Source organism: Salvelinus fontinalis, chromosome 6 (assembly GCF_029448725.1).
Source record: "Salvelinus fontinalis isolate EN_2023a chromosome 6, ASM2944872v1, whole genome shotgun sequence".
Taxonomy (NCBI): domain Eukaryota; kingdom Metazoa; phylum Chordata; class Actinopteri; order Salmoniformes; family Salmonidae; genus Salvelinus; species Salvelinus fontinalis.
The window spans coordinates 15588163-15731230 of NC_074670.1; the positions used below are offsets into that span (position 1 = coordinate 15588163).

The following is a 143068-nucleotide window of genomic DNA, read 5'->3' on the forward strand; positions in this document are numbered from 1 at the left end:
CAAATTATGTTCTAATTACTGTTGTGTTCTTGCAGTTGCAGTTATTGAAAGGAATCAGTGGAGACTCCTTTCCAAAAAAAGACAACCACAAGGTTACTGTATGCCTTGGTTGACACCTCACTCACTCTGGAGACAATGAATGGGCAACACAAAGGCAAGTCACTACACATCCCTCTAGAAACAAGTCAGTCTCAGTAATCAATAACAACCTAATTAGATTTACATTTAAGTCATTTATCTGACAACTTATAGAAGAGCGCATTCATTTTGTACTGTTCCCCTGTGGGAATCAAACCCACAACCCTGGCGTTGAAAGCACCATGCTCTACCAACCGAGCCACACAGGATCAAATCGAGTTTCCATTGGCCATGCAAACTCTCCCTTTGGTGGACTGGCCAGTTTTACTGAAGACAGGCAAACCAATGACCTGTCAGTTGAATATGGTCCACATCCCTAGATACTAAACCATGGTCAGTTTAGTTAACGTATTTATAAAAAATAAATAAAAGTAAAGTCAGTTAACACATTCTTATTTACAATGATGGCTGCGTTTGGTGTGAGCTGAGCCAGGGAGTCACTTCTAGCTAAGCTACAGGGAGACACACTAACCTGGACATTTGACATCCATAAAATACGAGTTAGGGCTCTGTACAAGACGTTTCTTCTTGTGACTCCTCTTCTCCTCCTCGGAGGTTGGGTGCAACAGGTCCTTTGCGAGCTGAAAGAGAAACCAGAGGGTGGCCATTTTAGAAAATGTAGATGAGAAAGTCCATTTGATAATCTAGCTAACTAACAAGTTAAAACAATGTCCATACAGGAGACGTGTACATAAGTTAGTATAATCAAAAACATTTGACAAATGTTCGTTGGGTAAACGCCTGGCTAGTAACTTCAGTAGTGGCTAGCCTACGCTTTTTAACGTTATCTTGTTTAGCTAAAGCCTGCGTACGTCCACTATCAAACATAAGTCAAGGAATGCGCATATCTAGTCAAACTTAGCATCGTGTACAAGCGCTTTCAAATGCTAAGAAACAATCACTAAACAACAAACTAGTTAGCTAGCTAGCTAGCTAGCTAGCTAGCTAGCTAGTTAGCTAGCTAGTTACATGTCAGTCCATGCTTTCTATTGCATGTACGCCGCCATATTGCGTCAATTCAGCAGACCATAGCACGCGCTTGGCACGCAGTTTAAGATTGTTCTAGTTATCCATTTGTTGAATAATCCTGAATATAAATAAATCGGAATATTTGCACATTTCTAATACATCGATGGATGTGGTCATGTCCCCCTCAAACAAAATTCCCAAACTGAAGCAAGGGTTATTGCCTGTGTGCGCACTTACTGGCATGTTGGCGAGTTTGTAGCCGTTGCCGAAAAGAAGGATCAACCGGAAGTTGACAGTTGATAAATGAACGGGGCCGTGAGGCAGGGGCCGGAAGTGTTTTGTCGCCATTACGTGTCAAGGAGGCGAGGCAAAGGAGGCCATGTTTGTGAGGTCAACTCTTCCAAATCACACAGGTCTACACACAGAGAGGTTTTGTTCAGCGCCATCTATAACTAGCCTTACTGGCACATTTGATTTTGTTAGATTTCTCTCGCAGTGTGAGGGAGAGACCACTTAATTTTTAATAAAGACATTCAGTTTCATATTTCTCATCCACCTCATCTTTTAATTTAATTGTCAGTCAAATTCTGTTTGTTACTCGTTGTTTTATCCACGAAAAGAAATATGGTACTAAGGATACACGTACACAGAGAGATATATATGTATTATGTATTGTTATTATGTATTTGTGTATTGTCTACCTCACTCGTTTTGGCAATGTTAACACATGTTTCCCATGCCAATAAAGCCCCTTGAATTTAATTGAATTGATATTATGACATATTTCAGTACATGGGGCTCTATAATACAGCTGAGAAACCATTGACTTTATTCATATGGTCGAGCGCCCTCTGCTGTCTACAAGCAGTATCGGCCATTCCTGCTGTCCCATTTCAGTCTGTTCCCTCCACTGTAATAACTGAACCTCTCCCTCTACGTAATCCTACGTGAACTTCGGCAGGAGAAAGTTTTTGGGCGAAACGTTGCCCTGTCTGTGTGGAATGGATGAATGTTAATCGGCCTTTGGAAGAAAATAACTTGACATTTTGGTTTGATAAATGGATTTTAACAAAGCTTTGTGGCGCTGTACAATTGTATAGCCCATTGAAGTGCAGAAGCGTTTGTTCCAAATCGTTTTTAATTTGTGGCGTTCTGTTCTATTTTTTTTCGGATCAAAAGAGACATAAGGGAGAACCGTATTTACCGGTGACAGTTTTCAAGGGAAAGGGAAAACAAGCGGATTTTATGCTAAAGAAAACCAGAAACTCCCCAGGAGAAATGAGAGTGTAATTTTGACCTTTGTGTATGTTGAGCAATACTTTTTAAGGCATTTGTTAACCTCTTAAGCGTTACAAATAAGAAGAACATTGGAAAGTGTACTAGTTTTGTAAAGGATCATAGTTTCTGATCATTCACCAAAAACTTTGAAAGACATTATGGCGAAGAAGTACGACTTCCTTTTCAAATTATTACTCATTGGAGATAGTGGAGTGGGGAAAACATGTCTGATTATTCGATTTGCTGAGGACAACTTCAACTCAACCTACATATCAACTATCGGTATGTATCCTAGCTCTACGAAATCCCATTTAATCGGTTATAGCCTAATCGGCCCCTAATTCAGCAATCCTTTAAATTCTTCATTGCTGAGATAGATACCATTCTGTCAACTAACATATAATGCCAAGTTCTTATCACTTTCACCACGCAGTTATCTCACGTTTCCAGTTCTGCTGTGTTCATGTCTCTACACGTCTCTATCACTGTCTTCCTATATCTCAATCTGATATCCCTATTGTAGTTCACCTACATTGTTGCTGTGCTGCTGTTGTTTCTATATCTTCTCCATATCCTCCTCTCCCCTCCCTCACTTTACCCAGAGGGTCCACCCACCCCCATTCCTCCTATCTCTCCTATCTCTTTTCAGTCTCTCATTATCAGAAAAATGGTTGTCCTCCTTTGGAATTCACAGTTTAAGACGCCCATCTTCTCTGTCCTCTCCCTCTCCCTCTCTCTCTGCCATCCCTCTCTTTCTCTGACGTCCCTGTCCTGCAGGAAACCCAGAAAATAACAAACCCAGAGACTGTGTATATATATATATATATATATATATATATATATATATATATATATATATATATATATATATATATTCTGCCATTCTGCCGTGTTGTACCATATAGCTAGACAGACTTTACTATCCCAGTGAAAGTTTGATGAATTGGGAATGCCTGTCTCACCCTCCATGCATGTCAAAATGATTTAATTGGCATGACCTATATTTGCTGCAATGTGTGTGGGAATTTAACTTATTGTCTTCCCTCCCTTCCTTTCGACCTCCTCCCTCCCCTCTCTCTGTCATCCGCCCATCCTTTCTTCAGGCATCGACTTTAAAGTAAAGACGATAGACGTGGAGGGAAAGAAAGTCAAACTGCAAGTCTGGTAAGAGAGGAGGATCCAGGCAAAGAAAGAATGAAAGGTCCATTTAGGACTACTGTTTGCTGCTCTCTAAGAGTGATGACAGTTATGGGACCGACACACAGATTTTATTCAACTTCTCGTGTGTTCTGGACGTGTGTCTACTTCTCTTTCTCAGAGGAAAGAGGAACCTCCCTTTTTACCAAAACAACCAACTGTTTATGTTGGTTTTCTGTCCAAATGTCACTCAAAGGGTCACCACTCACTGATTGTAGTGCAAGACCTTAGGAATGCAAGATTTTGATTTTATTCGTCTTGTTAGACTAAAGGCATGCAACACAGTATGCAATAGCTGCAAAATACACTACAAATCTAAATCTAATCAAATTGTATTTGTCACATCCGCCAAATAAAACAGGTGTAGCCCTTACCGTGAAATGCTTACTTACAAGCCCTTAACCAACAATGCAGTTCAAGAAATGTAGGGGGACAATGTAGATAGTCCAGGTGGCCATTTGATTAGTTGTTCAGCAGTCTTATGGCTTGGGGGTAGAAGCTGTTAAGGAGCCTTTTGTTCCTAGACTTGGTGCTCCGGTACCGCTTGCCTTGCGGTAGCAGAGAGAACAGTCTAAGACTTGGGTGACTGGAGTTGTTGACAATTTTTGGGGCCTTCTTCTGACACATCTAGTATAGAGGTCCTGGATGTCAGGAAGCTTGGCCCCAGTGATGTACTGGGCTGTACACACTATCCTTTGTAGTGCCTTACGGTCAGATCCATACCAGGCACTGATGCAACTGGTCAGGATGCTCTTGATTTTTTTATTTTACCTTTATTTAACTAGGCAAGCCAGTTAAGAACAAATTCTTATTTTCAATGACGGCCTAGGAACAGTGGGTTAACTGCCTTGTTCAGGAGCAGAACAACAAATTTTTACCATGTTAGCTCGGGGATTCGATCTTGCAAATTTTCAGTTATAAGTCCAACGCTCTAACCACTAGGCTACCTGCCGGCCGATAGTGCAGCTATAGAACTTATTGAGGATCTGGGGACCCATGCCGAAAAGGTGTTGTCGTGCCCCTTTCACAACTGTCTTGGTGTGTTTGGACCATGATAGTTTGTTGGTGATGTGGACACCAAGGAACTTGAAACTCTCGACCCGCTCCACTACAGCCCATCGATGTTAACGGGGGCCTGTTCGGCCCTCCTTTTCCTATAGTCCACGATCAGCTCCTTTGTCTTGCTCACATTGAGAGAGAGGTTGTTGTCCTGGCACCACACTGCCAGGTCTCTGAACTCCTCCCTATAGGCTGTCTCATCATTGTCGGTGATCAGGCCTATCACTGTTGTGTCGTCAGCAAACTTAATGATGGTGTTGGAGTCGTGTTTGGCCACGCGGTCGTGGGTGAACAGGGAGTACAGGAGGGGACTCAACATGCACACCTGAGGGGCCCCAGTGTTGCGAATCAACATGGCAGATGTGTTGTTGCCTACCCTTACCACCTGGGGGTGGCCCGTCAGGAAGTCCAGGATCCAGTTGCAGATGGAGGTGTTTATTCCCAGGGTCCTTAGCTAGTGATTAGCTTTTTTGGGCACTGGTGTTGAACGCTGAGCTGTAGTCAATGAACAGCATTCTCACATATGTGTTCCATTTGTCCAGGTGGGAAAGGGCAGTGTGGAGTGCAATAGAAATAGCATCATCTGTGGATCTGTTGGGGCGGTATGCAAATTGGAGTGGGTCTAGGGTTTCTGGCATGATGGTGTTGATGTGAGCCATGACCAGCCTTTCAAAGCACTTCATGGCTACCGAAGTGAGTGCTACGGGGCAGTAATCATGTAGGCAGGTTACCTTCGCTTTCTTGGTCACAGGGACTATGGTGGTCTCTTTGAAACGTGTAAGTATTACAGACACGGCCAGGGAGAGCTTGAAAATGTCAGTGAAGACACTTGCCAGTTGGTAATGCTTTGAGTACATGTCCTGGTAATCCATCTGTCCCTGAGGCCTTGTGAATGTTGACCTGTTTAAAGGTCTTGCTCACATCGGCTACGGAGAGCGTGATCATACAGTCATCCGGAACAGCTGGTGCATGCTTCAGCTCTCATGCATGCTTCAGTGTTGCTTGCCTCGAAGCGAGCATAAAAGGCATTTAGCTCATCTGGTAGGCTTGCGGTGACCAAAAGCATGTGGGCACCTGTTCGTTGAACATATCATTCCAGATTCATGGGCATTAATATGGGGTTGAGGTCAGGGCTCTGTGCAGGCCAGTCAAGTTCTAACACACCAATCTCGACAAACCATTTTTGTATGGACCTGGCTTTGTGCACGGGGGCTTTGTCATGCGGAAACAGGAAAGGGCCTTCCCCTAACTGTTGCCACAAAGTTGGAAGCACAGAATCGTCCAGAATGTCATTGTACGCTGTAGTGTTAAGATTTCCTTTCACTGGAACTAAGGGGCCTAACCCGAACCATGTAAAACAGCCCCAGAACATTATTCCTCCTCCACCAAACTGTACAGTTGGCACTATGCATTGGGGCAGGTAGCTTTGTCGTGGCATCAGCCAAACCCAGATTTGTCGGTTGGACTGCCAGATGGTGAAGCGTGATTCACCATTCCAGAGAACATGTTTCTACTGCTCCAGAGTCCAATGGCAGCTAGCTTTACACCACTCTAGCTGATGCTTGACATTACGCATGGAGATCTTAGGCTTGTGTGAGGCTGTTCGGCCATGGAAACCCATTTCATAAAGCTCCCGATGAACAGTTCTTATGCAGAGGCAGTTTGGAACTTGGTAGTGAGTGTTACAACAGACAATTTTTACACGGTACGTGCTTCAGCACTCAGCAGTCCCGTTCTGTGAGCTTTTGTGGCCTACCACTTCACGGCTGAGCCGTTGCTGCTCCTAGACGTTTCCACTTCACAATAACAGCACTTACAGTTGACTTGGGCAGCTCTAGCACGAACTGACTTGTTGGAAAGGTTGCATCCTATGACAGTGCCACATTCAAAGTCACTAAGCTCTTCAGTAAGGCCATTCTACTGCCAATGTTTATCGATGGAGATTGCATGGCGGTGTGCTCGATTTTTATACACCTGTCAGCAATGGGTGTTGCTGAAATAGCCGAACCCACTAATTTTAGAAGAGGTGTCCACATACTTTTTTATACATAGTGTATATCTGGCATATGTTACTGAGTACACTGAGATATTGACTGGCAAGGCCTTTGGTGTAGGCTATGACTTCACCTATGTTTTATCTGTCAGTGAATGCCAGTGAGTTATCATAAAGCCAGACATGAAGTCTGAAGTTTATTGAACTGGCATAAAACATACGTCTTATCTCTGTGGATTCCACACCCCTGGAAGAAGTTGTCCTTTGATACAGGATCAGGTTAACCTCCGCAAATCCTGACTTGAGCCATTAGGGGGGGATATGCCATACTGACCATCACAGGAGGCTGCTGAGGGGAGAATGGCATGAACAGAGTAAAGTGAAGGGCACCAAACACCTGGAAACCATGTGTTTGATGTATTTGTTACCATTCCACCTATTCCGCTCCAGTCATTAGAACGAGCCTGTTCTCCCCAATTTAAGGTGCCACCAACCTCCATTGCTGACCATAGCTCAGTGTGTAGGTGGGGAACTTCTACGTTCTGTGCTGTGAGAACATTAGTGTGACCATAGCATATTGTTTTTGCAGAAGCGTGGATAAATGATGTGCTGGACACACGTGTGTAAAGGCTGTATTACTCTGGATATGTATGTGTAAACAGTGTACTCTTTGAATTGGGTGCTGCATTAGAAAAACAGGAAATGTGTAGAGAAAGAACAGCTGCCAACACAGACAAATCTGCAGTAGTTTCAGTGCTTACTACAGATGTAGGATCTTAATTTGATCACGCTTTTGTTGCTGAGAATCTTCCTGCAAAGCGTGAAATGCAAACTTGTAGTGTATTTGATTTTTAAAAAGGGTTCTAAAATGTGTAATTTCCACTTTGAAATTTCAGACTTGATTTACCCTCATGGAAAATGTATCAACCCCTACAAAAATGTCCATTAATTATAATCCACATAATAATTCACATTTCCTGTTGCTGCAGGATCATTTTCCTGTTGTAGCAAACTGGTTCAAATTAAGATCCTACATCTGTACTCCAGGGTGTTCAAAGAGCTACTTTTTGAAGAAGGTGAAACATTTCCCCTAATGTATTCTGTTTTCAGGGACACAGCAGGGCAGGAGAGGTTTAAGACCATCACTACAGCCTACTACAGAGGAGCTATGGTGAGTCTCTCAACTCTCTCTCAATCAGATCACAAGTGTCTAAAACACCTGTCTAAAACTGTGACCACAATCAGAATGTGGACAAGATCAGGACAACAGGGGCATCTTAGCACCAGGCATAAACGGGCCTTCTCTCTCTTAACCTTTGTAGATATGAGAGAACATTGTGGGTGTAAGATCATGACTGAAACTATTAGTATCATATTTCTTACATCCATCAGGTTGATTTAGAATTGTTTTATTTTTGTCTGACTCGTGTCTCCCGTGATCTCTCAGGGCATCATCCTGGTGTATGACATCACAGATGAGAAGTCCTACGAGAACATTCAGAACTGGATGAAGAGCATCAAGGAGGTGACAGGGAAACAGACTGACTGTTGACAGGGAAACAGACTGACTGTTGACAGGGAAACAGACTGACTGTTGACAGGGAAAAAGACTGACTGTTGACAGGGAAACAGACTGACTGTTGACAGGGAAACAGACTGACTGTTGACAGGGAAACAGACTGACTGTTGACAGGGAAACAGACTGACTGTTGACAGGGAAACAGACTGACTGTTGACAGGGAAACAGACTGACTGTTGACAGGGAAACAGACTGACTGTTGACAGGGAAACAGACTGACTGTTGACAGGGAAACAGACTGACTGTTGACAGGAAAAAAGACTGACTGTTGACAGGGAAACAGACTGACTGTTCACAGGGAAACAGACTGACTGTTGACAGGAAAAAACACAGACTGACTGTTGACATGGAACAGGGAAACAGACTGACCGTTGACAGAAAAAACACAGGCTGACTGTTGACAGGGGAAACACAGATTGACTGTTGACAGGGGAAACACAGATTGACTGTTGACAGGGGAAACACAGACTGACTGTTGACAGGGGAACAGACTGACTGTTGACAGGGTAAAACACAGACTGACTGTTGACAGTGGAACACAGACTGACTGTTGACAGGGAAAACACCAACTGACTGTTGACAGGGAAAACACCAACTGACTGTTGACAGGAAAAAAAAAACTGACTGTTGACAGGGAAACACCAACTGACTGTTGACAGGGGAAACACCAACTGACTGTTGACAGGGGAAACACCAACTGACTGTTGACAGGGTAAACACCAACTGACTGTTGTCAGGGAAAACACAGACTGACTGTTGACAGGGAAAACACAGACTGACTGTTGACAGGGAAAACACAGACTGACTGTTGACAGGAAAACACAGACTGACTGTTGTGAAAGAGGGAAGGGACAAGACATGACACAGGCCAGAAAGAAACTGAGGGCAGCATTTTCTCAGACCTCTAGGAAGGATTTGAAACAATAAAATGAGACATGAGCAACACTACCAGAGAGTCTCGTACCACTGTTTCCTTATTCTGTGGTCAGTGATGGATGCCGTTTAGAAAAGCACAAGGAGCAGAAATTATGTAGCTGTCTCTCCACTGACATTGGAGGCACAGTCCTGGTCCTCATTATAGAAACATGTTAACATTCTTTAGATGAATCAGCCATTATGCACAGTGACATCAAACAACCCCTAGACAGACAGTCTTATGGAATGACTGCACAGGACATTATTCTGATTGACCAGACTTCTTATTGCCATCTATAAACCACAATAACAAGGGTTACATTGAGACTAGATGTTCGTTTGTTTTCTAAGGGGGCGCCTTTAGTGAATAACGGGGCATACAACTGTACTCCCAAAAACATGTTTACATTTGTTTAATTTTGTTTGCATAGTTAACAAAGATAACAGTTCAATGTGAACATTTTGAAATTAGTTCATGATTTCCCATCTGAACCAAGAGTTAGACGTGGCTCCAATTTAGAGCTGAATTAAAGCCTCTGCTAGAGGGTGCTTGGGGAGGCAGAACTAAGGGCAGAAGTTGAGGGATACATCATTGAAATATAAAATGGATGCGATGGATGCCAACTCCCTATCTTTTATCCCCCAGAATGCATCAGCGGGGGTCAGCCGGATGTTGCTAGCTAACAAATGTGACATTGAGGCCAAGAGGAAGGTATCCAAGGAAACGGGGGAAAAGGTGAGCCTCTACAGTTTTTATGATCATTGTTTTGATAATGAAGTGTTTTCTTTCAATGATATTGACACTGATGTGCAGATGTTAGTGATGGATGAATGGATGTGTGGATCATTGAGGGATAAGAGCTCCGACTTTTCAACCTGAAGATCACTGACGTCATGATTTGACCTCGTATTTTTCTGAGTTCCCAGTTGTTTTGAACGTGGCATAAACTCTGCTGATTAGGAGAGGGAAGTGACATCATATCCTGCTGTAATCACACTTGCGTTCTGTTGTTGACAGCTGGCAAAGGATCATGGGATCAGATTCTTTGAGACCAGTGCAAAGGCCAGCATCAATGTTGATGAGGTGAGATAAATATGTTATTTTAGATGTTATATTTATGTCCTTTATTCAATCACAGAGTCTGTCTTTATCTGGTCCTTTATTATGCATTTCACATGGGGAATATGGGTGATATGTTGTCCTTTTCATACAGGTTACATGTGCCACATACCCTAATAATCCCCATATCCCCACTCGCCCACTGTTACCCTTTCTCTGCCTCTCTCTCCCTCCACCTCTTCCTGCCTCTTTGTAGTCTTTTATGGCTTTGGCTCGAGATATTCTACTGAAGTCCAGCAAGAAGCCGGGCCCCACAGGTCGCGAGGTCAAAATCACCAACGCTGAGAAGAAATCCTCCAAATGTCTCCTACTGTAGAGGCAGAGCTGTCCTGGCTGACTCTTCGTTACCTGAGGGAACTATCACATATAGGAACAATATTATTGCAAAGGAAAGGGTTTCAAAGGCGCAATCCACAAGTTCTCTGTCCCCTGTGGCAACAAGATCAATTTCAAACACTATTGACTTGAGAAAAAATATAAATGTTTTCATTTACTACCCCCTCCCCTTTAAAAAGTGCTGACTACACTTTTATTTTTACCAGAAAGCGAATTTATGGATTGCACTTTTAATGACCATGTAACTATGTTGAGGTGGTCCAAGGGCATTTTACAGAGGAATATCCAGTGGTTTGTTTAAAGAATAGGATGAATACCTTGATTTCACCCAAAAATGTTTTGTATCAACTGTCTTCAATCTCCTGCAATGGTTTTGTTGTCATGGTGACTGACTGATTGACAGCCAGGGTATGTTTACACTCCACCAGAGCCATACAGAGTTAAGGAAAATATCTTCCATGTTGGCTCCACATGTTCCATGAGACAACATTCCAAAATCGATTCCTTCTACAATGATCTGTTGAATTAGATTTTTTGGAACCAACATGGTGGTCGCTCAAATTCTAAATCCCAAACTGAGTTTGCTGAACTCTGTAATCCCATGGCTCTGGACTTCACACTGTAGAGAAGTGGTGCACAGCTCCTTAATGGAACAAGAGTCTGCTGTGTTTCATCCTATCTCTCTATTTCAGAGGGATTCTTTTTCCTTGATTAACCAGGAACAAGTGACCTTTCAGTGAAACTGCCAATTACATTCTTGATTTTTGATTGAACAGTTGATGAAACAGTTGATTGTCTCGAGAGTGTAATCACTAGGCTTCTCAGATCTAAATTAGTTCCTGGTGGAGAGACAAGGTCAAATACCAGCAGATATTACTGTAACATTAAAGGTAACTACTACCATAATGGCGACCCTAGAGGACCTGAGTTATGCACCGCTGCCATAGAATCACTTTTCAGTGTCATAGCCAAAGAATTAGAATTAGAACAACACGCAGACATTCCTTTCCATTTGTTTTATTTCTATGTTTATAGCAGCTCATAGCTGTTTAGGAGGAGCACAGGGGGCATTCTAGAGAGTGACGAGAGTTTAGATCTATATGCTGTAACTATGGTGATGGTACATTATGCTCTTAAAGGGATAGTTCACCCTGAATTGTAATTTTGCCTGTGTTTTCCACACTAGGTAAAGATGAGTGATCTGGGTTGTGCCTGTTGTAAACTATTCTTCTATTACATAAAGTGTGGTACATGGATGGACTGAGGATGTGGAAGAGGGAGACAGAGAAGTGCAATATGAGAGGAGTGGAGTGATGAGCCAATGAGATGGATAGATGAAGCAAGGGATCAAAAACAGATGAGTAAAGCAAGTGTCATAGAGACAGGGATGGAATGATGCTGATGAGAGTTGGACATAGAGGGATGAGATGTTCTCTTTTTTGCTGATAGACCTACTGACCCTTTCTGATCTGATAGACAAACTGACCTTTTATCTGATGCACCTGTTCAACAGCTTTGGGGAAAAGAAGCACCCTTCCTTCCTCTTTCAGACAGACCAGGGCCCTGGTCCAATGCACCCTGGAGGTAATCACTGATGTACTACTGGATAGATTTGCAAATATATCTCTCCATATATCATATACTGTACTGTGATTGGACAAGACTTCCACCTCGATACTCTCACCAATCCAAACGTGTCAGATCAGTGATTACTCTGAAGGAAGGAATGATGTCGCTTCCCATGCCAGACACTACATAATCATTACTGTGCCAGCAAGCTTCTCTGTCTATGGGTTCATTTCAATTCTCTAAAGTGTCTTCTGGGAAGAAGACGAGGGGAAGGAGCTACTCCAGACTATTGAGATGATGCACCCTGTGTGTTTTTACTCTGATATCTCACCTTTCCTCTTTTCATTCACACACATTTTCACCCTGTCGACCATTCCATGTCTGATCAATTATCTTATGACCAATGTATACCATTTGACATACGCTCTGCTTAGCCTATTCAATAAAAGACTGTCAAAAAGAACTCTTCTATTTTGTAGGCTTATACTTTCATTTTCTCAGAGTGAATTGCATTTTGGTGCATCACTCTTGTCTGTCCCACTAAAATAGTGTATCTCAGCTTACAGGAATCAGTGCATTGTCCCCCACTCTCCAAACCTTCACAGTTTCATGAATAAGTCTAACAGCCCCCCCCCCAAAGAGCATTGCTGCATTTTCACCTATGACAATACCAGCTGGGCAAAATGTGTCCTTTAATGGCTTACATAAATGTTCTTGTTGAGCCCCTCGCCATTCTTCCCCCTGGTATGTATAGGCCTATATAAGAGATGAGGATAGAACCAAAGTGAAACATAATGTAACATACAGTCAGTCCTATAGTGTGAGACGTGTATAATAGTGAACTACAACTGCCTATAGTCCTGGGACTACAAACTTCCTGGAGGCCGCACAGTGCAGTGAAATCCTATCTGATTGGCTGGCTGCAGTAAGCCTTGAAGGTGGGTGCCCCTCTCGCGCAGCATCAGCACCAGGACACGCGGGCATTGCCGCATCCTCCACGCGCGTCTTGCGTGCCTTTTCGTCACATGACGACGTGTCGGTTTACAAACTCTAGGCATTCCTTTCTTTTGACTCTACGGTGAAGGAGAGAGAATGGAGGGGTGGGGTGATGGTGAACGGGAAAGAGAAGAATGGTCATCAAGGCTTTTTGACTTGGGAAACGGATGTGTGTGGAAACTGGAACCGATGGCTTGAGGTGTGTGTGTGACGTATAATTCGGTGCAGTGAGGTAGATGTCCGGGATATACACGAGCAGAACGGGAGGCCCGCGTGACTGCTGCAGGGAAGAGAGAAGAGGACAGAGGGGGGTGAGTTTGTGTGGTCCACCGCAAAACTCCCACGGAGGCAAAATATGGAAAGAGGAGGAATAGCAAATGAAAACAGCACAAACGTGCCGAAGGCTCAAGGAGGATGAACTTTCTATAATTTATTTACGTTTACTTTCGACGGATTTAAGTAATTTCTTAACCTGAACGGTTTGCAGACCGGACCGATTCAGATCTGACCAAGAGCTATCTCTCTCATCCTTCGGATAGGTCCGGTAGTCGGACCTTCGTGAGGACAGGACAACTCGGGCCTTGTTTCGATGCTTGTTCCTCGTCACCTTGACAAGATCCAGACCCACTCACCGCCCTACACAATACATGTGGTTTCTCAATACCGTAGAAACAACGGGATATGTGGTGCTTAATAACGGTTGCTGCTACAGGACTGCGGCCTCGGGGCTCCGCCCACCGCAATGCTATGGGCCTTAGGAGGTAGAGATATTGAGAGAGAGGAACAGAGGAACCGAGCTGTGTGTCGTAAATGCATTCAGGTTCTCAAGGATTAGCCCTAGGTATTTTTCTTATTTTTTCCCTCACGTGAACATGTTGAAGTTTGTCTGGGGTGCAGATGTAATAGAACATATACACTCTGCTAAGCAGCTATTGCTGTTTTCATATGCTAAATAGCCCAGTCTTCTGAGTTGAGAGTTTTTGGAAACTGCACTGTGGCGCGTCAGGGTCGAACCTTGGCGATTGCACAACGCGCTTTGTCATCTGCCAATTGACTACGCCGGGCCAAAGTGAAAAGGGGCGATTTTTTTTCAAAACAACAAACTCTCCATCTCTCTTTCACACACACACACACACACACACACACACACACACACACACACACACACACACACACACACACACACACACACACACACACACACACACACACACACACACACACACACACACACACACCGCATATAGGCCTACACACACGCACACATACACAAACTCACCACTCTCCACACACACCAGCCATGCCATCCCCGTCAGACTCCAGCAGTGTAGTGTCAGCCTCTGGGTCTAGGGGCTGGTCAGATAGCTGCCGGGGCATGTCTGGCCGTCAGGGTGGGGCCAAACTGCTGCTGTACCTGGGGCTGTGCCACTTGGGCCTGGGGGCCATGGTCCTGGCCTTCTCCTTCACCAGCATGGCCTTCACATCCTCAGCCCGCGTCCGACAGTCCTGCCCCTTCTGGGCCGGCTTCTTTGTGAGTATCCTGTGGGAGCATCTCTAAATGGGCTGAATCACTACCTTTCCTTCATCTGCACTGATGAGGAGGGACTATCCTGGAAACCTAAATATCATGTTTAGCAGGATAATCATAAGTCCATTATGCAATGGAGGAACATAATCTTAATGCAAAAAAATGATTTATATTTTACAGATGTGGGAACTTCATTTGATCACTATTTCATGCAAAGCATGAAATGCAAACTTGTAGTGTATTTGAGTTTTTCCACTTTGAAATTACTGGCTTGATTTGCCCTAACTGAAAATGTATCAACCCCTACAAAAATATCCGCAAATTATAATTCACATAATAATTCACATTTACTTTTGCGGCAGGATTATTGTCCAAACTGCACCAAACTGGCTCAAATGAAGATCCTACATCTGTATGTGAAACTCACCCCTGAAAAGAAAGAAGGCTGTTTTATAGGTGAAAGCAATATGGAGAATGTCTCTGTCAGATGGAGTGCAGATGGAGGAAAGGATGCATGGAGAAGAAACCTCTTCAGAATATTGAAATCATCCCCATATTTCCTGGCTGTGGTTGATTGTGTTCTAGATATGATAATTGATGAATGTATTTTCCTTACTGTAATGTGTGTGTTGTTCTTAGGTTGTGGCATCAGGGTTAGTTGGACTTATCTCATGGAGAAGACCACTCACTCTGGTGGTGAGTAGTACACAAGTGTCTAATTTTATGTCTATGGTGTGTGTTTGTGCGTGTGTTTGTGCGTGTGTGTGTGTGTGTTTGTGTGTGTGTGTGTATGTTTGTGCGTGTGTATGTAACTGACCAACCTGCTACCTGATTGGAACACAGGTCATCTGCACACCGAGCCCACCGAGCTACAGCCTATAGGCAGCTAGAACAATTATTTAGGTCACAGCCAAGGTTACTCATCCCATGTGTAGTTCTCTGATCCCCTACGTGTCTCCCTCTTCATGTGTCCCTCCCCATGTCTCCCTCTCCAGGTGTCCCTCTTCATGCTGCTGTCTGCTGTGTGTGTCATCCTTAGTCTGGCTGGATCCATGCTCTCCTGTCAGAACGCACAGATGGTCAAGTCACTCCTCACCTGCCAGGTATGTAGGGAAAGGGGAAATGGGTTGCACAACTGAATGCATTCAACCAAAATGTGTCTTCCGCATTTAACCCAACCCATCTGAATCAGAGAGGTGCACACAGCCCTGTGGAGAGTATGTGTGTGAGGGTGGGGTGGGGGGGTGATGTGTGTGTTAATTCTCTGTGTGTGTTTTTTGCAGGTGGAGAATGGGTTGTGTGTGTGTTGCGCCCCAACACACTCCTGCTCTATAAACGAGGAGGAGACCTTGGTACTCTACCTAAACGCAGACTGCCACTCTGTCAGACATCAGCTCAAGGTGTGTGTGTGTGTTTAATGACAGCTCAGTGTGTGTGTTTAATGACAGCTCAGTGTGTGTGTTTAATGACAGCTCAGTGTGTGTGTGTTTAATGACAGCTCAGTGTGTGTGTGTTTAATGACAGCTCAGTGTGTGTGTTTAATGACAGCTCAGTGTGTGTGTTTAATGACAGCTCAGTGTGTGTGTTTAATGACAGCTCAGTGTGTGTTTAATGACAGCTCAGTGTGTGTGTTTAATGACAGCTCAGTGTGTGTTTAATGACAGCTCAGTGGTGTGTGTGTTTAATGACAGCTCAGTGTGTGTGTGTTTAATGACAGCTCAGTATGTGTGTTTAATGACAGCTCAGTGTGTGTGTTTAATGACAGCTCAGTGTGTGTGTTTAATGACAGCTCAATGTGTGTGTGTTTAATGACAGCTCAGTGTGTGTGTTTAATGACAGCTCAGCGTGTGTGTTTAATGACAGCTCAGTGTGTGTGTGTTTAATGACAGCTCAGTGTGTGTGTGTTTAATGACAGCTCAGTGTGTGTGTGTTTAATGACAGCTCAGTGTGTGTGTGTTTAATGACAGCTCAGTGTGTGTGTTTAATGACAGCTCAGTGTGTGTGTTTAATGACAGCTCAGTGTGTGTGTTTAATGACAGCTCAGTGTGTGTTTAATGACAGCTCAGTGTGTGTGTTTAATGACAGCTCAGTGTGTGTTTAATGACAGCTCAGTGGTGTGTGTGTTTAATGACAGCTCAGTGTGTGTGTGTTTAATGACAGCTCAGTATGTGTGTTTAATGACAGCTCAGTGTGTGTGTTTAATGACAGCTCAGTGTGTGTGTTTAATGACAGCTCAATGTGTGTGTGTTTAATGACAGCTCAGTGTGTGTGTTTAATGACAGCTCAGCGTGTGTGTGTTTAATGACAGCTCAGTGGTGTGTGTGTTTAATGACAGCTCAGTGTGTGTGTGTGTTTATGACAGCTCAGTGTGTGTGTTTAATGACAGCTCAGTGTGTGTGTGTGTTTAATGACAGCTCAGTGGTGTGTGTGTTTAATGACAGCTCAGTGTGTGTGTGTGTTTATGACAGCTCAGTGTGTGTGTTTAATGACAGCTCAGTGTGTGTGTGTGTTTGTGTGTGTGTGTGTGTGTGTGTTTTATGACAGCTCAGTGTGTGTGTGTTTAATGACAGCTCAGTGTGTGTGTTTTATGACAGCTCAGTGTGTGTGTGTGTGTGTGTGTGTGTTTAATGACAGCTCAGTGTGTGTGTGTTTAATGACAGCTCAGTGTGTGTGTTTAATGACAGCTCAGTGTGTGTGTTTTATGACAGCTCAGTGTGTGTGTGTGTGTGTGTGTGTGTTTAATGACAGCTCAGTGTGTGTGTGTTTAATGACAGCTCAGTGTGTGTGTTTAATGACAGCTCAGTGTGTGTGTTTTATGACAGCTCAGTGTGTGTGTGTGTGTGTGTGTGTGTGTTTAATGACAGCTCAGTGTGTGTGTGTTTAATGACAGCTCAGTGTGTGTGTTTAATGACAGCTCAGTGTGTGTGTTTTATGACAGCTCAGTGTGTGTGTGTTTAATGACAGCTCAGTGTGTGTGTTTAATGACAGCTCAGTGTGTGTGTTTTATGACAGCTCAGTGTGTGTGGCGTCTATATTCTCTGAGAGTACGTGGGCTACATTTTCTGATGTCGACAATAATTTATGCAGATGATGTAAGCAGAGCATAATATAATAGCCAAGGGACCTGATGCACGCTGCAGTATGTATAAATTATTACAAACAGTAACCAAACTGCTCCTAACTGCCCTGGCCTCCTGACTGTGTGTTACGTGCTGATCTCCTCTCCTCTGTTCCAGGACCTGTTGTTCAGTGCTTGTGGTCTGAGTGTCCTCTCCTCTGTTCCAGGACCTGTTGTTCAGTGCTTGTGGTCTGAGTATTCTCTCCTCTGTTCCAGGACCTGTTGTTCAGTGCTTGTGGTCTGAGTGTCCTCTCCTCTGTTCCAGGACCTGTTGTTCAGTGCTTGTGGTCTGAGTGTCCTCTCCTCTGTTCCAGGACCTGTTGTTCAGTGCTTGTGGTCTGAGTATTCTCTCTACCATCATCTGTACTCTCTCTACTGTCACCTGTAGTATACACATCTTCTCACTGGACCTAGTGCACCTGGTGAGTCTACGCACGCACGCACGCGCACACACACACACACACACACACACACACACACACACACACACACACACACACACACACACACACACACACACACACACACACACACACACACACACAGACAATATTTTCTTTATCCATCCATTTCTCCCCTCCTCTATCTCTGTTTGTTTCTCTCTAGCTCGCCCCGCACCGCTCTCGCTCCGTCAACCCAGAATGCACCACTCCTCAGGACGCCTTCCTGAACAACATCATGGACTTTGAGGAGTTTGTCCCGCCCATTCCTCCGCCCCCCTACTACCCCCCTGAATACACCTGCAGCTCTGAGACAGACGCACAGAGGTAATAACACACACACAGGTAGCCTGAAGGTTAGAGCGTTGGGGTTGCTGGTTCGAATTCCAGACCTGACAAGGTGATAAATATGTTGCTGTGCCCTTGAGCATTGCACTTAACCCTAATTGCTCCAGGTGCGCTGGACAATGGTGACCCTGGCTGTGACCCCACTCCCTGCGTGTGTCTCAGGGGGAGTTGGGATATGCAAGAAACACATTTGTTACAGTTTTTCTTCAATTGCTAACAAGCATTGGTCAATACTGAAGCCACTTTTTCAAAACTCTTCACAGAGTCTGCATTACCAACATGCATCTTGGCCAAACAGTTAATCTCACCTCCAAAACTCACTCAAACCACCAAAACACTTCATACATGTCTCAAAATGAGCTCGTTTGACCATAACACTGGCAACAGTTCTCACACAGAAAGCATACATTGTCACTCATAACACACTGACCTCAAAACACTAACAGGGAGCATTACATACATTATCAACTTTTCTCTTTGAAGTTTGAATGGTTTGTCACATAAATCAGTATTTCATTATAGAATAAGAATAACACCTTTTCACTTTATTGACTGTACTAAAGTATAGGGAACAAGAATGAACCAGAAATGCAGCAATTTGCTTCAATAACCTTAATTTTTTCTATATCTTTGCAAATAGTAATTTACTTGTAAAAAATAAAAAGTTGAAACAAAAAACAAATTCAAGAAATTCCAGGGCTGCACTGTGAGGGTTCTAGTTCTCATCAACATGTATAGTATAATCACTCATACTGTACAGTACTGTGAGGGTTCTAGTTCTCATCAACATGTATAGTATAATCACTCATACTGTACAGTACTGTGAGGGTTCTAGTTCTCATCAACATGTAGTATAATCACTCATACTGTACAGTACTGTGAGGGTTCTAGTTCTCATGAACATGTATAGTATAATCACTCATGCTGTACAGTACTGTGAGGGTTCTAGTTCTCATCAACATGTATAGTATAATCACTCATACTATAGAGTACTGTGAGGGTTATAGTTCTCATCAACATGTATAATATAATCACTCACACTGTACAGTACTGTGAGGGTTCTAGTTCTCATCAACATGTATAGTATAATCACTCATGCTGTCCAGCACTGTGAGGGTTCTACTTCTCATCAACATGTATAGTATAATCACTCATACAGTACAGTACTGTGAGGGTTCTAGTTCTCATCAACATGTATAGTATAATGACTCATACTGTACAGTACTGTGAGGGTTCTAGTTCTCATCAACATGTATAGTATAATCACTCATACTGTACAGTACTGTGAGGGTTATAGTTCTCATCAACATGTATAGTATAATCACTCATACTGTACAGTACTGTGAGGGTTCTAGTTCTCATCAACATGTATAGTATAATCACTCACACTGTACAGTACTGTGAGGGTTCTAGTTCTCATCAACATGTATAGTATAATCACTCATACTATACAGTACTGTGAGGGTTATAGTTCTCATCAACATGTATAATATAATCACTCACACTGTACAGTACTGTGAGGGTTCTAGTTCTCATCAACATGTATAGTATAATCACTCATGCTGTCCAGCACTGTGAGGGTTCTACTTCTCATCAACATGTATAGTATAATCACTCATACAGTACAGTACTGTGAGGGTTCTAGTTCTCATCAACATGTATAGTATAATGACTCATACTGTACAGTACTGTGAGGGTTCTAGTTCTCATCAACATGTATAGTATAATCACTCATACTGTACAGTACTGTGAGGGTTATAGTTCTCATCAACATGTATAGTATAATCACTCATACTGTACAGTACTGTGAGGGTTCTAGTTCTCATCAACATGTATAGTATAATCACTCACACTGTACAGTACTGTGAGGGTTCTAGTTCTCATCAACATGTATAGTATAATCACTCATACTGTACAGTACTGTGAGGGTTCTAGTTCTCATCAACATGTATAGTATAATCACTCATACTGTACAGTACTGTGAGGGTTCTAGTTCTCATCAACATGTATAGTATAATCACTCACACTGTACAGTACTGTGAGGGTTCTAGTTCTCATCAACATGTATCGTATAATCACTCATACTGTACAGTACTGTGAGGGTTCTAGTTCTCATCAACATGTATAGTATAATCACTCACACTGTACAGTACTGTGAGGGTTCTAGTTCTCATCAACATGTATAGTATAATCACTCATACTGTACAGTACTGTGAGGGTTCTAGTTCTCATCAACATGTATAGTATAATGACTCATACTGTACAGTCTTGTGAGGATTCTAGTCTCATCAACATGTATAGTATAATGACTCATACTGTACAGTACTGTGAGTGTTCTAGTTCTCATCAACATGTATAATATAATCACTCACACTGTACAGTACTGTGAGGGTTCTAGTTCCCTTCAACATGTATAGTATAATCACTCATACTGTACAGCACTGTGAGGGTTCTAGTTCTCATCAACATGTATAGTATAATCACTCATACTGTACAGTACTGTGAGGGTTCTAGTTCTCATCAACATGTATAGTATAATCACTCATACTGTACAGTACTGTGGGGGTTCTAGTTCTCATCAACATGTAGTATAATCACTCACACTGTACAGTACTGTGAGGGTTCTAGTTCTCATCAACATGTATAGTATAATCACTCATACTGTACAGTACTGTGAGGGTTCTAGTTCTCATCAACATGTATAGTATAATCACTCACACTGTACAGCACTGTGAGGGTTCTAGTTCTCATCAATATGTATAGTATAATCACTCATACTGTACAGTACTGTGAGGGTTCTAGTTGTCATCAACACGTATAGTATAATCACTCATACTGTACAGTACTGTGAGGGTTCTAGTTCTCATCAACACGTATAGTATAATCACTCATACTGTACAGTACTGTGAGGGTTCTAGTTCTCATCAACACGTATAGTATAATCACTCACACTGTACAGTACTGTTAGGGTTCTAGTTCTCATCAACATGTATAATATAATCACCCACACTGTACAGTACTGTGAGGGTTCTAGTTCTCATCAACATGTATAGTATAATCACTCATACTGTACAGCACTGTGAGGGTTCTAGTTCTCATCAACATGTATAGTATAATCACTCATACTGTACAGTACTGTGAGGGTTCTAGTTCTCATCAACATGTATAGTATAATGACTCATACTGTACAGTACTGTGAGGGTTCTAGTTCTCATCAACATGTATAATCACTCATACTGTACAGTATTGTGAGGGTTCTAGTTCTCATCAACATGTATAGTATAATCACTCATACTGTACAGTACTGTGAGGGTTCTAGTTCTCATCAACATGTATAGTATAATCACTCATACTGTACAGTACTGTGAGGGTTCTAGTTCTCATCAACATGTATAGTATAATCACTCTTACTATACAGTACTGTGAGGGTTATAGTTCTCATCAACATGTATAATATAATCACCCACACTGTACAGTACTGTGAGGGTTCTAGTTCTCATCAACATGTATAGTATAATCACTCATACTGTACAGCACTGTGAGGGTTCTAGTTCTCATCAACATGTATAGTATAATCACTCATACTGTACAGTACTGTGAGGGTTCTAGTTCTCATCAACATGTATAGTATAATGACTCATACTGTACAGTACTGTGAGGGTTCTAGTTCTCATCAACATGTATAGTATAATCACTCACACTGTGCAGTACTGTGAGGGTTCTAGTTCTCATCAACATGTATTGTATAATCACTCATACTGTACAGTACTGTGAGGGTTCTAGTTCTCATCAACATGTATAGTATAATCACTCACACTGTACGGTACTGTGAGGGTTCTAGTTCTCATCAACATGTATAGTATAATCACTCATACTGTACAGTACTGTGAGGGTTCTAGTTCTCATCGACATGTATAGTATAATCACTCACACTGTACAGTACTGTGAGGGTTCTAGTTCTCATCAACATGTATAGTATAATCACTCATACTGTACAGTACTGTGAGGGTTCTAGTTCTCATCAACATGTATAGTATAATGACTCATACTGTACAGTACTGTGAGGGTTCTAGTTCTCATCAACATGTATAGTATAATGACTCATACTGTACAGTACTGTGAGGGTTCTAGTTCTCATCAACATGTATAATATAATCACTCACACTGTACAGTACTGTGAGGGTTCTAGTTCTCATCAACATGTATAGTATAATCACTCATACTGTACAGTACTGTGAGGGTTCTAGTTCTCATCAACATGTATAATATAATCACTCACACTGTACAGTACTGTGAGGGTTCTAGTTCTCATCAACATGTATAGTTTAATCACTCACACTGTACAGCACTGTGAGGGTTCTAGTTCTCATCAACATGTATAGTATAATGACTCACACTGTACAGTACTGTGAGGGTTCTAGTTCTCATCAACATGTATAGTATAATCATTCACACTGTACAGTACTGTGAGGGTTCTAGTTCTCATCGACATGTATAGTATAATCACTCATACTGTACAGTACTGTGAGGGTTCTAGTTCTCATCAACATGTATAGTATAATCACTCATACTGTACAGCACTGTGAGGGTTCTAGTTCTCATCAACATGTATAGTATAATCACTCACACTGTACAGCACTGTGAGGGTTCTAGTTCTCATCAACATGTTTAGTATAATCACTCACACTGTACAGTACTGTGAGGGTTCTAGTTCTTATCAACATGTATAGTATAATCACTCACACTGTACAGTACTGTGAGGGTTCTAGTTCTCATCAACATGTATAGTATAATCACTCATACTGTACAGTACTGTGAGGGTTCTAGTTCTCATCAACATGTATAGTATAATGACTCATACTGTACAGTACTGTGAGGGTTCTAGTTCTCATCAACATGTATAATATAATGACTCATACTGTACAGTACTGTGAGGGTTCTAGTTCTCATCAACATGTATAGTATAATCACTCATACTGTACAGTACTGTGAGGGTTCTAGTTCTCATCAACATGTATAATATAATCACTCACACTGTACAGTACTGTGAGGGTTCTAGTTCTCATCAACATGTATAATCACTCATACTGTACAGTACTGTGAGGGTTCTAGTTCTCATCAACATGTATAGTATAATCACTCATACTGTACAGTACTGTGAGGGTTCTAGTTCTCATCAACATGTATAGTATAATCACTCATACTGTACAGTACTGTGAGGGTTCTAGTTCTCATCAACATGTATAGTATAATCACTCATACTGTACAGTACTGTGAGGGTTCTAGTTCTCATCAACATGTATAATCACTCACACTGTACAGTACTGTGAGGGTTCTAGTTCTCATCAACATGTATAGTATAATCACTCATACTGTACAGTACTGTGAGGGTTCTAGTTCTCATCAACATGTATAGTATAATCACTCATACTGTACAGTACTGTGAGGGTATATTTAATATATAATATATATAATATATATATAATATTTCCAAATGTCAGTATATGAAAAATGTGAACATACTGTATTGTACTGTAATATATAGTTCAAGAGAGACCATAGTTTACAACATGGTGAATAATTGTGGCCCTTAACTCATCAGAGACCACCGCTCTAGGTCTTCCTCTCCGTTGCCCTCCACGCATTCTCCCTCTCCCTGCCACTCTTCTTTCCCCACCAACCTGTCTTCCTCTCCTTTGTCCTCCACACATTCTCCCTCTCCCTGTCACTCTTCTTTCTCCACCAACCTGTCTTCCTCTCCGTTGTCCTCCACGCAGTCTCCCTCTCCCTGTCACACTTCTTTACCCCACCAACCTGTCTTCCTCTCCGTTGTCCTCCACGCAGTCTCCCTCTCCCTGTCACACTTCTTTCCCCACCAACCTGTCTTCCTCTATGTTGCCCTCCCTCTCCCTACCAGTCTTCTTTCCCCACCAACCTGTCTTCCTCTCCGTTGTCCTTCACGCATTCTCCCTCTCCCTGCCACCCTTCTTTCCCCACCAACCTGTCTTCCTCTCCGTTGTCCTCCACGCATTCTCCCTCTCCCTGCCACCCTTCTTTCCCCACCAACCTGTCTTCCTCTCCGTTGTCCTCCACGCATTCTCCCTCTCCCTGCCACCCTTCTTTCCCCACCAACCTGTCTTCCTCTCCGTTGCCCACCCTCTCCCTGCCACTCCTCTTTCCCCACCAACCTGTCTTCCTCTCCGTTGTCCTCCACGCATTCTCCCTCTCCCTGTCACTCTTCTTTCCCCACCAACCTGTCTTCCTCTCCGTTGCCCTCCCTCTCCCTGTCACTCTTCTTTCCCCACCAACCTGTCTTCCTCTCCGTTGTCCTCCCTCTCCCTGCCACTCCTCTTTCCCCACCAACCTGTCTTCCTCTCCGTTGTCCTCCACGCATTCTCCCTCTCCTTGCCACTCTTCTTTCCCCACCAACCTGTCTTCCTCTCCGTTGTCCTCCATGCATTCTCCCTCTCCCTGTCACTCTTCTTTCCCCACAAACCTGTCTTACTCTCCGTTGCCCTCCCTCTCCCTGTCAGTCTTCTTTCCCCACAAACATGTCTTCCTCTCCGTTGCCCTCCCTCTCCCTGCCACTCTTCTTTCCCCACCAACCTGTCTTCCTCTCCGTTGTCCTCCACGCATTCTCCCTCTCCCTGCCACTCTTCTTTCCCCACCAACCTGTCTTCCTCTCCGTTGTCCTCCACACATTCTCCCTCTCCCTGCCACTCTTCTTTCCCCACCAACCTGTCTTCCTCTCCTTTGTCCTCCACACATTCTCCCTCTCCCTGTCACTCTTCTTTCTCCACCAACCTGTCTTCCTCTCCGTTGTCCTCCACGCAGTCTCCCTCTCCCTGTCACACTTCTTTACCCCACCAACCTGTCTTCCTCTCCGTTGTCCTCCACGCAGTCTCCCTCTCCCTGTCACACTTCTTTCCCCACCAACCTGTCTTCCTCTATGTTGCCCTCCCTCTCCCTACCAGTCTTCTTTCCCCACCAACCTGTCTTCCTCTCCGTTGTCCTTCACGCATTCTCCCTCTCCCTGCCACCCTTCTTTCCCCACCAACCTGTCTTCCTCTCCGTTGTCCTCCACGCATTCTCCCTCTCCCTGCCACCCTTCTTTCCCCACCAACCTGTCTTCCTCTCCGTTGTCCTCCACGCATTCTCCCTCTCCCTGCCACCCTTCTTTCCCCACCAACCTGTCTTCCTCTCCGTTGCCCACCCTCTCCCTGCCACTCCTCTTTCCCCACCAACCTGTCTTCCTCTCCGTTGTCCTCCACGCATTCTCCCTCTCCCTGTCACTCTTCTTTCCCCACCAACCTGTCTTCCTCTCCGTTGCCCTCCCTCTCCCTGTCACTCTTCTTTCCCCACCAACCTGTCTTCCTCTCCGTTGTCCTCCCTCTCCCTGCCACTCCTCTTTCCCCACCAACCTGTCTTCCTCTCCGTTGTCCTCCACGCATTCTCCCTCTCCTTGCCACTCTTCTTTCCCCACCAACCTGTCTTCCTCTCCGTTGTCCTCCATGCATTCTCCCTCTCCCTGTCACTCTTCTTTCCCCACAAACCTGTCTTACTCTCCGTTGCCCTCCCTCTCCCTGTCAGTCTTCTTTCCCCACAAACATGTCTTCCTCTCCGTTGCCCTCCCTCTCCCTGCCACTCTTCTTTCCCCACCAACCTGTCTTCCTCTCCGTTGTCCTCCACGCATTCTCCCTCTCCCTGCCACTCTTCTTTCCCCACCAACCTGTCTTCCTCTCCGTTGTCCTCCACACATTCTCCCTCTCCCTGCCACTCTTCTTTCCCCACCAACCTGTCTTCCTCTCCGTTGTCCTCCACGCATTCTCCCTCTCCCTGCCACTCTTCTTTCCCCACCAACCTGTCTTCCTCTCCGTTGTCCTCCACGCATTCTCCCTCTCCCTGCCACTCTTCTTTCCCCACCAACCTGTCTTCCTCTCCTTTGTCCTCCACACATTCTCCCTCTTCCTGCCACTCTTCTTTCCACAACAACCTGTCTTCCTCTCCGTTGCCCACCCTCTCCCTGTCACTCTTCTTTCCCCACAAACCTGTCTTACTCTCCGTTGCCCTCCCTCTCCCTGTCAGTCTTCTTTCCCCACAAACCTGTCTTCCTCTCCGTTGCCCTCCCTCTCCCTGCCACTCTTCTTTCCCCACCAACCTGTCTTCCTCTCCGTTGTCCTCCACGCAGTCTCCCTCTCCCTGCCACTCTTCTTTCCCCACCAACCTGTCTTCCTCTCCGTTGTCCTCCACGCATTCTCCCTCTCCCTGTCACTCTTCTTTCCCCACCAACCTGTCTTCCTCTCCGTTGTCCTCCACGCATTCTCCCTCTCCCTGCCAGTCTTCTTTCCCCACCAACCTGTCTTCCTCTCCGTTGTCCTCCACGCATTCTCCCTCTCCCTGCCAGTCTTCTTTCCCCACCAACCTGTCTTCCTCTCCGTTGTCCTCCACGCATTCTCCCTCTCCCTGCCAGTCTTCTTTCCCCACCAACCTGTCTTCCTCTCCGTTGTCCTCCACGCATTCTCCCTCTCCCTGTCACTCTTCTTTCCCCACCAACCTGTCTTCCTCTCCGTTGTCCTCCACGCATTCTCCCTCTCCCTGCCAGTCTTCTTTCCCCACCAACCTGTCTTCCTCTCCGTTGTCCTCCACGCATTCTCCCTCTCCCTGCCAGTCTTCTTTCCCCACCAACCTGTCTTCCTCTCCGTTGTCCTCCACGCATTCTCCCTCTCCCTGTCACTCTTCTTTCCCCACCAACCTGTCTTCCTCTCCGTTGTCCTCCACGCATTCTCCCTCTCCCTGTCACTCTTCTTTCCCCACCAACCTGTCTTCCTTGATCCATGTTTCCAAACTAAATCATTCTGAAGCCGTCCTCTTTTGTCTGTTTGGTAGCGAGACCAAAGACATGACACTTGGGTAGGCTTTCAGCTAAAATTGCAATCAGCTGTGTTTGGCATTATTAAATATTCTGCTGAGTTTTTCTATGTTTCAATCAGATTACTGCAGAAATGCACGGCATTTGCCATAATTCTGTTTTGAATGTGTTTTTAACAGTTTTGGAAACAGTGTGTTAGTTATTTGAAAACGTGCTGCAAATATATAGTTTTACAGGTGGTGGAGTATGAATGAGTGTTAAGGCTGTCGCTCTCCTCATCCTCGGATGAGGTGAGGAGAGAAGGATCTTCAGACCAAAATGCGGTTTGCGGGAAATAAGCCATCTTTTATTTTATAACAACGACAAAACTGATGATGATGGCAACACGAAAACAAACACTTTAACAAACTTACAAAATAACAAAACGACGTAGAACGAAACCTGAACATAAACTCACATCACTAAACGTAAACTCACGGACAGGAACGTTACATCAAAACACACGAACAGCCAAACAGTCCCGTATGTGAAAATACATCGACAACGACGAAGACATCACAGGAGACAATCACCCACAAACAAACAGTGAGAACGCCCTACCTAAATATGACTCTTAATTAGAGGAAAACGCAAACCACCTGCCTCTAATCAAGAGCCATACCAGGTAACCCAAAACCAACATAGAAACAGATAACATAGACTGCCCACCCAAAACACATGCCCTGACCATAAACACATAAAAAACAACATAAAACAGGTCAGGACTGTTACAGAACCCCCCCCTCAAGGTGCGAACGCCGGGCGCACCAGCACAAAGTCCAGGGGAGGGTCTGGGTGGGCAGTTGACCACGGTGGTGGCTCCGGCTCAGGACGCTCTCCCCACACCACCATAGTCACTCCCCTCTTCTGTCTACCCCTTCCACTGACCACCCTAAAACTACCTTCCCCTAAATAAACAGCCAGCACCGGGACAAGGGGCAGCACCGGGACAAGGGGTAGCACCGGGACAAGGGGCAGCACCGGAACAAGGGGCAGCACCAGGATAAGGACCAGCACCGGAATAAGGGGCAGCACCGGGACAAGGGGCAGCACCGGGACAAGGGGCAGCACCGGGACAAGGGGCAGCACCGGGACAAGGGGCAGCACCGGGACAAGGGGCAGCACCGGGACAAGGGGCAGCAACGGGACAAGGGGCAGCACCGGGACAAGGGGCAGCACCGGGACAAGGGGAAGATCCCGGCTGAAGGACTCTGGCAGGTCCTGGCTGAGGGACTCTGGCAGGTCCTGTTTGGACGGCTCTGGCAGGTCCTGGCTGGACGGCTCTGGCAGGTCCTGGCTGGACGGCTCTGGCAGGTCCTGGCTGGACGGCTCTGGCAGGTCCTGGCTGGACGGCTCTGGCAGGTCCTGGCTGGACGGCTCTGGCAGGTCCTGGCTGGACGGCTCTGGCAGGTCCTGGCTGGACGGCTCTGGCTGGTCATGGCAGGACGACTCTGGCTGGTCATGGCAGGACGACTCTGGCAGATCCTGTCTGGTTGGCGGCTCTGGCAGATCCTGTCTGGTTGGCGGCTCTGGCAAATCCTGTCTGGTTGGCGGCTCTGGCAGATCCTGTCTGGTTGGCGGCTCTGGCAGATCCTGTCTGGTTGGCGGCTCTGGCAGATCCTGTCTGGCGGGCGGCTCTAGCGGCTCCTGTCTGGCGGGCGGCTCTAGCGGCTCCTGTCTGGCGGACGGCTCTGTAGGCTCATGGCAGACGGGCGGCTTTGCAGGCTCATGACAGACGGGCGGCTTTGCAGGCTCATGGCAGACGGATGGCTCAGACGGCGCTGGGGAGACGGATGGCTCAGATGGCGCTGGGGAGACGGATGGCTCAGATGGCGCTGGGGAGACGGATGGCTCAGATGGCGCTGGGGAGACGGATGGCTCTGTAGGAAGGAGAAGGAGAGACAGCCTGGTGCGTGGTCTAGGCACTGGCTGCGCTGGAGAGGAGGAAACAGCAGGAGAGAGAACCCGGAGAGACAGCCTGGTACGGGGGGCTGCCACCGGAGGATTGGTACATGGAGGTGGCACCGGGTCTACCGGACCGTGAAGAAGGACACGTGCTCTTGAGCACCGAGCCTCCCCAACCCTACCAGGTTGAATGATCCCCGTAGCCCTGCCAGTGCAGCGAGGTGGAATAGCCCGCACTGGCCTATGCAGGCGAACCGGGGACACCACCCGTAAGGCTGGTGCCATGTACGCCGGCCCGAGGAGACGTACTGGAGGCCAGATACGTTGGGCCGGCTTCATGACATCCGGCTCGATGCCCAACCTAGCCCTCCCAGTGCGGCAAGGTGGAATAGCCCGCACTGGGCTAAGCACGCGTACTGGGGACACCGTGCGCCTTACCGCATAACACGGTGTCTTACCAGTACGACGCCTTCTACCTCCACGGTAAGCACGGGGAGTTGGCTCGGGTATCCTACCCGGCTTTGCCACACTCCTCGTGTGCCCCCCCCCCCAAGAAATTTTTTGGTCTGACTCACGGGCTCCCAACCGCGTCGTCGCGCTGCCTCCTCATACCAGCGCCTCTCAGCCTTCGCTGCTTCCAACTCCTCCTTAGGACGGCGATATTCCCCTGGTTGAGCCCAAGGTCCTCTACCGTCCAGGATCTCCTCCCAAGTCCAGAAGTCCTTGTTGCTCCGTAGAGCATTCCCATACCGCTTGGTCTTAGCGTGGTGGGTGATTCTGTTAAGGCTGTCGCTCTCCTCATCCTCGGATGAGGTGAGGAGAGAAGGATCTTCAGACCAAAATGCGGTTTGCGGGAAATAAGCCATCTTTTATTTTATAACAATGACAAAACTGATGATGATGGCAACACGAAAACAAACACTTTAACAAACTTACAAAATAACAAAACGACGTAGAACGAAACCTGAACATAAACTCACATCACTAAACGTAAACTCACGGACAGGAACGTTACATCAAAACACACGAACAGCCAAACAGTCCCGTATGTGAAAATACATCGACAACGACGAAGACATCACAGGAGACAATCACCCACAAACAAACAGTGAGAACGCCCTACCTAAATATGACTCTTAATTAGAGGAAAACGCAAACCACCTGCCTCTAATCAAGAGCCATACCAGGTAACCCAAAACCAACATAGAAACAGATAACATAGACTGCCCACCCAAAACACATGCCCTGACCATAAACACATAAAAAACAACATAAAACAGGTCAGGACTGTTACAATGAGAAAAGAGTTCATGGATTTTGGAGAATGTGGTCGTTGATGCATTTTGTGTGAAAGCAATGAAAAATTATTCACAGTTTGGTCCAAATACATTTCTGTGTCGCTGACTGTGTGAAAAGTTTGGACAATGTGACTTCAGTTTTGACCAATGCATGTTAGCAATTGGGAAAAAACTGTAAACACTTGTGTGTAACAGGACAAATATATATATTATTATTACACACACACTCTTTGTTTGTAAATAGACAATAAAATCAGTCTTCATTGTTTGTCTGTGTATCTATATGTCCGCAGTATCACCTATAACGGGTCGATGGAGAGTCCAGTTCCTCTGTACCCCACTGACTGTCCCCCTCCTTACGAATTAGTGATGGGACAGAGAGCAGCTAGCCAGGTCAGTGGGGGAATCTGGACATGTTTGCTGGTGTGTGTGTGTGTGTGTGTGTGTGTGTGTGTGTGTGTGTGTGTGTGTGTGTGTGTGTGTGTGTGTGTGTGTGTGTGTGTGTGTGTGTGTGTGTGTGTGTGTGTGCGTGCGTGCGTGCGTGCGTCTGTGTGTGCGTGAGTGAGTGAGTGCGTGAGTGAGTGAGTGAACGTGCTAAGCAGGAATACAGGACAATTGCCTCTGTGTTTGTTTGTTTGTGTGTGCATGCAGATGTGTGTGTGTCTATTAAACACATGTCCGGTGTGGTTGTCTTTAGGCCACGGTGTTTGACAGCCATGGGAACGAGCTGTCTGGAGAGAGGGCCACATCCACTGCCTTCAGCGGAGAGGGTGAGAGTCACATATGCTACATTCAGCTCTATTATCACGTTTTTACCAGTCTGGTATTGCATGGAGAGTTCCCATGAAGGGCCCATTGACTCTGGTTCTTTACCTACAGTTCAAGTCAGAAGTTTACATACACCTTAGCCAAATACATTTCAACTCAGTTTTTCACAGTTCCTGACATTTAATCCTCGTAAAAAAAAGAATCTGAGGTCTTGGCTGATTTCTTTAGATTTTCCCATGATGTCAAGCAAAGAGGCACTGAATTTGAAGGTTGGCCTTGAAATACATCCACAGGTACACCTCAGAATCCTATCAGAAGCTTCTAAAGCCATGACATAATTTTCTGGAATTTTCCAAGCTGTTTAAAGGCACAGTCAACTTAATGTATATAAACTTCTGACCCACTGGAATTGTGATACAGTGAATTATAAGTGAAATAATCTGTCTGTAAACAATTGTTGGAAAAATTACTTGCGTCATGCACAAAGTAGATGTAATAACCGACTTGCCAAAACTATAGTTTGTTAACCAGAAATTTGTGGAGTGGTTGAAAACAAATTTTAATGACTCCAACCTAAGTGTATGTAAACTTCCCACTTCAACTGTAAACAGGCAACACTGCCAATTCATAAATTTAGCCTAATATAAACAAGTAAATGAACCGTCTCCCTCCCTCCAGTCTCCATGGACAGTGGTTCTCTGTTGATGTCGGAGATCATTGACATCCCAGATGACTCCTCACCTTCAGAGGACTCCTGCCTCGTGGGGGTGAGGGCTAGGGGGGAGAGAGGGAGCACCGGGGGAGTGGAGGGGGGAGAAGGAGGGGAGTATGTGAGCTTCCGTGGCCCCCCTCCCCAAGCCCCGGAGAGTCCCCTGGTAGAGAGTCCCCTGGTGGGCCCCAGGGCCAGGCGATGCTACAGAGGAGAGAGGTCCAACTCCTGCTCCTCGTCTAGCACTGCTACAGCTACATACAGGTAAATACAAGGACAATCACACACACAGTTCACAGCCACTTTCTTACAGCTCCTTCTCAAAAGAGAACAACCCTCCCTCTCCCCCCTCTTTGCAGGTCTCCAGTGTTGAGGCGACAGGCTATGTTGGCCAGTAGTTGTTCCCAGTTGGAGCTGCTAGGGGGCGCCACCTCTCACCAGCGCTCCTCTATCCTAGAGAAACGAGTCGGGCCTTGCACCCCTTTACGACGCGGTTCTGCCTCTGCCTCTGCAGCTCCTCCCACTTCCTCATCCTCAGCTGTCAATCAGCAGGGTGGTCAGGGCAACAGGGTGCCCCTCCCTCTACAGCCGTTGTACCTGCGTCGTCAGGGCGGAGGGAGCGAGAGGGGGGATAGTGACGGGCTTCTGTCCCTAGTGAGGTCACTTAGCGAGCCTGGTCTCAGCTCTTCTGCTGATACTGGTGGGTACACACACACACACAACACACATGTACAGACATCCAGTGTTAGTGATTTACAACTCACATTATGAACACACTATATAACACACTATGAACACGCTATGAACACACTATGAACACACTATGAACACACTATATAACACACTATGAACACACTATATAACACACTATGAACACGCTATGCAAGAAAGACGTGGTGATAGTTTGCATTTCATATCTATTTCATACCTCCCTCTCTACCTCCCTCACGCTCTCCTCTTTTCCCTCCCTCTCTCCTCTCTCCCTCCCTTTCTCCTCTCTCCTCTCTTCTCTCTCTCTTCCTTTCTCCTCCCTCCCTTTCTCCTCTCTCCCTCCTTCTCTCCTCCCTTTCTCAACTCTCCCTCCCTCTCTCATCTCTCCCTCCCTTCTCCCAGCTCCTTCTCTTCTCTCCCCTCCCTCTCTCCTCTTTCCCCTCCCTCTCTCCTCTCTCCTTCCCTCTCTGCTCTCTCCCTCTCTCTCTGATCTAGTTGACTTCAGTGGTGGCTCAGTGGGCAGTAAAGGAGTGAGGGAGAACTCTCAGACCTCTACAGACACAGGTGAGAAGGTAAAGGTTAGCGGTTAGAGAAGGCAGTATTGACCACCTTTGTATTAGACACTACAGATGATAGTTTGTGTCTGTCTTCCCCAGGTCCGTCCTCCGAGGCATGCCTGCTGCCCCGCTCCTCTCTGGTGCCCCCCTCAGCACTCCTCCCCAGGAAGGGCAGTGTGAAGGCAGCCACCATGGGGCGCACCTTGCCCCTCTCCAAAGGCCCCGCCAACTCTCCCTTGCACCTGCCCAAAGAATGCAACCGCTCTCTTGGGGACCTCAAGGTGTGTAATGGCTGAAAAAGACTAATAACAGCAGCCATATACTCTGCAAAGATACTTATATCTAGAAATGGACATGCTGTATGTAGAACGATTACACCAGGTCCTCATTTCTCATCCTGTCTCCTTTTCTTCCTGTCAGGTGACGAGGGGGTTGGTGGCTCGCTTCCTGCAGCGCTCCAAACGGAACTTGGCGTCCGCCGCAGAGCATTCTGGGAACACGGGACAGGGTCAGAAAAGGAGAGGTGGAATAGAGGGCAACGGGACAGACCATCTCCCTTTAGAGCAGGTAACACACACTGACACATATACACACATACAGTAAATACACACACACTCACACACACATACAGACACACACACTCACACTAGTGTCTGTCTGTCTGTCTCCAGGTGTTACGTAACTCCTGGGGGGCCAGCCAGGGATCCCACCCCCCACACCCTCATCACCGTGGTCACCACCACTCCCATAGCGACAGCCGCCACAACCGCCGTCATAGCAACCAACCCCCTGTGACGGAGGGGATCCACTTGCGCAGCTGCGGCGACTTAAGCTCCTCCTCCTCTGCGTCGCTATGGCGATTACTGACGGCCAACCCCCCTCACGGGTCATCAGGGGCACTGTACACAGAGTCAACCCTGTGAGAGGGGGAGGAGGGAGGAAAGATGGGAGGGGAGGGGGAGGAAAGGGAGAGGAGGCAGAAAGTGTACCCACACAGAGGAGAGTGGAGGCATGGTATGGTCTAATGAAGGAGAGATACAAAGGGAGGAGGAGAGGTGGAGGATGGCGGGATGAGTTAGACAGGGGAGAGGAAGGATGAAGGAACAGGCTACTAACATATCCTGATGGGCGGTGGAGGGAGTCAGCACTATGAGGAGGGAACGACTGGACCTTTGCTACAGCCTTTTTCCAATACTTTCAACATGCATCCTTCCTCTTTCCCTTCCTCCTTCCCTCCTCCTTCCCCTTGGAGCCCTCCTCTGCACCTGCGCCTGGCCTTCCTTTCCTGAACTTTGACCTCTCAACTAACCTCCTATCTTCAACCTCCACCTAGCCATACTGAACACTGTCCTCTCCAACTCTCTGGGATCTCTCTCTAACTTCAAGACTAGAGAGGATGGAGAGAAGTAGGATAATAAAGTTTCCCCTAGACTCTGAGCTATGGTCAGTTTAGTGTTTCTCCTAATGGTTAAAATCTAGGATCAGTGGAGCATAAGCTGATCCTAGATTTTTGTAAACACTTTTCTGGAGCTGTGAACATCACTCTCACACGAACCGCATATTCTCATTAAACTGCTCACTCTTTTTCAAAACTCAAATGTACGTTCATTTGTCCAGCTTTTCATCTGGAGTGAAACTCACTTTAAGTGTTCAAGGAACTCACTATTTGTCTTCCACTCGTGAAATGGTTAACCTTCCTTTTCTCCTGATGACACGGTAAAATGTACAGAAAAATGTACACTCGTTTTGCCCACTGACAGTGAAAGTTTAATGGCCTGCTAGTGTCGCCGTATGGTTACAATCTTACATCGTTATTATTTTAGTATTTTTTTTTGTGGTTAATTTTCTTGAGGTAAAATCAACATGTAATCCTCAACACCCCTTACCTAGTCCATCTCCAAACTGCCTTCAGAAGAAAGGTGCCTCAAACTCAAAACTCATACACCATCTACCCAAAACTCACACACCATCTACCCCAAACTCACACACCATCTACCCCAAACTCACACACCATCTAACCCAAACTCACACACCATCAACCCCAAACTCAAAACTCACACACCATCTACCCCAAACTCAAAACTCACACACCATCTACCCCAAACTCACACACCATCTACCCCAAACTCACACACCATCTAACCCAAACTCACACACCATCAACCCCAAACTCAAAACTCACACACCATCTACCCCAAACTCAAAACTCACACACCATCTACCCCAAACTCAAAACTCACACACCATCTACCCCAAACTCAAAACTCACACACCATCTACCCCAAACTCAAAACTCACACACCATCTACCCCAAACTCACACACCATCTACCCCAAACTCAAAACTCACACACCATCAACCCCAAACTCAAAACTCACACACCATCTACCCCAAACTCAAAACTCACACACCATCAACCCCAAACTCACACCATCTACCCCAAACTCAAAACTCACACACCATCTACCCCAAACTCAAAACTCACACACCATCTACCCCAAACTCACACACCATCTACCCCAAACTCAAAACTCACACACCATCAACCCCAAACTCAAAACTCACACACCATCTACCCCAAACTCAAAACTCACACACCATCTACCCCAAACTCACACCATCTACCCCAAACTCAAAACTCACACACCATCTACCCCAAACTCAAAACTCACACACCATCTACCCCAAACTCAAAACTCACACACCATCTACCCCAAACTCAAAACTCACACACCATCTACCCCAAACTCAAAACTCACACACCATCTACCCCAAACTCAAAACTCACACACCATCTACCCCAAACTCAAAACTCACACACCATCTACCCCAAACTCAAAACTCACACACCATCAACCCCAAACTCACACACCATCTACCCCAAACCCCAAACTCACACACCATCAACCCCAAACTCAAAACTCACACACCATCTACCCCAAACTCAAAACTCACACACCATCAACCCCAAACTCAAAACTCACACACCATCTACCCCAAACTCAAAACTCACACACCATCTACCCCAAACTCAAAACTCACACACCATCTACCCCAAACTCAAAACTCACACACCATCTACCCCAAACTCAAAACTCACACACCATCTACCCCAAACTCAAAACTCACACACCATCTACCCCAAACTCAAAACTCACACACCATCTACCCCAAACTCAAAACTCACACACCATCTACCCCAAACTCAAAACTCACACACCATCTACCCCAAACTCACACACCATCTACCCCAAACTCAAAACTCACCCACCATCAACCCCAAACTCAAAACTCACACACCATCTACCCCAAACTCAAAACTCACACACCATCAACCCCAAACTCAAAACTCACACACCATCTACCCCAAACTCAAAACTCACACACCATCTACCCCAAACTCAAAACTCACACACCATCTACCCCAAACTCAAAACTCACACACCATCTACCCCAAACTCAAAACTCACACACCATCTACTCAAAACTCACACACCATCTACCCCAAACTCAAAACTCACACACCATCTACCCCAAACTCAAAACTCACACACCATCTACCCCAAACTCAAAACTCACACACCATCTACCCCAAACTCAAAACTCACACACCATCTACCCCAAACTCAAAACTCACACACCATCTACCCCAAACTCAAAACTCACACACCATCTACCCCAAACCCCAAACTCACACACCATCTACCCCAAACTCAAAACTTACACACCATCTACCCCAAACTCAAAACTCACACACCATCTACCCCAAACTCAAAACTCACACACCATCTACCCCAAACCCCAAACTCACACACCATCTACCCCAAACTCAAAACTCACACACCATCTACCCCAAACTCAAAACTCACACACCATCTACCCCAAACTCAAAACTCACACACCATCTACCCCAAACTCAAAACTCACACACCATCTACCCCAAACTCAAAACTCACACACCATCTACTCAAAACTCACACACCATCTACCCCAAACTCAAAACTCACACACCATCTACCCCAAACTCAAAACTCACACACCATCTACCCCAAACTCAAAACTCACACACCATCTACCCCAAACTCAAAACTCACACACCATCTACTCAAAACTCACACACCATCTACCCCAAACTCAAAACTCACACACCATCTACCCCAAACTCAAAACTCACACACCATCTACCCCAAACTCAAAACTCACACACCATCTACCCCAAACTCAAAACTAACTATTACACCTGTCTAAGAAATCATACTCCCAAACTCGGGATTTCCTGTCTCTGAGATGACCTTGGACATAGCGATTTGATTTGTATGTTATGCTACAACTCCCCATAATGTACTCCAAATGAAACAGGAGCCTTGTTCAAATACTACAACTTCCCTCCTTGTGTATCAAATCGTACAAAATAACTAACCTCCCCCTAAGAATGACTTTAGCTGCATGTTCTGGCAATGCTTCTTACTTTTCTCCCTTTCTCTCTCTCTCTCTTGCACCCAAAACCTAGTTGCTCTGAGCCTTGTGTTGATATATAGTGAAGGGTCAATGTTGTACTCTTGAACCCAGAGCTGTAGATATACTGAGTTTTAACTAACTATCATCCATGAACTCTGTGATGTGTCTGGCTCTGGCTGAACGGTTATGTATGATAAATTACACCTCAGTATGATTCCAAAAGCACTAAAGAGATTCTTGCAATAAATGTACAGATACGTTTGTATAGATGTTGGGGATCAGATATTCAGGATGGTAGTTCCAGCAAGACTTAGTGGGAACTATGAGAATCTGGATATTATAGTCTGATACTGGAGGTTGGACGACATAAAGCGTGCAGTATTCTTAGAGGACATACTGTCTGGATTGGACTAGAAAGCTGGCTAACCTCAACCCAGTCGGACAAGAGTTATACACTCAATGGCGATATCGTGAAGACTTAAGTTTTGAATAAACACACAATTATGTATGTAACTGATTTAAACACAATACACATATGCACACACACACACAGACACACAACCACACACGCACACTCAAACACACAGAAGCACTGAGCTGTGTTAAAAATGTTGCTATAATTTCTACCTCCTATTTTGCACATTGTATAATTGTATGGCTTGAAGTGATAGAGCCTAACTGAATAAACATATTATTCGCTTCAAATATGATACATAAATGTTCTAATACAAGAACTTTTAATGCAAGTCATGTATTTCAACATATTGAATAAATGATCCACAACATGAAAGTGTTCATGTGTGTAATGTGTTCAAAATGTGTAGTTAGGCTAAACATTTTATAGAAATGCGCTATTCCATTTTATTCTATTCTTATGGAACCACAGATTTAATGTTGCATATTATACACTGCTCAAAAAAATAAAGGGAACACTTAAACAACACAATGTAACTCCAAGTCAATCACACTTCTGTGAAATCAAACAGTCCACTTAGGAAGCAACACTGATTGACAATAAATTTCACATGCTGTTGTGCAAATGGAATAGACAAAATAGACCTGAATCCAATTGAGCACATCTGGGACATCATGTCTCGCTCCATCCACCAACGCCACATTGCACCACAGACTGTCCAGGAGTTGGCGGATGCTTTAGTCCAGGTCTGGGAGGAGATCCCTCAGGAGACCATCCGCCTCCTCATCAGGAGCATGCCAAGGCGTTGTAGGGAGGTCATACAGGCACGTGGAGGCCACACACACTACTGAGCCTCATTTTGACTTGTTTTAAGGACATTACATCAAAGTTGGATCAGCCTGTAGTGTGGTTTTCCACTTTAATTTTGAGTGTGACTCCAAATCCAGACCTCCATGGGTTGATAAATTTGATTTCCATTGATACTTTTTGTGTGATTTTGTTGTCAGCACATTCAACTATGTAAAGAAAAAAGTATTTAATAAGAATATTTCATTCATTCAGATCTAGGATGTGTTATTTTAGTGTTCCCTTTATTTTTTTGAGCAGTGTATATTGTTTCATGTATTAGACTATTAACCAAGAAACCTCTAACTCATGCTAAGCAATTGATTGGGTTAATGTACATATTTTGAAGGCAGTTCCTTTCACCACAAACTCTCTAAACATCAGACATGTCCCCCCCATCTAAACTCCTCCTCTTCCGGATTTCTATTGGTTAGTCAGCCCGAAAGCCCATCCTGGTTCGATGGCGTTATCGAATCAAAAGGCTCGATGTCATATGAAGCCTTGTGGTTCCACGGCCCTGCGATCACTCGCGAAGGCTGTCGGGACGTTTAGTTCAGAAGCTATGCGATAAAATAAACGTCAACATGGTCAAAAACTACAATACACCGAATTCCCAAGTTCTGTGTGCGTCATACTCTCCCATTTGACAGGTAAAGAAACACAAGTGAAGAGGGATTTGCCAAACAGACTGCCACTACGAGCAAGGACAAGATAATCATGGTAAGAAGGGCTGCAGATATTGCAACCTAGTGTGTAATTGCTTATCTAGTAATCTATTCACGAAAGGGATCTAACTCTCAGGCTTGATATCGCTCTGTGTCGTAAATGGCTAGCCAGACAAGTTAATAACTATCTGGAGACTAAGCGCTGTCTACTGTAGCTAGGTAACGTTAGCTAGCTAGTTGAATTCTAGCCAAGGTAACTTGCTATTTTTACTAATGTTAGTGGGCCATCTCTATTATTAGACTTTGTTTATCTGGGTCTTTCGAGATAGTGAACACAGACTGTTAGCTATAGTTTCATCTCAAATTCGTCACATTACTGCAGAGAACAGGCTGTTGAAGCTACTGCTGACAGAACCGGTGGGATGTTGCTAGCTGTCATTTACTCTAGTTGTGCAGTTTGCTGTAAAGATGTTCACCCTGTCTGCTTGTGTGTGTAATGAGCTTACAGTTTTAGTTAGTTAGCTACATTGCTATAGCCAACTAACTTAGTACTGTTAGCTAACAAACTGAGTTGTTGACAATGTGAAATATGTTTCTGTATAAGGATTTTTTTTGGTGGGGGGGGGGTAAGCACAAGCCAGACCTTGTACTAAAATGTGATTCTTTGGAAACTAATGCTGTTTTCTATCTCCTTGACTTTCCCTCATAATCTGAAATGTCCTCTGCTCTCAGGGTGACAGTAGTTGCAGCAACGGGACCCACCACTCGGGGGCGGTGCAGTCAGACCCACAGCTGTTTGAGGCCCAGTTTGAGGAGCTGGTGACCGAGCTCACAGAGCAGGACCTCACAGACTCTGTCCTCGCTGACGCTCTCAACAGACTCCGAGAGGTAGGGGTTGTGAGACCATAGGAATTTAAAAAAACACTTTCTCCTTCAGATCTATGAGAAGTGTCTAGGGGTAGTTGCTAGGGTTTGATTTGAGAAATTGAGATGTGCAAAGATGCCATACAACTCATCTCTATTTCTCTGTCTTTCTTTCTCTTAGGTGTTGCATTACAACACTCCTGGAGGAAAAAGAAACAGAGGTCTGTCTGTGATTGGCTCTTTGAGGGAGCTTGTTCCTCCCACTGAGCTGACCCAGGATGCTGTGCGACGGGCCCTGCTGGTTGGCTGGTGCATTGAGCTGGTGAGAGACACACACACTCAGTTATTGCATCAATTAGCACTTTGCTGAGGTACCACAGTGAAGTGACTAACACTGACTTTTTATTTCTCTCTCTCTCCTCTCTCAGCTCCAGGCGTTCTTCCTGGTAGCTGATGACATCATGGATGCTTCAGTGACTCGGAGAGGTCAGCCCTGCTGGTACAAGAGGGTGAGACTGACTAATGTTATCGCTCTCACAAGAATTGTAGTCTAATCTAAAAGCATTGTTATGGTCAGCCAACTGGTTTACCCAAAACTAACTGTAAGCTTACATCAACTTCCATATTGCATCACCTGTCACCAACACCATGTGTGCCTGTTAACGTAGTAGGCTTAAAGGGTTTGCTCAGTCAGTAACATAGCTGTTGTTTCTCAGGAGAGAGTGGGTCTGGATGCCATCAATGATTCCTTCCTCCTGGAGGGATCCATCTACAGACTACTGCGCAGACACTGCAGGGCACAGCCCTACTACGTACATCTATTGGAGCTCTTCACTGAGGTACACACACACACACACACACACACTTACACAGCTGACTCTTGTGCTGTAGCTGACTATTGTTTCTCTGTTCCTGTGTGTTTCAGACGTCCTTCCAGACAGAGCTGGGCCAGGCACTGGACCTGATGACCGCTCCTCCTGGTCAAATAGACCTCAACCGCTTCACCATGGAGAGGTTTGTAAGAGAGGTAGGGGGGGGGGGGTATAGAGATGAAGGGGTATATGGAGATTTAAGGTACAGGTGATTGGGTGTTGTTGATAGAATGAGTGTATGGCTGTTGGTGTTTGGAAGGGTATAATCTTTATTCTTTCTCCTTCCCTCTCCCTCTGTGTCAGATATAAGGCCATAGTAAAGTACAAGACTGCCTTCTACTCCTTCTACCTCCCTGTGGCAGCAGCCATGTACATGGTGAGTGTTTAGTGTTGTAACGTCTGGTCAGTCTCATTATACAAGGTGCAGAAACTGGAACTTATAGAAATAATGAATAATTCCCAGGCGGGCATCGACAGTGAAGAGGAACACAACAACGCCAAACACATCTTACTGGAGATGGGAGAGTTCTTCCAGATACAGGTGAGACCACAGTAATTCTATGAGACTGACACACACACGAACAATGTCATAACAGCATTGTTTTACAATGTTTCTCTGTTGCCAGGATGACTACCTGGATTGCTATGGCGACCCGGCTGTGACAGGGAAGATTGGAACAGACATCCAGGACAACAAATGCGGCTGGCTGGTGGTGACCGCTCTAGGGGTCATGACCCCGGAACAAAGGGTAGAGCTGGAGGTGAGAGGTCACAGTTGACCATTGAACTGTAAACACACCTAAGTCAAGCCATGATGGATGGAGGATTAAGGGAATTAATGCATTTATTTACTTCTTTACAGTAAACTGCTCTGACTAGACTCTCTGGTGAGAAATAATTCACTTTTATTTTCCTCTTCCAGTCATGTTATGGCCGGCATGACAGTGTGGAGAAGGTGAAAGCACTGTACAACACCCTACAGATGCCCACCCTGTACCACCAATACGAAGACGACAGCTATCAGCGCTTACAGAAACTCATCGCGCGTCACGCCCAAAACCTTCCACACGCAGTTTTCCTCAACTTCGCCAAGAAAATCTACAAGAGAAACAAGTGAAGACTATGATGAGGGGACTGTTTTTATTTAGTGTGTGTTGCACTGTAGCTGGACTGAGGGCTAGTTGGTGTGGCTGCTTCCATTTCGGTCCCTTGCCTCTTCCCCTTGCTCCTACCCCTTCAGTGAACACCATGGTGTTAAGGGATAGGGCAGGGCTCTCCAACTCTGGTCCTGGAGAGCTACCATCCTGTAGGTTTTTGCTCCAACCCTAATCTAACGCACCTGATTGTAATAAGAGTGGAAACCTACAGGAGGGTAGCTCTCCAAGAACAGGGTTGGAGAGCCCTGGGTTAGGTTAAGGGTCTAGGGACCTAAATAGAACAAGACTTTAGTTTGGACTGCGAGTGAGCCTGGTTGAGATTAGACCAGTCAGTCTTAAACCTGGTCTTTAAGGACCCCTGTGTGTGCCCATTTTGTTCTCCATAATATGATTTTCAATTATGTACAGAATAACTGATTACTCAAACTGGGAATACCATGTCATCAAAAAAGTATGTCTGTCTCTGTATCAATCTCTTTATTTATTGATGATGATGTGAGTATGACATCATGTCACTGTTAGGTACTGTCTGCTCTAGAATCCTGTGGATTTGATGATGGAAGGGAGAGACATCATTATTGGTTGATGATCACATCAATCAGGATGACAACCTGGGGCCCTGTTTAGCAGAGGGCTCTGGTCTCTACCGGCAGAGGGCTCTGGTCTCTACCGGCAGAGGGCTCTGGTCTCTACCGGCAGAGGGCTCTGGTCTCTACCGGCAGAGGGCTCTGGTCTCTACCGGCAGAGGGCTCTGGTCTCTACCGGCAGAGGGCTCTGGTCTCTACCGGCAGAGGGCTCTGGTCTCTACCGGCAGAGGGCTCTGGTCTCTACCGGCAGAGTGAATGGACTAGAGTAGGAAGCTTCCTGAAAGGAACAATCCTGCTGTCTCTCACACCATGTTCTGTCTTTGTATTTTGTTTTCTCTATATCCCTCTGTGTATAATCATCTCTTTCTGTCTAATTACTACTGTACATCTACCTGCTGCTGACAATATGGCATCTTATTGCTTTTAATAAAGAAATGTGACCAACATGGGTTTGGAATTCAGATCTTTTGTGGAAAACAATATAGTACAGCGAGGTCTGACATTGTGTATGGCTTTCCATCATGATTCATAAAGACAATGAGTCTATTTTTTTCTCGGTTCCTGTGTTTATTTATTTCACCTTTATTTAACCAGGTAGGCAAATTGAGAAAACGTTCTCATTTACAATTGCGACCTGGCCAAGATAAAGCAAAGCAGTTCGATACATACAACAACACATAGTTACACATGGAGTAGAACAAACATAGTCAATAATACAGTGAAAAATAAGTCTATATACAATGTGAGCAAGTGAGGTGAGATAAGGGAGGTGAAGGCAAACAAAATATATATAAAAATAAATAAAAATATAAAAAGGCCATGGTGGCGAAGTAAATACAATATAGCAAGTAATAAAAAAAAACACTGGAATGGTTGGTTTGCAGTGGAAGAAAGTGCAAAGTAGAGAGAAATAATGGGGTGCAAAGGAGCAAAAATAAATAAATGAATACAGTAGGTAAAGAGGTAGTTGTTTGGGCTAAATTATAGATGGGCTATGTACAGGTGCAGTAATCTATGAGCTGCTCTGACAGCTTGTGCTTAAAGCTAGTGGGGGAGATAAGTGTTTCCAGTTTCAGAGATTTTTGTAGTTCGTTCCAGTCATTGGCAGCAGAGAACTGGAAGGAGAGGCGGCCAAAGGAAGAATTGGTTTTGGGGGTGACCAGAGAGATATACCTGCTGGAGCGCGTGCTACAGGTAGGTGCTGCTATGGTGACCAGCGAGCTGAGATAAGGGGGGACTTTACCTAGCAGGGTCTTGTAGATGACCTGGAGCCAGTGGGTTTGGCGACGAGTATGAAGCGAGGGCCAGCCAACGAGAGTGTACAGGTCGCAGTGGTGGGTAGTGTAAGGGGCTTTGGTGACAAAACGGATGGCACTGTGATAGACTGCATCCAATTTATTGAGTAGGGTATTGGAGGCTATTTTGTAAATGACATCACCGAAGTCGAGGATTGGTAGGATGGTCAGTTTTACAAGGGTATGTTTGGCAGCATGAGTGAAGGATGCTTTGTTGCGGAATAGGAAGCCAATTCTAGATTTAACTTTGGATTGAAGATGTTTGATGTGAGTCTGGAAGGAGAGTTTACAGTCTAACCAGACACCTAGGTACTTGTAGTTGTCCACATATTCTAAGTCAAAGCCGTCTAGAGTAGTGATGTTGGACAGGCGGGCAGGTGCAGGCAGCGATCGGTTGAAGAGCATGCATTTAGTTTTACTTGTATTTAAGAGCAATTGGAGGCCACGGAAGGAGAGTTGTATGGCATTGAAGCTCGCCTGGAGGGTTGTTAACACAGTGTCAAAAGAAGGGCCAGAAGTATACAGAATAGTGTCGTCTGCGTAGAGGTGGATCAGAGACTCACCAGCAGCAAGAGCGACATCATTGATGTATACAGAGAAGAGAGTCAGTCCAAGAATTGAACCCTGTGAACCCTGTTTAATAGGGAAACAGTGTGAATAGATGACTATACAGCATGTGCTTTTACCATGTTACCTTCTATTTCCACTGAGAATGAAAGAGAATAATAAAGATTGAGGGAATGTGATGGCGGATAGGAAGAATGATTCCAATACTAGAGATCAAAGAGAATACGGCAGAACATTCCGTAGTGATTGTCTTTTTCTTGGAGGGAGGAGGCGAAGGCTGAGAGGGATGGAAGGAGCTGACAGATGAACAGAGAGGGAGATTGATTGGTGAGGCAGAAGAGGGGTGTGGTCCTGGAGGAGCTAGAGAAAGAGGCGGATGACGAAAGATAAGGAGGTGGTCGCGAGAGGAGAGAGCTCTCGCTTTAACCCGTGGAGAGGTTGTTCGTTGGTCGGACGGGTTGCGCGTGCTCGCATCCGTTTACCGAGAACGGGATCCAGCATCTCCATCTTCTCCTCAACCGAGCCAATGGTGAGTCAAATATCTCACAATCATATGATTATAGGTGTTGTTGATCAAATGCTCTCTATTTACCGAGATCTAGGCTATACGTTTTGCTATGCTTTCAACACCTGCCCACATCCCCAGATACAGTTAATTAATCAATGTCAATAGCCCTTTTCTTGATTTATAGCCTACGGTTGTTTACTAGAATGACAGACATAATCATGTTATAGTTCATTTAATAAACATTGCGATACATTTTGTCACAGTAGCGGGGGGGTGGCTGTGTCAGGACGATGCGGCTTGAGGTACCCCCCCCCCCCCCCCTTTCCACGGTCTCCATCCGCCGGTCGATAAATCCGATGGTAAATACCGAAAATTCAGCAGATGTGCTCTGCGGTTACGGGGCGTTATTCTAACGGTTCTGAACAGGGCGACGTGTCCCAGGCCCGATCTAAGCGCTGTTCAGGTTATGATTTATATGGGCCTACCTTCTTCTCCCCGTTTGATGTGAAGGGCACGGTGCTGCTGTGGAGGAATATGAGCAGTGTGTTTAGCATTGGCAGTGGATGAGTTTTAAAAGACAGGCTGTACGTTAGTCACTGCGCAACTGAGGATTTTCTGCTCTAAATAATTTGATCTTGTTTACTAAAGATGTTTGTACTAGGCTATATGTTGGGGCGGCAGGTAGCCTAGTGGTTAAAGCGTTGGGCCAGTAACTGAAAGGTTGCCAGATCGAATCCCTCGAGCTGACAAGGTAAAAAATCTGTCGTTCTGCCCCTGAGCAAGGCAGTGTTCCTAGGCCGTCATAGTAGGTAAGAATTTGTTCTTAACTGACTTGCCTAGTTAAATAAATGTCAGCATTTATTTGAATGCAAATAAGCTTACAATTGAGAGGTAATTTTGATTGATCACGATTCAATTTACTTGGCCTATACTTAACCTATTTGTCAGAGTGAGAGTTACAGTACATCCCTTTTCAAGGGTTTAACGTCATCACTCCATCAAGCTGAATCTCAGACTGGGATGCTGAAGGATGACAATCCTTCATTAGTTCCCAACTCTTTTCATGGGGATCTCCTCTCTATCACTGACATTGAATTTAGGTGTGTGTGTGTTTGCGTGTGTGTGCGTGTACATGTGTCTGTCTCTCTGTCTGTTTATATATAGAGAGAGGGAGGGAGGATAGGAGTGAGGAGAGATGGATTTAATTTTCATCTAACTAGTCCCAGCACTGAGGAGGTCATTATACAGCAGAAAAGGACCAATAGCTCTATGGAACAAACCAGGGGATGATTTAACTTCTAACATTTCTTATGAACAAGAACGAGCTGGTCCCTTGTGCAGTTAGAGGAACATGGAAGCACAGACTCCTCTCATCTCTATTATCTGCTGTGCCTCTATTGACTGCATGTCTCTTTTGATGTTGCAGGATCTTTGGAGTCAAGCCTAGATGTGACCGTCATGTTTTGGATCTCTCCATCCTTTAGATAGAAAACAGAACCCCTGTTTCTATAGAAACAGAAATAATTGACAATTATAAAACTATTATTCCTAAAATGCACTCCTCTAGCCGAACCTTCGCTCCGCCCTTGAGGCCTCGTCGCATCGACACGAGCAGGCGGACCACCACCGCAGCAGAACCAAAGCCACACGGCCCTGTTTCCCAGAGGGAAGACAAAAACATGAACACCATTTCCTCTTCCTCTCCTCGGCGCGCCACCAAAGCGACCCCTGAGTCTTCCAGGACCAGGGTGGGGGTCCAGCCTCGCGCTCCCTTGGGTCAGTCCAGATTGGGTTTACAGAGAAACACAGCTCCCCTCTCTACGACCAAACCCAAACCCAAAAGTGTCCGTGCAGCAGCAGCTGTGTCGAAACGCGCCCCTCCTCCTCCTCTTCTTCCTCATCTGGACCCCAACTGTAATGAACCCAGCCTGCCTTGTCTGTGCTGCGACGGCCATTCCCCCCAGGACAATAACAGTCTGTTCAACCACAACCACAACAACAACAATACCATCTCCATCAGACAGCAGCTGAAGCTTCAGCCCCCTCCACCACCTCCCCTGCTACCCCAGAGACAGGAGGGGACAGGGGGCAAGACCAAGACACAGGCCAGCCCCTCTCAGCCCAAGCCCCAGCCTCAGGTCCTGGCCCCGGCCTGCCCCCCTAATGCCCTGGAACTGGAGAAAGGAAAAAAAGATGAGGAGAATGCAGATGTTAACAAGAACACAGATGTGGTCATAGACAGCACGAAAGAAACGGAGGAAGAGATGGACAACAAGAAAGAAACAGAGGAGGAAGAGGAAAACAGTGTGGATGTTGAAGTTGATGATGATGAGGAGGAGGGAGATGATGATGATGATGACACGTTGGTCCCATCGTGCTGCGACTGCCCTCCCTCTCTCCTGGATCTCTCCCTGACCTCCTCCACCTCCTCATCCTCCACTTCCATCAGCTCCTGCTCCGATCTGGAGTCAGACTGCGCCGATCTCTCCACCTCTCTCTCGTCCTCTGGCCACAAGTGGAACGCTGATCTGTCAATATCTCAGGACGACACTCTCATTCACGTTCCTGAACGCTACCCAGCCTCCCGTTCACCCCCTGTCCTGCTCCTCAACCCCAAACCCCCCTCTGTCTCTCGTTGCCCTCCCCCCCCCCCACACGCCTGCTCCTCAGACGAGGGCTACCCCTCCGCCCCCGCCTCCCCCTCCTACCTGGGGGTCAAAGGTCAGACAGGCTTAGGGTCAGAGGTCGCCAGACTAGGCCTCCTGGACTTCCTGGAGTCAGTGGGAGACTTTGGAAAGATGGAGCGCTTTAGCCAGGTGATTCAGGTGGCTCGCTGGGACCTGGAGGGGGATCCTCAGGGGGATCTACTGAGGGATCGACTGGATCACCTGGACCGACTGGAGAGTGTCAACAGGCAGGTGAAGCTGGCCCACATCGCCAGGCTCCATGAGAAGGGACTGGATTTAGGCGATCTGGGCAAGGAGGATCTCTCCGATGTTCTGGATGAGATGGGGAACGTGGATATGTCTTGGAAGCTGTATAAGGGCCGGGGGGGGTCGTTGGGAGATTCCCAGGAGTTCTCTGATGCTGGAGTGGACCTGACAGCACCTTCAGACTGTGACGAGCCCCTGGTCTTACAATCAGAGACCTCTTCGCCCATAGAGCCCCCACCGAGACCCCCCAAACCCCCTGCCCGCTATGCCAGCGTGAACTCTGAACTCCACACCTACATCAACATCAGCCGTGACATCACCCCCTCCGTCTCTGTCTGCACTTCTCCATCCTCATCGCCCACTTTCTACACCTTCAGGTGTGAGAAGGCCCTCCCTCCTTCCCCACGCTCCGTCCCCCCTCCTCTTCTCTGTCAGCCCATCCCTTACTTTACTCTCTACAAATCTTCCCCTCTCCCATTCTCCCTCCCCTCCTCCACTCCCCCCATCCCTCCCCCTCGGAGGAAGCACCTAGCCCGTAAGGAGGCTCAGCATCTCGCCACCCTCCAAGCAGGATGCGGGAAGACCCCCCTGTCCCTCCCCCCTCCCACCTCTCGCCCCCCTCCTCTCCCCCCTGCCCCCACCATCTCCAACTCCACCACTCCCCCTGCCATCCCTCCCCCACCCTCTCTCCCCCCTCCTCCCTCTTTCCATGCGTTGGATGATGAGATCCGTAAGCTACTGGTGCTAGCAGGACTGACCCAGGCTGAGCTCCTCAAACTCAGCCCAGAGCTGGGGGTTTGTGTGGGGGGACTGGAGGAGGGAGAGACCCACCACACCTCCAGGCCTGGACAGACACAAGATCTAGGGATGAGGAGAAAAGAGAAGAGGGCTAAGGAGCAGTATGATATAGATGGGTTGGCTGTGGATGGCTGGAGAGATGGAGGAGGGAGGTCAGGGGTGGAGAGGGATAGAGAGACTGATATATGTGGAGGAGTAAAGGAGGATGAGGGAGAGAAAGAGGAGAGCAGAGATGTGTTTAGAACCACGTCTTTCACTGACATGGCGAGAAGAAGGAAGAGAAACAGTGGGTTTGGGGCTAACGTTGGCCTAGCATCTGACTCCTACTACAGCACTGGCAATACCAACACCTCTAACAATGTTAACTTCCAGACTTTCAAATATTCCCCTGTGCTCTCCGAAACCCCTCCCCCTCCTCCCCCGCGTCCCTTACCCCCTGTCCCCCCTACCCTGCCCCTCCTCAAAGTTCTCGCCAACTCTTTACGCCCTGAGCGATTTGATTGGCTCATGGCTTTCTCCCCCGATGGTGAAACCCTGACCCTACCCCCGCCCTTGGAAGTTAGAAAATCCAATGAGGAAACCCTGAAGAAATCTACTTCCGGGTCAACCTCTTCATCTGGGTCAACGTCAGGGTCGGGTTCAAAAGTGATGACCTTCAAGGAACTGCGTAACCGTAGCAAACACAGCTCCCCGGCCTACCAACTAATAACTGAACCGGATCCTGATCCCACAGTCGTAACCCCTGACCCTGACTTCCTCTACAACCTCAAGTGGAGAAGGGAAAAGACGGACAGCGACGGAATCCAATGGGAGTACACCTCCCAGGCCCAGGCCACCTTCCTGCAACCACCTCCCCTCACCTCATTGGCTGCTTTTAGGGAAATGTTCCAGAAAGCAGAGGATGCGATTGGACAACCAGAGTTATGTCCCTCGCAGCAGATTGGGTGCTCAGCCAGTGAAGGGAACCTGTGGAGGATGGATGGACAGAGAAAAGAGGAGGGAGAAAAGAGGAAAGAAGATGTAGAGGAAGAAGTGGTAGAGGAAGAAGAGGTGGAGGTGAGAGGAACAGCTGATGGAGGAAGAACCTGGGAGTCAAGAACTACAGGTGAGTTAGATGATGATGATGATGACTATAGGCCTAGCTGCTGACTGTGAGGTGCTGATTTGGGGTGAAAATGTGGAGGTAGTAACAAACTACAGTATTCACTGAAGCCACCTTCCATCTAATATTATGTACACAACACCACGTCTGAAACTGTCCTCTCTTGGGAATAAAAACTAAACCAGCAGAGAGAAGGGTGACAAAAACACGGGGAGAATTCTCCGCATTCCAGAGTAGAGGGACAGAGAAGGGGAACAAGAGAGAGATGCATACATAGATGGGTGCAGTGGAATGACGTTTCTATCTAGGATGGACAGATAGATGATGGAGATGGAAAGGAGGAGAGAGATAGGATTAGATGGGAAGCGCTCATTCTTTTTCAGGGATGGACAGGTAAGTGTATGGGGCAGAGTGGGAGAGAGGGAGAAAGAGATGGTGGAATTTCTTCAGTGCTTCCTGTGGGCCTGGTGTGATGTCATCACTGCCTTATTAAATTATTCATGTAATCTGCAGACCGGGGGAAAGTAATGGAGTATCCACAGCTCTCTCCCTCTAGCTCACCCTCTCTCTCCCCCCATCTCCCTCTCTCTCTCTCCCCATCTCCCTCTAGCTCTCTCTCTGTATATCTCTCTTCCTCTTTCTGTCTCTTTCCTCCTCCCTCATTCTATCCTTTTCACTGTTTATACACTGTACTCCGTTCTCTCTGTCTCCCCTTCCCTCTATCATGCCCTCTCTCTCTCCACTATCTGGTGAGTCATTGGTTCATGTTTTGTTGCCTACCTCCTCCTGTCTCTCTTCTGTCCTTGACCTCTCACTCACTCCTTTTTCCTCCATCTTCCATCTTTATTTTTTCCAGACTGTTCTCCCCTTCCCAGAGTGGCTGAGATTCAGCTCAAATCTGATTACTCATACTATAGGCTACCTTTAGAGTGGTTCTTAGTAGAGGTCGACGATTATGATTTTTCAACGCCGATACCAATGCCGATTATTGGAGGACCAAAAAAGGCGATACCGATTAATCGGCCGATTTAAAAAATATATATATATTTGTAATAATGACAATTACAACAATACTGAATGAACAATGAACACTTTTATTTTAACTTAATATAATACATCAATAAAATCAATTTAGTCTCAAATAAATAATGAAACATGGTCAATTTGGCTTAAATAATACAAAAACAAAGTGTTGGAGAAGAAAGTAAAAGTGCAATATGTGCCCTGTAAAAAAAGGTAACGTTTAAGTTCCTTGCTCAGAACATGAGAACATATGAAAGCTGGTGGTTCCTTTTAACATGAGTCTTCAATATTGATGCCCTCAATCTCACACAAATCATCAAGGAACCCACCAGGTACAACCCTAAATCCGTAAACATGGGCACCCTAATAGACATTATCCTGACCAACTTGCCCTCCAAATACACCTCTGCTGTCTTCAATCAAGATCTCAGCAATCACTGCCTCATTGCCTGTATCCGCCACGGGTCCACGGTCAAACGACCACCCCTCATCACTGTCAAACGCTCCCTGAAACACTTCTGCGAGCAGGCCTTTCTAATCGACCTGGCCCGGGTACCCTGGAAGGATATTGACCTCATCCCGTCAGTTGAGGATGCCTGGTCATTCTTTAAAAGTTACTTCCTCACCATATTAGACAAGCATGCTCCGTTCAAAAAATGCAGAACCAAGAACAGATATAGCCCTTGGTTCACTCCAGACCTGACTGCCCTCGACCAGCACAAAAACATCCTGTGGCGAACTGCAATAGCATCGAAGAGCCCCCGTGATATGCAACTGTTCAGGGAAGTCAGGAACCAATACACGCAGTCAGTCAGGAAAGCAAAGGCCAGCTTTTTCAAGCAGAAATTTGCATCCTGTAGCTCTAACTCCAAAAAGTTCTGGGATACTGTAAAGTCCATGGAAAACAAGAGCACCTCCTCCCAGCTGCCCACTGCACTGAGGCTAGATAACACGGTCACCACTGATAAGTCCGTGATAATCGAAAACTTCAACAAACATTTCTCAATGGCTGGCCATGCCTTCCACCTGGCGACTCCAACCTTGGCCAGCAGCCCCGCCCGGCCCGCTGCTACTCGCCCAAGCCTCCCCAGCTTCTCCTTTACCCATATCCAGATAGCAGATGTTCTGAAAGAGCTGGAAAACCTGGACCCATACAAATCAGCTGGGCTTGACAATCTGGACCCCCTATTTCTGAAACTGTCCGCCGCCATTGTCGCACCCCCTATTACCAGCCTGTTCAACCTCTCCTTCGTATCATCTGAGATCCCCAAGGATTGGAAAGCTGCCGCTGTCATCCCCCTCTTCAAAGGGGGAGACACCCTGGACCCAAACTGTTACAGACCTATATCCATCCTGCCCTGCCTAGCTAAGGTCTTCGAAAGCCAAGTCAACAAACAGATCACTGACCATCTCGAATCCCACCGTACCTTCTCCGCTGTGCAATCCGGTTTCCGAGCCGGTCACGGGTGCACCTCAGCCACGCTCAAGGTACTAAACGATATCATAACCGCCATCGATAAAAGACATTACTGTGCAGCCGTCTTCATCGACCTGGCCAAGGCTTTCGACTCTGTCAATCACCATATTCTTATCGGCAGAATCAATAGCCTCGGTTTTTCTAATGACTGCCTTGCCTGGTTCACCAACTACTTTGCAGACAGAGTTCAGTGTGTCAAATCGGAGGGCATGTTGTCCGGTCCTCTGGCAGTCTCTATGGGGGTACCACAGGGTTCAATTCTCGGGCCGACTCTTTTGCTGCGGGCGATTCCCTGATCCACCTCTACGCAGACGACACCATTCTGTATACTTCCGGCCCTTCCCTGGACACTGTGCTATCTAACCTCCAAACGAGCTTCAATGCCATACAACACTCCTTCCGTGGCCTCCAACTGCTCTTAAATGCTAGTAAAACCAAATGCATGCTTTTCAACCGTTCGCTGCCTGCACCCGCACGCCCGACTAGCATCACCACCCTGGACGGTTCCGACCTAGAATATGTGGACATCTATAAGTACCTAGGTGTCTGGCTAGACTGCAAACTCTCCTTACAGACTCATATCAAACATCTCCAATCCAAAATCAAATCTAGAGTCGGCTTTCTATTCCGGAACAAAGCCTCCTTCACTCACGCCGCCAAACTTACCCTAGTAAAACTGACTATCCTACCGATCCTCGACTTCGGCGATGTCATCTACAAAATAGCTTCCAATACTCTACTCAGCAAACTGGATGCAGTTTATCACAGTGCCATCCGTTTTGTTACTAAAGCACCTTATACGACCCACCACTACGACCTGTATGCCCTAGTCGGCTGGCCCTCGCTACATGTTCGTCGTCAGACCCACTGGCTCCAGGTCATCTACAAGGCTATGGTAGGTAAAATGCCGCCTTATCTCAGTTCACTGGTCACGATGGCTACACCCACCCGTAGCACGCGCTCCAGCAGGTGTATCTCACTGATCATCCCTAAAGCCAAAACCTCATTTGGACGCCTTTCCTTCCAGTTCTCTGCTGCCTGCGACTGGAACGAATTGCAAAAATCTCTGAAGTTGGAGACTTTTATCTCCCTCAACAACTTTAAAAATCTGCTATCCGAGCAGCTAACCGATCGCTGCAGCTGTACATAGTCCATCTGTAAACTACCCACCCAATTTACCTACCTCACCCCCATACTGCTTTTATTTATTTACTTTTCTGCTCTTTTGCACACCAGTATCTCTTCTTGCACATGATCATCTGATGATTTATCACTCCAGTGTTAATCTGCTAAATTGTAATTATTCGATTTATTGCCTACCTCATGCCTTTTGCACACATTGTATATAGATTCTCTTTTTCCTACCATGTTATTGACTTGTTTATTGTTTACTCCATGTGTAACTCTGTGTTGTTGTCTGTTCACACTGCTATGCTTTATCTTGGCCAGGTCGCAGTTGCAAATGAGAACTTGTTCTCAACTAGCCTACCTGGTTAAATAAAGGTGAAAAAAAATAATAATAATAAAAAAATAAAAAATAAAAATATTCCCAGGTAAGAAGTTTTAGGTTGAGGTTATTATAGGACTATTTCTCTCTATACCATTTGTATTTCACATACCTTTGACTATTGGATGTTCTAATAGGTACTTTAGTATTGCCAATCTAGAATAAAAAGAAACGCGCACCTATTTAGGCGAGGTGCTGGCTAGCGGAGTAGAACACTTAAAAATAAAGGAGAGCCGCACACTCTGGGAGCTCAGATGCAAAAATGTAATTACCAACGTTTCAACAGCCAAGCTGTCTTCATCAGGGTATAATCACAAACACTGCGGGATGACTTGTTTATATAGTGTCAAGACACACAGGTGTCTGTAATCATGGCCAAGAGTGGCCTAATATCATTGGTTAATTCTCAAATATTAAAATGGAATACAAAGAGCAGCATACAAAAAACAAATGGATAGCATACGATCATAGATTCATTTCAGACTACACAAGCTTACAAACAATTACAATGGCAAAGTCCCAATCATCACAAGAATGGCTTCAGATCAAAGTCTACATTGAGACCGAAGGGAGCAAGGGTCTTTAAGTTAAAGATCCAGGCAGCCTCTCGTTTTAACAATAAATTATCAAGGTCACCCCTCTCCTAGGGAGGGTGACATGTTCGATGCCAATATAACGCAGAGACGAAATCGAGTGGCCTGCCTCCAAAAAGTGAGCCGCAACTGGGTAGGTCAGGTTTTTGCACCTAATGGTGATTATACTTTAGTATTGCCAGCCTAATCTCGGGAGTTGATAGGCTTGAAGTCATAAACAGCGCTGTGCTTGAAGCATTGGGAAGAGCTGCTGGTGTAACGGATGTGAAATGGCTAGCTAGTTAGCGGGTACGCGCTAGTAGCATTTCAATCAGTTACGTCACTTGCTCTGAGACTTTAAGTAGGGTTGCCCCTTGCTCTGCAAGGGCCGCGGCCTTTGTGGAGCGATGGGTAACGATGCCTCGTGGGTGTCAGTTGTTGATGTGTGCAGAGGGTCCCTGGTTCGCGCCCGTGTCGGGGCGAGGGGACGACGTAAAGTTTATACTGTTACATTGATGCTGTTGACCCGGATCACTGGTTGCTGCGGAAAAGGAGGAGGTTGAAAGGGGGGTGAGTGTAACGGATGTGAAATGGCTAGCTAGTTAGCGGGTACGCGCTAGTAGCATTTCAATCAGTTACGTCACTTGCTCTGAGACTTTAAGTAGGGTTGCCCCTTGCTCTGCAAGGGCCGCGGCTTTTGTGGAGCGATGGGTAACGACGCTTCGTGGGTGTCAGTTGTTGATGTGTGCAGAGTGTCCCTGGTTCGCGCCCGTGTCGGGGCGAGGGGACGACGTAAAGTTTATACTGTTACATTGATGCTGTTGACCCGGATCACTGGTTGCTGCGGAAAAGGAGGAGGTTGAAAGGGGGGTGAGTGTAACGGATGTGAAATGGCTAGCTAGTTAGCGGGTACGCGCTAGTAGCATTTCAATCAGTTACGTTACTTGCTCTGAGACTTTAAGTAGGGTTGCCCCTTGCTCTGCAAGGGCCGCGGCTTTTGTGGAGCGATGGGTAACGACGCTTCGTGGGTGTCAGTTGCTGATGTGTGCAGAAGGTCCCTGGTTCGCACCCGTGTCGGGGCGAGGGGACGCCGTAAAGTTAATCTGTTACACTGGCAAACCCAGTAAAGTGCTGTTTAAATGAATGCTTACGAGCCTGCTGCTGCCTACCATCGCTCAGTCAGACTGCTCTATCAAATCATAGACTTAATTATAACATAATAACACACAGAAATACGAGCCTTAGGTCATTAATATGGTCAAATCCAGAAACTATCATTTCAAAAACAAAACGTTTATTCTTTCAGTGAAATACGGGACCATTCCGTATTTTATCTAACGGGTGGCATCCATAAGTCTAAATATTGCTGTTACATTGCACAACCTTCAATGTTATGTCATAATTACGTAAAATTCAGGCAAATTAGTTCACAATGAGCCTTACGGCCCAAACTGTTGCATATACCCTGACTCTGCGTGCAATGAGCGCAAGAGAAGTGACACAATTTCCCTAATTTAATATTGCCTGCTAACATGAATTTCTTTTAACTAAATATGCAGGTTTAAAAATATATACTTCTGTGTATTGATTTTAAGAAAGGCATTGATGTTTATGGTTAGGTACATTCGTGCAACGATTGTGCATTTTTTTCGCAAATGCGCTTTTGTTAAATCATCCCCCGTTTGGCAAAGTTGGCTGTCTTTGTTAGGAAGAAATGGTCTTCACACAATTCGCAACGAGCCAGGTGGCCCAAACTGCTGCATATACCCTGACTCTGTTGCACAGAACGCAAGAGAAGTGACACAACTTCCCTAGTTATAAGAAATTCATGTTAGCAGGCAATACTAACTAAAATTTGGTACAAATTGGTGCAACGACAGTGCTTTTTTCACGAATGCGCTTGTTAAATCACCCGTTTGGCCAAGTAGGCTGTGATTCAATGATAAATTAACAGGCACCGCATCGATTATATGCAACGCAGGACAAGCTAGATAACTAAACATGGTTGATGATATTACTAGTTTAACTAGTGATTATGTTAAGATTGATTGTTTTTTTATAAGATACGTTTAATGCTTGCTAGCAACTTACCGTGGCTCCTTGCTGCACTCGCATAACAGGTAGTCAGCCTGCCACGCAGTCTCCTCGTGGAGTGCAATGTAATCGGCCATGATTTGTGTCCAAAAATGCTGATTACCGATTGTTATGAAAACTTGAAATCGGCCCTAATTAATCGTCCATTCCGATTAATCGGTCGACCTCTAGTTCTTAGTTCCATAGGCTGAATACCTCTATTCATCTGTATTTCAATTACACAGCTTTATTGTTTTGATAACAATTTACATTAAGTAATTTCATTATGTGATTATTGTCTGAAATATATATTTTTCTAATCAAAGGCACAATGTACATTTCAGGAGAAATGCTGAATGTGTGTGTAGTGTGCTTCCCTCTGTGTGTATGTAAAAGCCAAGTTGTATGGTATTTGTAAACGTAGGAGTTCTGTGTGGTCAGTCCGTCACAGCAGTAGGATAAACTTATCCTAGGTTATGTAGGGCCAACTTCTACCCACAGACTGTAAACAAATAATACAATCCAGACCAGACTATTTGTCACGTGTGCGTGTACAGCTTTAAGAACCAAAGAGGAGGGGCTCCATCTACCAACCAATGGCAGAGACTTATTTCACAGTAGCACAAAAAAGAACAGGAAGTGTAATGTGTGGCTGCATCTGAGAGACAGTCAGATCAACTCAAGGCTAAACCAAGGTATGGTAGTTAACACGCTCTGTGGAGCCTCTATCTCTCTGTCACGGTGATATTAAATGAGACAATGTATTTCTGTGCAGAATGGACTTCTAGTCAGCATAGGCTATTATCCAATCATCTCCAAGGAGACAGAGAGATAGACAGTGCGCAGCCAGGCAGGAACAGAACTCTCCATAGCCTGACTCAGCGTAACCAACGGTACTCTTCTCTGCTAGAGAGAGGGAAAGAAAAAGAGAGAAAGAGAAGGTGAAGATAGAGAACAGCATACCACTACTGTACAGAGAGAGAGAGAGAGGACAGCATACCATTACTGTACCGAGAGAGAGAGAGAGGACAGCATACAACTACTGTACAGAGAGAGAGAGGACAGCATACCATTACTGTACAGAGAGAGAGAGAGAGGACAGCATACCATTACTGTACAGAGAGAGAGAGAGAGGACAGCATACCACTACTGTACTGAGAGAGAGAGAGAGGACAGCATACCACTACTGTACAGAGAGAGAGAGAGAGAGGACAGCATACCATTACTGTACTGAGAGAGAGAGAGAGAGAGAGAGGACAGCATACAACTACTGTACAGAGAGAGAGAGAGAGAGAGAGAGAGAGAGAGGAAAGCATACCACTACTGTACAGAGAGAGAGAGAGAGGACAGCATACCACTACTGTACCGAGAGAGAGAGAGAGGAGAGCATACAACTACTGTACAGAGAGAGAGAGAGAGGACAGCATACCACTACTGTACAGAGAGAGAGAGAGGGGACAGGATACCACTACTGTACAGAGAGAGAGAGAGAGAGGACAGCATACCACTACTGTACAGCGGGAGAGAGAGAGGACAGCATACCACTACTGTACAGAGAGAGAGAGAGGACAGCATACCATTACTGTACAGAGAGAGAGAGGACAGCATACCACTACTGTACAGAGAGAGAGGACAGCATACCATTACTGTACAGAGAGAGAGGACAGCATACCATTACTAGAGAGAGAGAGAGGACAGCATACCACTACTGTACAGAGAGAGAGAGGACAGCATACCACTACTGTACAGAGAGAGAGAGAGGACAGCATACCATTACTGTACAGAGAGATAGAGGACAGCATACCACTACTGTACAGAGAGAGAGAGAGGACAGCATACCACTACTGTACACAGAGAGAGAGAGGACAGCATACCATTACTGTACAGAGAGAGAGAGAACAGCATACCACTACTGTACAGAGAGAGAGAGAACAGCATACCACTACTGTACAGAGAGAGAGAGAGAACAGCATACCACTACTGTACAGAGAGATAGAGAACAGCATACCACTACTGTACAGAGAGATAGAGAACAGCATACCACTACTGTACAGAGAGAGAGAGAGGACAGCATACCACTACTGTACAGAGAGAGAGAGAGGACAGCATACCACTACTGTACAGAGAGATAGAGAACAGCATACCACTACTGTACAGAGAGAGAGAGGACAGCATACCACTACTGTACAGAGAGAGAGAGAGGACAGCATACCATTACTGTACAGAGAGATAGAGGACAGCATACCACTACTGTACAGAGAGAGAGAGAGGACAGCATACCATTACTGTACAGAGAGAGAGAGAGAGGACAGCATACCATTACTGTACAGAGAGAGAGAGAACAGCATATCACTACTGAACAGAGAGAGAGAGAACAGCATACCACTACTGTACAGAGAGATAGAGAACAGCATACCATTACTGTACAGAGAGAGAGAGAACAGCATATCACTACTGTACAGAGAGAGAGAGAACAGCATATCACTACTGTACAGAGAGATAGAGAACAGCATACCACTACTGTACAGAGAGAGAGAGAGGACAGCATACCACTACTGTACAGAGAGAGAGAGAGGACAGCATACCATTACTGTACAGAGAGATAGAGGACAGCATACCACTACTGTACAGAGAGAGAGAGAGAGGACAGCATACCATTACTGTACAGAGAGAGAGAGAGAGGACAGCATACCATTACTGTACAGAGAGAGAGATAACAGCATACCACTACTGTACAGAGAGAGAGAGAACAGCATATCACTACTGTACAGAGAGAGAGAGAACAGCATACCACTACTGTACAGAGAGAGAGAGAACAGCATACCACTACTGTACAGAGAGATAGAGAACAGCATACCACTACTGTACAGAGAGAGAGAGAGGACAGCATACCACTACTGTACAGAGAGAGAGAGAACAGCATACCATTACTGTACAGAGAGAGAGAGAACAGCATACCACTACTGTACTGAGAGATAGAGAACAGCATACCACTACTGTACAGAGAGAGAGAGAGAGGACAGCATACCACTACTGTACAGAGAGAGAGAGAGAGGACAGCATACCACTACTGTACAGAGAGATAGAGAACAGCATACCACTACTGTACAGAGAGATAGAGAACAGCATACCACTACTGTACAGAGAGAGAGAGAGGACAGCATACCACTACTGTACAGAGAGAGAGAGAACAGCATACCATTACTGTACAGAGAGAGAGAACAGCATACCACTACTGTACAGAGAGAGAGAGAGGACAGCATACCACTACTGTATAGAGAGATAGAGGAGAGGACAGCATACCACTACTGTACAGAGAGATAGAGAACAGCATACCACTACTGTACAGAGAGAGAGAGAACAGCATACCATTACTGTACAGAGAGAGAGAACAGCATATCACTACTGTACAGAGAGAGAGAGAGGACAGCATACCACTACTGTACAGAGAGAGAGAGAACAGCATACCATTACTGTACAGAGAGAGAGAGAACAGCATACCACTACTGTACAGAGAGATAGAGAACAGCATACCACTACTGTACAGAGAGAGAGAGAGGACAGCATACCACTACTGTACAGAGAGAGAGAGGACAGCATACCACTACTGTACAGAGAGAGAGAGAACAGCATACCACTACTGTACAGAGAGATAGAGAACAGCATACCACTACTGTACAGAGAGAGAGAGGACAGCATACCACTACTGTACAGAGAGAGAGAGAGGACAGCATACCACTACTGTACAGAGAGAGAGAGGACAGCATACCACTACTGTACAGAGAGAGAGAGAACAGCATACCACTACTGTACAGAGAGATAGAGAACAGCATACCACTACTGTACAGAGAGAGAGAGAGGACAGCATACCACTACTGTACAGAGAGAGAGAGAGAGAGAGAGAGGACAGCATACCACTACTGTACAGAGAGAGAGAGAGAGAGAGAGGACAGCATACGACTACTGTACAGAGAGAGAGAGAGGACAGCATACCACTACTGTACAGAGAGAGAGGACAGCATACCACTACTGTACAGAGAGAGAGAACAGCATACCACTACTGTATAGAGAGATAGAGGACAGCATACCTCTACTGTACAGAGAGAGAGAACAGCATACCACTACTGTATAGAGAGAGAGAGGACAGCATACCACTACTGTACAGAGAGAGAGAGAGAGAGAGGACAGCATACGACTACTGTACAGAGAGAGAGAGAGGACAGCATACCACTACTGTACAGAGAGAGAGAACAGCATACCACTACTGTATAGAGAGAGAGAGAGGACAGCATACCATTACTGTACAGAGAGAGAGAACAGCATACCACTACTGAACAGAGAGAGAGAGAACAGCATACCATTACTGAACAGAGAGAGAGAGAACAGCATACCACTACTGTACAGAGAGAGAGAGAGGACAGCATACCATTACTGTACAGAGAGAGAGAGAACAGCATACCATTACTGTACAGAGAGAGAGAGAACAGCATACCACTACTGTACAGAGAGAGAGAGAGAGAGAGGACAGCATACGACTACTGTACAGAGAGAGAGAGAGGACAGCATACCACTACTGTACAGAGAGAGAGAACAGCATACCACTACTGTATAGAGAGAGAGAGAGGACAGCATACCATTACTGTACAGAGAGAGAGAACAGCATACCACTACTGAACAGAGAGAGAGAGAACAGCATACCATTACTGAACAGAGAGAGAGAGAACAGCATACCATTACTGTACAGAGAGAGAGAGAACAGCATACCACTACTGTACAGAGAGAGAGAGAGGACAGCATACCATTACTGTACAGAGAGAGAGAACAGCATACCACTACTGAACAGAGAGAGAGAGAACAGCATACCACTACTGAACAGAGAGAGAGAGAACAGCATACCATTACTGTACAGAGAGAGAGAGAACAGCATACCACTACTGAACAGAGAGAGAGAGAGGACAGCATACCACTACTGTACAGAGAGAGAGAGAGGACAGCATACCATTACTGTACAGAGAGAGAGAACAGCATACCATTACTGTACAGAGAGAGACAGAGAACAGCATACCATTACTGTACAGAGAGAGAGAGAACAGCATACCATTACTGTACTGAGAGAGAGAGAACAGCATACCACTACTGTACAGAGAGAGAGAGGACAGCATACCATTACTGTACTGAGAGAGAGAGAGAGAGAGAGGACAGCATACCTCTACTGTACAGAGAGAGAGAACAGCATACCACTACTGTACTGAGAGAGAGAGAACAGCATACCACTACTGAACAGAGAGAGAGAGAACAGCATACCACTACTGTACTGAGAGAGAGAGAGAGAGAGAGGACAGCATACCTCTACTGTACAGAGAGAGAGAACAGCATACCACTACTGTACAGAGAGATAAAGGACAGCATACCACTACTGTACAGAGATAGAGGACAGCATACCTCTACTGTACAGAGAGAGAGGACAGCATACCATTACTGTACAGAGAGAGAGGACAGCATACCTCTACTGTACAGAGAGAGAGAACAGCATACCACTACTGTACAGAGAGATAAAGGACAGCATACCACTACTGTACAGAGATAGAGGACAGCATACCTCTACTGTACAGAGATAGAGGACAGCATACCTCTACTGTACAGAGAGAGAGGACAGCATACCTCTACTGTACAGAGAGAGAGTGGCACCAGCTATGGACAGTGATAACCTCATCTTTGCCAGTCACCTGCACATATCCGTTTTATAATACAGAATACACACTGACGGAAGAGTAGAACGTGAAACCACTAGCTTAAAGGTTTGGGCGTGGTTGAAATAATGGTGAACGACTGTGAGAGTAGGAAACGAAAGAGAAAGGCTTCTCTAAACCTGAACTTCGACTCCTCTGTTCATGAACCACCTCCATTGACTGTGTCATGTATTGTGGTCAGTCTGTGTGCGTCTGTGGGTCAGACTATTGGATATATGTTGTTGTGTGGGTACTGGGTGGTGTACTGCGTTACTGCATGTTGTGGTGGTTTACTGGTTTACATTGCATTCTTCTCTCAACAGACACTAACATTCTCTCCATCTCTCTCTCTCCCAAATTATTTGCAACATACATTTCTGCTCCTCTCCTTGTTCTCATCCCTCTATCCCATCCTTCCTTCCAACGTTTGTCCATGGCTCTGCTTTACCTTCTCCTCTTCTCCGCTTTTGCTTGTCCTCCGGCCCCCAACTACCCCAACCCCCCCTACCTGCCCCCAACTACCCCTACCTGCCCCCAAACTACCCCTACCTGCCCCCAACTACCCCTACCTGCCCCCAAACTACCCCTACCTGCCCCCAAACTACCCCTACCTGCCCCCAACTACCCCTACCTGCCCCCAAACTATCCCCTACCTACCCCTACCCGCCCCCAACTACCCCTACCTGCCCCCAACTACCCCTACCTCCCCCCAACTACCCCTACCTGCCCCCAACTACCCCTACCTGCCCCCAACTACCCCTACCTACCCCTACCTGCTCCCAACTACCCCTACCTGCCCCCAACTACCCCTACCTGCCCCCAACTACCCCCAACTACCCCTACCTGCCCCCAACTACCCTACCTGCCCCCAACTACCCCCAACTACCCCTACCTGCCCCCAACTACCCCTACCTGCCCCCAACTACCCCTACCTGTCCCCAACTACTCCCAACTACCCCTACCTGCCCCCAACTACCCCTACCTGCCCCCAACTACCCCTACCTGCCCCCAAACTACCCCTACCTGCCCTCAACTACCCCCAACTACCCCTACCTGCCCCAACTACCCCCACCTACCCCCAACTACCCCTACCTGCCCCCAACTACCCCTACCTGCCCCCAAACTACCCCTACCTGCCCTCAACTACCCCCAACTACCCCTACCTGCCCCCAACTACCCCCACCTACCCCCAACTACCCCTACCTACCCCCAACTACCCCTACCTGCCCCCACCTACCCCCAACTACCCCTACTGGCCCCCAACCACACACACCACTTACTCACACTCCTACCCCCTGAATGTCCCCCTTGTCCACCTCAAATCCCCATTTCCACCTCAACCTGCCCCTGTTACTCATACTCCTCTCCCTTCTCCCCTCCTGCCCTTTGCCCCTTTTGACTGGGAAGTGTCCTCACCACCTCTCTCCCTGGCCCACTCCCAGCCCTCCTCCTATTTCCTCCACTCTGTAATCCCCCCTTACCGCCCAGGATACTGTGGTGCTCATACGAGACCAGTCCCCAGGACCCAACCTCACAGCCACACTGAAACCCAGTCCACAGCCACGGCCCCTAACCCCTACACTACCCAGTCCACAGCCACGGCCCCTAACCCCTACACTACCCAGTCCACAGCCACGGCCCCTAACCCCTACACTACCCAGTCCACAGCCACGGCCCCTAACCCCTACACTACCCAGTCCACAGCCATGGCCCCTAACCCCTACACTACCCAGTCCACAGCCACGGCCCCTAACCCCTACACTACCCAGTCCACAGCCATGGCCCCTAACCCCTACACTACCCAGTCCACAGCCATGGCCCCTAACCCCTACACTACCCAGGCCACGGCCCCTAACCCCTACACTACCCAGTTATCTAACCCCTTTGCTACACCATACACTCACACAGATTTAAATGAAGACAGCCATGGAACTTATTCTAAGAATGATATTGATTCTGGATATAGTGACTATTTTAAGAAGGATGGAGGCCTAGACTCTGCACATCGTTTTGGAAAGGATTTCAAGAGCAACATTGATAGTTTGTATCGTTATGTGAATGACTCCAAGACTAAAGAAAAGCTGGAGTATGGCTTTGGCTCTGAATCCATCACTGACTTTGACTCCCTCTACTGCACCTCTAACGTCACTGATAAACAGCCTCATACCGGCTCACACACACTCGTCAGCAATGACACACACACTCAAGGCTGCACCACCCCATATAAAAACGTTGATGCGATGATGATGGCATATGCCAAAACACACACTGTCGGTTCCCTTGGTCGCACTGACACACACACACACACCTCTCGCCCTAGCCAGAGCAGAACCTCTAAAGATCTCCCTCCCCTCCCTACCTGGTACCTCTACCACCCCAAAAACTGTCCCATCCACAGGGGTGCCCCTCCCCGTCTCTCCCCCATCGGGGCTCTCGACCCCCCCCATCGCTCTGGAGCCCCCCCTCCGGGCCTGGACATGTCCTGCCTCAGCTCACCCCTGTTCCCCCGCTCTCACACCCTCCCTGCCCTGGCCGCCCCCCTCTACTACCCCTTTCTCTACCCCCCTATCCCCCCCAGGAAAACCTCAGACCCCCCAAAACTCATCCAGGCTCCGCCGCTGCCGCCCACGCTGAGTAAGAGCTCTCTCTCTCACACTCCCTCCCCCTGTCTAACACCCTGCTCGCCTGTCTGTCACTCTGTCTGTCTGTCTAACACCCTGCTCGCCTGTCTGTCACTCTGTCTGTCTGTCTAACACCCTGCTCGCCTGTCTGTCACTCTGTCTAACACCCTGCTCGCCTGTCTGTCTGTCTGTCTAACACCCTGCTCGCCTGTCTGTCACTCTGTCAGTCTGTCTAACACCCTGCTCGCCTGTCTGTCTGTCTGTCTAACACCCTGCTCACCTGTCTGTCACTCTGTCAGTCTGTCTAACACCCTGCTCGCCTGTCTGTCAGTCTCTGTCTAACACCCTGCTCGCCTGTCTGTCACTCTGTCAGTCTGTCTAACACCCTGCTCGCCTGTCTGTCAGTCTTTCTAACACCCTGCTCGCCTGTCTGTCTGTCTTAACACCCTGCTCGGCTGTCTGTCACTCTGTTAGTCTGTCTAACACCCTGCTCGCCTGTCTGTCACTCTGTCAGTCTGTCTAACACCCTGCTCGCCTGTCTGTCTGTCTGTCTAACACCCTGCTCACCTGTCTGTCACTCTGTCAGTCTGTCTAACACCCTGCTCGCCTGTCTGTCAGTCTCTGTCTAACACCCTGCTCGCCTGTCTGTCACTCTGTCAGTCTGTCTAACACCCTGCTCGCCTGTCTGTCAGTCTTTCTAACACCCTGCTCGCCTGTCTGTCACTCTGTCAGTCTGTCTAACACCGTGCTCGCCTGTCTGTCTGTCTAACACCCTGCTCGGCTGTCTGTCACTCTGTTAGTCTGTCTAACACCCTGCTCGCCTGTCTGTCACTCTGTCAGTCTGTCTAACACCCCGCTCGCCTGTCTGTCACTCTGTCAGTCTGTCTAACACCCTGCTCGCCTGTCTGTCACTCTGTTAGTCTGTCTAACACCCTGCTCGCCTGTCTGTCACTCTGTCAGTCTGTCTAACACCCTGCTCGCCTGTCTGTCACTCTGTCAGTCTGTCTAACACCCTGCTCACCTGTCTGTCACTCTGTTAGTCTGTCTAACACCCTGCTCGCCTGTCTGTTAGTCTGTCTAACACCCTGCTCGCCTGTCTGTCACTCTGTCAGTCTGTCTAACATCCTGCTCGCCTGTCTGTCACTCTGTTAGTCTAACACCCTGCTCGCCTGTCTGTCACTCTGTTAGTCTGTCTAACACCCTGCTCGCCTGTCTGTCACTCTGTTAGTCTGTCTAACACCCTGCTCGCCTGTCTGTCACTCTGTTAGTCTGTCTAACACCCTGCTCGCCTGTCTGTCACTCTGTTAGTCTGTCTAACACCCTGCTCACCTGTCTGTCACTCTGTTAGTCTGTCTAACACCCTGCTCACCTGTCTGTCACTCTGTTAGTCTGTCTAACACCCTGCTCGCCTGTCTGTCACTCTGTTAGTCTGTCTAACACCCTGCTCGCCTGTCTGTCACTCTGTCTAACACCCTGCTCGCTTGTCTGTCACTCTGTCAGTCTGTCTAACACCCTGCTCGCCTGTCTGTCACTCTGTTAGTCTGTCTAACACCCTGCTCGCCTGTCTGTCACTCTGTTAGTCTAACACCCTGCTCTCCTGTCTGTCACTCTGTCAGTCTGTCTAACACCCTGCTCTCCTGTCTGTCACTCTGTCAGTCTGTCTAACACCCTGCTCGCCTGTCTGTCACTCTGTTAGTCTGTCTAACACCCTGCTCGCCTGTCTGTCACTCTGTTAGTCTAACACCCTGCTCTCCTGTCTGTCACTCTGTCAGTCTGTCTAACACCCTGCTCGCCTGTCTGTCACTCTGTTAGTCTGTCTAACACCCTGCTCGCCTGTCTGTCACTCTGTCTAACACCCTGCTCGCCTGTCTGTCACTCTGTCAGTCTGTCTAACACCCTACTCGCCTGTCTGTCACTCTGTTAGTCTGTCTAACACCCTGCTCGCCTGTCTGTCACTCTGTTAGTCTAACACCCTGCTCTCCTGTCTGTCACTCTGTCAGTCTGTCTAACACCCTGCTCGCCTGTCTGTCACTCTGTTAGTCTGTCTAACACCCTGCTCGCCTGTCTGTCACTCTGTCAGTCTGTCTAATACCCTGCTCGCCTGTCTGTCACTCTGTCAGTCTGTCTAACACCCTGCTCGCCTGTCTGTCACTCTGTCTGTCTAACACCCTGCTCGCCTGTCTGTCACTCTGTCTGTCTGTCTAACACCCTGCTCACCTGTCTGTCAGTCTGTCTAACACCCTGCTCGCCTGTCTGTCAGTCTGTCTAACACCCTGCTCGCCTGTCTGTCACTCTGTTAGTCTGTCTAACACCCTGCTCGCCTGTCTGTCACTCTGTTAGTCTGTCTAACACCCTGCTCGCCTGTCTGTCACTCTGTTAGTCTAACACCCTGCTCTCCTGTCTGTCACTCTGTCAGTCTGTCTAACACCCTGCTCGCCTGTCTGTCACTCTGTTAGTCTGTCTAACACCCTGCTCGCCTGTCTGTCACTCTGTCTAACACCCTGCTCGCCTGTCTGTCACTCTGTCAGTCTGTCTAACACCCTACTCGCCTGTCTGTCACTCTGTTAGTCTGTCTAACACCCTGCTCGCCTGTCTGTCACTCTGTTAGTCTAACACCCTGCTCTCCTGTCTGTCACTCTGTCAGTCTGTCTAACACCCTGCTCGCCTGTCTGTCACTCTGTTAGTCTGTCTAACACCCTGCTCGCCTGTCTGTCACTCTGTCAGTCTGTCTAATACCCTGCTCGCCTGTCTGTCACTCTGTCAGTCTGTCTAACACCCTGCTCGCCTGTCTGTCACTCTGTCTGTCTAACACCCTGCTCGCCTGTCTGTTAGTCTGTCTAACACCCTGCTCGCCTGTCTGTCACTCTGTCTGTCTGTCTAACACCCTGCTCACCTGTCTGTCAGTCTGTCTAACACCCTGCTCGCCTGTCTGTCAGTCTGTCTAACACCCTGCTCGCCTGTCTGTCACTCTGTTAGTCTGTCTAACACCCCGCTCGCCTGTCTGTCACTCTGTCTGTCTGTCTAACACCCTGCTCGCCTGTCTGTCACTCTGTCTAACACCCTGCTCGCCTGTCTGTTAGTCTGTTAGTCTGTCTAACACCCTGCTCTCCTGTCTGTCACTCTGTCAGTCTGTCTAACACCCTGCTCTCCTGTCTGTCACTCTGTCAGTCTGTCTAACACCCTGCTCGCCTGTCTGTCACTCTGTTAGTCTGTCTAACACCCTGCTCGCCTGTCTGTCACTCTGTTAGTCTAACACCCTGCTCTCCTGTCTGTCACTCTGTCAGTCTGTCTAACACCCTGCTCTCCTGTCTGTCACTCTGTCAGTCTGTCTAACACCCTGCTCGCCTGTCTGTCACTCTGTTAGTCTGTCTAACACCCTGCTCGCCTGTCTGTCACTCTGTTAGTCTAACACCCTGCTCTCCTGTCTGTCACTCTGTCAGTCTGTCTAACACCCTGCTCGCCTGTCTGTCACTCTGTTAGTCTGTCTAACACCCTGCTCGCCTGTCTGTCACTCTGTCTAACACCCTGCTCGCCTGTCTGTCACTCTGTCAGTCTGTCTAACACCCTACTCGCCTGTCTGTCACTCTGTTAGTCTGTCTAACACCCTGCTCGCCTGTCTGTCACTCTGTTAGTCTAACACCCTGCTCTCCTGTCTGTCACTCTGTCAGTCTGTCTAACACCCTGCTCGCCTGTCTGTCACTCTGTTAGTCTGTCTAACACCCTGCTCGCCTGTCTGTCACTCTGTCTAACACCCTGCTCGCCTCTCTGTCACTCTGTCAGTCTGTCTAACACCCTGCTCGCCTGTCTGTCACTCTGTCAGTCTGTCTAACACCCTGCTCGCCTGTCTGTCACTCTGTCAGTCTGTCTAACACCCTGCTCGCCTATCTGTCACTCTGTCAGTCTGTCTAACACCCTGCTCGCCTGTCTGTCACTCTGTTAGTCTGTCTAACACCCTGCTCGCCTGTCTGTCACTCTGTTAGTCTGTCTAACACCCTGCTCGCCTGTCTGTCACTCTGTTAGTCTGTCTAACACCCTGCTCGCCTGTCTGTCAGTCTGTCTATCTACATCTCTATCGTCCTGTCAGTCTCTGTCTGTAGTCTGTCTGAGTGTGTATATCTATCTCCCTGTCAGTCTCTGTCTGTAGTCTGTCTGAGTGTGTATATCTATCGTCCTGTCAGTCTCTGTCTGTAGTCTGTCAGAGTGTGTATATCTATCTCCCTCTCAGTCTCTGTCTGAGTGTGTATATCTATCATCCTGTCAGTCTCTGTCTGTAGTCTGTCTGAGTGTGTATATCTATCTCCCTGTCAGTCTCTGTCTGTAGTCTGTCTGAGTGTGTATATCTATCTCCCTGTCAGTCTCTGTCTGTAGTCTGTCTGAGTGTGTATATCTATCATCCTGTCAGTCTCTGTCTGTAGTCTGTCAGAGTGTGTATATCTATCTCCCTGTCAGTCTCTGTCTGAGTGTGTATATCGATCTCCCTGTCAGTCAGTCAGTCTGTCTGTCTGTTTGTATATCAGTCTGTCTGTTTGTCTGTAGTCTGTCTGTCTATATCTCTGTCTGTCAGTCTGTCTGTCCATGTTGTTGTGTGTCTGTGTTGCATGGAGTGCTGAAATAGACACCTCACCTTAATAAAGCTATGACCTTCAGCCTCTGTTGAACCATGATAATCACTGTGAGGATTATTATCACTCTGTAGTGTATGCATGACTATACACCATGTGTTTAATGTAGCGGTGAATGGCTATAAACTGGGCTGAACACTAACCTTCTATAGTGTCTAAATGTTTCATCATGAGGTCAGACTAAGGAATGTTCTCACACCGTACTGATACCACAGGAGGCTGCTGAGGGGAGGACGGCTCATAATAATGGCGGGAACGGAGCGAATGGCATCAAACACATGGGAACCAGGTGTTTGATGTATTTGATATCATTCCAGTCATTCCTCTCCAGACATAACCACGAGCCCGTCCTCCCCAACTAAGGTGCCACCAACCTGTGACTGATAGCTGACTTCTGCATGGCGGTCTTCTCCAATAGGTTTTATGCTTCTTGTGTCTGTCGAGGTTAATGCATTCGTTTCCCATTCACATAATGTATCACCCTCAGAAGGGACCATGTCCTGTGTAGAATATTGGAAAAGCAATGTGTACAAGGCAACCATTTTAGAATCTGTGAAAAATATTTGACTGGGATGTTTCAACAAACTAAGCTATGCTATCACTATGCTATCACTACTACACTACTACTGATAGTACAGCTACTCTACCACTGCTTTAACAACTAATATCACTAATACTGAAACAGTAATACAGAAATACCAAGTAACATTGCTCTTCCTGTCTGTGAGTCCACCACTGATTAGATTAGAGTAGAGTAGGTTGTAAGTGATCCTTCCTCTATCTCTGTCAATCTCAGCGGTTCGTAGCGTCTCATTCGCCGGCTCTGTACAGAGAGGCGGGACTTCCTGGATGGGCGATGACATGAAGGCCCCTCTGAGAGGCCTAGGGCTGTCCTCTCTGTGCCTGCTGGAAAAAAGAGGTACGATATACCTGTATATATTTACATTTTAATCATTTAGCAGACGCTCTTATCCAGAGTGACTTAAGTGCATACATGTTCATACTGGTTCCCCGTGGGAATCGAACCCACAACCCTGCCATTGCAAGCACCATGCTATATACAGTCTATGTGATATACAGTACATACAGTACATTTATTCATGTACATTTACACTGTTAGAGAAATGCTGTTTGTGTATGTCTAACTGCTCCTGTCCACAGCTCTGGTCAGTGCAGTCAGTGTGGCAGTGGAGGCCATTTTGGCTCAGTTCAGCTCCTCACGGACCCTGGTGCAGAAGGTCAGTTTCCACTGTCTCTGCGTTTAACACCATGTTTAACACTGTCTCTTTAGTAACATGGTATACACACCACATTATGTGAGATGGAAAATGGGCTTGAGTTTATATTCATTATGTCTGTACTTTAATGATGTATTTCTGAGGGCATGCCTGTTTGTTTCTACTGTTCGCTGTTGTCTGATGCTGGCAGCAAACCCAGCTTCTCCTCTGTGGATCAATCAAGTTCATTTCAATAGGGCCAATCATCTTCCTCCGATTTCACATTTTGGTTTTAGATCAGGGGAGGTAATCCAATCAGTACAAACCTCCACCCCCGCGTTTATAATACCTAGCTACCGCTCCTAACGACGTACTGTCAACTGTTGCTATGACAGGGTTTCCACACCGACAGGCAAAGTGAAAAACAGACAGACATAAGATCAACCAGCTCAAACTCCCAAAAGACTTCATTGCCTTATAGGATTTCTGTATCCGTGTCTCTGAAATTAGACGTAGGCCTGTAGCACCGGTGGTTGCATTCAGCTCATTGGAACTTAATAACTTGTGACACTTGATGGCTCAAACAGCCTGTTAGTGGTTCTATATCTATATATGAATCCTCCATATATGAATCATCCATTGAATAACAGGACATATCTGTCTGTCTCTTCCTCTCCCCTAGTCTGCCTCCATTAACACGGTGCTAGGTTGTCTTCAGATACCCCTAGTCTGCCTCCATTAACAAGGTGCTAGGTTGTCTTCCTCTCCCCTAGTCTGCCTCCATTAACAAGGTGCTAGGTTGTCTTCAGATATCCCTAGTCTGCCTCCATTAACAAGGTGCTAGGTTGTCTTCCTCTCCCCTAGTCTGCCTCCATTAACACGGTGCTAGGTTGTCTTCAGATATCCCTAGTCTGCCTCCATTAACAAGGTGCTAGGTTGTCTTCAGATATCCCTAGTCTGCCTCCATTAACAAGGTGCTAGGTTGTCTTCAGATACCCCTAGTCTGCCTCCATTAACACGGTGCTAGGTTGTCTTCAGATATCCCTAGTCTGCCTCCATTAACAAGGTGCTAGGTTGTCTTCCTCTCCCCTAGTCTGCCTCCATTAACAAGGTGCTAGGTTGTCTTCAGATACCCCTAGTCTGCCTCCATTAACAAGGTGCTAGGTTGTCTTCCTCTCCCCTAGTCTGCCTCCATTAACAAGGTGCTAGGTTGTCTTCAGATATCCCTAGTCTGCCTCCATTAACAAGGTGCTAGGTTGTCTTCCTCTCCCCTAGTCTGCCTCCATTAACACGGTGCTAGGTTGTCTTCAGATATCCCTAGTCTGCCTCCATTAACAAGGTGCTAGGTTGTCTTCAGATATCCCTAGTCTGCCTCCATTAACAAGGTGCTAGGTTGTCTTCAGATACCCCTAGTCTGCCTCCATTAACACGGTGCTAGGTTGTCTTCAGATATCCCTAGTCTGCCTCCATTAACAAGGTGCTAGGTTGTCTTCCTCTCCCCTAGTCTGCCTCCATTAACAAGGTGCTAGGTTGTCTTCAGATATCCCTAGTCTGCCTCCATTAACAAGGTGCTAGGTTGTCTTCAGATATCCCTAGTCTGCCTCCATTAACAAGGTGCTAGGTTGTCTTCAGATATCCCTAGTCTGCCTCCATTAACAAGGTGTTAGGTTGTCTTCCTCTCCCCTAGTCTGCCTCCATTAACAAGGTGTTAGGTTGTCTTCCTCTCCCCTAGTCTGCCTCCATTAACAAGGTGCTAGGTTGTCTTCCTCTCCCCTAGTCTGCCTCCATTAACAAGGTGTTAGGTTGTCTTCCTCTCCCCTAGTCTGCCTCCATTAACACGGTGCTAGGTTGTCTTCCTCTCCCCTAGTCTGCCTCCATTAACAAGGTGTTAGGTTGTCTTCCTCTCCCCTAGTCTGCCTCCATTAACAAGGTGCTAGGTTGTCTTCCTCTCCCCTAGTCTGCCTCCATTAACACGGTGCTAGGTTGTCTTCAGATATCCCTAGTCTGCCTCCATTAACAAGGTGCTAGGTTGTCTTCAGATATCCCTAGTCTGCCTCCATTAACAAGGTGCTAGGTTGTCTTCAGATATCCCTAGTCTGCCTCCATTAACAAGGTGCTAGGTTGTCTTCAGATATCCCTAGTCTGCCTCCATTAACAAGGTGCTAGGTTGTCTTCAGATATCCCTAGTCTGCCTCCATTAACACGGTGCTAGGTTGTCTTCAGATATCCCTAGTCTGCCTCCATTAACAAGGTGCTAGGTTGTCTTCAGATATCCCTAGTCTGCCTCCATTAACACGGTGCTAGGTTGTCTTCAGATATCCCTAGTCTGCCTCCATTAACAAGGTGCTAGGTTGTCTTCAGATATCCCTAGTCTGCCTCCATTAACAAGGTGCTAGGTTGTCTTCAGATATCCCTAGTCTGCCTCCATTAACAAGGTGCTAGGTTGTCTTCAGATATCCCTAGTCTGCCTCCATTAACAAGGTGCTAGGTTGTCTTCCTCTCCCCTAGTCTGCCTCCATTAACACGGTGCTAGGTTGTCTTCAGATATCCCTAGTCTGCCTCCATTAACAAGGTGCTAGGTTGTCTTCAGATATCCCTAGTCTGCCTCCATTAACAAGGTGCTAGGTTGTCTTCAGATATCCCTAGTCTGCCTCCATTAACAAGGTGCTAGGTTGTCTTCAGATATCCCTAGACTGCCTCCATTAACACGGTGCTAGGTTGTCTTCCTCTCCCCCAGTCTGCCTCCATTAACACGGTGCTAGGTTGTCTTCAAATATCCCTAGTCTGCCTCCATTAACAAGGTGCTAGGTTGTCTTCAGATATCCCTAGTCTGCCTCCATTAACAAGGTGCTAGGTTGTCTTCAGATATCCCTAGTCTGCCTCCATTAACAAGGTGCTAGGTTGTCTTCAGATATCCCTAGTCTGCCTCCATTAACAAGGTGCTAGGTTGTCTTCAGATATCCCTAGTCTGCCTCCATTAACACGGTGCTAGGTTGTCTTCAGATATCCCTAGTCTGCCTCCATTAACAAGGTGCTAGGTTGTCTTCAGATACCCCTAGTCTGCCTCCATTAACACGGTGCTAGGTTGTCTTCAGATATCCCTAGTCTGCCTCCATTAACAAGGTGCTAGGTTGTCTTCCTCTCCCCTAGTCTGCCTCCATTAACAAGGTGCTAGGTTGTCTTCAGATATCCCTAGTCTGCCTCCATTAACACGGTGCTAGGTTGTCTTCAGATATCCCTAGTCTGCCTCCATTAACAAGGTGCTAGGTTGTCTTCAGATATCCCTAGTCTGCCTCCATTAACACGGTGCTAGGTTGTCTTCAGATATCCCTAGTCTGCCTCCATTAACAAGGTGCTAGGTTGTCTTCCTCTCCCCTAGTCTGCCTCCATTAACACGGTGCTAGGTTGTCTTCAGATATCCCTAGTCTGCCTCCATTAACAAGGTGCTAGGTTGTCTTCAGATATCCCTAGTCTGCCTCCATTAACACGGTGCTAGGTTGTCTTCAGATATCCCTAGTCTGCCTCCATTAACACGGTGCTAGGTTGTCTTCTATCTTTGGCTCAGTAGTCAGAACCTCTGGGTACTAACTCCATCCTTCCACACCGCTCTTTCCCACATATTTCTCTCTACTCCTTTTCTCTTCTCCATCTCTCTGTTTTCATCCTTCTCTATTTATCTTCTCCTATCCATAACACCCTCTCCTTTCTTCCCTCTCTTCTCTCCTATTTCTCCTCTCTTACCTCTCTCCTCCCCTATTTACACCCTCTTCAATCTCTCTCTTCTGCCATTTCTCCTCTTCCCACTTTCTCTCCTATATCTCCCACCCCCTCTCCTTTATTCTCTCTCTCCTCTATTTCTTCCCTCTCTCTCCTCTTCTATTTCTTCCCTCTCCCCTTTATCTCTTCTCTTTTATCCCCTCTCCTCTCTTCCCTCTCTCCTCCACTATTTCTCTCCTCTCCTCTCCTCTCCTCTCCTCTCTTCCCTCTCTCTCCTCCCCTATCCTCTCTTCCCTCTCCTCCTCCCCTTTCTAGGCCCTATCAGGAGACAGCAGTGTGAATCCGTCTCTGGGCCGGCTGGTGCTGCAGTGTTTGTGCCCCGCCCTGCGGAGCCTGCTCTCTGACGGCCTCAAGCCCCACCAGAGTGATTTGATCTCGGGCAGGAGGCCAAACTCAGCCTGGGGACTGGTCCAGGCCTCCACCAGGCCAGGTAGGAACTCTGGAGCGCAGTACAGAGGTGGGTTACAAGAGAGCATAGACAGCATAGGAGGGCTGTGGTTGTTATACACCCTGCCTTTCCATCTATTTATAAATCTCTCTCTATATCCATCTCTCTCTGTTTCTCTTTCTCAGACATGATGGAAGTACATAGCCAATCTCTCTCTTCCTCTTTCCTTCTCTCCAATGTGTATCTCTCACCCTCCCAGACATCATGTGGGTTCATAGTACTTTCAGTCTCTCTCTCCTCTCCTCTCTCGCTCTAGTCTGGCACTCATTATTCTGCAGTGTTGAGTCATCCTTCTCTATCTCTCTCTCTCTGATTATCACTCTGCCCTCTATTCCCGCTTATTCTCTCCTTCCCACTACTCTGCTGATCAGGGTTATTTCATTGACTCAGTACTTGTTCATTTCAATTTCAGTCAATTCAGGTCAAAGGTAACATAACATGTTGATTAGATATTGATTTGTTTCTCTGTGCCAAAGCTTAACCAAAGCCTTTCTTTCTCTCATCTCTGCTCCCCTTCTCCCTCCAGGGCCCAGCACTCAGTCCCTGTACAACCTCCAGGCCAGAATAGGAGAGCAGCCCCAGCTCCGGCAGAACAAACACAGGTTCAACGCCTTCCTCCTCGGCCTCCTCAAGTAAGACCTGGCACTTCTCTCCTAGGGTTTTTCTGTTTGACTTTTTAAATTCCAATTCTCACCTGCTTCTTGTCTCTCTCGTTCAGCATCAAGCTTATGGATTTCTGGCTGTCCCATCTCCAGTCATGCAGTGGTAAGTCTCTGAAGCCTGAAGTTCATGTCCGCAATCTATCTGTTTGAATATTAATATGTTACAACATTATTTCTCACTCCTCCCTTCACCCCACCCCCTCTGTCTCTCTCTCTCTGTCAGATGTGTTGGTGACATTCTACCGGCCCTCCTCCTTCATGCGTTTGTCGTTGACTTCCTGCCAGCCTCTGTTTGAGGAGCTCCTCCTCCTGCTGCAGCCCCTTAGTCTCCTGACCCTTAACCTCGACCTGCTCTTCCAGCACCACCACCTGGATCCAGCCAATCACGGCCCAGAGATCCCCAGCCCACCCAATCAGGACCTGGGATTCAGGCTCTCGCCCCGGGGGTTCGCTTCCCAAGGCAGGGGCAGCAGCTATCTCGAGAGCCTATCAGAGCTGGACTTTGGGAGAACAGAACCCGAGGCGACCAATCATAATGCGAGCTCGTCGTCCCTGGCCAACTCAGGGGTGGGAGGGTTGGTGGAGTCACTGAACCCAGCGAGTCTCAGTGTGGGGCCTGCGAAGGTCTCTGGGGGTCTTGCGGAGACAAGTCCTCAGCTGATGTGGGTTCAGGAGAAAGAAATTAGGGAGTTAGCACCTCCTAATGTTGAGGAGGCCAGTCTCTCTCAACAGGCAGGACAGGTGAGCACAATTCAATGTGTGTGTGTTTGTGTCTTTGTTTTAATGCATGGGTGACTGTCCGTACCACACAGCACTTTTCTGAGCTGTTATTCTCTCCCTAGGTGATCCAGCAGGGATGGGGGGCTGTGTTACGCTGGGGGGGCAAGCTGGGCCAGAACCTGTCTGCAGTACAGAACCAGGAGGGGACATCCAGAGACCCCCCAGAGCCCCAGACCAGTACCCAGGCTAGGAGTGACCCTCCTCAGGTCGATGGAGCATTGGCGGTCCCCTGGGGTTTGGGACGGCTGTTTGGAGCCTCCAATAACCCCATGATACCCACACTTCCAACCAGGTGCGCTGGTGTGTGTGTACGTGTTTGTATGATAGAGTTTTCTGATACTAGACAGTTGAAGTATCTTACTCTTATCACTGATGTATCTCTCTCCCTCCCCAGACGTCCGTCTCAGTGGTTGTCTCCAGGGGTGTCTGTTCTGACACGGATGGTGAGCAGCAGTTCCAGCGCTAACCAGAGGAGGGCGCTAGAGCCCCAGCAGGTGGAAGAGGTGGTAGAGAGAGAGATGGAGGAGACATGGGACAACCCAAGACCCCTCAGGTATTGGAAATATTTGGAAATATATCTAGATTACATGTTTAGTTTGTTCAGTTCAGTTGTCATGACTGTCTATGACGGTGTTACGTCATTCTTATGATACTTTTTTTCACAGCAGTATCACTTATTTTTCTCTCTTTCTCAGGTCAGTCAGAACACTATGCGACCACTCTGGCACAGGGGCGGAGCTAAGCTTCCAGAAAGGGGAGGAGCTAGTGGTTTTAGGGGGTGTCGATCACGACTGGATTCGCTGTCGTCAGGGAGACCGAGAGGGGCTCGTACCCATTGGCTACGCCTCACTGATCCTGTGATTTCAGACACCTGATGAGAGTTTTGATTGTTTGAATATATCTGGGGGAGGGAAAATGAAGTCATAAAGCTATAATGTATTTAGGGAACCATAGAAAGGCTGTGGCGAAGTCCCAATGCTCTCAGAGAAATAGTTCACCCCCGAATCTAAGTTCAAATCACATTTTTATATCTCTAAAGTGGTCCAAAGTCGTATGTCACGGTTCCCCAACTGGTGGCCCATGATTTTATTTGGCCCCCAAGTTTTCTGAGCAAAGGGTTAGGGTTACTTGTTGGACATAAAATACTAAAATCAGTAAATGTTGGAAATCTGTTCCAAAGTATTAGAGACAGAGAGAGATGTGATTGTTTACAAATCTAAGCAAGGTTTGAAATGATTATATTTTAGTCAAATGTTATATCTGTTTGGGCTTCTTGCGGTCAATTTGCATCTACAAATGATTTGTGATTATGTTCCAGCCCCCTGACGTTCCGTGGCTGAATCTAGTTGATGATCTCTGGTCTAAGTGATTTAGTTCAGTCCTTACGCCGCACCATCTGTTGTGTAGATCCCACTATATGCACTGGTAGAAATCTGCAAAACTCAATCCCTAAACAACTGTACCATCTAATTAGGGGGATTTAATGAAGATTTAAATTAGCTCACCAGATGGTGTGGGATATGGACCCAGCACGACTTCAGACCACTTTTGAAGTGTGAAAACTTCAGACAAACACTTATCTTGGTGTGGACTATCCCTTTAAATGTCCTGCATTCATCATCTCTCTTTGGTGACCACTGATCTGAGAAGGATAAAGCTTTGTAGAATTCTATTCATAGGTTGCACCGTCACGTCATGCCATTGTTATGAACTTTCTCAAGCCGCCATCGGCGGTGCCCTAAAGTGGTGATAAGCCCAGTCGTTCTGAACTGAGTCAAACTACTGTTTAGTCTAAATTACAATATAGTGCTTGTGGAAATAAGGTGACGTTGCTAAAGTAGTCAAATATGTAGTAGGAAACAATTTTTCCAGCATGATCATGTCGTCAAATTTACTTTAGACATGGCAACGTCATCATCTAGCAAAAATAGCTAGCACAGCTAACGTTAGCTAGTTACAATCAGGTGGCCTCCCCTCAATTTAAGCTAGTTAGTTAATGTTATACTGTATCTAAAGTCTATCTGGTGACATCAAAATGATGACGAAAGATTTTCCTAATAATTATTTGCCTGTTTTTGAATGTCATTGTATTTCCAGGCCACTGTAATGCACTTTCGATGAAATCTTCCTCCGCGCTTATTGACGATGCATTGAGTAGAATGCTCAGTCGGGCAGTCCAGTCCAAACGAACGTTAAAACAATATTGTGACGAAACATGCAACCAATGCATTCAGCTTATTCAGACACTTTCAGATCAGCAGTCACTATGGGAAGATTTATAGCCTGGTAGCCAGGTTTCTGCTCTAGCCAACTCCTTGGTCTCAGACCCAGACCTTGCCGCTAGGCTAACCGGTGAAGGGAGCCATGGTAGAGTATTCGAGCGTAGCCCCTGTTACGTAACGTAGTACCATAGTGAAATGTAGCTGTTTTCTGTGTTCTATGTGACCTTTCACCCCTATTGATCTCTCACCTCTTTCGCTTGGTCTCTCTCTCTCTCTGTGTGTGTGTGTGTGTGTGTGTGTGTGTTTGACATGTTCCCACTACAATTAATAGTCAGTTTAAAAATGATAACTATTTGACTGCATAAATATACATACATGATATATAGGTATATGAATATAGATTACTTTAACCGAGATAGATTTAACTGAGATAGATAGATAGATAGATAACCAAGAGAAAACAGATAATCAAACGTTACTATAGATAAGGTTGATCATGAATCAAATTGATAAGTGATCTGGCCTTATCCCCAACTCACCACTCACCAGTCACTACTCTATAGTCATTATACACACGGACAGCTCCAGTGTTTTTGTCAATTATTGGAATCCAGTGGCTTCATCTTAGTGTGTGTTGTATGCATTGTCTTGACTTCATATCCTTCATATCTTCATCATAACCTGATCGATTTAGTCTCATACCTTTACACTGTATTTATTGTATAATGAATGCTTTGAGTGAATGCAGCAGGGTTGGGCTCAATATAGCAGTCAATTCAGGAAGTAAACTGAAATTCCAATTCGATGATTGAAATAGGGTCCTCTATTTTTAATGACTTCTTAATGAATTGAAAAGGAGAAGCTATTTATGTTTTTTAATGAGCTGATTTTAAATTCAAATCACTTCCTGAATTGGCAGCCTTCAATTCGAATTGAGCCCAACCCTCGAATGCAGAAGAGTATCTATTTATATGACACATATCTATCTAAAGGACATTCTAGTATCCAACAGTATATAATTATTACTGGCATAGCAATGCTGTAACTTCAATCAGTCCACACCTCTTAAACCTCACTAACACATACTACTCCGTGCTTATGGAAATATCAATGCTTTGAGACAGACAGATAAACAGACAGATAAACAGACAAACAGACAGATAAACAGACAGATAAACAGACAGATAAACAGACAGACAAACAGACAGATAAACAGACAGATAAACAGACAAACAGACAGATAAACAGACAAACAGACAGATAAACAGACAGATAAACAGACAAACAGACAGATAAACAGACAGATGAACAGACAGATAAACAGACAAACAGATAAACAGACAGATAAACAGTCTGAGGGACTGAGACCTGTCTCTTTCTACTCAGCCCAGGGATGATCTACTCTAGTCTGGTTACTTTTCCTTTACCTCATAGATCAATTAGTATCTTTGATTCCCCAGATATTTAACTTTACTGGTTACCTGGGCGTTACTAAGTCTGACTACAAGATAATTCAAAAGGCTACTGAGACCAGTAGACAATGTGGGTTTCCAGGGCCATAGTTGTACGTTCCTGACCGAGACTATCCAAGCTTTCAGATGAAGCAGTAAGCTACTTCCTGATGTACCGTATGTGTATGAAGATACCACGACTGTCAAGCTTATGTGTTTGAGGAAGAGGCTGCCCTTCCCCCAACCGTACCTCAGCTCTCATATGTTCCTTCTTTCCCTACCTGTCATGCTAACCCGTGTAAGGTCATCATTTTAATACCGTAGTAACGATGGTGGTAGTAGAATAACGTTAAATGAATCATGTTTATTACTATGTTTATCTTCTGATTTGGTTGGTAGTTATTCTGTAGGCTTGGTAATGATGATGCATATGATGTACTTCTCAAAGGCTTCTGGTTTAAAGGAACTGTTTGTTTGCTGTTTTTTTTGTTTTGTCACTTGCGGGTGACATGGCGCTTCTTGAAGAGTTCAGGTTACTTGAGGAATGAAGAATAAAACATATTACCCATAAATTCAAATTCAATGGGAATATCGCTCTTTTGATTGGTCAGAAAAAATATAAACGGTTACCATGCCAACAATCCTCTGTGGTGTAGCACAGGGTTAGTGTCCCTATGACAACCCTATGACAACATTAGATTGGAAACATTGTAACTTTGCAATTGCATTACACAGGCTACTTTACCAAATCTTCCACCAAATGCAATGGTATGGCACTGGCTAGTATGTCACCAACCTAACTAACTAATCCAAATCGCTGCGTGTCTCAAGACAATGTGTAGCTAGAATAGATGTTTACCAACCGTGGAGCCACTGTGTGTCATGGCCAGTCACACTAAACCCCTGGTTTTCTAAAGGCTTTAGCTGGGTCACGGCATCAAAACAAGCTAGACAACTACTTTCTTAGGCCTGTAAACTGACATGAGTCGTTTTAGAGCTATCTATAATGTATTTTAATTACAGCTTGTAGTAAATTAGGCTGTATGAGGGAGGAGCTAGTTAGTGTCAGCAAGGCCCACCATTCAATGTGCCATGCCTAGATGCAGGTGAAGGGTAAACCTAACTTCAGGAAATACACATGGTCTGTGACGGTAACAATCTCAGTATGTTGACATGGATTTTATAGTTATTTTTTGTCGTTGATTCGGGTATATTTTCCATTGTGTGAGATGATCCATGATAAATGCATTGATTTGTATGAAAAGTTGTACATTTATTGGATGTGGTATTTATTGACCCTGGAGTCCCTGAAAGGTATATACCTCTGTTGTATTTGTCCCCTCACGTCTATCTCTCTATCTATCTGGGGTTTTGTGTGTGTGTGTGTGTGTGTGTGTGTGTGTATGTGTGTGTGTGTGTGTGTGTGTGTGTGTGTGTGTGTGTGTGTGTGTGTGTGTGTGTGTGTGTGTGTGTGTGTGTGTGTATCACAGGAGGTTGGTTGCACCTTAATTAGGGAGGACGGGCTCGTGGTAATGGCTGGAGCGGAATATGTGGAATGGTATCAAATACATTAAACACCTGGTTGCCATGTGTTTGATGCCATTCCATTTGCTCCGTTCTAGACATTATTATGAGCCGTCCTCCCCTCAGCAGCCTCCACTGGTGTGTGTGTCTGTAGCAGTGGGTTCTGTATCCCTCTGGTGTGATGTAGCCTGCCCTGTACCTCACTGTTCCATAGTGTACTGTGTCCCTGTAGCGCCAGTCAGTGTCCGACTCCCGCATGTGCTTGTTTGTAAATACCCAATAAATAATCAACATAAACCAAACCTCAAAGTCTCTCATGTGTCTCATTTCTTCTCTATTCCCCTCAAACTCATCTCTGGACCTCAAAGCCAGTTCCACTGTGTTTTTTCATTGTTCCCCTCTAATGAGGGACTGATTTAGACCTGGGACACCAGGTGGGTGCAATACACGGGCCCCGTGTAGCTCAGTTGGTAGAGCATGGCGCTTGCAACGCCAGGGTTGTGGGTTCGATTCCCACGGGGGGCCAGTACAAAAAAGTATGAATGTATGTACTTGTAAGTCGCTCTGGATAAGAGCGTCTGCTAAATGACTTAAATGTAAATTATCAGGTAGAACAGAAAAGCAGCAGGCTCCGGGCCTCGTAGGGTCAGAGTTGAATAACCCTGCTCTATTCCATCGAGCTATGGCGAATGCTTGCCTAGAAAGTATGTGGTACCTCGATATTAAAGCCATTCCAATCAAAGAGCTTAATGTATGTTTTCATCTGACCTAGCCACTTCTGTCAGAGCAGTGAAGGGGAGTGCATGAGGGAAGATCGAGGGAAGGACTTACTCTCTGAAATGAGAAACTATCCCTGTTAGAATACTTTAAATGATTTCCTCATTAAAGTACCCACAGACCTGAGAGGGAGGGATTGGCTAGGCAGCTTTAGCTCACACGTGCAGTGGAGGCTCGTGGGAGGAGCTATAGGCGGACAGGTTCATTGTAATGGCTGGAATGGAATTCATGGAACGGACTGGTTGCCATATGGTTGTTTAGTACCGTTCCATTAATTCCATTCCAGCCATTACAATGAACCCGTCCGCCTATAGCTCCTCCCACCAGTCTCCATTTACACATAGCCTATATAATCACATACAGATCAGTGATTTGCTGAAGGTAAGGAGGTGAGAAGGGCCTCAGTCCTGCCTGCCTGCCTGCCTGCCTGCCTGCCTGCCTGCCTGCCTGCCTGCCTGCCTGCCTGCCTGCCTGCCTGCCTGCCTGCCTGCCTGCCTGCCTGCATGTCGTCTTGAGGTCACGTCCTCAGATGAAGGTTGTGATGGAGGAAAACGCTGTATCATCTGGCCATTGGAGTCATTCAGCTTTACACCAACAGGTGGTGCTGTATATCACACATTTACATTTTGGTTATTTAGCAGTCGCTCCATTACGTGTAATGAATATCCCACCAGTTATGCAGCGTCTTCATAAGGATGGAGGAGCAGCGATATTCATGTGCCTGTGATAGTATGAAGGGTTAAGTGGTTTAGAATATAACAAGTCTACAATACTTTGTAAACAAAAACGCCATTTTATTGTTATTGATAATAAGGTCAATGTTTGAAATTACATTCTGTCAGATGAACTGTGGTATTTTCTCCAAAGACAGGTTATAAGCAGCAATTTAAATTGTACAACAAAGGGTTGGATTCTCACCGCATCGCAGAAGTATCGCGGGAGATCTGCTTTATTGCTCCATTTAAATTTAAAGGCAATGTTCCCGCGTTCGTGGAGACTGCATTCAAGATAAACACTGCATATGTCGGCTTAATCGGAAATGACCTTTACACTTTAATGCGATCTTCCGCGATACGGATTGAATCCAGCCCAAAGTTACATTTCATGCAAACTACATAAATAACCCTTCACTATATTGATGAATGCTATAATATTCCTAATCCCCCATTGGCAATAGTGAGTGAAGCAAATACACAGGTCAACTATAAAACATTCAACTTAGAGTTCAAAGTCAAACTAGAAACTGCACCAAAGAGAACTGTACAAGTGAATGGTTACAAATCTCAGATTCAATTCATTTTCCTGATTGTCTGACCAAATAAAAAGAGAACATTCCATCAGTCAGAAAAAGTAAACAGGTGAAGAAAAGAAAGTCATATACAATCATAGCAATATTTAACACTTTGTAGCAAAATGAAGGCCTTTAACTATTAACGCTTAGATAATAACTATCAATTATGAAATTGATTCATTACATTACTTAGGTCAATGTTACTGCATTATCATTGGTATAATATAACGATCTTGAAATGATCATATTCACTAAGGCAATAAAAACTACTTGGTTTGATACATAGAAGGGTCTCTAGCTGGTACTGGTAGTGATATTAAAGTTATTGTACTGAAATCCTTACAGGACGTATTGCTTTTGGAGATTGAACTCACTCAGGCGTCAGTTTATTTACAACATGGCACTTTTACATTAAAGGCTCGATTCAATACGTAGAGCTGAAGAGAACATTAAAGGCAATGTTTCCACGTTAGCGGAGACTGAATTCACGGTAAAAACTGCATATGTCGGCTCAATTGAAAATTACTTTTACACCTGAATCACGCTATAGCGCCGAACTTCAGCATCAGGGATTGAATCAAACCCGAAGGGCTGTGTATTGCGGAAGTATCGCAGAAGATCTGCATAAAAATGTAGAGATAGGCCTCCCAAGGGGTGCAGCGGTCTATGGCAGTGGTCTATGGCACTGCATCGCAGTGTTGCGGTGTCACTACAACCTGGGGTTCGATCCCAGGCTGTGTCACAACCGGCTGTGACCGGGAGTCCCATAGGGCGGCGCAAAATTGGCCCAGGGTTGTCCGGGTTAGTGGAAGGTTTGGCCCGGGGAGGCCTTTACTTGGCTCATCGCCCTCTAGCGACTCCTTGTGGCAGGCCAGGCACCTGCAAGCTGACAGTCGTCAGTTGGCCGGTGTTTCCTCCGACACATTCCGGGTTAAGCAAGCAGGTGTTAAGAAGCGCGGCTTGGGTCACGCTTTGGAGGACGCATGACTCGACCTTCACATGTCCGAGCCCATTGGGTAGTTACAGCGACGAGACAAGATCGTAATTGGATCGCAATTGGATATCACAAAAAAGGGGGTAAAATTGTAAAAAATGATATTGTCATGGTAATTTCAGATTGAGCCGACATGCAGCGTTTACCGTGAATGTAGTCAGCGAGAACACGGGAACATTTCCTTTACATTTAAATCGAGCTATATCTTCCTCAATATGAATTGAATCCAGCCTTAAGACTCTATGGTCTCCATCCATCCCTTCCGCCCTCTCTGACTAGTAAATCAGACTGTCACTGGTCTGCTGACCGTCTGTCAATCATTCTCAATCATTCTCAATGGTACAGTAAACAACAACACCCTCATTCCTCTCAGAAACAAAGCCCAAAATCATCTTTATAACAAATCATTTCAGGGAAGCTTTCTCCCCCCCCCAATACTAGTGCAAAGTTAGCTGAACTGAGCTACTTGGAAGAAGAAGAGAGACTGAGCTGAGATTTCCCCCCTCCTTCCTTCCTTGTCCTCTCCCACCAATCATGTCTGCCGCAGCTTCAAGAGTATGTTGTTCAGTCGCTCCTTCCGGACCTCCCTCCAGCGCTCCTCCTCCACCTGCTTCTTCTCCTCTTGTCTGTTCTCAGTGAGCTGTGGTGGGGTAGATGCGACATCAGGAGGTAGTTATAACAATTAGTGACACAGACAAAGAACTCCATATGAATACTTCAAGACAGCCCTCATGGGAGACACTAATGAGTAAATATCTTTACAGTTACAGTACAGAGTAGAGTACTCAGAGGAGAGCACTCAGGAGAGCACTCAGAGGAGAGCACTCACATGGGGCGTGGTGCTGAGGGGGTTATGGGGGCACTGGGGATCACGAAGGGACTCACTAGTCACCACAACCTTCTTCTTCCCCGCCATTTGTCGACCTAGAGGGAGGGGAAAGAACCTTAGTGCCCATGGATGGTATTTTATGTGTGTGTGTGTGTGTGTGTGTGTGTGTGTGTATATATAAATACACTGCTCAAAAAAATAAAGGGAACACTTAAACAACACAATGTAACTCCAAGTCAATCACACTTCTGTGAAATCAAACTGTCCACTTAGGAAGCAACACTGATTGACAATAAAATTCACATCAATGCGAGCTGTGGCAAAAAGGAGGGCAACAACCCAGCAGCAGGACCGCTACCTCCGCCTTTGTGCAAGGAGGTGCACTGCCAGCGCTCTGCAAAATGACCTCCAGCAGGCCACAAATGTGCATGTGTCTGCTCAAACGGTCAGAAACAGACTCCATGAGGGTGGTATGAGGGCCCGACGTCCACAGGTGGGGGTTGTGCTTACAGCCCAACACCGTGCAGGAGGTTTGGCATTTGCCAGAGAACACCAAGATTGGCAAATTCGCCACTGGCGCCCTGTGCTCTTCACAGATGAAAGCAGGTTCACACTGAGCACATGAGCACATGTGACAGACGTGACAGAGTCTGGAGACGCCGTGGAGAACGTTCTGCTGCCTGAAACATCCTCCAGCATGACCGGTTTGGCGATGGGTCAGTCATGGTGTGGGGTGGCATTTCTTTGTGGGGCCGCACAGCCCTCCATGTGCTCACCAGAGGCAGCCTGACTGCCATTAGGTACCGAGATGAGATCCTCAGACCCATTGTGAGACCATATGCTGACACATGCACATTTGTGGCCTGCTGGAGGTCATTTTGCAGGGCTCTGGCAGTGCACCTCCTTGCACAAAGGCGGAGGTAGCGGTCCTGCTGCTGGATTGTTGCCCTCCTACGGCCTCCTTCACGTCACCTGATGTACCGGCCTGTCTCCTGGTAGCGCCTCCATGCTCTGGACACTACGCTGACAGACACAGCAAACCTTTTTGCCACAGCTCGCATTGATGTGCCATCCTGGATGAACTGCACTACCTGAGCCACTTGTATGGGTTGTAGACTCCGTCTCATGCTACCACTAGAGTGAGAGCACCGCCAGCATTCAAAAGTGACCAAAACATCAGCCAGGAAGCATAGGAACTGAGAAGTGGTCTGTGGTCACCACCTGCAGAATCACTCCTTTTTTGGGGGTGTCTTGCTAATTGCCTATAATTTCCACCTTTTGTCTATTCCATTTGCACAACAGCATGTGAATTTTATTGTCAATCAGTGTTGCTTCCTAAGTGGACAGTTTGATTTCACAGAAGTGTGATTGACTTGGAGTTACATTGTGTTGTTTAAGTGTTCCCTTTATTTTTTTGAGCAGTATATATATATATATATATATATATATACAGTAGATGTCCTTAAAATTCCCTTATGAGTGTCTGTTCTTTGCTGGAGACTGTTTGCTGGAAATACATTTTGGTTGATAGTTTATGGGGAAAGCTGAACCTAGCTGGATGTTCTTGGACGGCAGCGAAGACATGACAGAAATGGGAAAGCACTTATTCTGTGGTTGGAAAACTGCTGTGTGTGTAATGCTGAATATGATATGGCTCAATAAATACTGTAAAACAGAGAGCTAAACTGAGCACTGAGATGAACACACACACATCTATGTCCATATAAACATACTCTCAGTACAATACTACTGAAAGACAATGAACACATTTAAAATAAAACACACTGACACACAGGCGCACACACACAGGCGTGCGAGCACACACACACACACACACACACACCTACAAAAACTTAAACTAACACACACACTTGCTTCATGGACCTGACATGATGTGGCTGTTGTTGTCCCCAGTAGCTACATAGCTGGAAACTCCTCCTCCATCTTTCTCTCGTTCCTCCTCTCTCCCCCTCCTCAGGCGTATCTGTCTGTCTCTGACCCTCTCCCAGTTCCTCAAAAGGAACACGTGGTGCTTCAGGACGAACACCCTGACAATCAAACAAATAGATAAATAAGATCATTATTTTGAGAAATGCACAGGAACTACTAGTCTGCACCTCCATGTGTATTGACATGGCAGGTTGTCTTCTGTCTTTACCCGTCACTGGTGGTCATAGGCTCCATGTCCAGGTAGGGAAACAGCTTCCTACTGGGACTGGAACCCTTCTCCTGGGGAGAGGGAGGGAGGGACACCCCTGTCTGGTGACTGGAACACTCCTCCTGGGGAGAGGGAGGGAGGGACACCCCTGTCTGGTGACTGGACAGGCTCTTCTCTTTTGGTTGGTCTGGGAGGAAAACAAAGACAGACAGAGAGATAATGAGGTATGGACCCCTCCACACAGACCGAACACTTTCAACGTGTCACTGCAACAGTGGGATGTCCCCCCCCCCCCCCCTCAACCAAGTAGGGTGGTAAGTCATGTTGAAGTCAAGTATTGATGTACACACTACAGTATAAAAGGTTGTGTACGGTATGCACATACAGGAGCCAGCTGTGACTTTAGGGTACTCACAGGATGAGATCTCTCTGGTCAGAGGAACATCTGGCTCTTTGTGGAGCTGGAACACACAGAGACATGGTCATTCAAGTGAGTGAGTTTATTATGTGTGTGTGTGTTTGTGCATTGTGTATAGTGTGTGTGTTACACACCTGGTTGTGCCTGAAGAGCCACATGACGTCAAAGGGCAACTGAAAGTCAATACGTCTCATTCTTAGGTACTTCCCTGTGAGAGAAAGGGGGGTGTTAAAAACCTGACACACACAATGTCTCTCTCACACACACACACACACACACACACACACACACACACACACACACACACACACACACACACACACACACACACACACACACACACACACACACACACACACACACACACACACACACACACACACACACAGTTCTGTTAGGTGACCTAAACTGGGATTTGCTTAACACCCGGCAGTCCTACAATCTAAGCTAGATGCCATCAATCTCACACAAATTATCAACGAAACCACCAGGTACAACCCTAAATCCGAAAACATGGGCACCCTCATAGATATTATCCTGACCAACTTGCCCTCCAAATACACCTCTGCTGTTTTCAATCAGGATCACAGCGATCACTGCCTCATTCCCTGCTTGCGTACTGGGTCCGCGGTCAAACGACCACCCCTCATCACTGTCAAACGCTCCCTAAAACACTTCTGCGAGCAGGCCTTTCTAATCGACCTGGCCCGGGTATCCTGGAAGGATAGTGACCTCCTCCCGTCAGTAGAGGATGCCTGGTCGTTCTTTAAAAGTAATTTCCTCACCATCTTAAATAAGCATGCCCCTTTCAAAAAATGTAGAACTAAGAACAGATGTAGCCTTTGGTTCACTCCAGACCTGACTGCCCTTGACCAGCACAAAAACATCCTGTGGCGGACTCCTGTGGCGGACTGCAATAGCATCGAAATGTCCCCTCAATGTCCCCGCTATATGCAACTGTTCAGGGAAGTCACAAACCAATAAGTCAGTTAGGAAAGCAAAGGCTAGATTTTTCCAACAGAAATTTGCATCCTGTAGCTCTAACTCCAAAAAGTTTTGGGACACTGTAAAGTCCATGGAGAATAAGAGCACCTCCTCCCATCTGCCCGCTGCACTGAGGCTAGGAAACACTGTCACCACTGACAAATCCTCGAGAATCGATCATTTCAATAAGCATTTCTCTACAGCTGGCCATGCTTTCCTCCTAGCTACCCCAACTCCGGCCAACAGCTCCGCACCCCCTGCAGCTACTTGCCCTGCAGCTACTTGCCCAAGCCTCCCCAGCTTCTCCTTTACCCAAATCCAGATAGCAGATGTTCTGAAAGAGCTGCAAAACCTGGACCCGTATAAATCAGCTGGGATAGACAATCTGGACCCTCTCTTTCTAAAATGATCTGCCGCCATTGTTGCAACCCCTATTACCAGTCTGTTCAACCTCTCTTTCGTATCGTCCGAGATTCCTAAATATTGGAAAGCTGCCGTGGTCATCCCCCCTCTTCAAAGGGGGTGACACTCTAGACCCAAACTGTTACAGACCTATATCCATCCTGCCCTGCCTTTCAAAAGTCTTCGAAAGCCAAGTTAACAAACAGATCACTGACCATTTCGAATCCCACCGTACCTTCTCCGCTGTGCCATCCAGTTTTCGAGCTGGTCATGGGTGCACCTCAGCCATGCTCAAGGTACTAAACGATATCATAACCGCCATCGATAAAAAAACAGTACTGGGCAGCTGTATTCGTCGACCTGGCCAAGGCTTTCGACTCTGTCAATCACCACATTCTTATCGGCAGATTCAACAGCCTTGGTTTCTCAAATGACTGCCTCGCCTGTTTCACCAACTACTTCTCAGATAGAGTTCAGTGTGTCAAATCGGAGGGCCTGTTGTCCGGACCTCTGGCAGTCTCTATGGGGGTACCACAGGGTTCAATTCTCGGGCCGACTCTTTTCTCTGTATATATCAACGATGACGCTTTTGCTGCGGGTGATTCCTTGATCCACCTCTACGCAGACGACACCATTCTGTATACATCTGGCCCTTCTTTGGACACAGTGTTAACAAACCCCCAAACGAGCTTCAATGCCATACAACACTCCTTCCGTGGCCTCCAACTGCTCTTAAACGCTAGTAAAATTAAATGCATGCACTTCAACCGATCGCTGCCCACACCCGCCCGTCTGACCAGCATCACTAATCTGGACGGTTTTGACTTAGAATATGTGGACAACTACAAATACCTAGGTGTCTGGCTAGCCTAAACTCTCCTTCCAGACTCATATTAAACATCTCCAATCCAAAATTAAATCTAGAATCTGCTTCCTATTTCGCAACAAAGCCTCCTTCACTCACGCTGCCAAACATACCCTCGTAAAACGGACTATCCTACCGATCCTCGACTTCGACGATGTCATCTACAAAATAGCCTCCAACACTACTCAGCAAACTGGATGCAGTCTATCACAGTGCCATCCGTTTTGTCACCAAAGCCCCATACCACCCACCACTGCGACCTGTATGCTCTCCTCGGCTGGCCCTCGCTACATATTCGTTGCCAGACCCACTCGCTTCAGGTCATTTATAAGTCTGCTAGGTAAAGCTCCGCCTTATCTCAGCTCACTGGTCACCCTAACAACACCCACCCGTAGCACGCACTCTAGCAAGTTTTTCTCACTGGTCATCCCCAAAGCCAACACCCCCTTTGGCCGCCTTTCCTTCCTGTTCTCTGCTGCTAATGACTGGAACAAATTGCAAAAATCGCTGAAGCTGGAGACTTATATTTCCCTCACTAACTTTAAACATCAGCTATCTGAGAAGCTAACAGATCGCTGCAGCTGTACACAGCCCATCTGTAAATAGCCCATCCAACTTCCTACCTCATCCCCATATTGTTTTAAATGTACTTTTCTGCTCTTTTGCACACCAGTATTTCTACTTGCACATCATCATCTGCACATCTATCACTCCCGTGTTAATTTGCTAAATTGTAATTACTTCGCTACTATGGCCTATTTATTGCCTTACCTCCTTATGCCATTTGCACACACTGTATATAGACTTTTTTTTCTATTGTGTTATTGACTGTACGTTTGTTTATTCCATGTGTAACTCTGTGTTGTTGTTTGTGTTGCACTGCTTTGCTTTATCTTGGCCAGGTCGCAGTTGTAAATGAGAACTTGTTCTCAACTGGCCTACCTGGTTAAATAAAGGTGAAATCATTTTAAAAATGAATACAACTCCCTCACCAACATGTATGGGAGCAGGCAGGAGGCTGTAGTCTTGTTCTCCTGGTGTATATTCCAGTCTCTCTCTGTTCAGCTGGTTCTGAGAGGAGGGACTGGGGAAGAGACACATTTACACAATGAAATGAATAGAATACACACCATTTGTGAAATCAATTCAGAGTATGTGAAGTTAGTTTGTATGAACGGGTGCATGATAACTCACTCTGTAGTTTTGTAGTCATCTGAGTAGAGCCCCGCCCTCTGAAACCTCTTCCTAGGCAGCTGGTCAGCTCCCTTATCTGATTGGCTGGCCGGGGTTAGGGATGGAGTTTGGGTTAGCTCTGATTGGCCTGTGCATATGGAGGGGGTGTGGGTGACTGGCTCACCTTCACCAGAACTAAGAGGAAGGAATAGTGAGAGAGCGAGAGATAGGATAGAGAGAAAGAAAAAGAGAGAGAAAGGGCACTGGCTTAGCACACAGTGCTGTCAACCATGTGTTAATATACTTTGTCTGTGTGAGGTATTATGTCTTCAGTGCACATCTAGCAGCTAGTTGCAGGGTATGTAAAATAGCATGCATTTTCTAGACTTTCTCAGTAACGTTTTGATCGCTGTGGGAGTGAAATGTTGTTGCGTTAAACTTTGCGACCATCTGCGAGGGCACTCGCTGAGTCAGTTGGGATAAGGGTGAGTTCTGACGGTTTACCTTTGGAGACAGGATGGATGCTCGACCTCCTCTTTCTCAATGCGCCTCCTCTTCCGTCTTCTCCTCCTCTGGCTCTGAATTACAGATTCAATCACCTCTTGTACTGAATCTCCTCCCCCTCTGTTTCTGTCTCTGTTCTGGACGTCTGTCTCAGTTGGAGGGTTTGGTTGGCTTGTAGGACAGAGGAAGGGGTAGACCAAAGGGGAGGCTAGAGGTTTCTTCCTGGGTCTTCCAGGCCCTCTCTTAGCCCCAAAACTTTGACCGGTTCTCAGCCACTTCAGTTGCCTTCTGCTCAGGTCATAGTGTGGGTCTTGAGTCCAGAGAGAAGTCATTGGAGCGAGGACAGGGAGCGAGAGAGAGAGATGAGAGAGAGGTGGGATACAGAGGGAAGAGAAAGGGAATGATTGGGAAATAAAGAGAGGGGAAGAGAGAGAGAGAGGAGAGGTGTATATGTATCAGTAACTGAAACAGCAGCAGTCTGTCTCAGTGTGTCCCTGGGATGGGGTGACTCTACACTTCTTTTGCACTGCTGCCTGGTATTCCTCTCAAATCATATACTCCCCTTCTGGGAATCACAACAAGCAGTCAAGCACACACACGCACGGTATGCACCAGAGGAGGCTGGTGGAGTGAGCTTTAGGAGGACAGGCTCATTGTAGTGGCTGGAATAGAATCATTGGAACAGAGTCAATCTTTCCATGTATTTGATGTGTTTGGTACCATTCTACTGATTCCATTCCAGGCATTACAAAGAGCCCGTTCACCTATATCTCCTCCCACAAGCCCCCTCTGGTATACACACACACACACACACACACAATACATTAGAATGTGTGTGTGGGCTGTGCGTGTGTGTGCTCAGTCACATATGTGTCTGGTTAGATGATGTGCGACTGCCAAACAAAATTATCCTCTATACCTCCCCTCTCAAAAACAACTCTCTACCTCCCTCCCTCTGCCCTCCGTCACTATCAGTCCCCCGCCATCCCTCTATCCATCACTTCTCCTCAAGTATCTCCTTTCTTCCCATCTTTCCAAAATTCCCCAACATTAACACTGACTGAGCAGCCTTTCCTTCTAAGGTTTTTCCAGCCAGGCAGTGTAGAGTACAGTATGTTGGCCAGCCAGCCAGGCAGTGTAGAGTACAGTATGTTGGCCAGCCAGTCAGCCAGTGTACAGGACTGTATGTTGGCCAGCCAGCCAGTGTACAGGACAGTATGTTGGCCAGCCAGCCAGGCAGTGTAGAGTACAGTATGTTGGCCAGCCAGCCAGGCAGTGTACAGTATAGTATGTTGACCAGCCAGCCAGGCAGGTAGGCAGTGTACTGTATTGCTGGCCAGACAGCCAGGCAGTGTACTGTCCAGTATGTTGAACAGCCAGCCAGCCAGACAGTGTACAGTAAAGTATGTTGAACAGCCAGCCAGCCAGACAGTGTACAGTAAAGTATGTTGGCCAGCCACTCAGCCAGGCATGGTACAGTAGTATATGTTGACCAGCCAGCCAGGCAGTGTACAGTACCGTATGTTGGCCAGCCAGCCAGGCAGTGTACAGTACCGTATGTTGGCCAGCCAGCCAGGCAGTGTACAGTACAGTATGTTGGCCAGCCAGCCAGGCAGTGTACAGTACCGTATGTTGTAGTTGCAGTTGACCAATGGCTTTCTTAGGTAGACCAGACAGGAGAGCATTACAGTAGTCAAGCCTGTTTGTAATAAAAGCATGGATGAGTCTCTGTATCAGCCTGAGAGAGAAACGGCCGCACCTTGGCAATGTTCCTCAGGTGGTAAAAAGCTATTTTGGTCACATTCCTAATGTGTGATTCAAAATGGAGTTCAGAATCTAAAATAACACCGAGCTTTATAGTATTACACTTACTGTATGTTAGCCAGCCAGCCTGCCAGGCAGTGTACAGTACAGTATGTTGGTCAGCCAGCCAGGCAGGAAGTGTACAGTACAGTATGTTGGCCAGCCAGCCAGGCAGGCAGTGTACAGTACAGTATGTTGGCCAGCCAGCCAGCCAGGCAGTGTACAGTACAGTATGTTGGCCAGCCAGCCAGGCAGTGTACAGTACAGTATGTTGGCCAGCCAGCCAGCCAGGCAGTGTACAGTACAGTATGTTGGCCAGCCAGCCAGGCAGTGTACAGTACAGTATGTTAGCCAGCCAGCCTGCCAGGCAGTGTACAGTACAGTATGTTGGTCAGCCAGCCAGGCAGGCAGTGTACAGTACAGTATGTTGACCAGCCAACCAGGCAGTGTACAGTACAGTATGTTGGTCAGCCAGCCAGGCAGGCAGTGTACAGTACAGTATGTTGGCCAGCCAGCCAGGCAGTGTACAGTACCGTATGTTGGCCAGCCAGCCAGGCAGGCAGTGTACTGTACCGTATGTTGGCCAGCCAGCCAGGCAGGCAGTGTACTGTACCGTATGTTGGCCAGCCAGCCAGGCAGGCAGTGTACTGTACCGTATGTTGGCCAGCCAGCCAGCCAGGCAGTGTACAGTACAGTGATGGCCAGCCAGCCAGCCAGGCAGTGTACAGTACCGTATGTTGGCCAGCCAGCCAGGCAGTGTACAGTACAGTATGTTGGTCAGCCACTCAGCCAGGCAGTGTACAGTACAGTATGTTGGTCAGCCAGCCAGCCAGCCAGGCAGGCAGTGTACAGTACCGTATGTTGGCCAGCCAGGCAGGCAGTGTACAGTACAGTATGTTGGCCAGCCAGCCAGGCAGTGTACAGTACAGTATGTTGACCAGCCAGCCAGGCAGTGTACAGTACAGTATATTGACCAGCCAGCCAGGCAGTGTACAGTACAGTATGTTGGCCAGCCAGGCAGGCAGTGTACAGTACAGTATGTTGGCCAGCCAGCCAGGCAGTGTACAGTACAGTATGTTGGCCAGCCAGGCAGGCAGTGTACAGTACAGTATGTTGGTCAGCCAGGCAGTGTACAGCATAGTATGTTGGCCAGCCAGCCAGGCAGTGTACAGTACAGTATGTTGACCAGACAGCCAGTCAGGCAGTGTACAGTATGTTGGCCAGCCAGCCAGCCAGCCAGCCAGCCAGGCAGTGTACAGTACAGTATGTTGGCCAGCCAGCCAGCCAGCCAGCCATGCAGTGTACAGTACCGTATGTTGGCCAGCCAGCCAGGCAGTGTACAGTACAGTATGTTGGCCAGCCAGGCAGTGTACAGTACCGTATGTTGGCCAGCCAGCCAGCCAGGCAGACAGTGTACAGTATGTTGGCCATGCAGGCAGGCAGACAAGCAGCAGCTGAGACAGTGACACATGAACAGGACTATACATAGAGACTGGTGGTTAACTAATGACTGTGTTCTGCTCATAGCTTCATAGCCCAGGGCTCAAACAGCACAGCTGGCGGCCAACTTCACAACCAGAGACATTTCTAAGATCTCTGGCAGATCGGACTGGAAGGGTTATTAACAGACTGTGAGAATGAACCAACAAATGAGGGGGAAATCATGTGTGCTTGTGTGTGTGTGTATGTGTGACAGTTCATGTGTCATGCAGGTTCTCTGTTCAAGTCTCTAACTTGCTGTGGTAATAAAAAAAACAGACTAATTTCCTCCCCAATATGATGTCTGATGTACTAATTACATACACCTAAGAGAAGGACAGTCTACCAACCTTACTACTGTCTCTGCTATGTGAAAACCTGCTGTCACTGTAGTATGTCTAGCCTGGGTGCCTGGCTTCAATAATTCTCTCTCTCTCTCTTCAAACCACGACAAATACGACAAGAGGCCGACTTCGCCATCATCCACTACGCTGGGAAGGTACTCTATCCATCCATCTCTCCCTTTCTCTCTATCATCCCTCCTTCCTTACACTGGAAAGGTTTACATCTTCCTCTCGTTCTGTCCTTCTATCCATCTTCATACACCAAGATGGAAAGGTGTTTCTAAATCCCCCCTCCCTCTCTCTCTCACTCACTCACTCACTCACTCACTCACTCACTCACTCACTCACTCACTCACAACATTCCCCAGTCTCACCTGTGCCTCTCCTCTCTGTCTGTGATGGCTTCTCACTCCTCAGTGACCCGTCTTGACTCCCTGGTCTCCAATTGTCTCTTCCCCTCCTCATGCCCCTCCCACTGGTGGCAGAGGAGGTGAAGAGGTTGGTGTGTGTCGGGGGGGTGAAGGTGCTGTGACAGGGTGTGTGTCTCTCTCCCGCCTCTCTCTCTGACCCCCACACAGCGGCCGTCCTCTGCCCTTCTGTCAGAGTGCCCCAGGTGGGATCGGGGGGTCTGAATCCAGCCCCCAGCCCCCCTCTCCTCAGCCAGGGGTTCTGCCGGACCCCCCAGCCCTCCCCAAACGAGGACAGGTGAGAGGAGCCTAGACAGGTGAGGGGTGTGTGTTTGAGCCTTTCTGATGATGATGATGATGAAGAGGCTGGTTTAGCAGAAGCAGAGAAGAAAGAAGAGGGGTATTTGCTGTGCCTATGTTGCCATGGAGACTCCATCAACCCACCACTCCCTTGTCCTCCAGTCTTTCTACTTCCTCCTGACCCTGTGGTGAACTCTGACCTTAGCTGTGACCCTGCAACTCTCTCGTCCTCTTCTTCCTTTCCATCACGATCACGCTGTCTGTGACGATGTTTGTGTCTGAGCTTGTGTTCACTCCCCCCATAGACACAGGACCGACCAGGGATGGACCCTGCTGGACAGGAACGGACCCCTGCCCTCGTTCCCTCACCCCTAACCCCCACGTCCTCACCTCCACCTCCACCCAACCCAGCCTCCCTCAGCTGCCTGCTCCTCCTCCTGTAGAACCGGGCTGGGTTGAGGAGGAGCTGAGGGGGTTGGAGGTGGGGGTGGTGGGGGGCGTAGGGGTGAGGGGGAGGCAGGGGAAAGGAGGGGTGTGGGTTTGGGTAATGGGCCATGGTCAGAGGATAGCCTCTGTAGTAGCCAAAACCCAGAGGCATGGGGGTGGTGGAAGAGGACAAGGGGGTACTGAGAGAGGAGGGGTGGAGGTGCCCTGTGATACCCTGTAAGGCACACCTCCGCCCCTGGCCACAGTCACCCTGGTCTAGGGACTCACAGGGCTTGGTGGGACAGCCACACCTCAACCTCTGCTCTGGCTTGCTGCTGCCATAAGGCAGGCCGTGGCAGGGGTGGGGGTGGAGCGGGGAGAGGGAGGGGTGAGGGGGGTAAGACAGGGGGTGAGGCGAGTAGTATCCACTCAAGTTGATTCTGTAAACGTTTGAGCGGAAATTTTGCGATGACAATAAGGAAGAGTGGCGTCTTTTCCCCCCACTCTCATCGAGATCCTGCCCCAATCCAGCTCTGGCCCAATCACGGTGGCGCCCGATGCGGACCTCGCTGAACTGCCCAATGAGATCGTCCAGTTCAGAGAGGAAGTCTGGGTCGTGCGCATGCATGAGCAGGTGCTGGTACTTCCTCTTGCGTTTGTGTTTCTGTCTCTTGTGTGTGTTGTGCCCAGGGCAGGGACAGAGGGCCAGGTGGGAGCGCTGGTTGTGCCCAGGGCAGGGACAGAGGGCCAGGTGGGAGCGCTGGTTGTGCCCTAGGCAGGGGCAGGGGGGGCAGGTATAGGGACATTCATACCCCCTCCGCCTGTGCCTGTCTCTGGGTTCCACTAAGTCAGAAGGAGGTGTGTGTCTGGGGGAGGCAGAGGGGGGAGAGGGGGGTGAGGCTGATACTCTGATGGGTGAGGGTACAGGGGGGGGGTGTTCTAGTAACATGGAGGGCGAGAGTTGTCTCTGACCCTTCAGGTTGACCCCTAAACCTGTCCGAAACACTGACCTGGTGACATCTGAGGTCATTCCCATGGTTACCCCCCCTCTCCCTCGGCCCCTCCTCTCCCCCCGCTCTGAGATAGTGTTGTGGTCCATTCCAATCACACTGTCACTAGGCAACATCTCCTTGCTGTGTGATTTACTGATAGGTGAGTGTGTGGTCTCTTTCAGGTGTGTGGGGAAGACAGGCAGATGGGGGTAAAGAGGGTGAGGAAGAGGAGGAGAAGAGAGTCTGCTGGAGGGATGGTGGAAGAGGGGATGTCGTCCCTGACCTGGAGAACTCCTCTTAAGGGAGGGAGAGAGGGATGAGGAGGAGGAGGAGAAGGAGGAGGAGAGAGGACGTGGCGATGCGCAGGAGGAGGAGGGTGAGGGGAGGGAGAAGGTGTGGGGGAGGAAGAGGGAGGGAGCAGGTTCTGTGCAGCCTCCATCACTGTAAGGGCTCTGGGCTCCACTGGAGTGGGTGAGAGATGGGGAGGGGAATGGGTGAGAGAGGGGAGGATGGGGCTGGGGAGAGGAGAAGAGAGAGGGACTAGAGAGACTGGTGAACAGTGTGGACTGAGAGGCAGGGTTAGAGTTAGCTAGAGCTTTGGGTTTGCGTCCTCTCCTCTTCCCCATGTAGATGGTTCCCCTCTTACTCACGTTGATCTGGGGACCTAGTTTACCCCCAAAGGATGAGGACAGGGAGGGTGCTGTGGCCGACCCACACACCCCTCCTGCACACCCACGAGAGCTCTCTCTACCTCCCTCTCTTCCTCTCCCCTCCTTCCCCCCTCCACACCCAGAAAGCATTTCCCTGAGTAACCTCCTCTTCTTCCTCCTCTTCATCTCTCCGATGATGCTCCTCATCCTCAGCTTCCTGTTCCCCTTTCCAGAGGGGAAGTCTTTACCCCCCTCATCACCTCCAGAGGGGGTCAGTGTATCCCTGTTCTGGTCCTGGAGAGTCTGTTTGGGGAGGAGGGGGGAGGGGGGCAGCCGTTTGGGGCGACCTCGTTTCCTGGGCGTGGGGTTGGGGCTAGAGGGATTGGTGAGGGTGGGACTGTGATCCAGCACTGGGTTGAGCACATGGGGGTCCGGAGTCTCATCATGCCCATGAGGGAGCATCTCAGCTCGGGTAGGTTTGGGGGAGTGTCTGGGTTGGGGTTCGTCCAAGCTCGAGGTTTGGGATTTGGGGCGACCCCTTTTTCTGGCCTGAGAGACGGGACGGTCAGGTCCAGGTGAAGGGCTAGGGTCAGAGGTCAACATGTGAGACTGGGTGGGGGATGGGGGTCGCCCTGCTGGTCTGTGTCTCACAGGGGTGGAGGTAGAGGAGGAGAGGGAGGAAAGACTGGAGGGTGAGGGAACGGAGGGGGCTAGGCATGACTCAGCTGACCATAGTTTGGGTGAGTTGGTAGTTGCGGGTGTCTGGGGGGTAGTGGGGGATGTCTGGGGTGTAGTGGGGGTCTGTGGGGCAACTAAGGGGGCATCTTGGGGGCCATCTGGGTTCTCTGCCAGTCTCTGTGCCCGGTTCACCAGCCTGGTCCAGCTTGGCCGTCGGGTCTTACGCTTCTTCAGCGGACGGCTGTCCTGCTCTCGGGGGGAGGTAGGAGGAGAGGAAGAGTGGAGAGAGAGAGAGGGAGGAGGGAGGGAGGTGAGGGGAGAGGAGGCAGTGGATGGGTTGGAGGGAGAGACGGTGGGTCTTGAGGGGGCACCAGTATCATCTGATTCCCCTGTTCTGCTGGTCAGGTCTGGGCTGGGTGTACCCGTCTTCCTGCTCTGAACATCAGACAACATCTGACACTTTGTAGAAGAGAGCGATTTATTCGTCCTCAAGTCTCTGGGCTTCTCTCTTTCCTTGTCCTCGTCCCCATTTCTCTCCTCCTTCCCCGTCATATCCCTCCCGCTCTCATCCATCCCAGTTCCCTCCTTCCCTCTCTCATCTCTGTCTATCTTCTCATTCCTCCCTCTGTCCTCCTTCCCTCTCCCCTTCTCCCCTCTCTTACCCTTCCCTTTCTCACCCCTCGCTTTGTCATCTCTCTCTTTCTTCTTCTTGGCTTTCTCCTCCTTCCCTCTCTCATTTCCCACAGAGGACGGTAGTAATGGTCCCTTGCTCAGGCTGGCGAGGGAGGCAGCAGGACTCAGTCTCCCATCAGCCACTGGGGCTCCTCTCTGGTCTGGAAGTAGGGGTGTGGATGGGGGCGGTGTAGGAGGGCAGCTGAAGCCTGAAGTCTTGTCCTGGGCTGCAAGGTCAGCCTGATGGGGGCTGGAGGCTGGAGGTCTTGTTGTTGAGTTCACGTTAGTGGGGGTGGCTGAGGAAGAACAGTTCTGTTTGCGACCTTTGACCTTTGTGAGTCTGGTAGGATGGCAGGTGACTGTAGGTACTCCCCCATTCAGCATACGTCCCTCACCCTTAACACCTGCCTCACCGCTAGGGTCCTTTACCAAGGGGGATTGGGGTGATGAGGGAGGGGGGGAATGGGGGGATGAAGCTGTGGGGTCAGAGGGGGTTGCCTGGTCCATTTGGGCAGGTGAGAGTAGTTTGCTGTGGGCATCAGGTGGGTCAGGGTGCCTTGGTTTCTCCGGTAGGGTGTCTGACTTCTTATAGCCCAGGTTCACAGGGACCTGCTGGGATGAAAACATGGTTATAAACACATTGTTATCAGATCGGTCATTTATTATGTCATCTATCAGAAAAGATCTAGGTAATTTACAGGTAAAGATTTTAATATAATCAAAAATATTTTAATTAAATATTTCTCCAAAAGAATCCCGGTTAGACCTATGATAGAGTTCTGTTAATGTATTACACAATTGCTATTTTCTAATAATTGACAGCATTATGCCCTTGTTGACAAGGAAGTAGAGGTATGTAATGTAATGTGTTTCAGAGCTGCATAGTTCATTAGCATTAGTGGGTCAGAGAGAGGACAGGGAGAGGAAAGAGAAAGAGGGAGGGAAAAGGAGAGCAAACAAGAGAGAGAAACAGTAAGGGTGGGGTGCTGGTGCAAGCCTGTTGGAAGACAGCTAAAGGACACAATGACAAAGAGAGAGATAGAGAAAGAAACAGAAAGAGAGGAAGAGAGAGAGCGAGAGAGAAGAAGAGAGAGCGAGAGAAAGAGAGAGAAATTAGGACAAATGGGAGGAGAGAAGCTGAGGTGATGGAGACTGAAATGAGGTTGACCCGGCAAGAGGAGAAAATGAGCGATCGAGAAAGAGAGAGAGGTGGAGAGAAAGAGAAATGAGAGCAGGTAGAGAAAAGAGGGGAGGTAAAAATAGACAGAGAGAAAGAGAGGGTAGAGAGAGAACTAGAGAGCGATCGAGAAAGAGAGAGGCAGCTGTGCTATTGGTAGCTATAAATGGCCACGAATAGAGATGAGGAGGCTTGGCATTTCATGCTTGTCCTGTAATTTGGGAGCTGCGTTGTTGCAGCCTGACTGGTGTGTTTGCAGCTGAAGCAATAATCTACTCTCTGGGGTGGGTGATTGTCATAAGAGCTGATGGACCAATGTCTGGATCAGCTGCTAATAGTTGCTGTGCTGTGTGACTATTAATAGTCCTGTTCTCTGGTGCCTCCCGGGTGGCACAGTGGTCTAGGGCACTGCATCGCAGTGCTAGCTGTGCCACCAGAGTCTCTGGGTTCGCGCCCAGGCTCTGTCGCAGCCGGCCGCGACCGGGAGGTCCGTGGGGCGACGCACAATAGGCCTAGCGTCGTCCGGATTAGGGAGGGTTTGGCCGGTAGGGATATCCTTGTCTCATCGCGCTCCAGCGACTCCTGTGGCGGGCCGGGCACAGTGCGCGCTAACCAAGGGGGCCAGGTGCACGGTGTTTCCTCTGACACATTGGTGCGGCTGGCTTCCGGGTTGGAAGCGCGCTGTGTTAAGAAGCAGTGCGGCTTGGTTGGGTTGTGTTTCGGAGGACGCATGGCTTTCGACCTTCGTCTCTCCCGAGCCCGTACGGGAGTTGTAGCGATGAGACAAGATAGTAATTACTAACAATTGGATACCACGAAATTGGGTAAAATAAATAAAATTAAAAAATTAAATTAAAAAAATTGTCCTGTTCTCTGGACTATGGTGGTGCGCGATGTTCTCTATATTCTAATACACAACTACTGCTGCTGTTTAAGTTTCTCTATCCAGACGATCACTCACTTGACCTTATTATTATTAGGAACCGCTGAGTGTTCTGGATCGGATAACACGCCTGCTGGGGGATGAATAGGAAGCACACATCCTGAACACTAATGCATATCATGCACAAGCCTACATAAATGATAAATTTGTAATAATATAGAATTGTGTCAAATGTGAATAGTTCTTCACACTGGAGAGATTTGTAGGGGACCTGATGTATAAAACAGAACTGAAGTACTAGTCACTGTAATAAATGAGTATTAAGCGGTTAACAAGTCAGGTATTCAGTGAGGTAGTAGTGGTTCTCTTCTTACCTGTTTGGCTGGTGCAGTCTGAGGGTTGGCTGGGCTGGGAGGGGTGGTTGTAGGGGCTGATGATGATGATGATGATGAAGACGGAGGCGAGGAGGAGTGTATCTTCCTGGTCTGGGTGGTGCTGGGGTCTGACCCCTGGTTCTGCTCTCCGTCCCCCTCCTCCTGAGGGCTGTTCCCCTGCCCACTCCCCCCTCCCTCCTGACTCCCCCTCCCTGCTGCCCCCCTCCCAGGCCTCTGGTACGTCCTGATGGGGGGTTTACACTCGTAGCCCTCCAGGGTCCTGGGGGGTTTCTTGGTGCGTTTGGCCGTTTGGACTCCGATCCTCAGCCTCACATTGCCTTCAGTGCAGCTCCTCTCACTGCCTGGGAATGGGAGCTGTCTCTGCCCTGCAGCACCACAGCACCCCTCAATGAGCACCTCCAGTACTGCACCACCTCCTTCCTTCTCTATCCTCTTCCTCGTCCCACCGCCTACCTCTTTCTCTGGGTACTGCTGTGGTGGGGCTGTGGGGAGGAGAGGCGGTGAGGATGGTGGAGGTAAAGATGGGCCCCCCTTCGCTCTCTGGTCCATCAGAGATGTGAGGGGGGAGGGGTGGGGGGTGCAGCACCCAGGGTGGAAGGGAACAGGTAATGTCCAGAGATTAAATATTAAAAGGCTTTCTTGACCCAACTGTCCAGCGCTCTGTCCCTCTCTGTCGGTCAGTCAGGCTTGAACTGAGAAGGATGGAGTGAAAGAGAGAAACAGACAGAGAAAGAGGACATTTCACTGACATCAGACATTAGTAGCAGCAATACAACAACAACAGGAGAAGTCTCTGTCAGCTTTACTGAAAAACAACCGAATGACAATTCAAATGTAAAGTACTTTACAAGAACGTGAAAACACAGAAACTATACTGCCTCTATGGCACTTACTATAATGCTTACAACAGACGACAAAAGACACCAGCTAAATGTCAGCTTACAAGTAGGCTATGTCCTGTTCTCCACTGCAGCTGACCACAGCATCACCCAGCCTGGCAGCCCGACACTATGCTAAACCCTACAACTGGAGTCAGCTCCCTCTCTTTCCTCCGCTCTCTCCGTCCAAAGTCCTGAAGAAAATGCTGCAATACAATTTCCCTAGCCGCGTGTGTATGGTGTGTGGGTGTGTGTGTGTGTGTGTGTGTGTGTGTGTGTGTGTGTGTGTGTGTGGTCGTATGAAGCAGATGGCAGTAAAGTCACTCAAGAGATGATTCAGATGATGACCTCACTGATGACCTCACTGAACGGAACCCCAGGGGACCAATCATACTCAGCAGAGCAGCCCTTTCCAAGAATGCCTGCACTTACTGGAAAACTCTTTTCAAATTCTTTAAAAAGGTATCATTCCTCCCTTCCTCCATCTTTCTTTCTTTCGTTCGTGAAGGGATCACAGATCTAAGGGCTCATGTTCGATACCAACTTCTACTTCTCTCCACACCACAATCCTGCTACCTTTCTCCCTCCCTCCCTCCCTCCCTCCCTCCCTCCCTCCCTCCCTCCCTCCCTCCCTCCCATCTACTGTGCTCCGCCTTTCTCTCTTTTCTCTCCAACCTTCTCTGTTTCATGTCTGTCAGCAACCCTTTGCAACTCTCTCTCTCTCTGAACAGACCACACAGTAAAACGGTCAACTCTCTCTCTCTCTCTGAACAGACCACACAGTAAAACGGTCAACTCTCTCTCTCTCTGAACAGACCACACAGTAAAACGGTCAACTCTCTCTCTCTCTCTGAACAGACCACACAGTAAAACGGTCAACTCTCTCTCTCTCTGAACAGACCACACAGTAAAACGGTCAACTCTCTCTCTCTCTCTGAACAGACCACACAGTAAAACGGTCAACCCTCTCTCTCTCTGAACAGACCACACAGTAAAACGGTCAACTCTCTCTCTCTCTGAACAGACCACACAGTAAAACGGTCAACTCTCTCTCAACAGACCACACAGTAAAACGGTCAACTCTCTCTCTCTCTGAACAGACCACACAGTAAAACGGTCAACTCTCTCTCTCTCTCTGAACAGACCACACAGTAAAACGGTCAACTCTCTCTCTCTCTGAACAGACCACACAGTAAAACGGTCAACTCTCTCTCTCTCTCTGAACAGACCACACAGTAAAACGGTCAACTCTCTCTCTCTCTCTGAACAGACCACACAGTAAAACGGTCAACTCTCTCTCTCTCTGAACAGACCACACAGTAAAACGGTCAACTCTCTCTCTCTCTGAACAGACCACACAGTAAAACGGTCAACTCTCTCTCTCTCTGAACAGACCACACAGTAAAACGGTCAACTCTCTCTCTCTCTGAACAGACCACACAGTAAAACGGTCAACTCTCTCTCTCTCTGAACAGACCACACAGTAAAACGGTCAACCCAGCACCAGGCACCGTATCCATGTTAATGAAAAGCAGATTTCCTCCCCCTCTTCTCTTCAGTCTTTTTCTCCTCTTCAACCTCAATCCTTCCATTCACATCCTCCAGAACTTTCCCCTCCTCCCCTCTCAGTAGTGGTGTAACACAAATCCGTAGGAACGGGCAAAACGTATTTTTGGAAACGAGTGTGAATTCCTCCCCCTCCCCTGGTTTCCTCTAAGTCAAGTAAGCTTTTCATTGACCCCATTGTAAATGGACTTTTAATGTGATGCTATGGCAAGTAACACACCCAACAATAACGTTCCCCTGAACAGCCATACTTTACTCTACTCTCCCTCTCTCTCTCTGTCTCACATACACACTTGCTCTGTAGTCTATGTGCTGACCAATACACGCCAAAACAAACACCATCTCCTATAACTCTTCCCCTATCATATTTCTCCCTCTCTCTCCTCATAAAACACACCCTGTTGTACATTCTTTACTCTAGGGAGAGCCTCTTATGAAACAACTCATCTGTCTCTCAACAGTGCCTTGTCCTTCTCCTCTGAAGAGGCTTCCAGTCAGACCATGTTATCATATAGAGCTCAGTATCTCTCTGACTACTGGTCACCTCTACGGTGACCACTACTGTAGCCTGACCCAGATAGAGAGACAGAGAGAGAGAGATACAGAGACAGAGAGAATACATATTGTGGAGGTCACAGTGACATGAAGACATGGTGAGATACAGTACAGTACAATATAGTATAGCCCTGTTTGTCAATACAATGTCAAGTTGGCTAGATTGAGTGACAGGTTGAAATACCTTTAATTTTCAGAATATGGCATTATAGAATAGGCAACATTATGTGTTTAGATAACACAAGTACAAGTGCCATGAGTCAACAGCAGGCCCATACGTAGCCTACATGTAGACAGACTGAGGAAAGAGGTGTGGCCAATACATACAGAACAGAAAAAAGCTCATCGTATTATTCACTATGACTAAATATTAATGTTATGACCCTCAGTCCTATAAAACAGCCTGTCTGTCTGTTCCAAGGAAGTGTCTGTCGTGCTAACTAACCAGCAGTCGACGATATCTCAACATTAAAAGTAGACTCAGCGATATGACGTAGATACAGAAAGTAAACAGCATAGTGGGTTAATTTTCGCAACAACTACTGTAATTAAGCATCGGCTCAACTTCTCTGTATCGATGCCCTGGCTACCATGCTGTGAACAGCGTGAAGCGAACCCCTGCACATGTGCAGATACTGTGTGTGACTGAGTGAGAGTGAAGTCTTGCATCTTGCTCATCTCAATATCTCCAGTGCTGCTCGTGGCAAAGTAATTTCGCTCAGTCTGCCTTTAAGCAGCGGGTCTACAGCTATTGCGGATGTCAGTGATGGATAGACTTGACACTATTACCATTGTGATCCTCAGCACTCAACAAGCAGTGGGTTAAATCATTGTAATGGCCCTCTCATATCCAACTATCTCCATCAGACTGTCACTGTTATCAGCCATAACTACTAGTACATTAGCATCTCTATGACAACACACTACTGACAGAGCATCCCATTATACGCTATATATACAAAAGCATGTGGACACCCCTTCAAATGAGGGGATTCGGCAATTTCAGCCACATCCGTTGCTGACAGGTGTATAAAATTGCGCACACCGCCATGCAATCTCCACAGACAAACATTGTCAGTAGAATGGCCTTACTGAAGAGCGCAGTGACTTTCAACGTGGCACCGTCATAGGATGCCACTTTTCCATCAAGTTAGTTCACCAAATTTCTGCCCTGCTAGAGCTGCTCCGGTCAACTGTAAGTGCTGTTATTGTAAAGTGGAAACATCTAGGAGCAACAATGGCTCAGCCACAAAGTGGTAGGCCACACAAGCTGACAGAATGGGACCCCGAGTGCTGAAGTGTGTAACACATAAAAATCGTCTGTCCTCAGCTGCAACGCTCACTACCGAGTTCCAAACTGCCTCTGAAAGCAACGTCAACACAATAACTGTTCGTCAGGAGCTTCATTAAATGGGTTTCCCTGGCCGAGCAGCCAAACACAAGCCGAGCAACCAAACACAAGTGGTGTCAATACAGAAATGGTTTGTCAAGATCGGTGTGAAAGAACTTGACTGGCCTGCACAGTGCCCTGACCTCAACCCCATCGAACACCTTTGGGATGAATTGGAACGCAGACTGCGAGCCAGTCCTAATCGCCCAACATCAGTGTCCGACCTCATTAATGCTCTTGTGGCTGAATGGAAGCAAGTCCCCACATCAATGTTCCAACATCTAATGAAAAGCAGAAAGAGGAGGAAGGGAAGCGCTACTAAGGTACACTATAGTACATTTTGGTAGATAGAAGGTGCTCTTTGGTAAAGGTGTAAATTGGTCATCAAAAAGAGAGGACCAAGGCACTCTTCATATAATTAATTAAAATGCCTTTATTAGTATGGCATGTTCAATAGAAACAAAGTTGCTTAAAAACCGACGCGTTTCGGCTGCATGGCCTTCGTCGGGGAGTACAGAAAAAGGAGAATACAATGTCCTCTTTTGAAAGGCTTTTCCAATTAGCCCTAATTAGAAGAGGGAGTGGTTACCAAATTGGACACACCTAGTAAGCAATAATATACACATGAAAAGGTGAAATACTGTAGCTATGTTATCATGAGCATACAACTCCAAGCTAGAAGCATCAGAACACCCAGAGAGGCAGTTCCAACCCTAACCATGACTGGGAGAAGTGTCCAGAACAAGAAAGCAATATATTCCACAGTACACCAGACCACAGCAAAACATGAACAACAGTCCAAACATAGCTGAGGGCAATTGAGCAAAATGTCCACTAGATGACAGCAAATGGACCTATCACGCCCCTACAGGAAGGGTGAGAAATCCATATCTTCATTTAAACCAGGGTACTTAGTGGCCTGTAGTTTGTAAATCCCAAAACTTTTCCTTTGGTTAGGGACTTAGTACCCTGGTTTAAATGAAGATATGGATTTGAAGATATGGACTGAAGGCCATGCAGCCGAAACGCGTCGGTTTTTAAACAACTTTGTTTCTTTTGAACATGCCATACTAATAAAGGCATTTTAATTAATTATCTAATGAAAAGCCTTCCAGAAGAGTGGAGGCTGTTATAGAAGCAGGGGGGGGGGGACCAGCTCCATATTATGGCCTATGATTTTGGAATGAGATGTTCGACGAGCAGGTGTCTATATACTTTTGGTCATGTAGTGTACATGATAGTGATCGGTTGAGATAGTATTGCAGTATACTAAGTGGTATCGCTACTCCATACAAGCTGATGAGACACACACAGAGAAAAGTTTGTGGTCATACGCACATCCTTAAAAACATAGGTGCTGGGCTAATAAAGAACACTAGTAAAGAACAAGAAGGCCTGAACACTGTTAAAGCTCCCAATTCACCGCTTTATTGACAATGTTTCCATCTGAAACGGATCTTCGTCAGGTCAAACAAACAAACTGAGTGTTCACATCCCAACATATGCACATTTCACCTCACATGACCATTACGCACATGACACATGGTGGGTGTGGAAACTACTTGTGCATCTCTAATCATCTGATATCAATGAGATGGGAACATGTAGTAGTTACAGAAAATAATATATATATACAAAATGACCAAGTAGGAGACCTGGAAGGCAAGATAAATCAAAGTGATATATTAATGTAAGAAATGGTCTGATATCAAACTCTTGGTTCAAACCTTTAGGAGAAACACACAAACATGAATCCAATACAATTATATTCTCAATAATAGATTATCAGTACCCCCCAGGAGTCTTAACATGTTCGTTACCAATGTATCTCAGAGAGCTAATGTTGTGACACACACGCACACTCTCTGCCCTTCTCTTCACAGTTATTACTGGCTGTTTCAGCCTCTTGGTCGATGGGTCGTACATTGTGTACCCTGGTCGCTACACTGGCTGACTGATCTAGAGCGTAGGGGAGGAATGTCCAGTACCGCACTCACTTGTGTGATCTACCCGCGTTTACGGTGTCATTGTCATGTCAACATTACGCACTAGTTTATTTTGCGAATGGCGATGCATCGTGTGAACTATGGTAGCTTGTAGGCATTACGCACAGTGCACACATAACGTAGGTGATGACATGACACGTGCCATTGTTGTTGTTGTCATTCATATAGCCTATTTCACAGAACATCTGCCAATAAAACATATAATTGCACAACGAATTTAACCATTAAACTATTACATGTCTGTCAGTTATCACAATTCTCTATGATGATACAGTCTTTTTGTGTGTGATGAGTCCATGCCCCTTTCCTCTCCCTCATCTGTCCTCTGTCTGCCTTATAATACTTGTGTCAGCAACATTGGCTTAATAAATATTATCACAGTCTGTGCAGGGAAAATTCAACCCACACCCCCATAATAAATTATATGATAGATGCAACATTGTTGCAACGCTGTGATACAGCACGCTAGCATATACTTACTAACTAACATAACATGATGGTTTGATATGTTACAAAATTCGACATATTCGTGCTACTTACCGAGCGTGCGTGTCCCAGAACTGCGTTTAGCCTACATTAGACAGGATAAGAGAGCTTGGTGATACTGTCCTATCCTCCTGACAACCGTCAACAATCATGCGATGTATTCAGATATTGGTTTGGTTACATAACTAAAGTCGCTAGGCCTAATTCTCCTAGAAAACCCTACGCATAGGCTGGCTGGATACAGAAGAGAACAACATTTGCGCGCGGTTTTCATAGCGCTCGGTTGAAGACACTACAGTAGCATTCTCCGTAGTAACTTGTCTCGACAGCTAGGTGGAGAGCTAGTTACAGTACTGCAGGCGAAACTAGATTCAGCCGCGGAGTCGATGGTTATGGGCCGGGACATAATTATAATAATGATGCAAATTCACCACAACTAATTCCAATAATATATTGTATTTTGAAAATAACAATAATTTCATACCTTGATTACATTGAGACATGATCACATACAAAAGACATGTCTCTTTTTTAATTTGTGGTATACTTGGGAACATATTTCCTAAATTAAACAAATGTGTAGCTGAATTCCTTGTGATTTTTTTTTTTTTACACAAACAAAATCCTATGTTTTATTTTGTAATAAAAAATGGGGGAGGTGGGGTTTCACTCGCCGGCCAGTTTTGTTTTGTTTATTTTGTAACTTTCTCAGCCAGCCAGGAAAAGGGAAAGTTAGGCTACATTGTTTCCTTCAGACTGATCAGATCGTGCACTGTGCTCGAGAACGGTGAACGCCCCCCGTGAGGCTGCGTCATTCTGTGCCAAAACATTGTTGACAGCTAGGCTTTCTATTCGATTGCATTGTTGCGAGCTTCTCTCGTTATAAATGATGAAAACATACGCCAGCAATCTCTTAGCAAAGGCAACTTTCATGAGAAAATCTATTCAGAAGCTATATGTGCAGTTGGCCGAAATAATAAAATACCTCAATAGTTCAATGTGCATCTAAATGATTTGAAAAAGTATCTAAAACTTATGTTCACAAAATAGTCTAAATTATTTAGAAATACATAATGATATTAAAAAAAACGAACAAAATGGCGACGACATATCAAGCCTTGCTTTCTCTTGGCCTTTCTTTCCCAAGCAGTTACCTGTTTGCATATCTGAATTCGTTCCTTGCGCTACCCGGGCACGGTTGAAGTCAGAGCGGACTGAAGCCCATTCACAAAACGGGGGCATCTGAGTGGAAAGCGCCCGTAGTAGAAGCACTGAGTAGAAGGTTACAGCAGTCTCAAACAAGCTGAAAGCAACACACCGCTCACTCTTTCAGGAGCTCCAAGAGGCGGGAGAGAAGGGAGGGAGAGAAGGGTGATTGATGTGCGCAATGGAAGATCCAGTAGAATGTAAGCCTATACAGCCAAAGCCTACTGTTTTTTAATTGTTTAAAAATTGTTTTTCATTTTAAAAATGATCTCTATCGAGCATTATTGTGGTTGAATGTCAAATATTATGCCTAAGGCTATAATTATGTTTACAAACGAAAATAATATATTTTTTGGTTTCATTCCCGCATACTCCACTTTGAAATTTATGGGACCATCTTGCATAGAATCATCCTGAGAATGTTTGTAGAGTTTTTCCCCCCCTCTGTCATAACCATTGGAAACCTATAGGCCTAAATCCTAGGTCCATTGACTTAAATCTATTTTAGGCCAACTATTCTCATCACCCACCATTCGGCTATCCAACTGTAGACTCTATTTATTTTGTATATATATGTATATATATATTATTAAATCAGACTGGTTCTAAATAAAACCACCTAGCTCTAAAAAAAAAAAAAAAACTGTGGATGACATCTGGATTTGCGCAAACGATGCGCATATTTGAGCTCTCTACGTAACATCCTTCGTCTACAAACCAAAATGGCGACCGCCACAGATTTAGCACCGTGACAGTTCGACCGAAATTGTGCAACTCTTCAGTGTTTTAAAAATAGACCTGAACCGTCTAAAACTACATGACCTTGCCTGTTTGGATCTTAATTTTGAATTTAATGAATTAATTGGTTGGTAAATTGTTGTTGTGTACCTACAGTTATTGTAGTCTTGCTGCAGTGTACTGTAAAACAAGGATGCATGTTACAGTGTCTTGCTAGCAGATATCTAGCTAGCTAATGCAAGGTTATCTAGCTATTGAGCTAAGATTACATTGATAGTCCTAATAACATAGTCATTATTTTACAGTGAAGGTCCCCCCTGCAATAGTACAGATGGCACCAGTGTAACTGTAAACTGACCTGGGTTTATGTACTTATTCATGTTCCAGACCATGGCCCTTCACAGACTATCCTTCAGATTACGACAAACGGTGAGTCCATGGTGCAAGATCCCATGACATTCATAGCTTTATTTGTTTTATTTAAATAGGCAAATCAGTTAAGAACAAATTCTTATTTACAATGACGGCCTACCAAAAGGCAAAAAGGCCTCCTACGGGGGCTGGGATAAAAAAAAATATATATATATATAGGACAAAACACACATCACGACAAGAGAGACAACACAAAGAGAGACCTACGAAAACAACACTGCAAGGCAGCAACACATGACAACACAGCATGGTAGCAGCACAAAACATGGTACAAACATTTTTGGGCACAGACAACAGCACAAATTGGCAAGAAGGTAGAGACAGCAATACATCACACAAAGCAGCCACAACTGTCGGTAAGTGTCTATGATTGAGTATTAGCATGAAGAGAGCTTGAGGCTTGCACTAATACTCCCTTATACCTAATTGTTATGTGCTGACTCAACTCTCATTTCTATTACACATAAGTCATTGGATGAAGGTGTCTTCTGTATGGGGATGTTTAGTTAAGAGCCCCAACGCTCGGTCTGAACATTAACATGCATCGCTTCCTTATCTTTCATATCAGTGAGAAACAATAAAAAAATATACAGTACCAGTCAAAAGTTTGGACACACCTACTCATTCCAGGGTTTTTCTTTATTTTTACTATTTTCTAAGGTGTAGAATAATAGTGAAGAAATCAAAACAATGAAAAGCTCAAACCTCTGCACCCTTGCCATTCTCTCAACCAGCTTCATGACATAGTCACCTGGAATGCATTTCAATCGAGAGGTGTACCTTGGTAAAAGTTTATTTGTGGAATTTCTTTCCTTAATGCGTTTGAGCCAATCAGTTGTGTTGTGACAAAGCAGGGGTGGTATACTGAAGATAACCCTATTTGGTAAAAGACCAAGTCGAATTGCTGCAAAGAAACCACTACGAAAGGACACCAATAAGAAGAAGAGACTTGCTTGGGCCAAGAAACACGAGCAATGGACATTAGACTGGTAGAAACCTGTCCTTTTGGTCTGATGAGTCCAAATTTGAGAGAAACTCTCCTTCTAGACTCACATTCACATTAAGCATCTAGAATTGGCTTCCTATTTCGCAACAAAGCATCCTTCACTCATGCTGCCAAACATACCCTCGTAAAACTGACTATCCTGCCGATCCTCGACTTCGGCGATGTCATTTACAAATTAGCCTCCAACCCACTACTCAGCAAATTGGATGCAGTCTATCATAGTGCCATCCGTTTTGTCACCAAAGTCCCATATACTACCCACCAGTGCGACCTGTATGCTATTGATGGCTGGCCCTCGCATCATATTCGTCTTTAAACCCACTGGCTCCAGGTCATCTATAAGTCTTTGCTAGGTAAAGCCCCGCCTTTTCTCAGCTCACAGGTCACCATAGCAGCACCCACGCGTAGCACGCGCTCCAGCAGGTATATCTCACTGGTCATCCCCAAAGCTAATTCCTCCTCTGGCTGCCTTTCCTTCCAGTTCTCTGCTGCCAGTGACTGGAACAAATTGCAAAAATCACTGAAGCTGGAGACCCATATCTCCTTTTAAGCACCAGCTATCAGAGCAGATCACTGCACCTGTCCATAACCCATCTGTAAATAGCATATCCAACCACCTCATCCCCCATACTGTTATTTATTTGACTTATTTTGCTCCTTTGCACCCCAGTATCTCTACTTGCACACTTGCACATCTATCACTCCAGTGTTTAATTGCTATGTTGTAATTATTTCGCCACTATAGCCTATTTATTGCCTTACCTCCCTTATCCTACCTCATTTGCACACACTGTATATAGACTTTTTTTCTATTGTATTATTGACTTCATGTTTGTTCATTCCCTGTGTAGCTCCGATTGTTTGTGTCGCACTGCTTGGCTTTATTTTGGCCAGGTCGCAGTTGTAAATGAGAACTTATTTTCAATTAGCCTAACTGGTTAAATAAAGGTGAAATAAAACATTTAAAAACAATATACAGTAGTGGAGGCCGCTGAGGGGAGGACGGTTCATAATAATGACTGGAAAGGAACTAATGGAATGGCATCAAACACATGGAAGCCATGTTTTATTTATTTGATACCATTCCACTTATTACGCTCCAGCCGTTACTACGAGCCTGTCCTCCCCAATTAAGGTGCCATCATCCTCCTGTGGTGTACAGTATGTGTGTATTTTGCTTTTATTTAATTATTTTGAAGTCATATAAAAGTAAATGGCTTTATTTTTCTAGTATCGCATTTGAGAATCGATTGGCGTTTAGATAGAGGTTTTGGCTGCCAGAGCCAGTCTACCTCTGAAAATAACATAAGGTCCTTGGACCTTAAGGAGTAACGATGACGTTAGGCTCCTTAAGAGTATATTTTGAGCTAGTGCTAGCTATGAATATTTATTAACATTTAAGATGCATTGGGTTGTCAGTTTCCATGTGATCAATGCATTTTGAAAAGTCAGCACTATACATATACAGTACATGTCTTTCTGGAGATGTGCTGGTACTAGTAAAAATGTGTTTTGTGCTTCACCACTGTACTGTAGTTCCTTCTAACGGTCCTAAATTCTAGAACACTGCTGTGCTTAGGCGTACACATTTTGGACTATGATAGACGCTCAACATATACACCCGCCCCTTACCTGTGGAATGTGATGATGTCACGGACAGGTGGCGCAGGTGCGGGCGCTCCATGGCAGTGGGTGTGGCCAGCAGCAGGAGGCGGTTGGCATGGAGACGAGACCGGAGACATTCTCCATCTTCAGAACACAGGAGAACGACCCGGTAGGTGGAAGATCAATCACACTTTATTCTGTAGCATGTGGTAGTAAGTGTGGAGGGTACTGATGTTTCATCTCTCTCTGTCCCCAGGCCTGTCAGTCAGAACAGCACCTAGGGCAGTACTACACTGTGCCCCCCTCCCACTTCCACACTGTCTTCCCCCATGGCCTGCCTCCACGATACCAACAACAGGTTGTGTGTGTGTGTGTGTGTGTGTGTGTGTGTGTGTGTGTGTGTGTGTGTGTGTGTGTGTGTGTGTGTGTGTGTGTGTGTGTGTGTGTGTATATTACAGTATGACTGACTGTCTGTAACCGTGTCCAGGTGAAGACGTTTAACGAGGGCTGTGTGATGGTGAGGCAGCCAGCTCTGGAGCTGATATCTCACCTGAAGAGAGCCGACTACAGCAAGCCCACCCTGCGCTACCTACTCTGTATCCTACCCTACCTAATACACCTGATCACACCTCAATGTACCTTTACACATTTAATTTACACACAGTCATCCCCGTACCTCTCTATGACCAGTGTTGTCTACCTGTGTTGTGTTGAATTATGTTGGTGTTGACCTTGACTGGTTGTGTAGATGGGGTGAAGGGCAGTGGGAAGACCATGTCTCTCTGTCATACTGTCCACTACTGCTCCACACAGGGATGGCTAGTACTACACATACCAGATGGTGAGTAACACACACACACCCCAACATGGCATACACACAGACACACAAAATAATGATGATAATAATGATTGTGATAATAATCTCCTCTCTATAGCCCACCTGTGGGTGAAGAACTGTAAGGAGTTGTTGCCCTCCTCCTACCACACCTCCCGCTTTGACCAGCCAATACAGGCCTCCAACTGGCTACGCAACTTCAGAACTACCAATGAACACTTCCTCTCCAAGGTAGCTCCTCCTCCTCAGATAGATAGTGGGCGCCAGGTACAGTGCCAGTCAAAAGTTTGTACACACAGAGTGCAAAGCTGTCATCAAGGCAAAGGGTGGCTACTTGGAATAATCTAAAATATTTTCTGATTTGACTAACACGTTTTGGGTTACTACATGATTCCATATGTTATTACATAGTTTTTATGTCTTCACTATTATTCTACAATGTGGAAAATATATATATTTTTTTAAAGAAACCCTGGAATGAGTAGGTGTGTCCAAACTTTCGCCGGGTACTGTACGTGTTGCCTGTAGAAACAAATCTAGGATCAGTTTACTATACCCTAATCCTAACATTAGAAGTAAGATACAGGGCCTTCAGGAAGTATTCACACACCTTGACCTTTTCCACATTTTTGTTGTTACAAAGCGGGATTAAAATTGATTTAATTGTTGTTTTTTGTCAACAATCTACACAAGTTCTCAAAGTGGAAGAAACATTTTATTTTTTTAATTCATCGAAAATAAAACCGTAATATTTTGATTTGAGTTAATACATGTCAGCTGTGAGTCTTTCTGGGTAAGTCTCTGAGAGCTTTCCCCACCTGGATTGTACAATATTTGCCTATTATTCTTGGGGGGGAAATTGTCAAGCTCTGTGAAGTTGGTTGTTCATCATTGCTAGACAGCCATTTTCAAGTATTACCATAGATTTTCAAGCTGATTGTAAGTTAACACTGTAACTAGGCCGCTCAGGAACATTCAATGTCATCTTGGTAAGCAATTCCAGTGTATAGCTGGCTTTGTGTTTGTTTCCCAGTGTCTATTTCTTTTTATCCTAAAAAACCACCAGAGGCCTTGCCTATGACAAGCATACCCATAAGATGATGCAGCCACCACCATTCTTGAAAATATGACATGATACTCAGTGATTTGTTTGTTGTGTTGGATTTACCCCAAACATAACGCTTTGTATTCAGGACAAAAAGTTAATTTCATGCCACATTTTTTTTCAGTATTACTTTAGTGCCTTATTGCAAACAGGATGGCTTCCTTTTCACTCTATCAATTAGGTTAGTATTGTGAAATAACTACAAATTTGATCCATCTTCTATCTCCTATCACAGCCTTTAAACTCAAACTTTTTTTAAATCACCTTTTTCTAAATTGCCTCATGGTGAATACCCTGAGCGGTTCCTGCCTCTCCGGAAACTACGTTAGGATTGCCGCCTGTATCGTTGTGGGGAAGTGGGTTTAATTTTACACTTTGGATGGTGCATCAATATTAGCTCCACCATACTCAAAGGGATATTCAATGTCTGTTTTATTTGTATTTTTACCCAACTACCAATAGGTGCCCTTTGTGAACCATAGGAAAAGCTCCCTGGCCTTTGGTGCATATTTTTTACTCCTTGAGGCATCCTGTATTTGTGACTGTGTCTCCCCTTGTTGTTTTAGATCAAGTTGAGGCAGCGGTACGTGTGGACTAAGAGGGAGAGCACTGAGGAGGGACGGCCACTAGGGGAGCTGGTGGACATGGTGAGTCCAGTGTCAACGTGCCCTTTATTAAGGTATCAGCATCCTTCAGTTTGGCCGAACTTGGCTAGGCGAACCGAACCAGTGTGCTCGCATGCTCCCATAAAAGACCTTCACTTTAAAAATGAGAAAGTGTCAGTAGTGCTGTTTGTCCATTTTTGAGATGCCGTAGTCAGAATGAATCTAAAATAACTTCATCTGTTATGACGTTTTTGCCAAGGGGATCTTAGTCGTGCAATTTTATATCTAAGATGTATTGTGCAGTATTTTTCAATGAAAAAATGTGCATGAAAACAAGTAATCTCTTGTTGAATGACAACAAAGACTTTATTGCAGAATCCCTACTGTTGACCAATCACCAACGAAGGGGCGTAGACTTCAGCTACCGACTTCGGCTTGCCTCCGGAAAATAATGAACACAAACATCACAATGTCGTCATAATATATGCACAAACTGTTCCCACCTGTTTTGGCTGGGAATCATGCGGACGCCTTGCATCTGGGCTCCAGTTCTGCAACATAATTGGTTCAGTGCACTTCTCTTAAGAATCTCATACCACGTATCATTGTTAAGCTGTGTTTTTTTCACCCCAGGGAGTGTCTCGTGTGAAGAGCAGCAGTGATGTGGTGGGGGCGGTTCTAAAGGAGCTGAGGCTACAGGCTGGGGGGACAGAGGGGGGCTTCAGGCTGGCTGTGGCTGTTGATGGAGTCAACGGTCTCTGGGGAAGGACCACGCTCAAGAAGGAGGACAAGAGCCCTGTACTTATACACCTATACATTCATTCACCTCTCACTGTGGATCTATAAAAAATACGTGTTGGTTTCTATTGCTTCCATTTTTGTGTCTTTGTAATTTCTGTGTAAAGGTTGCTTACTTGACTGACCTATCTCTTTCTCTCCCCTCCATTTCATCCTCTTTTCCTGTCACTTTTCCCTTCTCTCTACTTTTTCTGTCTCTCCTCTTCTCCTGTCTGTCAGGTGGCTCCAGAGGAGTTGACGTTGGTTCATAACTTGAGGAAGATGATCAACAATGACTGGGTGAGAACTGCATGGAGTGGTTATCCTCTATGTCTAATAGACATAAAAAAATTACATGATTGTGATTTACACCACCACCCCTATCTCTCTCTGTTCTTCTCTCTCTCTCCTTAGTGTGGAGGGGCGGTCATCGCCACTCTGTCTCAGACAGGGTCTCTCTACGCTCCAAGCTCTGCCTACCTGCCCCAGGAGCTGCTGGGAGAGGTCAGGGGTCATGATTACATCCTGGTTAATGTTGTTGTATGTCCAGTCCAAAAATGACCTCTAACCCCTGGTGTCTATTGATCTGGGCTAACAAGGGCTAAGGGGCGGGAATGATCTAGATGTTTTTGGACAAGACCCTTCTGACGTGTTTACATGCATCATGTTTCATGTTATTGTATGACCAGTCAAATAGAAACAGAAGTTCACCTATAAAAACTTCTATCCTCATCCTCTGTGTTCCTCCTACAGGAGGGCTTTGACAGCATGGACCCGTTTGTCCCAGTACCAGTCTCCCTCTACAGTGAGAAGGAGTTTGAGAGCTGTTACCTCTACTACCTGGACCGCCACTGGCTACAACACCCACACAGTAAGAGATATTCACTTTCACCACTGGCACTGTTTGTGATGGTTTAGATTGTGACATGTTGAACTGATTGAGAGATTTCTCTCTCCATCAGGTCAGACAGAGGAAGGAAAGAAAGAACTGATCTTCCTCAGCAACAGAAACCCTTCTGTACTGGAGAGACTGTGTGCCTTCCTGTAACATCACACATGGGCCCACACCCTCCCACTCACACACACCCATAATCATGGACAAACCATAGAGATAGATAGAGGACTCATCTTTATATCTGTGCCTTTACAGCGTCTGTGACAGCATGGGCAGCCCTATTGAGGCTACAACCCATAGGAATCCCCACTCAGTTGACTACTTTGAAATTGCATGGTGGAAGCCCTCGATAGTGCTACCCACACACCATCAAGGCCACTAGCGGCCTCTATCATTTTCTATGGGACGAACACCAATACAGACTCACACATAACTGCAATGTTATAATCCATGTATATGTGTGTATCCCTCCATAAATGATTCTGGTGTGATGCATGATAGTGTATAGTGTCTTTTTCATAATAAAAATGTACATGAAAAACAGTCAGATCTCATGTTCTCTTATATGAGCCAATAAAGCTATTATCTTCATGATGAAAAGTTAGTAGTGATGTTTGTCTTGAATATAGTGAGTATCTGACACAATGTGCAGAATTACAACACAAACCACTACTTTAAAAGTCAATACATTTTATTTTACCAAATCAAAGGGTTAAAAAGCATCAAGGCTTTTGAATACACATTTTAGTGGTAGATATAGACCGGTATGATAAAGTGAAGATGTTACTCTGCCTCATTACTAGTGTCCTCACGAGACCTCCAGACCACATTTCTGGGACTGTAGAGCATCAGACCACATTTCTGGGACTGTAGAGCATCAGGGCATCTTCGTCAGTGAGGGTGAGTTGACCGCTTTGTGCATTGTTGGGTGGCCTGTGGGATGGCCCAGTGTGGTGTAGATCAGGGTTTCCCAAACTCGGTCCTGGGGCCCCCCTGGTTGCACATTTCGTTTTTTTGCCCTGGTACTACATAGCTGACTCAGCAGGACCAAGTTTGGGAAACCCTGGTGTAGATGACCAGGTTGCCATCCTGTTGGAGGATGAGCGCATGAGCATCTGTGTCCAGAGTTTGATTCCCAGAGAACCCGACTCCAACTGTAGAGCACAATGTTGCCATCGGCCTGCAGATATAAACTGAATTGGCGTAAAAGGATGCCTCTGTACTGCTGTGTGCATTCCCTTGATCCACTTACTTTTAAATTATTCTTTTTAAGTAAAAGGGATAATTAAGTTAGAGGGTGATACCATTTCCTAAATTAAATGTTTTCATATTAGCATAGTGTACGCCAAAACCCACTGGTGTACGTCAGCAAAATATACAGTGCCAAAAGAGAGGCTACACCCCCTTGAACTTTTTTCACATTTTGCTAAGAACGGTTTACATTAGATTTTTTCCTACAGATCTACACAACCTAATCCACATTTTAAAAGTGAACATTTTCTAGAAAATGTCATAATTTGATTGGTAACCCCCCCCCCCCCCCCCCCACCTCCTCCTCAGGGTAGTACTTGGTGGAAGCACCTTTGGCAGCCATTACATCTGTAAATAATTTTTATTAAGATTCTACCAATTTTGCACAACTCTTAGGGTAACACAGTATATCCATGGATTTTGTCAAAATTACTCTGGCTTAGTGCATTGTTGGTTGGGGATTATTGATGGGAAGTGATATTTAAACCTTGTCACCTCTTGGCAATCTATTCTGGTGTGTCTTTGGCATTAAAATGTGTGCAATTGTCTAGCTGAAAAATAAAACTATCCCAGGGTCAGGTTTTCTGAAGACTAACTTTTTACCTGGGCTTTGTTCCTTTCATATTTCTTTTGATCCTGACAAACTCCCCAATCCCTGCCAATGACAAGCATACCCATAACATGATGCTGCCACCACAATACTTGAAAATAGAAAAGGGTTTCACTCTGTGTTGTATTGGATTTGACCCAACCCTGTAGGTTTTAATTTAGGCCAAAAAGTACATTTATTTGCTGTGCTGTCTTGCAGTATTACTTAACAGACAAATTCGTCCCGTGGGCCGCCAGTTGGGGAACCTGCTGTAGGCTATGTTTTGGATCTCCGTTCATCTTTGGTTTACTGCGTTTATTTACTGTTAATGTAACTAGCCTAAATATAGATTGTGTCATGCCTTTATTCATCTGATATTTTGTTTACTAATCCTACTAGTTGGTACCACTGTTTCTTTGTTTTGTTCTGCTCGCAGTTTTCGGTATTCTAGGCCAAACTGTTATTCAGTATTTTTGTTTGCATGCAAGGCATGGCTACTAGGCTACAACTTTCAGCATTTAGTTTGCATTATTTTTGGTAAAGCAGCTGTGTGTATAACTGCATTCACATAGGCTGTTTGTAATAGGTGAATTGCCCTATCGAACTTTTAGGTATTATTAATTACCAAAAAGGCCTAGCTGTAGGGCAGTCCCTTGTGCTAATACAGCGCATCACAGATTTCAAAAGCATTTCAATGATCTCGGAGTCTCGGCATTTGAACTTTATGTGTATTGTGGTATAGTGTGATTATACAGTATAATCAGAATTCAATATAATTCCAATGCAAAACCCCCCCATTGCCGATTTCAACTGCCCCCCTTAGTCACTTTATCCTGGCGCCGGGTCAGATAGTATCTTAAGCAATATAATGTGTTTTTAAGTTTTAGTTTGAACATTCTGAAAGTTCTGTGGCAGGAATTTCAGTTAAGAATGTTGAAGCCTGCAATCTGCCATTAAAATGAATGGGGATACAACAAGTTTTATAGTTTATAAAGTATGAATGGGAGCAAAAAGCTGTGTTGACGTTATCTATGTCGAGTCATTCTGCACATTTGAACATTGTGTTGGTCTTTAGCTGAAACGGATCAAGAGCAGTGGCAAATCCCACATTTCCCTTTGAAGTCTATGGAGATTTTAAGCAAATTTCAAATGATTATAGTTCAGAAAGCACAAATAGTATCAACAGTCTTTTGACAGGCAATATAAGTTGGGTCAGTATGTACATGTAAATGGTTAAAAAACAGTGGCAAATCCAAATAAATCTAATCAAATTGTATTTTCCACATGCTTCATAAACAACAGGTGTAGATTAACAGTGAAAGGCTTACTTTTGAGCCCTTACCAACAACGCAGAGAGAAAAAAGACAACTAAAAACAAGTAATTAAAGAGCAGCAGTAAAATAACAAGTAATAAATACACAGTGAGTAACGATAACTTGGCTATATACACGGGGGAACCAGTACTATGTCAATGTGCAGGGGTACGTGGTAATTGAGATAGATATGTACATATAGGTAGGGATAAAGTGACTAGGCAACAGGATAGATAATTAACAGCAACAGCAGCATATGTAATGAGTCAAAAGAGTTAGTGCAATAAGGGTAAATGCAGATAGTTCGGATAGCTATTGTTAACTATTGATCAGTCTTATGGCTTGGGGGTAGAAGCTGTTCAGGGTCCTGTTTGTTCCAAACTTGGTGCATCGGCACCGCTTGCCGTGCGGTAGCAGAGAGAACCGTCTATGACTTGGGTGGCTGGAGTCTTAGACAATTTTTAGGGCCTTCCTCTGACACAGCCTGGTATAGAGGTCATGGATGGCGGGGACCTCGGCTCCAGTGATGTACTGGGTCGTATGCACTACCCTGTGTAGCACCTTGCCGTAAGATGCCAAGCAGATGCCATACCAAGTGGTGATGCAGCCAGTCAAGATGCTCTCAATGGTACAGCTCTATAACGTTTTGAGGATCTGAGGGACCATGCTGAATCTTTTCAGCCTCCTGAGGCGGAAGAGGCATTGTCGTGCCCTCTTCATGACGGTGTTGGTGTGTGTGGGCCATGATAATTCCTTAGTGATGTGGACACCGAGGAACTTGAAGCTCACGATCCCCTCCACTACAGCCCCATCGATGTAGATGGGGGTATGATCAGCCCTCTTTTTCCTGTAATTCACGATCAGCTCATTTGTCTTGCTGATGTCGAGGGAGAGGTTGTTGTCCTGGCACCACACTGCCAGGTCTCTGACCTCCTCCCTGTAGGCTGTCTCATCGTTGTCAGTGATCAGGCCTACTACCATTGTGTCGTCAGCAAATTTAATGATGGTGTTGGTGTCGTGCTCGGCCACGCAGTCGTGTGTGAACAGGGAGTACAGGAGGGGACTAAGCACCTATCCCTGAGGGACCCCTGTATTGAGGGTCAGAGTGGCGGATGTGTTGTTGCCTACCCTCACCACCTGGGGGCGGCCCAGTCCTTAGCTTAGTGATGAGCTCGGAGGGTACTGTGGTGTTGAACGCTGAGCTGTAGTCAACGAACAGCATTCTCAAAAAGGTGTTCCTTTTGTCCAGATGGTAAATGGCAGTGAGAGAGCACTGAGGGACAGCCACTAGGGGAGCTAGTGGACATGGAGCGTTCAGTGCCAACTTGCCTTATATTAGTCTGGGCTCCAGTTCTGCCAGATGATTGGTTCAGTGCACTTCTCTTATAAGAACACCATACCATGTATCACAGTTTAAACGCATTGTGAGCAGTAGTGCTGAGGGAGATGAGGCTACAGGCTGTGGGGGGAGAGAGGGCTGACGGGGGCTTCAGGCTGGCTTTGGCTGTAGATGGAGTCAACGGTCTCTAGGGGAGGACCTTGCTCGAGGAGGACCAGAGCCCTGTACTAATACATTCTAAATAGTCAGTCACTGTGATGCTGATTTATTGCTTCCATTTTGGTGTCCAGAGGCTCCAGAGGAGTTGACGTTGGTTCATAACTTGAGGAAGATGATCAACAATGACTGGGTGAGAACTGCATGGAGTGGTTATCCTCTATGTCTATTGGAGAGCTCAGGGAAAATGATTACCTCCTGTTCAAATCAATTATTGGTCACATACACATATTTAGCAGATGTTATTGTGGGTGTAGTGAAATGCTTGTGTTCCTAGCTTCCTTACAACAATACACATAAATCTAAAATGTCAGAGTGGCATTGACTAAAATACAGTAGAATAGAATACAGTATACACACATGAAATAAGTAAAGCAGTATGTAAACATTATTAATGTGACTAGGGCAGCAGCCTCTAAGGTGCAGGGTTGAGTAAATGGGTGGTATCTGGCTAGTGATGGCTATTTAACAGTCTGATGGCCTTGAGATAGAAGCTGTCTCTTTCTCTCCCTCCATTTCATCCTCTTTTTCTCTCTCTCTGTCAGACAGTCAGACAGAGAGACAGACAGACTGCCTGCCTGCCTGCCCGCTTGCTCGCTCCAGAGGAGTTGGCGTTGGTTTATAACTTGAGGAAGATGATCTACAGGTGAAGTCGGAAGTTTACATACACTTAGGTTGGAGTTATTCAAACTCGTTTTTTGACCACTCCACAAATTTCTTGTTAACAAACTATAGTTTTGATAAGTCAGTTAGGACATCTACTTTGTGCATGACGCAAGTAATTTTTCCAACAATTGTTTACAGACAGATTATTTCACTTATAATTCACTGTATCACAATTCCAGTGGGTCATAAGTTTACATACACTAAGTTGACTGTGACTATAAACAGCTTGGAAAATTCCAGAAAATGATGTCATGGCTCTAGAAGCTTCTGATAGGCTAATTGACATAATTTGAGTCAATTGAAGGTGTACCTGTGGATGTATTTCAAGGCCTACCTTCAAACTTAGTGCCTCTTTGCTTGACATCATGGGAAAATCAAAGGAAATCAGCCAAGACCTCAGAAAAAAATGGTAGACCTCCACAAGTCTGGTTCATCATTGGGAGCAATTTCCAAACGCCTGAAGATACCACGTTCATCTGTACAAACAATATTACAAAAGGATAAACACCATGAGACCACGCAGCCGCCATATCGCTCAGGAAGGAGACGCGTTGTGTCTAGAGATGAACGTACTTTGGTGCGAAAAGTGCAACTCAATTCCAGAACAACAGCAAAGGACCTTGTGAAGATGCTGGAGGAAACAGGTACAAAAATATCTATATCCACAGTAAAACGAGTCCTCTATCGACATAACATGAAAGGCCGCTCAGCAAGGAAGAAGCCATTGCTCCAAAACCGCCATAAAAAAGCCAGACTATAGTTTGCAACTGCACATTGGGACAAAGATCGTACTTTTTGGAGAAATGTCCTCTGGTCTGATGAAACAAAAATAGAACTGTTTGGCCATAATGACCATCGTTATGTTTGGAGGGAAAAGGGTGAGGCTTGCAAGCTAAAGAACACCATCCCAACCGTGAAGCACGGGGGTGGCAGCATCATGTTGTGGGGGTGCTTTGCTGCAGGAGGGACTGGTGCACTTCACAAAATAGATGGCATCACGAGGATGGAAAATTATGTGGATATATTGAAGCAACATCTCAAGACATCAGTCAGGAAGTTAAAGCTTGGTCACAAATGGGTCTTCCAAATGAACAATGACCCTAAGCATACTTCCAAAGTTGTGGCAAAATGGCTTAAGGACAACAAAGTCAAGGTATTGAAGTGGCCATCACAAAGCCCTGAACTCAATCCTATAGAAAATTTGTGAGCAGAACTGAAAAAGCGTGTGCGAGCAAGGAGGCCTACAAACCTGACTCGGTTCCACCAGCTCTGTCAGGAGGAATGGGCCAAAATTCACCCAACTTATTGTGGGAAGCTTGTGAAAGTCTACCCAAAACGATTGACCCAAGTTGTACTATTTAAAGGCAATGTTACCAAATACTAATTGAGTGCATGTAAACTTCTGACCCACTGGAAATGAGATGAAAGAAATAAAATCTGAAATAAATCATTCTCTCTACTATTATTCTGACATTTTACATTCTTAAAATAAAGTGGTGATCCTAACTGACCTAAGACAGGGAATTGTTACTAGGATTAAATGTCAGGGATCGTGAAAAACTAAGTTTAAATGTATTTGGCAAAAATGTACTCAAACTTCTGACTTCAACTGTATGTCTAATGCGAAGTCAGGGGTACACACAAATCTAAAAGTAAAAGAATGGAATTAAGAAATATATAAATATTAGGACAAGCAATGTCGGAGAGGCATTGACTAAAATACAGTAGAATATAATACAGTATACACATGAAATGAGTAAAGCAGTATGTAAACATTATTAAAGTCACTAGGGCAGCAGCCTCTAAGGTATCCTGCTAGTGATGGTTATTTAACAGTCTTATTGCTTGGGGGTAGAAGCTGTTTTTCAGTCTCTCGGTCCCAGCTTTGATGCACCTGTACTGACGTCGCCTTCTGGATGGTAGCCGGGTGAACAGGCAGTGGCTTGGTTGGTTGATGTCCTCAATTAACTTTTTGCCCTTCCTGTGACATCGGGTGCTGTAGGTGTCCTGGAGGGCAGGCAGTGTGCGTTCGGCAGACCGCATCACTCTCTGGAGAGCCCTGCGGTTGCGGGCGGTGCAGTTGCCGTACCAGGCGGTGATACAGTACGCCGGGCTGCTCTCAATTGTGCATCTGTTAAAGTTTGTGAGGGTCTTAGGGGCCAAGCTGAATTTCTTCAGTCACCTGAGGTTAAAGAGGCGGTGTTGTGCCGTCTTCACCACAACTGTCTGTGTGGGTGGACCATTTCAGATTGTCAGTGATGTGTACGTCAAGGAACTTGAAGCTTTTCAGCTTCACTGCGGTCCCGTCGATGTGGATAGGGGCGTGCTCCATCTGCTGTTTCCTGAAGTCCACGATCAGCTCCTTCGTTTTGTTGACCTTAAGGGAGAGGTTATTTTGCTGGCACCACTCCGTCAGGGCCCTCACCTCCTCCCTGTAGGCTGTCTCGTCATTGTTGGTAATCAGGCCTACTACTGTTGTGTTGTGATTAATGTTGTTGTATGTCCAGTCCAAAAACGACCTCCAGTCGTTTGGTGTCTTTAGATCAGGGCTATTAGGGGGAAGGGACTAAGGGAATGATCTCAATGTTATTTGACAAGACCCTTCTGACGTGTTTACATGCATCATGTTTCATGTTATTGTATGACCAGTCAAATAGAAAGTGAAGTTCACCTATAAAAACTTCTATCCTCATCCTCTGTGTTCCTCCTACAGGAGGGCTTTGACAGCATGGACCCGTTTGTCCCAGTACTAGTCTCCAACTACAGTGAGGAGTTTATATATATTTTTTGTATATACAGTGGGGCAAAAAAGTATTTAGTCAGCCACCAATTGTGCAAGTTCTCCCACTTAAAAATATGAGAGAGGCCTGTAATTTTCATCATAGGTACACTTCAACTATGACAGACAAAATTAGAAAAAAAATCCAGAAAATCACATTGTAGGATTTTTAATGAATTTATTTGCAAATTATGGTGGAAAATAAGTATTTGGTCAATAACAAAAGTTTATCTCAATACTTTGTTATATACCCTTTGTTGGCAATGACAGAGATCAAACGTTTTCTGTAAGTCTTCACAAGGTTTTCACACACTGTTGCTGGTATTTTGGCCCATTCCTCCATGCAGATCTCCTCTAGAGCAGTGATGTTTTGGGGCTGTTTCTGGGCAACACGGACTTTCAACTCCCTCCAAAGATTTTCTATGGGGTTGAGATCTGGAGACTGACTAGGCCACTCCAGGACCTTGAAATGCTTCTTACGAAGCCATTCCTTCGTTGCCCGGGCGGTGTGTTTGGGATCATTGTCATGCTGAAAGACCCAGCCACGTTTAATCTTCAATGCCCTTGCTGATGGAAGGAGGTTTTCACTCAAACTCTCACGATACATGGCCCCATTCATTCTGTCCTTTACACGGATCAGTCGTCCTGGTCCCTTTGCAGAAAAACAGCCCCAAAGCATGATGTTTCCACCCCCATGCTTCACAGTAGGTATGGTGTTCTTTGGATGCAACTCAGCATTCTTTGTCCTCCAAACACGACGAGTTGAGTTTTTACCAAAAAGTTATATTTTGGTTTCATCTGACCATATGACATTCTCCCAATCTTCTTCTGGATCATCCAAATGCTCTCTAGCAAACTTCAGACGGGCCTGGACATGTACTGGCTTAAGCAGGGGGACACGTCTGGCACTGCAGGATTTGAGTCCCTGGCGGTGTAGTGTGTTACTGATGGTAGGCTTTGTTACTTTGGTCCCAGCTCTCTGCAGGTCATTCACTAGGTCCCCCCGTGTGGTTCTGGGATTTTTGCTCACCGTTCTTGTGATCATTTTGACCCCACGGGGTGAGATCTTGCGTGGAGCCCCAGATCGAGGGATATTATCAGTGGTCTTGTATGTCTTCCATTTCCTAATAATTGCTCCCACAGTTGATTTCTTCAAACCAAGCTGCTTACCTATTGCAGATTCAGTCTTCCCAGCCTGGTGCAGGTCTACAATTTTGTTTCTGGTGTCCTTTGACAGCTCTTTGGTTTTGGCCATAGTGGAGTTTGGAGTGTGACTGTTTGAGGTTGTGGACAGGTGTCTTTTATACTGATAACAAGTTCAAACAGGTGCCATTAATACAGGTAACGAGTGGAGGACAGAGGAGCCTCTTAAAGAAGAAGTTACAGGTCTTTGAGAGCCAGAAATCTTGCTTGTTTGTAGGTGACCAAATACTTATTTTCCACCATAATTTGCAAATAAATAAATAAAAAATCCTACAATGTGATTTTCTGGATTTTTTTTCTTCTCATTTTGTCTGTCATAGTTGAAGTGTACCTATGATGAAAATTACAGGCCTCTCATCTTTTTAAGTGGGAGAACTTGCACAATTGGTGGCTGACTAAATACTTTTTTGCCCCACTGTATATTTTATTTTAAAGGATTTTCTTTTGCAATTTAGTACAAAACAATGACAAAAAAATACAGCTGCCAGACATATGAAGTGAAGTATTGCTTAAGCAAGACATGTGACAAGAATAGAACAACAATGACAGTTACAACAACAGTAAGCGTTCCTAGTGTTCACAGTCAGTCTCTGTCCAGAAGGTCTCTAAATCATGATAGATCTGCTGGAGGAGGAGGTCCTGAATAAAACAAATATTTTCCAAGGAAATGCTGTTAATCATTTCTGCTAGCCATCTATGGAAGCAAGGGGGGTGGGTGACTTTGATTCTGTGAGGATTTTTCTTTTTTGCAGCCACCATTCCAAACATCAGAGCCTGTTGTTCCTCATAGGACGATCTTAGAACAGACTCTGAGCAACCAAAGAGAGCAAGTTCTGGGTCAGGTTCAATGGCCCTCTCATATACCTTTGAATAGCAATCAAAGATGTTCCTGCAAAAATTATTAAGTAGGGGGCCGAGCCAAAAAAGATGAGTTAATGAACCCTCTGAGGCTTTACATTTGTCACACAGTGGGGAGACCTGGGGGTAAATTCTATGTCATTTGGTTTTGATGTAATGAAGTCTATGCACGACTTTGTATTGTATCAATTCATATCTAGCATTGATGGAACAGGAGTGAATTCTAAACAGGGCTTCTCCCTGTAGATCATCTGAGAGCTCAATATTTAACTATTTTACCCCAGGTCTCCTTGAGATGAATGACTTGTAATTAATGGAAAAAATGTGAATGGGAGAGTTTGAATTTATTTATTTTATTGATATGCTTATAAGTCTTCAATTGTGGCCAGTCCCTTCTCCCTCCATTCAACAAACACCTTATCAGACTGAGATGGAACAAAATAATGATTCAATCATATCAGGGTGTATACAGAGGTATCAGGCACATTATAAACATGCTTAATCTGGTTTAAAATTCTTAAAGAATTTCTCAAAACAAAGTTGTCGCCTGTCAGTTTGTTTGGGCACTCTGATTTGGAGAAAAACAAGGCTGGAAGAGAGGAAATGTATCAGGGACTTATCAGGGAAAAGCAGATGGCAGTATGTTAATAATGCCCTGGCATTTGCAGCCCAGTAGTAATGCTTAAAGATGGGTAGGCCTATACCACCACTTTCCTTGGGCTTTTTCAAGTGGGCTTAACAAATACGATGGTTTTTGTAACCCCCAGACAAATGGCAAGATTGTCGAGTCCAATGTCTTAAAAAATGAAGAGGTAAGAAGCATTTGAAAATTCTGGCTACCAGCAGAACTTAAGCTTGAAGATGAGTTTTTGGATTTCTAGGTATTTTTAGTCCCCGGTAAATTAAGTGGTCATGCACCATTTTAAATGGTATCCTCTCTAGCTCGCTTGCTGTAATATTATCTGAGATACGCATGAGATCATGTTTCCCCCAATTTATTAAATGGCCAGATAGTTTGCCAAATGAATTGATTAAGTCTTGTAGGTTAGGAACAGAGGCTACTGGGTACGTGAGGTATAGAAGCACATCGTCTGCATATTACAAAACACGGCTTTCTTTGTTTCCTACTTTAAGACCTTGGAAATTAGGATGATCCCTTATTTGTATCGCTAGTGGTTCAAGGGAAGTAGCGAAGAGCGGAGGACAGAGTGGCCAGCCCTGCTGGACAGATCTATGTTGTTCGTAAGGACTGGATTTGTCACTGGAGGTCAGAATAAAGGATGTTGTGCAGGCATAGAGCATTTTGACCCAGGTGATTAATAAGTGACCAAATCCAAACCTAGTGAGTGTTTCGAACATGTATGACGATTCTGTTTGGTCAAACGCTTTGTGAGCATCTAGCGATATAATAGCCGCTTTGGAGCCTTTACCACGATTTGCATATAGAATGTTAAGCAGCCCGCGCACATTATAAAAAGAGAACCTTCCAGAGATGAACCCTGCTTGATCCGGATGAATAATGTTTTCTACATGTTCAAGCACATTGGTAATATTTTTTTATTGAAATTAAGCAATGCTATCGGTCTATAATTTGTAGGATCTGTTACCTCTCTGGCTTTGGCAAATATTGCCTTCATACAATGATTTTGGCAAAATATTATTTTCTGTTGAATCAGTGATCATCCTGAGTAAGAGGGGAGCGGGAGCTTCACTGAATGTTTTATAAAATTCAGAGCTGAAACCATCAGGGACTGCAGCCTTTCCATGTGGGAAAGCTTTTATTGCCTCGATTATTTTCTCTTGAAATTTGAGTTCAATAATTTTGGCAGTTATTTTTGGCACTATCATCAAGTTTTGGCAGTTATTTTTTGGCCCTATCATCAAGTTTTGTCAGGCTGGTGGAATATAAGAAGGCTGATACATCAGAACTAGAAGCATCGGATCTGGAAGAATATACAGTGCATTCAGAAAGAATTCAGACCCCTTGACTTTTTCCACATTTAGTTATGTTACAGCCTTATTCTAAAATAGATTAAAAACGTTTTTCCCTCATCAATCTACACACAATACCGCATAAAGAGAAAGTTAAAACAGGTTTTTCATTTTTTTTAGCAAATTTATCAGATAAAAAAACCCAGATACCTTATTTACATAAGTATTCAGAACCTTTGCTATGAGACTCGAAATTGAGCTCAGGTGCATCATGTTTCCATTGATCATCCTTGAGATGTTTCTACAACTTGATTGGAGTCCACCTGTGGCAAATTCAATTGATTTGACATGATTTGGAAAGGCACACACCTGTCTATACAAGGTCCCACAGTTGACAGTGCGTGTCAGAGCAAAAACCAAGCCATGAGGTCGAAGGAATTGTCCGTAGAGCTCCGAGACAAAATAGTGTTGAGGCACAGATGTGGGGAAGGGTACCAAAACATTCATGCAGCATTGAAGGTCCCCAAGAACACAGTGGCCTTCATCATTCTTAAATGGAAGAAGTTTGGAACCACCAAGACTCTTCCTCTTTGGCCGCCCGGCCAAACTGAGCAATCAGGGAAGAAGGCCCTTGGTCAGGGAGGTGACCAAGAACCTGATGGTCACTCTGACAGAGCTCCAGAGTTCCTCTGTGGAGATGGGAGAATCTTCCAGAGGACAACCATCTCTGCAGCACTACACCAATCAGGCCTTTATGGTAGAGTGGCCAGACGGAAGCCACTCCTCAGTAAAAGGCACATGACAGCAATTTGGAGTTTGCCAAAAGGCACCTAAAGGACTCTCAGACCATAATAAACTAAATTCGCTAGCCTGATGAAACCAAGATTGAACTCTGTCCTGAATGCCAAGCATCACGCCTGGAGGAAACCTGGCACCATCCCTACGGTGAAGCATGGTGGTGGCAGAATCATGCTGTGGGGATGTTTTTCAGCGGCAGGGACTGGGAGACTAGGCAGGATCGAGGGAAAGATGAACGGAGCAAAGTACAGAGAGATTCTTAATGAAACCTGCTCCAGAGCACTCAGGACCTCAGACTGGGGAGAAGGTTCACCTTCCAACAGGACAACGACTCTAAGCATACAGCCCAACAACTCTAAGCATACAGCCCGACAATGCAGGAATGGCTTCGGGACAAGTCTCTGAATGTCCTTGAGTGGCCCAGCCTGGGCCCGGACTTGAACTTGGCTGTCATGCATTCAATTAATTCTTGGTCTGTGAGCAAGGAGGGGTTAAAACGGCAACTGTAATTCTGTTTTGGTAAAGCAAGATTGAGGCACAAGATAATTGGACTGTGGTCACTTATTAAGATGCTATGTAATTTCGAATTGAGCACATTGGGTATCAATTTGGAATCTATTAGGAAGTAGTCGATTGTAGAATAATACTTGGGAACATGAGAGTAGAATGAGTAGTCTGTCTGTGGGATGTTGCAGTTACCAGATGTCCACTAGATTCCTGGATTTGATTAGATTATTTAGAACCTTTTGGTGGAGTACGTGTAGACAGTCTGTCAATATACAGATCAATGTAACAATTAAAATCGCCTCTGATTATTAGGTTAGTGGTACTAAGATCTGGGAGTAAATCAAAAACATTACGAAAGAAATGTGGGTCATCAATATTTGGGCCATAAACGTTCAATAGGGTGACAGGGAAATAGTTCATTTTCCCTGATACTATGATATACTTACCGTGTGGGTCTGTAGACAAGGACGAGAGTTGAAAAGGGATGTTTTTACAAAAGTGAATATCAACACCTCTAGCCTTGGAAGAGAAGGGTGATTGATAAACTTGAGAAATCCAGATGGATCTCAGATGCCGCTGCACCGTGGCTTTTATGTGCGTTTCTTGCAGGAAAATGATGTCAGCACCAAGTGATTTCAATTGCTTAAATACCATACCCCTTTTGCGCGTGTGCCTGAGACCGTGCACATTCCAGGATACTAATATGACACCTTTAACATCTGACTGATTACCATGATAATTTCCTGGCATTTCCAAGAACATTTCAAATGAACATGTTCGAATTAAAATAAACAGAACACAGTAACAGACCCCAGAGAAACCCGCCCTCCCGAATGCTTCCCCAAATGAAGCACTGTTTTCCCCATCTCACGTAAATGAAGACCGCCGGTCATGATGGCTAGAACAGACCAATGCTACGCTAGCATGCCAACAACAGTTAGACTTTACTAACAGCCCTCTCCGCGGTTGTTGGAAAAAAATTAATATGTTAGCGTTCATGAATAAACATAAAATCCACTGTTTGCTCAGTCAATATCCCAGAATTTTGTGGCGAGGGATTTCAGTCTTTCAGGCGGTTTGCTGTAGTTTTGATTTGTAGTTTGCAGCCTCTTTGGGCTTGGTGAAGACTCTTGGCATGCCTTTGTGATGAACATTTAGCTTTGCTGGAAAACGCAAGCTCTATTTCACCTCCGCCTCTCTCATGGTCTGCATCACATCTCGGAATGCGCGCTGTTGCTCCATCACCTCCATGGTGTAGTCTGAGAAGATGAGAACCTTTTGGCCTTTGTATTCCATAGCTCGCTGTCATCCAAGTCATAGAATGAGTTCCTTTTCCTGAAAGTGATGTACCCTTGCGATTATGATGCGTGGCTTGGCACCTGGTGAGGGCTTCGTCTGTAGAGAGTGGTATGCACAGTCAATGATGAGGGGCTTTGGGAAGTTGTTGTCGCCCAGCAGCTTGGAAATGAGCTTAGACACAAACTCTGTGGGTTTCCCTTGCTCTTCGTCCGCCAAAATCCCCACGAGTTTGATGTTCAACCTGCGACTCCTGCCCTCTAAATTGAGAACCTTTGCTCGTTCTTCACTCAGGTGTTTTCCAGGCCTCCGATCCGGGTGTCATGATCAGACAGGGCCTCATCGGCTGTGTCCATGCAGCCCTTCAGTTCAGCCTGTGCTGTCTTGAGACTCAAACATTGTTTCGAGCCTGTTCAACGATCGTTGATAGTTTATTACAGACTCTTTCATTTGTTGACACATGGCCGTGGCAGAATCTTGTTGCTGGGTAGCTGTAGAGTTGTAGTCATCAGTACTCAAAATGGTGCTAGCTGCTGCTTGTTGGGCCTGGGTCTTTGTAAACTTTGCATTAGATGTTCTGTTGGTTTCCGTCGTCATATTTCACTTTTTCACTATTAGTTAGTGCCTGTGTTATATACTAAACAACGTGTATATATTTTTGGCGGCAAACTTGGAAATGAAAATGTAAAAATGTAAGATTTCCAAATTCTTGGAGATGAGATCTGAAAATTCTACTCCATACTCATGTGCACCAGCGCCCTCAGTGAGAAGGAGTTTGAGAGCTGTTACCTCTACTACCTGGACCGCCACTGGCTACAACACCCACACAGTAAGAGATATTCACTTTCACCACTGGCACTGTTTGTGATGGTTTAGATTATGACATGTTAAACTGATTGAGAGATTTCTCTCTCCATCAGGTCAGACAGAGGAAGGGAAGAAAGATGAGGATGATCTTCCTCAGCAACAGAAACCCTTCTGTACTGGAGAGACTGTGTGCCTTCCTGTAACATCACACATGGACACACAGCCTCCCACTCACACACACACCCATAATCATGAACAATCAATACACACACTGATACAGACATCCACTAACTGACAAACACAGACACAACCTCACACACAGCTGTAACGTTATAATCCATGTATATGTGTGTATCCCTCCATTTATTTGCATGATACAATATTTCTGAGGTCTCATGTATCATTTTATGTGAGCCAAAAAAGCTACAATCTCCACGATGAAAAGTTAGTAGTGATGTTTATTGTCTACAGAAAATATTGAGAATCAGCACAGTCACAATGCACAGAATTATAACACAAACCACTACTTTAAAAGTCAATATATTCTTTATTTGACCAAATCAAAGGGTTACAATTCTCAATTTAGAGGGCAGGAGTTGTAGGCTGAACATCAAACTCGTGGGGATTTTGGAGGAGGTCCTGCCATCCAGGACCTCTATATCAGGCGGTGTCAGAGGAAGGCCCTAATAATTGTCAAAGACTCCAGCAACCCTAGTCATAGACTGTTCTCTCTGGTACCGCAGGGCAAGTCTAGGTCCAAGAGGCTTCTAAACAGCTTCTACCTCCAAGCCATAAGACTCCTGAACACCTAATCAAATCAGACTATTTGCATTGCTCCCCACCTTTTACACCGCTGCTACTCTGTTGTTATCATCTATGCATAGTCACTTTAATAACTCTACCTACATGTACATATTACCTCAACTAACCGGTGCCCCCGCACATTGACTCTGTACCGGCACCCCCCTGTATATAGTCTTGCTATTGGTATTTTTCTGCTGCTCTTTAATTACTTGTTACTTTTATTTCTTATTCTTATCCGTATTTTTTTAAACTGCATTGTTTAAAACTAACTACACCTGTTGTTTTCGGCGCATGTGACTAATAACATTTGATTTTGATTTGAAAAAGCCTCTAGGCTTTTGAATAGACATTTAGTGGTATAGACAGGTATGATAAAGTGAAGATGTTACTCTGCCTCATTACTAGTGTCTTCATGAGAGCACCAGACCACATTTCTGGGACTGTAGAGCATCAGGGCAGCTTCGTCAGTGAGGGTGAGGTGACCTCTTTGTGCATTGTTGGGCCGGTCGGTGTTACAGTAGACAGGTATGAGGATGCAATGATGTTATGATGTCCAGATCACCACTCGTTCTCCGTAGAGCTCCAGGGTACCTTCGTCAGTGAGGGTGAGGTGACCTCTTTCTGTATTGTTGCGACGGCCGGTGTTACTTGCCCAAATGGGATGGTCCTGTGTGGTGTAGATGACCAGGTTGCCATCCTGTTGGAGGATGAGCCTCTGAGCATCTTTGTTCTCAGTGTTTGATGCCCAGACAACCCGACCCCAACCGTAGAGCACAAAGTTGCCATCAGTCTGCAAAGAGAAAATTAATTAGCATATAAACATGTTAGACAAAGATGACCTCTGTTCAGGATGCCTCTGTCCTGTACTTGTCACGCCCTGGCCTTAGTTATCTTTGTTTTCTTTATTATTTTAGTTAGGTCAGGGTGTGTCATGGGGGATGTATGTGTTTTGTATTGTCTAGGGGTTTTGTATGTTTATGGGGCAGTGTCTAGTCTAGGTGTATGTATGTCTATGGTTGCCTAGATTGGTTCTCAATTAGAGACAGCTGTCTATCGTTGTTTCTGATTGGGAACCATATTTAGGCAGCCGTATTCATTAGGTAGTTCGTGGGTGATTGTCTATGTCTATGTTGCATGTATGCACATTGTTTATATAGCTTCACGTTCGTCGGTTTGTTGTTTTGTTTAGTTTGTAAAGTGTTCTTCGTCTTCGTTAATTAAATATGTATTCATTTCACGCTGCGCCTTGGTCCTCCTCTCTTCCACCATACGACGATCGTGACAGTACTGCTGTGCATTCCTTTCATCCACTTTTAAATGATTACTTATAAAATAAATAATAAAGTTATAGGGTGAAAAATATTTCCCAATTTATTTTTCAATATTCGCAGCAAGTGTTCGTCAGCTAAATCAAAATATTAGGGGTGTGCATTTATTCCATTCAAAACGATTCGATACGTATCTAGATACTTGGTCTGCGATATGATACAGGAATGATACGTTTTCATTTGAAACAATTCAGTGCGATTCGGTTTGATTAGAGAATGAATCAATGCGATGTGGTTTGATGCGATGTAAATCGATGCACTAAGCTTTGTTTCATTTTCCATTCTAAATTAAAATCTGCAGTTCGTAACATATCAGTCGAATTGTATAATGGACATCCACAAATGGATACACACTTTAGGAAACGTAACATATCAGTGGCGACCCGTCATTGAAGGCAGGTGGGGCAGAGCCTGTTTTACATGTTATTTTGGCATTAATACGTGTCACATATCAGTTTGCAAACAATGTAAAAAAAATAAAAAATAAATCTGCATAAGAACATGGTCTCTTTTTTGCTTTCTTGAGTAAGGCAGCTCCAAAATGCAGGTGTTTCAGCATAGCTCAGTGCTTTCTGTGGTGTTGTGTAAAAAATACAGAGCTTAGGGGTTGGTAATGTTCTCTAGTTGCGCCGTGATTGGCTCAGTGTTCTATCACTCATGGGGACACCACATCACCGCAAAATATACAGGGAAACCTCAAATTCAAGTCCCATGGGTGCTGCCATAGAGTTACATTAGAAGTGCCCATCCAAGAAGGCTCAAGGTCATTGGCCACAGATAAATTATGTTAAATCACGTGAAATCTACCGTAGATTTGATTGGACTGATCATGTCAACATCATACTTTCAAAATTTTACCTAGCAAGCTAGACAAGCAGTCATCATCATGAATCACGGTGACAGTCTGCTGGCAAATCCTTTTCAATCATATTCATATTGTCATATAAAGAGAAATTATAGATAAAATGTATTGCTGCTCATCGGCCATTGGACATAAACATTACACAACAAGTTGGAAATTGCAAATTCAACAATGAGTGGTTTGGAAGGAATCAGTGGCTAACTGCAAGCGTTGCAAAGCAATCACTAGCCTGCTATTCAGTGGAGGTGGTGTGTAGTCTAAGTCTGGGTTTAAGGGTCCCGATTCCAAACTTAAAAGGATAAACATTCAACACCATGGGCCAGAAAAGTTTGAATACATTGGCCATGCTGTCAATCCAGCATGCCTTCTGCCGCGTTCAAAACAACTGGAAACTTGGAACTTGAAAATCTCAGACTTTAATGAGTTCAAGACAACTGGGAACTCTGAAAAAAACAAGCTCCGACTGGGAAAATCCATTTTTGAACGGTCATTCAACTCGGAATTTAAAGTTGTGAACTCGGGCCTCTTTCTAGAGCTCCGACCTGAAGATCACTGACGTCATGATTCAACCTTGTTTTTTTCCGAGTTCCAAATTGTCTTCAAAGCACCATAAATCCAGAAAATGCCAGACTTTGATGACAAAGTTTTATGAAGAATTTGCCCACAAGGCCCGGCGCGCCACCTTCCTGTTCAAGTGAGCACGGCACAACAAGGGGAGTCCAAAAAAGTATTGTTTGCTGCTCATAAATTATGTAATATGACAGGGAGATATGTATACTGTAGCTAAGAAAGTACTACTAGGTGTATTTTGTGTAGTAAGCTGTTAGTAGCTCATGTGCCTCACCCTAATAATTTGGTCCCTTCCCCCCCACTGTTCTGACTTGGTGGTGCACATGTAGCCTATAGCCTGTTTTAGAGTAATGTAATCATTGAATATTGTAAGAGCTTTCATTGTCTGCTTATATGCCCCCTTTATCCTATGGTACTGACTTGGTGTACAGGGATAATACTATAAGACCGGCCCATGTTCTGAATTCTGTCGCTGTACATTTCAAAAGTGCTGAACAAATAGCTATATTGACTGCGTCCGTTCTAGATCGCTCAATAATGCCGTAATCGAAATTACAGATTGCCTCTTATCTGCTCGTTGTCCCCTTATGCCATAGTTTGTAAATCTCAATTATCAGTAGAAACCACATTTGTTTAAGCAAGTCAGCAATATCAGCTGTTTTTTTAAAGAGCAGTAAATGAGGATGAATTAACAGTGTTGCTGCCAGACAAGGCTCCACTGATAGCCAGGTGTAGCAGTGGCAATGATTTACTCCATTGTGCTGAAAATAAATCTCTGCTGCTGGGACAGCTTTATGTAGGCCTTAACAGTTTGTGGGCACCGTTTGTCACCGTTATAGTGCAATTTGTGTATTGCTTAGTGTTATGTATTGGCTTTGCTGTCATGCATCTAAAACATTTTTTTTTGTTCACCCACCAAGATTTACATGCTAAAATCGCCACTGCATATCCATACTAAATGCAGTGTCTCGGATTTACTTACAGAATAATACGAAATGCTCGGAGACCACATTGAGTGGGGTGGTAGATGCCTAGTCTCCATTATTGCTCAGCTCAAGTGCCTATATAGACATACATCATTTACACGCACGCACACACACAGAACCCAAGCACTGCGTGTCGCTAGGCACTCTCATTTGTTGACTTCGGTAATCGAAAAAACCTTGGTTTCATGCATGTTAACATCAGAAGCCTCCTCCCTAAGTTTGTTTTACTCACTGCTTTAGCACACTCCGCCAACCCTGATGTCCTTGCCGTGTCTGAATCCTGGCTTAGGAAGGCCACCAAAAATTCTGAGATTTCCATACCCAAATACAACATTTTCCGTCAAGTTAGAACTGCCAAAGGGGGAGTAGTTGCAATCTACTGCAGAGATAGCTTGCAAAGTTCTGTCATACTTTCCAGGTCTATGCCCAAACAGTTCGAGCTTCTAATTTTTTTAATTAATCTCTCCAGAAATAAGTCTCTCACTGTTGCCGCCTGTTATAGACCCCCTTCAGCTCCCAGCTGTGCCCTGGACACCATATATGAATTGACTTTTCCTCATCTATCTTCAGAGTTCGTTCTGTTAGGTGACCTAAACTGGGATATGCTTAACACCCCGGCAGTCCTACAATCTAAGCTAGATGCCATCAATCTCACACAAATTATCAAGGAACCCACCAGGTACAACCCTAAATCCGTAAACATGGGCACCCTCATAGATATTATCCTGACCAACTTGCCCCCCAAATACACCTCTGCTGTTTTCAATCAGGATCTCAGCGATCACTGCCTCATTGCCTGCATCCGCTATGGGTCCGCGGTCAAACGATCACCCCTCATCACTGTCAAACGCTCCCTAAAACACTTATGCGAGCAGGCCTTTCTAATCGACCTGGCCCGGGAATCCTGGAAGGATATTGACCTCATCCCGTCAGTCGAGGATGCCTGGTCGTTCTTTAAAAGTAATTTCCTCACCATCTTAAATAAGCATGCCCCTTTCAAAAAATGTAGAACTAAGAACAGATGTAGCCTTTGGTTCACTCCAGACCTGACTGCCCTTGACCAGCACAAAAACATCCTGTGGCGGACTGCAATAGCATCGAATAGTCCCCGCGATATGCAACTGTTCAGGGAAGTCAGGAACCAATACACGCAGTCAGTCAGGAAAGCAAAGGCTAGCTTTTCCAACAGAAATTTGCATCCTGTAGCTCTAACTCCAAAAACTTTTGGGACACTGTAAAGTCCATGGAAAACAAGAGCCCCTCCTCCCAGCTGCCCACTGCACTGAGGCTAGGTAACACGGTCACCACCGATAAATCCATGATAATCGAAAATGTCAATAAGCATTTCACTATGGCTGGCCATGCTTTCCTCCTGGCTACCCCAACCCTGGCCAACAGCTCCGCACCCCCCGCAGCTACTTGCCCGAGCCTTCCCAGCTTCTCCTTCACCCAAATCCAGATAGCAGATGTTCTGAAAGAGCTGCTAAACCTGGACCCTTACAAATCAGCTGGGCTAGACAATCTGGACCCTGTATTTCTAAAATTATCCGCCGCCATTGTTGCAACCCCTATTACCAGTCTGTTATACCTCTCTTTCGTATCGTCCGAGATCCCTAAAGATTGGGATGCTGGCGCAGGCATCCCCCTCTTCAAAGGGGGTGACACTCTAGACCCAAACTGTTACAGACCTATATCCATCATGCCCTGCCTTTCAAAAGTCTTCGAAAGCCAAGTTAATAAACAGATCACTGACCATTTAGAATCCCACCGTACCTTCTCTGAGGTGCAATCCGGTTTCCGAGCTGGTCATGGGTGCACCTCAGCCCCGCTCAAGGTCCTAAACGATATCATAATCGATGAAAGACAGCACTGTGCAGCCGTCTTCATTGACCTGGCCAAGGCTTTCGACTCTGTCAATCACCGTATTCTTATCGGCAAACTCAATAGCCTTGGTTTCTCAAATGACTGCCTCGCCTGATTCACCAACTACTTCGCAGATAGAGTTCAGTGTGTCAAATCGGAGGGCCTGTTGTCCGGACCTCTGGCAGTCTCTATGGGGGTACCACAAGGTTCAATTCTCGGGCCGACTCTTTTCTCTGTATATATCAACGATGTTGCTCTTGCTGCAGGTGATTCCCTGATCCACCTCTACGCAGACGACACCATTCTGTATACTTCTGGCCCTTCTTTGGACACTGTGTTAACTAACCTCCAAACGAGCTTCAATGACATACAACACTCCTTCCGTGGCCTCCAACTGCTCTTAAACGCTAGTAAAACCAAATGCATGCTTTTCAACCCTTCGCTGCCCGTACCTGCCCGCCAGTCCAGCATCACTACTCTGGATGGTTCTGACCTAGAATATGTGGACAATTACAAATACCTAGGTGTCTGGCTAGATTATAAACTCTCCTTCCAGATTTATATCAAACATCTCCAATACAACATAATATTTAGAATCGGCATGCTATTTCGCATCAAAGCCTGCTTCACTCACGCCACCAAACTTACCCTAGTAAAACTGACTATCCTACTGATCCTCGACTTCGGCGATGTCATCTACAAAATAGCTTCCAATACTCTACTCAGCAAACTGGATGCAGTCTATCACAGTGCCATCCGTTTTGTTACCAAAGCCCCTTATACCACCCACCACTGCGACCTGTATGCTCTAGTCGGCTGGCCCTCGCTACATATTCGTCGCCAGACCCACTGGCTCCAGGTCATTTATAAGTCTATGCTAGGTAAAGCTCCACCTTATCTCAGCTCACTGGTCACGATAACAACACCCACCCGTAGCACGCGCTCCAGTAGGTATATCTCACTGGTCATCCCCAAAGCCAACACCCCTATTTGGCCGCCTTTCCTTCCAGTTCTCTGCTGCCAGTGACTGGAACGAATTGCAAAAATCGCTGAAGCTGGAGAATTTTATTTCCCTCACTAATTTTAAACATCAGCTATCTGAGCAGCTAACCGATCACTGCAGCTGTACATGGTCCATCTGTAAATAGCCCACCCAATCTACCTACCTCATCCCCATATTGTTTTTATTTACTTTTCTGCTCTTTTGCACACCAGTATTTCTACTTGCACATCATCATCTGCTTATCTATCACTCCAGTGTTAATCTACTAAATTGTAATTACTTCACTACTATGGCCTATTTTTTTGCCTTGCCTCCTTACGCCATTTGCACACAATGTATATAGACTTTTTTTCTATTGTGTTATTGACTGTATGCTTGTTTATTCCATGTGTAACTCTGTGTTGTTGTTTGTGTTGCACTGCTTTGCTTTATCTTGGCCAGGTCGCAGTTGTAAATGAGAACTTGTTCACAACTAGCTTACCTGGTTAAATAAAAATAAATAAATAAAAAATCTAGCTCATGATCTCAATCAGCAGCAGATATTCATTTAGAATGGGAAATTAATGTGTTTATGCAACAAATGTTAGTGCATCGAATCATATCGCATCGAACTGAATCTCATCAATTCGTTCTCTAATCAATCCGTATCGTTTCAAACTAAAACAGAATTTATGTGTCATATCGGAGCCCATGTATCTAGATAGGCCTACGTAATGGAATCGTCTTAAACGGGAAAGATGCACATCCCTAATATACACTGATTGTTTAAAGAAAAACTGCCAAAACTATTTCTGATCGTGAACCTGGACAATAAAAATAAAATATATTGTAAGTCCATTCAGCAGGTAATTCTATGAGAAAGCTGTCCATTCCTGGTGCTTTTTCTCTACGCTAATGTTTTAAAAGCATCTAATATTTCTTTTTTGGTGGTCTTTGTTTTTAGTGATTTATTTTTCGTCTGCTGATAATTACTTCAGGGTTGTTGAGTCTAAGAAGGCTATAGGATTTGTCCAACTGTTTTAATTCTGATGTATAAGCTTTTAAAATTGTCATTAATTGCGTTGTTGTTTCTAATTAACATTCATTTGCATCTTTATCTTTTACAATTATAACTGGTTTAGCGTTTATTCGTTTTGTGAGATATTTACCAGGCTTATTTGCCATTAAGCAGTATGCTTTATTTGAGTTGTTGACTCTTCAA

At 45.9% G+C, this 143068-nt stretch overlaps 7 protein-coding genes and 2 non-coding genes across 17 annotated transcripts in view; 6 read left to right on the plus strand and 3 right to left on the minus strand.

The window, feature by feature from the left end:
• Positions 1 to 1455, minus strand: part of LOC129857143 (40S ribosomal protein S27-like) — a 4694-nt gene extending 3239 nt beyond the window's left edge. The window contains exons 1-2 of the mRNA XM_055925102.1: positions 1345 to 1455; positions 611 to 719 (exon numbers count right to left, since the gene is read on the minus strand). Of these exons, the coding sequence (XP_055781077.1) occupies positions 611 to 719; positions 1345 to 1455 (220 nt within the window). The remainder of the gene's footprint in view (positions 1 to 610; positions 720 to 1344) is intronic.
• On the minus strand, positions 22 to 157 carry LOC129858732 (small nucleolar RNA SNORA13). Its single transcript, XR_008760085.1, has one exon. It is a non-coding gene; the product is annotated as a small nucleolar RNA SNORA13 (small nucleolar RNA).
• Positions 1456 to 2005: 550 nt separating the features above from the next.
• Positions 2006 to 12616, plus strand: LOC129857144 (ras-related protein Rab-13). Its single transcript, XM_055925103.1, has 7 exons — positions 2006 to 2667; positions 3489 to 3549; positions 7745 to 7805; positions 8082 to 8159; positions 9775 to 9864; positions 10147 to 10212; positions 10445 to 12616. Exons 1-7 carry the CDS (start codon positions 2544 to 2546, stop codon positions 10562 to 10564), a joined length of 600 nt encoding a protein of 199 aa, XP_055781078.1. The 5' UTR covers positions 2006 to 2543; the 3' UTR covers positions 10565 to 12616.
• A 493-nt stretch (positions 12617 to 13109) lies between these two features.
• On the plus strand, positions 13110 to 35308 carry LOC129857145 (protein ENTREP3-like). The gene is made up of 14 exons (XM_055925105.1): positions 13110 to 14680; positions 15317 to 15373; positions 15673 to 15780; positions 15961 to 16077; positions 18110 to 18217; positions 18402 to 18562; positions 30988 to 31087; positions 31392 to 31464; positions 32141 to 32435; positions 32531 to 32871; positions 33378 to 33446; positions 33539 to 33720; positions 33860 to 34006; positions 34111 to 35308. Exons 1-14 carry the CDS (start codon positions 14450 to 14452, stop codon positions 34360 to 34362), a joined length of 2241 nt encoding a protein of 746 aa, XP_055781080.1. The 5' UTR covers positions 13110 to 14449; the 3' UTR covers positions 34363 to 35308.
• A 4388-nt stretch (positions 35309 to 39696) lies between these two features.
• LOC129857146 (farnesyl pyrophosphate synthase-like) lies at positions 39697 to 43749 on the plus strand. The gene is made up of 10 exons (XM_055925106.1): positions 39697 to 39878; positions 40556 to 40711; positions 40869 to 41009; positions 41116 to 41196; positions 41404 to 41526; positions 41613 to 41701; positions 41863 to 41935; positions 42023 to 42100; positions 42186 to 42320; positions 42482 to 43749. Exons 1-10 carry the CDS (start codon positions 39876 to 39878, stop codon positions 42674 to 42676), a joined length of 1074 nt encoding a protein of 357 aa, XP_055781081.1. The 5' UTR covers positions 39697 to 39875; the 3' UTR covers positions 42677 to 43749.
• Positions 43750 to 45502: 1753 nt separating this feature from the next.
• LOC129857147 (uncharacterized) lies at positions 45503 to 82513 on the plus strand. 3 transcript variants are annotated; one of them, XM_055925107.1, is made up of 12 exons: positions 45503 to 45694; positions 47100 to 50509; positions 64295 to 65521; positions 70927 to 71049; positions 71292 to 71368; positions 75380 to 75581; positions 76099 to 76204; positions 76291 to 76337; positions 76458 to 76975; positions 77077 to 77306; positions 77409 to 77567; positions 77710 to 82513. In XM_055925107.1, exons 2-12 carry the CDS (start codon positions 47227 to 47229, stop codon positions 77873 to 77875), a joined length of 6138 nt encoding a protein of 2045 aa, XP_055781082.1. In that variant the 5' UTR covers positions 45503 to 45694; positions 47100 to 47226; the 3' UTR covers positions 77876 to 82513. The 3 variants fall into 3 exon arrangements, with proteins under 3 accessions (XP_055781082.1, XP_055781083.1, XP_055781084.1); XM_055925108.1 differs by having other exon boundaries at positions 45505 to 45694; positions 75380 to 75554; XM_055925109.1 differs by lacking the exon at positions 64295 to 65521 and having other exon boundaries at positions 45522 to 45694.
• A 148-nt stretch (positions 82514 to 82661) lies between these two features.
• trnaa-ugc (transfer RNA alanine (anticodon UGC)) lies at positions 82662 to 82737 on the plus strand. Its single transcript has one exon. It is a non-coding gene; the product is annotated as a tRNA-Ala (tRNA).
• Positions 82738 to 83761: 1024 nt separating this feature from the next.
• LOC129857148 (histone-lysine N-methyltransferase ASH1L-like) lies at positions 83762 to 111074 on the minus strand. Of its 6 annotated transcripts, none has more exons than XM_055925114.1 (12): positions 110848 to 111067; positions 102792 to 103504; positions 96607 to 100966; positions 92607 to 92916; positions 92124 to 92297; positions 91922 to 92013; positions 88813 to 88886; positions 88676 to 88721; positions 88261 to 88447; positions 87987 to 88150; positions 86103 to 86197; positions 83762 to 85913 (listed from the first exon to the last, which is right to left on the minus strand). In XM_055925114.1, exons 2-12 carry the CDS (start codon positions 103359 to 103361, stop codon positions 85806 to 85808), a joined length of 6180 nt encoding a protein of 2059 aa, XP_055781089.1. In that variant the 5' UTR covers positions 103362 to 103504; positions 110848 to 111067; the 3' UTR covers positions 83762 to 85805. The 6 variants fall into 6 exon arrangements, with proteins under 6 accessions (XP_055781089.1, XP_055781085.1, XP_055781086.1 ...); XM_055925110.1 differs by having other exon boundaries at positions 96607 to 100969; XM_055925111.1 differs by lacking the exon at positions 110848 to 111067 and adding an exon at positions 109748 to 110828 and having other exon boundaries at positions 96607 to 100969.
• A 522-nt stretch (positions 111075 to 111596) lies between these two features.
• On the plus strand, positions 111597 to 119440 carry LOC129857149 (28S ribosomal protein S29, mitochondrial-like). 2 transcript variants are annotated; one of them, XM_055925117.1, is made up of 13 exons: positions 111597 to 111764; positions 111943 to 112066; positions 114736 to 114849; positions 114937 to 115038; positions 115168 to 115276; positions 115429 to 115521; positions 115616 to 115746; positions 117187 to 117267; positions 117859 to 118023; positions 118243 to 118302; positions 118417 to 118506; positions 118756 to 118873; positions 118965 to 119440. In XM_055925117.1, exons 2-13 carry the CDS (start codon positions 112004 to 112006, stop codon positions 119048 to 119050), a joined length of 1212 nt encoding a protein of 403 aa, XP_055781092.1. In that variant the 5' UTR covers positions 111597 to 111764; positions 111943 to 112003; the 3' UTR covers positions 119051 to 119440. The 2 variants fall into 2 exon arrangements, with proteins under 2 accessions (XP_055781092.1, XP_055781093.1); XM_055925118.1 differs by having other exon boundaries at positions 112025 to 112066.
• Positions 119441 to 143068: the final 23628 nt, after the last annotated feature.

Excerpts from the sequence above, each read along its gene's own strand:
- LOC129857144 (XM_055925103.1), top strand. The coding sequence starts at position 2,544 with ATGGCGAAGAAGTACGACTTCCTTTTCAAATTATTACTCATTGGAGAT. Across the intron at positions 3,550-7,744 it reads AAAGTCAAACTGCAAGTCTG|GGACACAGCAGGGCAGGAGA; the intron begins GTAAGAGAGGAG and ends TTCTGTTTTCAG. Across the intron at positions 7,806-8,081 it reads CCTACTACAGAGGAGCTATG|GGCATCATCCTGGTGTATGA; the intron begins GTGAGTCTCTCA and ends GTGATCTCTCAG.
- LOC129857145 (XM_055925105.1), top strand. The coding sequence starts at position 14,450 with ATGCCATCCCCGTCAGACTCCAGCAGTGTAGTGTCAGCCTCTGGGTCT. Across the intron at positions 31,465-32,140 it reads CACTGCCTTCAGCGGAGAGG|TCTCCATGGACAGTGGTTCT; the intron begins GTGAGAGTCACA and ends CCCTCCCTCCAG. Across the intron at positions 32,436-32,530 it reads ACTGCTACAGCTACATACAG|GTCTCCAGTGTTGAGGCGAC; the intron begins GTAAATACAAGG and ends CCCTCTTTGCAG.
- LOC129857146 (XM_055925106.1), top strand. Across the intron at positions 41,010-41,115 it reads TTGGCTGGTGCATTGAGCTG|CTCCAGGCGTTCTTCCTGGT; the intron begins GTGAGAGACACA and ends CTCCTCTCTCAG. Across the intron at positions 42,101-42,185 it reads GAGAGTTCTTCCAGATACAG|GATGACTACCTGGATTGCTA; the intron begins GTGAGACCACAG and ends CTCTGTTGCCAG.
- LOC129857147 (XM_055925107.1), top strand. The coding sequence starts at position 47,227 with ATGCACTCCTCTAGCCGAACCTTCGCTCCGCCCTTGAGGCCTCGTCGC. Across the intron at positions 71,050-71,291 it reads GTGCCTGCTGGAAAAAAGAG|CTCTGGTCAGTGCAGTCAGT; the intron begins GTACGATATACC and ends TCCTGTCCACAG. Across the intron at positions 77,568-77,709 it reads GACAACCCAAGACCCCTCAG|GTCAGTCAGAACACTATGCG; the intron begins GTATTGGAAATA and ends TCTCTTTCTCAG.
- LOC129857148 (XM_055925110.1), bottom strand. The coding sequence starts at position 103,361 with ATGGACCAGAGAGCGAAGGGGGGCCCATCTTTACCTCCACCATCCTCA. Across the intron at positions 88,722-88,812 it reads GGCTCTTCAGGCACAACCAG|CTCCACAAAGAGCCAGATGT; the intron begins GTGTGTAACACA and ends TGTGTGTTCCAG. Across the intron at positions 88,151-88,260 it reads CCTATGACCACCAGTGACGG|GGTGTTCGTCCTGAAGCACC; the intron begins GTAAAGACAGAA and ends TTTGATTGTCAG.
- LOC129857149 (XM_055925117.1), top strand. The coding sequence starts at position 112,004 with ATGTACTTATTCATGTTCCAGACCATGGCCCTTCACAGACTATCCTTC. Across the intron at positions 115,277-115,428 it reads CACCCTGCGCTACCTACTCT|ATGGGGTGAAGGGCAGTGGG; the intron begins GTATCCTACCCT and ends CTGGTTGTGTAG. Across the intron at positions 118,024-118,242 it reads AGAAGGAGGACAAGAGCCCT|GTGGCTCCAGAGGAGTTGAC; the intron begins GTACTTATACAC and ends CCTGTCTGTCAG.